Genomic DNA, 130967 nt, shown 5'->3' with positions numbered 1-130967 from the left:
ATATCTGAAGGAATTCATGTGTAAACCAGTAACACCAGGAAAAGAAGAACTCAGCCCGCCTAGTCACTTCTGAAAATCCTGTTAGACAACTACACACAGGTCAATGTACTTAAATATATCTGTAAACCTGGACAGGCATCCAAAAAGCATCCAAAGCAGGACATGCCAGTTGAATGCCATTCCTATGTTTCTTAGCTGAGAACAAACTGTGTGTTTGTTTAAGTGTACACAGAGGTTTCACTTACGTACCACAAGTTATGCAGAACCTGTGCAAGTCTGGACAGTCTGAAAATAAGATAGGCACCAGTGAATATAAAGTCCTACTTGAAAAAATGAAGGCTAGAGATACTTATTTGTGTGTGTGTGTGTGTAACTGTGGCAGCTGGCTTAGCAATACAAGTTTGCTGCTGATGGACATTAAAATCATGAAGCACTGTGAAAAAGATATTAGGCAGTATTTTTATGGAAATATCCCTCACAGCTTTTTAAGGTCAGTTCTGCTACTTAACTATTAATCTTAAATATATGAGGAAAAAAAAAAACACATGAAAAATTAGTCAAAATGTTAGCTCTACTGGTAGTAAGAGATGGGGGGCATATAAATTAGGGAGAGAGAGGGAAAAACAGAGGAACTGAAAAGATCGACACAGGGGAAAAGAGAAACCTCAGGAAGAAAATGAACATACCCTGTAAATATCTTCAAGGTAACAATGTAAATGAAAGCAGGAAATTACAACAAGTCTCAGAAGAAAACAGAGAAGTAATGGCCATAAGCAAAGAAAGAAAAAGTTTAGGTTAAACATGAGCAAAAAACTAAGAGTAATGAGGTTAGTGAAAAAGTTAAAGATAGCTGAGGAGCAATTAATGCACATATTCAAGAACACTGGACCAAAAATGAAATGATGAAGAGAACAAATCTGTAAAATTTAAGTTTTGAGAGGAAACAAAGAAGAAAGTCTTTCCTGGCACCCCATATGTGATTTTTCTCCACAATGATCTGATCAGCTTCAGGTTGGCACTGTGCTCAAATTGTGTTAGTTGCAACATACCTGTTTTCTCATTACATCTCCTTGTTCGTAGTTTTTTTTCTTTTGTGACAGCTGACATCAGTCCTATTCTTTATTCTTTTTATCTTATTTGACATCTCATCAGTTTACTTCAGCCACCACAGGTCCTCATCTCATCATTTTGTTCCCTTTCCATCCAGCTCCTCTAATAGAGTATATAGACACATTGCTTTTACAGTGAGCACTGATTTGACTGTATGCTCCTTCAGTTGCATTTGCCTTAAGCATTTTGAATTCTCTCATGTTCTAAAAGAGCCTGTAGCTGTTCAGGTGTAGGTGACTGTTAAAAACTGTGCAAATGGATGACCCCTGTTCAACATCGGGCAGGTTTTCTATAGGCCTTTTCCTTCAAGAGACATCTCTGTTTCACTAAGTACATTATGATTAAGACGCAGCATAGATGCTGTTTCATCTTGATATTTTGACAAGCTGTAAATTTATATTTTTAAAGTCTCAGTAACTTGCATGCCAAAGTTTCATTTCGAGGTTCAACTTTCAGCTCAATAGACACTTATTAAAGTCAAGGCAGAGACCCCACTGACTCAGATGAGTTTAGAATGAGACCTTATACTTCTATTCAAGCTTAAGTAACCCAGGACATAAACTCGTCATTTGGATCCTTTACTGTGCAGTCAGTAAAACAGCCTCCAATTCTGCTATCATAGATGGCATTCCAATTCCACAGTCTGTTTTAAGTCCTGACACAACTCTCCATACCTTCGTATGCAAGTGCTCAAAACCCCATAACAGACTTACCCTTCCAATACTACAATGTCAAGAAGTGCTATTTTCCACTTTTGCAGATGGACAATTGACTCTTATTTAAAAAGGAGCTGGGCACCTACCTAACCTTGGTGACCTGTGCCAAAAGGACCCAGTAGCTCTTCAGTTTTCCCTGGAAAAATCACTGGAATCCAAGTTTCCTAGTGGGTGGTTGTAACAAAAGAGAAAGCTGGGTGGAAACGCAGCACTACTGTGGATACAAGGGCAGCTTGGCTCAGCAGTAAGGAACCTGTGCCAGCCCAGGGACACTGACAGGAGACAAAGGGAAAGAAAGAAAAGAAAAAGTTCGCAGTCCCTTAACATTTTTCTCCTCATTTTGCCATTCTAAAGTTGCCCTTGCTGAGGTTAATTAACAACTATGAATGCCAGTGCTAGAGGAACAAAGTAGATTGTAGTTTTTACCCCTCTCCCGCATTTTCCATAGCTGTGACCAGACCTCGGGATGTAACCTCTGTAAATGCTCCCTCATTACTTTCCTACTAATTAGTCTCATTTAATTTATGAGGTATATTATCTGGGGATTTTATATGGTTTAACACATTAAAAAATAAAGCTTCTTGACATTTGAAAATACTCTCACTTTGGAGAAACTGTCACTCCTCCTCACATCTGCACATAAGGGGATGGTTGAAAGAGTCATCTGGGGATAAGAAAGTGTTCTCCTCACAGCTATGGCTATGTGAAGTGTTAAGGAGGCCATGCCATGCTGGCTTAATGTGAGCACTTGTGTCTTATTATAGCTATATGACACAAATGTTTAAAGCCTAGATTCAACTCATTTATGGGCATTAGAATGTTCAGAAATATAAAAGAGTTGTCACCCTTTGGTTCTCAGACAAGAGGGGTGATTCGTCCTGCCTAAGCCATGAACCAGTCTCTGGAGATGTGGCTGTCTCTCCCCACTTATCACAGCAGGGAGCTAGAGGGGTCCATACCTATGACTTAGTGTCTGCTACTTGGTAGGAGACATTTCAGCCTTAGAGTTTAGTATGATAAATGAACTTGCCAGATTACACCTTTTCCTATAGGTCCAACTGACTGCAAGTTCTAACTTCAAACATGGTCCTTAAAAGCTTGTTGTACCAGCCTATGACCAGCCTATGCTTCCTTTCACTGCTCTGTATGCTTACATGCATGCAAGCTGAAGGACAATATTACTGAAAATTCATCCTAGAGCAGCAGAAGTCCAATCAGCATACTTCCCCCCTATGTTGGCTAAGATACTTGAAAAATCAGAGGCTATTCTACAGAGCCAAGTACATTCACAGGTCGCTGGTATTCACCTTTAGCAGCATAACAGCCTGTTCTCCACCATCACCTCCTTGGAAATGTGAGAGAGATTACTGAGGATTAAACTTCTGAAAGTGCCATGCCAGAAGTCAAAAGAGGACCCTCTTTATCTTTGTTCACTGGAACCTCTTCTGATGGGGTATCTCCTCCAGATTTGCCTTCCCTACACATGTCACCTTGTAGAAAAAAAATTGCTGAACAAAAGAAACTGAGTAAGGTGAACAACTTGAGTTGTATTACAAGTTTTAAGACATAAGGATGTGATCTATTCTGAAAATCCCTGATGATTTATTTAGTGGGCATATTTTTACATTGTTTCCTTTAACATCAGAGAAAATGTGCCTTTGGAGAGGCATGGCTTTTATCTCATCTCCTTTAAAATTGCACCACAGATCTCAAAAGAAAGGCTTTGCCGTGTCAGAATTTAAAACATTCACCTTATGGCTGTCACCCAAAGTAGATGAAATATGTGCCACAGAGTTTTAAACGACTGCTTATGCTGCCAGTCATAGTCAGATTTTGAATTGAATGATATAAGTTCCCTCTGTTCCCTCTGTTTCCCTGAAAGTGATGAAGTTGAATCTTTTTACACCATAAAAGGATTTGGCCCTTAAGTTTCAGTGTCTTCCGAATCCAAAATAATTTTATCCACTTGAATAATTTATCATCATAACCTATTTTTCATTAATTTGACTATGCTCTCATTCCTCTCGGGCTTGGTACTTATAACATAGCTCTAGTGTGAAAAACAACAATGTGAAATTAGCACTTTCTTACTCAGCAGATCCTTTTCCTGTGTGAAGTCAGAAAGAGTGTTGTTTAACTTACCATAAAGAGTACTAAAATCTCCCTTTTCCCCCTTCCCTGCTTTTCATCCAACAGGACCGGTGCAGCAGGGGGGAAGCAACCAGGACAGGATTTTTGGCTTTTGTATTTATGTGACTATCAACTGAACTCTAGGGCCACCAGGGCAGCATGTGGGTTTTTGGGTTGTGAGTAGCATGACCCTCCCACTGCAGACAGCGGAGGGCTGTAGCTTCCAGTAGACCTTGCAAAGCTGCTGCCACTGATGACATGCAAGTCAAAACAACCCGATTTCCCACTTCCAGCCAATGTGCTCAACTCAACAGAGACAGCTGCAAGTTTAAAATTAATCTTTGGCATAAGAATTGCAAGACAATGGCCACTAAGATTCTAGGGACTGGAAACCAGATGAAGCTGTTCCTTGATGTGCTGTAAAACATGTCAGGTTTGAACCCTTCTGTGCTAATCCTGAGGGATTTGCTTAGCTAAAATAGATTTTGGAATCAAATTGAGGTACCCAAAATCAAATAAGATTTGGGGACAATTTCTTAAGAAACTGATTGTTCATTCAGAGACATAAGATCTCTTGTGGAAGACAATACAGTTTGAGGCAAAGCTCCCACCAGTGTATCCAAATTAATTTTTTTCTGCTTTTCATGGTAAGTCCTTTCTAAAACTTCATGCTGCAAATTCAAGATTTGTTTCTCCCAAGAAAGTACATGCAATACGTAATAAAAATAGGAACTTTCAAAACAATTTTGAATTTTTCTTTGCCGTAGGATATCATTTATTTCCAGAATATTCTTCAAATTTAGACAGCCTCTAACATATGACTAAGTCTGAAGTCACTTTGTCTGTCAAAAGATAAAGGGTAAATGAGTTATAAGGGCAGTTGGGTCATCAGAAGTCATTCTCTTTGGACCCAATGTAGTAAAAAATATGCTCAGTCTTCCAAACAACTAAAGTCCCAAAAGGCCACAAATCCTAGCTTTGCAACAGGCCAACCTATTCAACACAAAGGTCAGCATCATTAAACAGAATAAGAAACCAATCCTGTAGCCAGAAATGACAGATCTGCCTAGGAGGCGAAGGAGTCATGCAGCTGTCTCTCTGGGCCTCCTTCACTCCCACACTTGCACAGTCCCAAACTTCTTTGTATGCACGCTCTTCTCTGTTTAACTCCATATACACGTATGCCTACATATGCCTGTACAATGTGTGCATGTGTGGGACCAGACAAAAATCCCCCAAAACATGTGAATCCACAAGATCAGCCATTACCAAACAGTATGGAAATAGCAGCTGGTGGAACTGAGCTCTTCTGCACATCTACTGTCCTCTGGAGTTCCCCCTACTCCTCATTGCTTTGCAGGAAATAATGTTTTCATCAGAGGTTAACCACAGCTTCTAAAATGAAGGACCTGTTTCTACTTTAAGCTCTCACTACCATCTCAACAGTTTCTGCCAGTCAAGGCCAGGCTAAACCCCATGCTCATTCCTCTGCCTGCCTTCTTATCACCTGAAAACGCACTGGATGTGTTCCCACGAGCCTGCCTCGGTATCAGCACACAATGCCCCCAGCCCAGGATAGTACTCAAGCCGCCATCTCCACCTCCCATTACTGCCATGGAAGCTGGCAGCCACTAACCCTCCTGCAGCAACAAGCATGCATGGCAGCACAAGACTAAGAAGAGAAGACGCTCTTTTCTTTTTGTGATGTTAACCCATGGCCCCCTCTACCTATCTGTGGCCATTTCTGGAAGGTTTTAATTCTTTTCAGGAGACCACGGAAATAGCTTAGGCACTTTGAAGCCAAGTACTTTTCATAAACAGAGAGCACAGCTGTTCATCTGCTTATTCCCTTTTGTCACCATGTTGGAAGTATATCACATGTGCTTAGAGTCATACTAACCTCTAATGGATTTGGTGAGGATACAATCAGGCTTAAAAAAGACAACAGCCATTAACACCGAGCTGTGAATCCAGAAGAGAAACCTGCCTTCTCCTGCCTGTGTATAACAGGGCCAAGCTCAGCTCCAACGCAGTTTGGCAATGCAGCTTGGCAATGCAGCTTGTTACGACCTGAGTGACGATTGTCACACACCCTGTAGAGACGTGCTGAGCAGTGGACCTTGAAGCTCCGAGCTTGAGCTGCCGCAGCAGGAATTCAACAGCAAAGGCAAGCAAATGCAAACGTGGAGGCTCACACCATGCAGGGCCAGCCACTTGAATTTTCTTTCACTTTTTAAAATCACTTTTATAACCTTTCAGTATGAAAGAGATCAGGTAAACTCCCATTCTAGGCTGCTGTGCATGAAATTTAAAATACCCATATTAATGCAGAAATACTCTAACTACAACATATAAAGCTAAATGCTGTAAATAAGTAGCTATGCAGTATGAAGAGAGGACAAATCTCAGCTGAGACTTGACAGATTCAGGTTTTGTTCTCATTTCTACCCTTGACCTGTTCGGTGACTTTGAGTAAATCGTTGCTTCCTTTCTATTTCTTTCTGGGTCAGGAACTGCCTATTATTTTGTGTTTGTAGTGGCTGGCATGAAAAGACCCAGTCCTAGGGAAGATCTCTGGACACTGCTTCAATATAAACAATCTCTAAATACCTGTTAAACAATAAGCACAGAGAGAAGACTTCTTTTTTTATCCTTGGTAAAGAAAGTATCACACCGCAGGGAGTGAAAACTTCAGATATTTCATTAGTAAATAAATACATACATACATACATATCTGCATTTACACGAAACACACATATTCAAATATGTTCCTAATTAAAATCTAAAAACTTATCACAGCTTTGCTAGATTACTTCCCCCCTCTTTATCTCTAAGATATGAAATTTTTATTGCCTCACTTGTAATAAGTATAGATTTGTTATATCTTACCTTTAAGATTTATTTTCTAGCTTTCCATAAAACTAAACTCTGAATTCATTTTTTTAAATCTATCATTATCCCAAGCACATGGCACAGACTTGTATTTATGTTACAATGAAACCCCATATTTTTCAGTCTGCATTTGAAAGTAGTTAACATTTTTCTATCCCAATCAATCTGTTTCTCGGCAGTCAGTGCTGAAATAAGCCTTTTTGTAGTGTTTCAGGCATCTGCTTTGCCTTTTCTTAACCTTTCTCTCCTTGCTTACATGTATAAATGTCCATTTATAAGCTGTCAGCTGAAATAGATGCCAAATTTATTCCAATTGCATAAATTCACAACATAAGCTGGAAAAAGTACATCACTATGTGCCTGAAGAACTCAGAGTCTCTCTTAAAACGTCTGACAGAATCCACCAAAATTGTACTGGAAAGATTCTGTACTTTACTTCCACGGGTGTGCAGTGAGGCTTTCGCTCTTGCTGTGGGCACTTGATTTCTGATATAATTGTTGAGGTATGGCTTGCAAGGGCAAAGAGTTCAAGGTCATTTATATTCTAGTCTCACAGTGAGCAAGCAATTGATACCATATCTGCTAAGCAAAAGTAAGGATCAGGGAACCTTGAAATAGGAGGCAGTAGTGCTTCAGACCACATTAAAACCAAATAAACAAGCAATGAAAACATTAAATAATAATAGTAACAGTAGTAGTGGTAATAATAATAATAAATAATAATAATAATAATAATAATAATAATAATAATAATAATAATAATAATAATAATAATAAAAGCATTGGGAGCAAAAGGAATGGGAAGTTTTGACAACCTGTTTCTGAAAGTTTTGAGGGCTTACAAGGTTGGCACTGTCCCACTGTTTTGGATGTCTGGTCAAGCCCTGGTTCAAAAACCAGTAAGCAGTAACACACAGATTGATTTTGGTTGTTAATGTACAGACACCAACTGAGATGGGATATTGGCTGCAATATCTGACATATTACGACAGGTGAAACACATTTAAAACATTTTGTTTGGTTTTTGGAAGAAGGAAGAAGACAACAGCATCAAATGACAGAGAATCTGAACATCAAAGAAAAGGAAAAAATGGTTTTTTTCCTTTGGACGGTATGATATTTATTTTTTCACAAGTTAAAAGACTCGTGTATTCGCCAATGTTTTTTATCACAAGAGCAGAAGGTAAGAGCAGTAATTTTGGATGACTTGTCCAATGAGGTCACTAAAAATTCTTATCTTACAGAATTTTAAATATTTTTCTTAATAAAGAAGAAATTTATAATTGGATATTGAATAACACTAGCATTTTCAAATGTTGCTGATTGAGAAATTGCTGCTTTTTGTTTGCCAGTTCAAGTATCCCTCTGGAAACAGAGCTGCAATATTTGAATTGTAATTCTAGTTGGCAGCAAAAACTAGTCACCATGTCAGAACTGTTCTGACACAGTAAATGACTGAAGTAATGACAGGAGGAAATCTGTAGGGAAGTAACTTTATTTTTTTCAGAAATGTTGGCTGAGCTTGCATCAGTGGGGTCCCATGGGCTCCCATGACCACCATCTCCATCCTTAAATAAGTAACAAGCTACCTCCAGTGACAAACACTTACCCATCACTGCTGCATCACTTCTGGACCACTGATGTACGAGCTGCTTCTGCCTCCAGTGAAAGTTCAAAATTTGTCAGCTCAAGACTCTGTCCTTTGCTAATGGATTACTTTTGAAATGTCTGCTCTAAGCAGAAGGTTTTATTTATTTATTTACTTTTTCTAAAAACATGTACAGGAAACCCCCACTGTTTGGGCTTTGGCTTCTCATAGGAGACTCACCAGTTCTATAGATCTTGATCATTGTTTTCCAATCCTCCACAGCAAAAGGGGATGAGGGGGACAGTGCCTGCATGGCCAAGTTCTTTTTACCCCCTCACAGACCCTCTAAGGCATGTCAAAAGCAACACAGCAGACTTGCAAAGAAGATACTAAAGACACAGACTAAGGCATCCACTGGATGAGACATCATTGCCCTACTACAGCTATCGTAAGGCCTGGACCCAAGGGAATATTTCATCCTAGTTTTCATCCCTGAGCAATAGAATAAACAGTCCTTATTCCCTCCACAAAGGTGCTGTGAAGAGCTTGAGGCATTCAGGTATGATTGTACTGTAAGTCACAGTGTATATGACTTATACACTTATTCATGAAAGACTTTGAAATCCTTTTGAGAAATGCAGTGAGGATTTAGAAAAAGAGAAATATACCTAGTTAGTAAGATTTTGGGTGTAAGTTGGTGCTCCCTTTGTTACCTGCAGCAGGCAGGTGAAGAAAAGGGCCTCTAAGGTAAACCTGCTCCCTGATGGATAGGGAAATATGCATAGCTGGAGTATCTAACCTATTTAATCTTAGGGCTTGAGAAAGAACATGAATCTGTGAAGTGTAGGGTTGGATAGGAAGGGGGAGAAGCAGGGTAGGATTTATGGGTCACAGAAATTTCTATTGCAATGCTATCCTCATCAAAGACAACACAATGGTAAATGATATAGATGAACAATTCCCTAAGCTCTTACAGGGCTTTACAAACTTCCACCAAACAAACTTTTCACAAGTGAACCGCTTACTTCATTTAAATATGCAGCCTGTATAATCAGAGTCTTTGAAGTAGGGAGACAGATGATCAGGATTTGCCTTTTGATCTTTCCAAATTGTTTTAGCAAGTAACAACTATGCCTGAAGTCTTTTCTGGGAAACTTTATTAGCAATGATGTTTACAACAATCTTAGAGACCAAGGTTCTCTTAGTATCGCTGTTAAATAATCCTCCAAAAACTGAAATCTTACAAAGTAAACTTAGGGTCTACAAATAACAATCATGAACTTTATGTAAATTCAATTAAAATCCCTAATCAAATCAGCTACAATTCTATTAAATGCTCTGTACATATTTACATTAAAAATAAAATAGAAAAAAAAAGTGCTTTCACAGGATCTGTTGGATTAATGCAGCTCTTGGTCTTGTTCTCCATTCATCTACTTGTATCCAAACCGAGTCAATGGCTCTGGCATGAGAACCTCTAGAGCAGAACAGATCAGGCTCTGGAGCAAACAAAAAAGGACCTGACTTTATCAGTAAACCAGAAACCCCTTCACATTTACAAAAAGCAGCCCAAGTTGCCTAGTTAAAAGCTACAGCTGTCCCTCTGATTAACATGAGAAAAATAATAATTTTTATCAAAGGCAACTTAAAGAGGCTTCCTTTCCTTGGTGTCTGTTATAAAGGACTGTGTTCACTTTACACAATCTATGCATCTCCTGAAATTCACAAAAACATTCATAGCCACTGTTTGTAGACAGTGCATACACAGAAAGACACTGTAGTTTTAACACAAACAAAAGGAACATGAATTTTTTTACCTTGTGTTTTCCATCCTCAAGACAAGGAAAACAAAATTGCTTCAGACAATTTTCCTAGCCCACGCTTATACAATGAAAAAAGGGAAGATAGCCTGCTTGTGAAAACACGGTTATCATCCACATTTTGAAGAAGTCCTAAAATTCATTAACTGCAGTCACTGGAATGCAGAAATTGTTTTAGAAGTTCATTTTTTTCAGGCAATTTCTGGGTCAAAGAAGAAAAAAGAACAGTTTTGGGTTCCTCCCCCCAAAGACCCTATCTGATAAATTCAATCTATTTTTATGAAAAAGTTTATGAATAAGTTTACAGTCTTCTTACAGCCGAAAAGTGAAATGTTGTATAGGACAAATTAAAGTAATGTTAAACTATGAGCTGAGAATTCCACTGGGGTACTTTGGTGATATCAGATATGCTGAGAGGCATTTGCTAAGAAACCATACACCTGAAAATGAAGTCACTGCACTTTCTAATTGTTAAATACATAAAACTGGTCACAGGTAAGAAGGAAAAATATAATAATGGTATACACAGTTACATTTAACCCTCACCACCACACCATTTTGACCTCTAGAAGCAGATGAGTGATTTTACAAAAGCACTTGGAATACAAAAGACTTAAGGACAGGGGAGTTGCTGCTGCTTTTCAAGCTTGCTACTAGTGAGAAGCATTTCAGCTTTTTATTTACAGACTGAAGCCATAAGAAGTTACAATCACTTCTCAAAAGTCAAATGGCAGCAGCATTCAGCAGAGAGCAGTTCTTTGCCTTCATCTCCTTGTTTTTATCTCCTCCTTTATGTTTTAATGGTTTATTATCACTCTCTAAATTACAGAATGTGTTTGTTTTTTTCTTTTCTCTCATCCTCTGAAATGGATTTAAAGCACCAATCCATTAAGAAAAGGCAATCACAGAGATTGGGAGAAGTGAGGTAGTGCTGTGGGTTCAGGTTTTAAACTCCCCTCCACATTTAAGTGCATCTCTCATTGCATGTGTACAAAAATGTGCGTATTAAAATACAAACTGATTAGCTCAGAAGTGAAACTTTGGGTAGACATTTGGGTAGTCTGAATTTTTTAGCTTCATTTGTGTCTACTTTGGCACCCGCAACAAAGTGCTTTTGTGGATGCCCATCACACACCTACAGAAACACGCTTCAGACAATTGCCAAATTAGTTGCTTGGCATAGCGTGGACGTTGGGCAAAAGTTTTCTTTCATGAATCCCTTTGAATTCTTTGGGCCAGACTCGTGCATCCATGCTCACAAACCTGCCCAGTATCTTAACACGTAATTCTATATTACACCAAAAAAGATGCATAAATGACTCGCCAAAAAGGATCTGAAGCAGGAAGAAAATGCACAGTTAAGGAAAATAAGGATTGTATCTGTTTCAGTTATCAGAAAAGAAAGATAAAAAATGACTACACAATATGTAGGAAGGGACCGTTTTAACTGAGAACTGAGGATAATGGGAATGAATGGTTTGAAGCAGGCAAATTTAAAGTAAAAACAATGCACCAACAGCTACAGTGAAGCTGGTAACCAGTGGGAAAAACTACCAACAGATTTTCATTTCTGGAGCCACTTAGCTTTTATAGAAGAAACATCTGTCTAATACAAGCCACAGACACCAAAAATTCAAGGAAGCTGTGTGACTTCAAACTGTACACCACCTTTGAACTACACTTCGGGGACAAATTCTGTCCTCCTTTTAATAAAAACCATTTTCAATGAACCTATCTGGAACAGCACCTGTAAAGAGTTTCTAATACACTATTTCACAGTTATGGTCATACTGGTATCTTCTCGACAAATTAATCCATTAGACAGCAGCCTCATAGAGCAAGAAGCCAAGAAAGAAACTAAACTTGTAACTGTAAACTCAGTACATTCTCTGCAAAAACAATAGCCATTCTCTTGCTTCATAATTATCTTTTTCTTCAAGTTTTATGACACTGATTTAAAAACAAAAACCCTCATGTTTCCACACACACCTGTGTCACATTCCAGTGGATTCCAGATGCGGAATCCACTGTTTAAAGCAAAACTTATCTCTTTTGCTTAAAGTACTGTACCATTTTCTGTAAAAGGACCTGTAGTTTACAGGTCTGATTTAGCAGAATCAAGCAGTAAATTTAGCTGCAAAACTTAAGTTACATACATGCTTAAGTGCTCAGTTGAATTAGTTTCTCATGACTTTCCTCCTCCACAGCAGAATTCATGCAATAACTTTGTTGGTCACTGACAAAACAGCATTTAGACATAGGAGACAACTGCTAAACAGTTTTTCCTCCTATAAGATTTTGAAATTAATACTTTATTACTTCATACAACACAGTAAAAATAATAAAAATAATCCAACAACTTTTCATAAAAATTAAAAAGATTTAAAACTAAATCTTATCAAAAAGTCAAACTTAAAACCAAACGAAAGAAACACTATATGTGCACACACTTTTTAAAGAAGAGATTACAATTTTCTTTTTGATATCAACAGGCACTCTTCATTCACCATCTGCAAGAAAGTAGGTTAGGTCTCCATAGGCCACAGTCAGAGTTATTAAGTAAGTAAATATGCCACTGCTGCTGTGCCCTCCTTTTATTTCCTTGCTTCTTCAGTCTCCTCTGGCTCTCTCTCTTGATGCTCTCTTTCCCACCTCAATTCTTTCAACTCTTGTCTGTACTTCCGCTCAATGAACCGTTTCTGATGGGCCATCTGGGGAAAGTTATCTGATACAAGGAGAAATATTTTACATTAATAAACAAACTGGTAACACAGAAAGTCTCAGCTCTTTTTCTTTTTTAACTTTGATGAGATTAGAGGCAAGGGAGAATAATGTTATTACCATTTTCACTCATTTATTTCTAATAATACATAGTAAACCAAGACTGTGTCATAGGACTTTGGTTTCTTTATGATTTCTTTACATCTGTTTCCCCTGCTACAAAGCACTGCCAAATCTAATACACTCACAAAAATAAAATATAAAATTCTGGTATAGCAACATAGCCAGGTATTACCTGGATTTTACATTCTGTTCCCTTAGCAACAGGTGGTCAATACTGAAAAACAAATGTGAAACTACTGTCAATGCTGTCAGGGTTTTTTGTCTTGTTCTCTCTCCAAAAAGTATGAGCCACCAGTTCCAAGCATTGTACAGATGTTTCCATTATTTTTATTATTATTTTAGACCACACAGAATCGACTTGATGCCCCATATTGTGGCAGCGATCCTAATGGGAAAGTAATAGTGTAGCAAGATGGAATGCAGTAAAATCTGTTCCTGAAAAAGTTAATATTTGGCTGTGTGCCAGAAGACAGCCTTAGCGTAACTGAAGAGCAGGGATGAGTGAAGACTGGCTAGAACAGACTGGACAAGGCTGAGGTGATAGAGGAATAGCTGGAGAGGTGTATGCTTCTGCTTTCAGGCATTTGTCTATTGGCTGCTATGTATGTACATGTTAGAACCGGGACTGTAAAAACAGCTTATGTAATTGAACAGAATTGCTCTAAATTTAGTGCACTGCTCACAGAATATGATATTTTCTGCATGACCAGGGTGTTGACATTCATATGTGTCTGTGCTGCAGAGACCTGCACCCTCCAGCAAGTCAGAAAGCAAAGAGGTGACACAGGATGTGACAGGCTGCAGTAGCTGGTAAATCCTGCTGGGATTACACAGAGTTCTGGGATCAGCACTGGCTACCTATCTGTGTCTGAGATGAATGTAAAAGGTTACTACACTGACCTTTAAAGCCATAAACAAATTTGGTAGATGCACTGGCAAAGGACTGCTCTCTCTCTCTAGCTGGCTATTGAGAAAGAATTCAGTTGAGGCTCCTCAGGGAAGAGTACCTTGGCACCAAGCTTTTTACTCCTTTTTTTGGGTCCCAGGCAGCACAGATTTGTTCAGGTGGAGAATATGGTGCAGAAGCCATATAAACTGCAGAAGTTTGCTGTAGAGCAGAATAACTTTCTACTGCTTTGTTTTATTGGCCAGTGAAATTTGTGCCTTTTATTATATATACTACAGGAATAAAAGGTTTATTTATCAGTTATTTACAACTTGGGTTTAGGAGGGTATATTTATTTAAACCAGAAAGCAATCTAAATAAAATTGTTTTTCAATTGCTGTTGCTTTAAAAATACTAGTGCTTTGTTTAATGGAGTTCTGGGATATTTTGTTGCTCATGTGCACCACAAAATGAAAATCAGATTTCCATCACTGTGCCTGTAACATGATTCTTGAAGAACTCAGCTCGGTAGCAACCTGTTTGTTCTAATCTGTTTAGGATGGTAAGAAGGAAATTCATGTAATAAATTCATCATAGCTATCATATATAAAAAAAGGTATATGAAAACTGCTTGAAGTTAACTACTTATGCATTAAAAAACATGACAAACAAACCAAATCAAACAAAAAAAACCTCCATTCCACAAACATATACAAAACAGAACAGGTGTCCTTAAAGGTTGTATAACCTCCACCCCTAAAGACAGTCAAAACTTGACTGGCAAGGCACTGAGAAACTAACTTGAAAGTTGGTTCTGTTTTGGGGGGTAGCTGGAGCATAGACCTCTAGAGATTTATGGCATTTAAACAAACACCTATGTCAGAAGAGAGCTGTGAAGTCCTTGGACTGATAGGCCATGAAGCTCACAGGTCTCTGAGTGGTGATACTGTCAAAAGAAAATGCACTCAAAGAAAACTCCAGTAACATTTTGCAAATATTCAGCAGAGAAGGGAAGTTATATTTTTCTATTTGTCAAATTTACTGATGGTGAGAAGTATATGTCAAGTAGATGTATATAAAAACATTTCTAAATTACACAGATTCATTGTTTTCTGAAATTCTTAAGCCCTTGAATTTCCAGATCCAGAAATAACAGATTAAAAGCCTCTGGCATCTGAGGAACTGCATGTCTTTCCTTTGAATCAAATGCAAAAAATGGCCCCTCCATGTTCTTCTCAATAGAGAGCTTCTGCTGCACAAAATGCTTGTAATCTATTTGCTTACAGCACATCCACACCTGGCACTTTAACCCAACTGACCAAAGTTAATTCATATAAGAAGCTTGCATACATTCATATCTGAGACTCCATTTCAATGAAGGACTGCTCCCATGCTGGCTATCTAGCACAGAATTTAGAGAGATGTATACACAGATCCCTGGATCTTTGGCTGATATTACCCCTTCTTCATGGATAAATATCAATTTAAATTGGTTGAGAATCTGCCTGTTAGATTTTAACCTAGTCAACTGATAATCTGAGATCAAATTTTATTTTCTAAAGTATTATTTTCCTCCTCCCCTAAATTAAAGGGTGAGACAACCACAGTGTCTGGGACTATGCAGTCTTTTTCCGCTGCATACTTAAGCACAGAAAATCTCTATGAATCTTCACTGCACAGGGTTCCCTCAAAGTTGCATCCTCTAGAGCTGATCAGCTCTCTTTTATCTTCTGTAGCTGAGCAATTCTCTTTAACAAGTACCTGTTGGTATCATATTGACTTCAACTGTTACAAATCTGTCTTGAAAGTACTAAAAGGGAAACCTGGTGCTTAGAAGCTGTCAGCATTTAGCATGTGTTCTGTTCAAAACTTATCCCCCACAAAACCTGCACCTTGCCTCACTAAAGAATGACAAAGTAAATTATAAATTATTTTCTTTGCTACCCAAATATCTTACATTTTTCAAGTGCATCCATTGCAGCTCCCATTTCTGCTTGCTGAATACTGTGAAAACCAAACAAAAACATGTTAAGATCTAAGTTGTATAGAATTAAGTTTCTGACAAGGTGGAACACTAGCTACTTGTGTAATGAAACTGTGGATAACCAGTTATTTCCACAGTGTATGATATATCAGCCTTTCCATAAATATGTGAGAAATAGTACTACAATGCAGTTAGAATATTTTTTAAACTTAGATCAATAACACTAACAAAATATTCTAGTCCATTCTTCACTAAAGCATTTACTTTTATAATTGAGAGAAAAAAAAGGAACAAAATCACAGATGTGTGAATGCTAAAAAGCCAGTGATATTTTTATAACAACTACCACTAGATTTGGTAGCAGAAAATAACGTGAGGTCTTTGAGGTTCATGGTCTTTGCACACTTAGAACCATTCCAAAATGCCTAGAAGTAATAACATAAGAAAAAAAAAATCCATGATAGTGTTGCACTTAAATTGCCAGCATAAGCTGCACAGTAATCCAGTAGCAAATCCAAAGGTAGCCACTGTTTCCTGGAAGCTGCTCTGCAATTTCTAGTCTGAGAGCCATAAATCAGTTAGCATTGCTAGCCACCTTGAAGGTAAGTTCACAAAAAAAAAAAAAAAAAAAAAGGCAGCTTAAGACTCAAAATTATACAGACATTGAACCCTTCAGGTATTCCTGAAGCAGAATAGTTTGAAGAAGGCTCTACAGCTTTCCTTTTCTAAGGCAAACCACACACTTGTCATCTCCATGGCTAGTCATTTTGTATACCACCACGCTCTAATACCATGTGATTAATTTTTCACTATACCTTGGACCTTTACCACATCCTATTCTTTCCCCTTTGAAGTACACAGCTACTGTGTATGTCCTGGCATGAGAAGGTCCCACTGTCTGCAAAGTCCTGAAAGAAGAAATATTTTATTAAAGCAGGAAGTATCAAAAACCATAATCTGTTTGTGGCACATACATCACCAAACTTTTAGTCTGGTCAATATATATAGTTCAATCATGCAAAACGTAGAGCAAGGGTTGAAGGATGCCTGTATAGACTACCAGAATGGTGTTTATATCAATCACATTTATTCCTCCCTGGAATAAGGAGCACCACATGAAAATTAAAACTTAATTTAACCTATAAGCAAAAATGCAAACTTATAACATGATATGTTTAAAAACAGTGAAAAGACTTGTAATAAAACAATAAATTATGTGTAGCTGTGCAACTGCAAATAAACACACCAATATGATTACGTGTGCACTAAAATTTTAGTTACTAAGAGTTTGGCAGTTAGCAAGGTTTTACAAGGCCTTTATGTTAGACATGGTAGCTCCCTACACACTGAATTATCACAGTTTAAAGAAATTTTCATTCAGCTTTGAAAAGTTAGTCACAAAACAAACTTTCCATTTGAGCTAAAGTCTAGAACATGCATCAACAACCATCTAAAGAGGAAAAGATAATCCCCTAGACGTGCAATGAATTGCTTCTTTTGCAGTTTCTTCCTGCTGTCCAAAATCTCTCCCCACTTTCAGATCAAGTTCTTGCTACTACCTTGTTTCTCTTTAGATGGAGCACGAATTTCACAACAACTTTTAAAGTATCTAAATAAAGTACTCTATTTTCTGTGCACTGTGACAAGAGCAAATAAAACCCACCCTGAATTTAAAACCAGTAGTACTGACTACAGTGAAACAGATAAGAAGAAAAGGAATTTAACAAGATAACAGGAAGATAACAGTGTATTACTAGGTCTAAGCTGTACTATAAAAATCAATTTATCATCACAGCAAAACAAAACAAAGATTTGGTACTTGATACTAAGTGGTTTTTACAAAAACTGGGTGTTGTTTTTATTGTATTCATGTCCCTCACTCAAAGAACCCTCATAGAGAGACACTGAGGAGTCAGATCTGCAGGGCAGTGGTTGCAGTATTAAAGCAACAGCACTTCTGAAGTGCACTGTTTGTCACTATAACTGAACTGCTACATTTCACTGAAAACCTTACTTCAGTAAATGTGACAAATAGACTATCATTCTTCCTATCTTTTTAATATAATAATCACAACAACACAAACCTTGAACTTCATGGATAGCCTTTATCTCTTCTTTTGGGGGCTAACATTCTACATTAATTGAATGGATATGGATGCCATATACAGTTTTAGGTTTATTATTGTCTCTTTGAAGCAGCTATTACACTGTTTTACAACTGAGAGAATGGAGATCCATCCCATCCAGCTTCAGGCATCTAACTGAGATGCTCAAGTTAAAAGGTTCACTGCTCTGAGCTCTATCACTGAACAGGAGAACATATGTGGGATGAATTGCACACCAAAAACGTCCAAAACCTGTGTTGCCCTTCAGTGCCTGACTGTGGATTAGAAACTGTAGAAGGTAAAATGCTTACTAATTCTTCCTCGTAATGGCTTAAAACACCTAAAGCCTAGAAAACACTGGTTCAACAATTTCCATCTTCAGACAGAGACTAGAGGGCTTGGATAACTACAACAAAACCAAACTATGGGAAAAATGTAGGGTGACTGATCACATCTTCCTCCATATACAAGAAAGACTTATAATTAGCTGGTATCCATAAGATGCCTGCTCTTACTTGTAAAGAGGAATATCTGGCTCTTTTCCTTCTGTCCTGAGAGTCAAGCAGCACTGTTGAAGCTGAGATTTAGGATCATTCCAATCTTGATTTAAAATAAACTCCTGTAAGAAGTTCACAGAGATGTTTTATGATTGAGAGACCGTGGTAAGAGTCTCAGATGCAATAATGTGTTAAAACATAGTGGCAGAAAAGTAGGAATCTGACTGATCTTACCTTTAGCCGTGGAAAAAAGCATACATTCATGAAAGTGTGAACGTATTCCAAATCTTTATCAATGTACAGGGCAGCAATAAAGGCTGGTGGGGGAAAAAAGGTACTGTCACTCATCTAAGGAGAACATTAGTGGCTTGCACTTTCAGAAACAAGTATCTCTGAGTACTTTAAAGCCATATTTGATTATGTTTCACAGCAGTGATCCAATGAGGGTATTATCCTGCATACTCAGGAAAAAATCAAGTTGACCAAGAGATTAAGTGATTTACCCAAATCCACCCAGTCATTTCAAGTGCTAGAAACAACGCTCAGCTCCTAATCTCACATTTTAACCAGCAGACCATGGACACTTACAAATAAATCTCTATTGGGTACCATTAAAAAATCTAGATATAAATCACTCCTGTTTGTATGCTATTTTCATTTGCTTAGAGGATTTGGCAAAAGCCAAGTGGTCTGAATGCATCACAAAATATATCAAAATATACAAGATAGGGATTAACTTTCTTAGCAGAATATTTATCACTGTTTCCACTTTCTTTGGAAAGAAGGTAGCACAAACTTCAAAAATGGACTAAAAAGAATTTAATTTCCACATAGCCTTCCCTCTTGTGGAATGATTGTTTTAAAACTTCCCAAAATGTAGACAAATGAACCACAGCAATATTCACCTGCTGAACGAACTACTTTATCTTCCAACAGTGACAAGAACATATTAATTAAACACTGAAACTGCTAAATAGCTCAACTCAGACTACAAACATTAATTTTCAAGACATGCTTTTGACCTGGTCACCGTGACTCCTCAGTTTCTAAGTCTTCAACTTTCTATCTGCAATTATGCCTCTTTCTGCTTTCATATAGACTTGAAAAAACTATGCTAGTGTTCAAAAATCTGGCTTTCAGAGGTATAGGCATAATTCACATGAGAACGCGAACATACATTTTTAGAAGTGGTTTGGGTGATTTCTCATGGCTTTCTTAAGCCCCAAGGAAAAGGAAGTCACTAAGTTGTTATAACCAAATTAACTCACATTCCAAGAGATCAGCCAAAGTCTTAGTTCGAAGAGTTACAGGTCTTTTTGTCTTGTCATTAGTGATGGCAAATTCTTGCATACCCAGCTCTTCTGCCACCTTGGCCTGTGTCCTGTTGTTCACCAAAGAACTTCTCAACAGCTGAAACAGAAAGAAGTTTCATTCAATGGTAACAATTACAAATAGCAAACTATGAAAGGTAGGGAGAGCTGGGGAGAAAAAGTTACTTTTATCCTTACAGTCAGTCACTTTTCTCAGTTTATTGACATTTTGTTTCAGGACACCTCAAGTGATTTACATAAACGCACACACTGTCATTCTTTCTACTGCTGATTTTTCCTTCTTTTTCAATTCTTTTTACCAATCTTTATTTATTCTATGAACACATTACTTTTGGATGTATGTCTTGCATTTAAAATGCCTGCTTGTGAGCTTCTTTACAATTATATACCATCTCTTCAGGAGTCTTGTAGTTTTTCAGCTAACGTGCAGTTTTCTAGTTTAAGTAATACACAGTTATATACATTTTTTCACATAAAATGTAAGTAAACAATATTCTGGAGTCTATGGAACAGCCCTGGTGTCCACCAAATAAGAAATAAATAGGCAGCAATTAAAACACATACACTGCAAGATAGTGCAGTGTTTCAGAATAAGCAGATGAGGAAGCCTCTCCATTCCTTTGGCCTGAGAAAAAGTACATACTTGGACAGCCTGCATGTACTATTTGCTCTACTAAAAGGCAGCACAGCTGAGCCAATGCATCCCTCACAAGGATCGCCTGTAACATTTTCAATGTATGAAAATGTCAGGGATGCCTAGTTCTCTAGCAGGGTGCCCCAAAATGCTTAACCTTGGCTCTAGGCAGATTGCTTAAACATAAAGCTCTGCCAAAGATATAATCCCATACAGTTTAAAAGAGTATTTTGGAATTTTAGGGGTTTATACAATTTTCTGAACCCCTGGCAAGGTGAGTTTTTTTCCGTTTGTTTGCTTCTTTGCTTTAAATGAAACAGCATTAATTTAAGAAGTTAGAGGTATTATAGGAGGGGGGGTGAGAAGTAAAGAACGTCTTTCTTTTCCACTGTTTATGTGTAATCTAGAGTTGAGACTCTGCATACACATTTTTTCTCTCTTTGTCTTCCATATCACATTTGCTCATCTTATTAGATTCAACTTATATTCTACCTGGCTCCAGCCTGTCGACTGAGCTTATGAAAAATCAAGATTTATTTGCTGTACTTGATACTTCATCTCTCACAACAGATAAATAAACAACAGTATGTTCATAATTTGTTTGGCAATGATGTATGAAGCAGATACCCACAACTTGACCTTCATAAACTATGTAGACCATAGATAGGATTATCACCTGCCTTCCTAACCTCTGCTTAAACTTGTTTTCTACTTGTTTTTTAACAAAATTCCCAAGCACCATATGTAACCCACGAGACAGAAGTGCAGTGTCCCATGACAAAAATCTGTTTCTTGTAACAGGATTTCTTTTGTTGCGTTTACAGAGTATTTATTTTGATGGGATCCATAATCATGATTAGTAGTATCATAAAACAAAGAGCAACATATACACTACATAGTGAATTAGAGATGGAAAAAAACACCCAGTTATCCTTTTAGCACTGTGGTTATTAACTTGCTCTGTATTAGCATTTGCCTCCTCTACAAGTGTGATCCAGCAAAAAACTCGATTCCCCTTAATGATATGGAAAAGACATAGTACCTGTGCCTTTTTTAGAGCTAGTCTCCACTCTGGCAACAAACAGCCTGCATCACTGCAGATGCTGTAACATGTGACAGATGCTCAGCTGGAGCTTAACTGTAATTACAAAGCAATTTTTAAAAAACTTTTTAATTCTTTCATCTTCAAATAGCATACTACTACCTGTGACTGTACCAGAAGAACCCATAAGCCAGTAGTGGAGAAGCTGTATCTTCCAACATTCAATAAAATGTTAACTTCTTTTTGGCACATTATTTGGCTATCTCAAAGTATGTAGATAAGACTATGTTCTCCTTTCTTTTTTTTTAAATATAGTTAATTTACAGACATGTCTCCACAAGCAATCACTCCAATCTGGGAAGCCACTGCATTGCCAGTCGAGTGGAATCCTTGGCCAAAATCACCCTCAATGCACCAGACACCAATCAGCTGATGTTTCATTATTCTCTCAAATTTAAGTATGGTCCCAGATGACAGGAGAAAGAGTTCAGTGTTTTCTGTTTCTCTTCAGATTCCACATTATCAGTCTCCTTTCTCACGTCTCCTTTCATTTGCCCTCAAAATTAAAAACATTTTAAGATAATTTTCTTTTTCTCTGCATGCGCATTCTCAGATTTCAAATTTTATTCTAGGCATTGTCTGCTTCAGCATCCATTTCACTCCAACTTTGTAGTTTCACCTACAAACTTGAACTGTGCAACTTGTCCTTACTTGCCAACTCACTAATCATTAAATTAAGCAACACACAGATGTTCTGATCATTGTTCTGAGTATTTATACCCATTAATAGCAACATTTCATATCCTTCTGTCCAAATAGTTCTTGCAAGATTTATCTTACTATAACACCACTAATGCCTACATTCTTTAAAGTCATGTATAAAACAAAAAAATCCCACCAGGCTTTATATCCACTGTCTCCTGAATCCATACATATGCAACTGAAACTTATGAAGCAGTGAAGAAAAACTGAACTTACTTTTAGTCAGAGCACATATTTTCTTTCTTGTAAACAGCTTTAGCCCCAAAGACCCAAGAATCATATTCTTGATAACACATTGCCTGCTAGAGACCTAGTATTGCCATCTCTCTGTTGATCTGAGGAAACCACTCTAAAATTAGGTTACTTCCTAATTTTAAGTAGAAAACTTGACTCACACTCCTGATACATGTATTCCTTTTTTTGTTCTAATTAAGACTTTTAAGCTAAGAAAAAAGTTAGTAAGTCCAAGAAAATTTCTTACTTGCAAACAAAGCCACCTGTTCAGCTGCAGTACTAAATGAATCAATCAGGAAAAAAACTACATATACTATTACGCTATGTTTAAAGTCCTGTAAATTGTTGAAACATCCCCAAACTGAGTTTTCAGAGCCCAGATAAGAGAGGTTAAAAGACTACAGCAATCAACAACAGGTGAGTATAGCAATAGAAACATTAAATTCGAAAGCTACCACAGGAGCTCCAGATTGAAGACAACAGGAAAACCAGACTAAAATAGATCGTATAAACTTTTTATCAGGAAGTATAACCCTGTCGGGTTGCAAGTTAAACAGACCAGAAGTTATGAATAAAAAAAAGGCATGTGATTCACCTATTTAAATAAATGGTTTAAGACACCCATCTTTAAACAAGAACAATGTCCCAATTTCATCGCCGACATCATTAAAATTATTGATCCGTTTCACAGACTGAACAGAAATTATTGAAATTATTGCACTGGGCTCATAAATCACCATTTCTTATTCACTGCAGTGCTCATGACTTAAAATTAACAAAGCCTTATTAAGAGCAGCGGTTGCTGAGGCTTCTTTTATTAATCAAACTCAGAATAATTCACTAGTTGTTCCCATAATTTCAGTCTCCATCCCACTCTTGCTCTTATGGAGAGCATGATTGATGGCCATCTCACCGTTAAGTGCCCTTCATGATGATCGGGGAAATGTATGAATAAATACTCGGTGGCTACCAACTGCATTATGGAGTCACCCAGGAATTCCATCCTCTGGTTGTGGCCTCTGAAAAATGAGACATCAATGCAGCAAAATCAATAAGCACTCAGGGAGAAAAAAACCAAAACCAGCATGCACACACAAATTAAAATAAAGAGTGAACTGAAAGTGAGCCTTGCTCATTTCTGAACACATTTAAGACAATTTTCCAGTGTTAATCAGGTGAGATGAAAACAGTTCATTACTGTTGTAACACCAACTTTCAGGCAAAAAGCAGATGAGGATAGATACACACAAACACAATCATTAGATCACAGATCTGGGACTAATTCAAGGAGAAGAGCAGTTGATATCAAATTTTTAACAGGATAAGGTCTCTATTTGAAACTTCTGGTAAGAAAGTGAACTAATGAATGCAACAACTTCAACAGAGAAAAAGGTCTGTCCATTCACAAGAAAGAAAAGGATCGGGGTTTAACTCACACAAGATCCTGGAGTGGGTAACCACTGATATGAAGTTTAACAAGGGCAAGTGCTAGATTCTGCACTTCGGACAGGGCAAGCCTGGTTGTGTGTATAGACTAGGGAATGAGGTTGGAGAGCAGCCTGGTCAATGGCAAGCTGAATATGAGTCAGCAGTGCCCTGGCAGCCAGGAGGGTATCAGGCTGTGCCCTCTGTGTCCCGGGGGCATCAGGCAAAGCATGGCCAGCCGGTCGAGGGAGGTGATTCTCCTGCTCTGCTCTGCACTGGGGCTGCCTCACCTTGATTATTGTGTGCAGTTTTTTGCACAAAACAATATTGTGCGAAGGGTCTGGAGGGGAAGCTGTAGGAGGGGTGGCTGAGGTTACTTGGTCTGTTCAGCCTGGAGAGGAGGAGACTGAGAGGAGACCTCATTCTGGTCCACAATATCCTCATGAGGGGAAGCAGATGGGCAGGTACTGATCTCTTCACTCTAGTGACCAGTGACAGGACTCAAGGAAACAGCATGAAGCTGAGTCAGAGGAAATTTAGTTTGGATCAGGAAAAGGTTTTTCACCCAGAGGGTGCTTGAGCACTGGAAAAAGATCCCCAGGGAAGTGGTCACAGCACCAACCCTGTCTGAGTTTAAAAAGCATTTGAACGATGTTCTCAGGTACATGGTGTGATTTTTGGGATGTCCTGTGCAGAGCTAGGAGTTGCACTCGATGATCCTAATGGGTCCCTTTCAACTCAACATATCCTATGATTCTATGATACTGTTTCCTTGAAACAGTATCTTTGCTTACAACAGAAGAGGGTTGCACTCGGACCAAAAAGCATGATTTTACTTCCTTCCTCTGTCCAAATGTACCTCCAGGTATGTTTTGTTACTGCCTCAGGAGTGATGTGCAAATATCAGTGATGCAGAAAACTCAAGATAAACATCAGGATCCAACATCTTCTATAGTCTTTCCCAAGGTAACCACTACTGACTATTGTCAGAGATGGAATACTGAGCCAGGGAGGCTTGTGAACATAGCTGCTCTATTCGCTTCCAGAAAACAGATATAACATAGTTTGTTTACAAATAAGGAATCTGGGATATATAATGGAAGGGACAACAACAACAGAGTTATGTAAGGACTCTTGCTATGTACTCACAGAGTCAGATGGTTAAAGCCTACTGTCCTCAGAGTGAACGCACGTGCTAGAAGCCGAACGTGAGTGAAGATGACTCCAATTGCCTCTTCAAACTCCGTAAGCTTTTGAAGAACTGGAGAGGTCTCAATGAGTTGCCTGTCAGTATTGGACTCCTGCAGCTGCAAGAAAAATGAAGTGAGAGTAATGATAAACTGACACTGCTGCAGAACTTTTCAGAGAAAAGCAAGCCTTCTGTAAATCAAGGGCAAAGAATACAATGGACAAGTTGTTCCATGGACAGCTGAACCAAGAAAACCAGGCTTCCTCTGCTTTTTGGTCTTGGGTAACTACCACGCAAAGAAGACGTGAGCTCAGATGTATGCTTTTTTAACAGCTGAGGCATTTAAACACATCACTTACATGTCTCTATGTGTGGATAGCATGGAATACTTAGTTTCACAAAACATGTACAATTGTACACGTCTGCATTTTACAGTATTATCATATTATTTGTAACTGAGCAAAAGATTCAAAAATTATTAGAATAGGGCTGGCAGACTGACAGCTTGTCAAGAGAGACAAAACCCAAATCAATTTCTCCCACTTTCCTTTAGTATAAAAAATCAAGAATAAATACTTTGTATATGAAATTCAAAAGGGCACAATAACACAACAAAATTAAAATTATTGCTTTGGGTCAGTATCTTTTGTTATCACTTTCTTGTCTGATGTCCTTGAGATGTGGTGACAGGTTTAAATGCCTTTGTGGAGCTGGGAAAGGGCTTAAGCATTTCCTCCAGCCACTCTGGGCATCTCTTTTGTATAGTAATGCCTTACAGGAGGAATCATCCAGAAGAGGATGCCAAAAGCGGTATTCACATCATTTTTGGTTTGTTGTCTGTCCATATTCTATTAATTGATTACATTCAAAATTGTCTTTGTTCTTAAACAGTAGTGAGCTTTTGGCTCACATTTTCATAGAACTACATATCCTTGCACAAAAATCTCACACTTGGGTGATAACGGTCAGTTCAGACTATTGCATGTGGAACTGAGACTGCTTTTTTCTTCCTCAGGCACAGCCCTTTCTAGTTACCTACACAGAATTTTGTCTGCTCTTTTAACTCCACAGTTAGTCACTCTTGCGTTCTCACAACTGGACTGAAATTCTTCAGTATGCTGTTGTCCCTGCTACCCTGAAGAATTTGGTATTGTTAATGAACTGCCACCTCACTGCTCATCCTCTTCCCTAAGCTGCTGATGTGAACAGCCTGTACTCCAGCAAAGATCTCTACAGAAATCTGCCAGTGATCACCATCTCTTGTAAAATGCAATCATTTCCTTCCTGTTCTCCATTTCTTACGTTTCAGTCATTCCTTTAAATCTTGTAAGGACTGACGGTATTCACTGGGGCTGCATTTTTATCGCTTTAAAAAAAAAACACAACATTTTTAAAAGCCTTTCCTGAGTGTCTTTCTAACAGCTTCTCAGTAAATCCAGCAGACAGTATCATCTGCATTATTACATGCGTTTTGTCTCCTATTCATTTGGAGGTAGGACTTGTCTTCACATGTCTTTAGAAAGAGTCCATAAATATCCATGTGACCACTAATTATTTTCTCATTACCATTTCTACAGACCTGGCTACTGCCAAATAACAGGGTTACAGATCTTCAGTTGTGTGCATCTTACCCAGAGCTTTTTTTTTTTTTAACTGGGATCTCATTTGGTGTACTTTTAAAATGCAGTTTTTCAGGCTAGCTGTGCCCAAAGGCCAACCTGAGCAGTCTGTGTTTAACCTACTGGCAAAACCACCTAGGATGTTTTTTGGGACGTGGAAGAAAATTTTCATCATACAACTTAAGGTAGTAGCAAGAAATTACAAGCTTCACACACTCACTCTCTCCAATCTCTAAGTCTTTGTGAAAGCAGAGACTAAAAGGTTAAAATAAAGTAAGAGAAAAGAAAGAAATTCACAGTAAGAAAAATCTTCTTGGGAATTTGTGCCACCGTGCAGGATAGCTGGTGGAGTCTCAAAAGTTTATCTTCCCATTAAGAGTTTTTTCTATTTACACTTAGAAAGAGATGGTTGTAAAAAACACATTTGTTGTTGGTTTGTTGCTGAAGACTTTGGCTATGTACCCATTGCTGTTCTTGCAGCACTCCTGCACACTCCTGTTTCCAGTGAAGACAAGGAGCTACAGTGCAAAGAGGCTCTGAGACTTGATCTAGGTCTGCCCCAAAACTGAGTCATGGAAAAAGGACTAGGAAACCATTGTCCCAACTTCCAGCCTCATAAACTGACAACTTGTGAAGTTGTATCCTTCAATATATGGAGAATAAGTTAGCCTTCAGACACCTTCACAATTTTAGTGCTTATTTGGTATTAAAGTTACTGGCATCACTGAAACAACCCTAATATCATTGCACACACACAAACACACACATATACATCAAAAACAGAATCAAATTAAAACTCTTATTCCACTCAACTAATGTGCCTTCCTACTATTAAGGTTTCAGTCCTAACTTCAGGTTAAGAAAATACGTACACAGCGTTTGCACCCTTTTTCCCCAACTTTGAGAAGACGAATAAGAAGCTGTCAAAATGTTATCTCTCACTGGATTTATTTTATAGGCACAGTTATATAACAAATGTGAGTCAAGGAAAAGCGAATGATTAATCCTCAGAGAGACAGAGACTAATTTATTAAAAAAAACCACAAAACCCCCATATCTCAAACCAAACACAAAGGCAAACATATATATATATTCCTTTGGCTACTTTTTAGCACAATTTCTGAGACGCCATCACAATGGAAACCTACAGAAAAGCATCCCTAAAAATAAAAGAGAGCTATGAAATTTATTATAGAAAGGGATACACTTACTTGAAGTGGGTGTAGTGGATAATTAAGCCATACATCCCGCAGGTCCTGCAAACATTGAAAGATGTCTTTAATGCTCAAGGGAGTCATTTAACAAATTCCACAGTACTAAATAAAATGTCATTACTTGAAATACTGAACTATTTCAGATGCTGACTCTGCTTATTGCAAATTCAATAGTGCTGGCAAACTAATTTTTAAAATCGTGTATTTGCTGTTCAAACTGCCTGTAGTTCTCCCAATTAGCTTGTGACAAAGAGGTGGAAAAATCCTTGAAACATATAAAACATGGTTAAAGGAAGAAAAAGATTTGTTTAAGCCTCAGGACTAACTTTATTTGCAAGTACTCCTCAGTATCAAGTTTGATTTCAACAAGGGCAAGGACTGAAAAAGAAAAAGAAAACCACTTATTTTCTATTTCTTATAGGCTTCCTTCACTACAGCCACTGAGCAGGAAATAAACACTGAGTTACAATAAGCTTCAAAATACTTCTATTTCTAATAAGCTTTGTCGTTTCAGACTCAGAGGAAGGAGAATTCTGTACAGTTCATCTGCTCACTGCTGCCACACGTTGTCCTCAGCAGTATGTATTTTCCTTCACCATTATAAGGTATATATTTGCACTAAAAATCATCTAAGATACAGTATGCAAGAACAGATCAGACTTGAATTATGCAATTGGGTAGATGCTGGATGAAATGCCCTCTTTTTGTTTTTCCCCAAGCTTTTAGGGGTGGGATGATGCAACCGATGAAACAGGAATAGTTGCTCTACATGTGCATCATTCCTCAAAGTCTGCCAGCTGGATCCACAGTACCTATTTCTGTTGTTAGAGCAGCCCTTTGAATTGAAGCCTGTAGGTTTCCCATGCCACTCACTCTTCCCTAATTCAGCCATTCAACTTGCAGCACACCAGAGGAAGCACCATAATTTTTTTGCACGAACCAGTAGAGCTTGCTGTCCTAAACACATTATATTTTATTCAATCTCCAGGAACTACGCACAACACATGTAGTATTCCTGTTCATTTGTGATCCTCAAGTAAAACAATGGACAAGAAAGCACGTCTTAAGTTATTTTTAAAATGGAAATCAAATCATATAAATACCTTTTCATCGAAGAGCAAACGTCCAAATAATTGCTTTGCCTCTTCTAGGCTCCCCTCTAGATAAACAGCTCCTACATGAGGGGACCAATATGCCAAAGGTCAATAATGCAATTAGTATTTAGAAAATTACTAAGCACAGGAAAGTCAAAGATCTTTGCCTTCTTCATCTCTAACACATTTATTTTTAAACGCATGCTTTCTGTAGCAATACCTATTTTAGAGAAATTTAAAGCACGTTAAACACCAACATAAATCAATTGTCATAAAATGCACAGAAAAACCTGAAATAATTATATCAGTGATAGAAAATGATACATCCAAAGAGCAAAGTTTAAACAAACTAGCCCAGAAGCAATACATTTCTAAAAGTACTTTCCAGTAAACAGCTAACTATACAATATATTCACATAGGGAAACCCATGAAATATGTTTCAATAGCTAGCAAATAATTGCATTTATTCTGTACTTCCAGCAACATTATATTCTGCATATAAATGATGTATCAGGAATATTACAAACCTCAAGGCCTTCTCAATATCACAATAAGACACTGTGATACAACAATACATTGGAAACTGCACCTTTGCATCTCTCACTTTTTGGAGAGTATGGTATTTATTTATTTATTTATTTTAAACTTCACATACAGCCCTCACTAGCCCCCTCCACATGCCTGTCAGTAACAAGCTCTGCAAAACTTGTGCTATCATGTTATATTTCTGGGTGTACTCCATACACTCTGTATCTCCACAAGCACTTCATAAATTCAGTATCAACATTTTGTCCTTCGATATTCTTTACAGTAGGGTTTCTAAAAATCTCCAGCTTGTTCTTGCAAGCATATCTGCATAAAAGTAAATGGAACACACAGTTATCTCAAGAACACAGAGAAAAGGAGTCCATGTTCCCATACACAGGAAGACTGCCTTGCTGTCCTTCCCTCCCTCTTTCCTTTTAATTCCTCACTAGGTCAACTACTTTCTTTGGACTCTTACAGTTTGGGGTTTACAAGACTATCTCGCAGAGGTATATTAGGAGAGCACAGAATTTCAAACGTGTCCTAGGCAGCCTGCTTATACTTCTCATTTTTATTTTTGTCACAGGGAATAAGCACCAGACTTTGTAAAAGAGTCTCAAGTAGGAGCTTCAGACCCCACATACACTTCTATAAATCCTTAACAAGCTCCCAGATTTTAGCTGTAGCCCTAGCAAAATCTTATTGCTCAATTACCTTTCCGAAAAACTTTGTATTAGAGGTTAAACAGCAAGCCTGCTCTCTCAGCACATCTCAATGCTTGCCAAATAATTCTCATCACTATATCCTAGACAAGCTGAAGCCTATGAACAAAGACACAGATACATATCTAGTGTTCCTCTTCTGTTTGTTTTTTATTTTTAAATTAAAGATCAAAGCATTCATGGAAAGTAAAATAGAGTTAAAAAGAAAATTCTTATTTCTTGATAAGAGGAAACACAATCTGGCCCAAGGCAGAATGCACAGAACTGTTGACATCTAAGCCAACTATGATCTATTTTTCAAAGCAGGACAAAATGCTTTAGGAGCTTGTGTAGTATACAAAGACCTGGATCAGGGTTAAACCATGTCCATAGCTAATATCCTGTACAGTACATTTGGATGAATATGAAGTCAAACCAGTAAGATTTAGCTTGCTTTGTGTACTCAAACAAGTTCATAAAAATATGCTATTTAAAACAGAGCTTGTGTAGCCAATGAGACTTCTGTCTTACTGCCTGTTTATTCGGTAACTGTGGTCAGGTCCTGATTTCTTCTCCAGCATAAATCTATGGACTAGTGCAGCCAGTCACTAATCAGCATCTTAGTGTCCAACCGCAAATTTGACACAACTGTCCTTCACCCTCAGCTAGAGGGTTTTGGTAGCTTTATTACACCAGCTATGGCATGTTGCCGTGCTTTTTATTTGTAAGAAAAATGCAAAGACTAAAAAATATTTACTTGGTAAATGTCACATTTAATTCACGGAAGGCTAGCAGGGCACAGAGGAAGTAGGCTGGTGACTTGATTGGGAGTGCCTTCTGCATTCAGAAAGCAAGCTGCAGTTTAAAATTCAGGGCTCAGGTTGCAGATCTGTTCAAATACTTTTGGAAGCAGTGAACCTGCCCTTCTTCTGCCAGGCCACGGTGACTGAACTGCTCCCCTCAGACCAGGGGCAGGTGGCAGGCCATGGTGGGCATGAGAGGTGAAGTTCGGCAGTGGCAGACTCAAGTGCTGCGCCACAACAGTATGAAACAGCTCCAACTTCAGTGTGTGAGAGGCAGGACAAAGAAGGTGAGATTTTCATTGTAATACTACGCACTCGTGTTTTAATGCGGTATATGTGCAGGAGATGGGAAGAGACAAAGAAGATGCAAGAAGCTTTATCACTGCCTACTCATACTAGCACTACTCGACAGACTCACATCTCCTCCATCACAGTCAACATGGCACATAGACACACATAAAACATAACTGTCTGCACACACAAACACTTTACCTATTAGGGCTTCAAAGCAGTTGGCCATGGCATGACGGAGATCTGATTCCCTGCAAAGGTCTGGACCATGAGCATAAAGCATAAATCGTTCTAGTTCCAGTTTCTGCAGAATACGAGAAAATAGTTAAAACCACTAAACCTCAATTACACTGTTATCATGCAGCAACTAAGTTTGAACTGTGAGGGAACTGTGGACCTTTTCTCCATAGTTTCAGTTCAAACACAGGTTCAAATTTCCTATTATTTTATTAAAGGCAAGCAACTACAGTGTGATACCATGGAAAAACTACGAATTATCAAATCAGATTGTCAAAGGAAGCAAGATCAAAACATGTTATTGGTAAGTTTTAGGAATGAATTCAAGAGAAGGGCTGAGAGTGTGGCAGAAAAACAGCCTGATAGTGGCCGGATGGTGTAACATGCTGTGCTTCTTGCTGGTAGTTTGCCCTTGTATGATTAGCCTTCAGAAATGCCAAAGGTACATTCAAAAGAAGAGGAGTTAACACTGAGGAAAAATATTTTGCCAACAAGAACAGTGAGAAATACGAAATCTGGTAGACACAATCCATTGAACATATGGCTTTTTCCTCTAAGACTGTCAACAGGTGGTAGTAACAAAAGCCTCTGGGCACTGCAAGCAGAAGGTTGATATTATAATGCACAGTGCCACCTAGCTTCCTTCTTCCCTTCAAATGTGCATCATTAATATTCATCTGTTGCCTGAACTACAGTTCTGCTTGCCAGTCAGAATCCCAGGTAGTGAGTCAGATATCTTCTATAATATACGATAATTCTGCTATAGAAATGTGAGCAAGAGCTACTAGATTCTCTTTCTATATTCATCTTTTTGACACAAAACCATTATTGGGAGTTTTACAGAGATGTGCGCATCTTGCAAAGTTTGTATGAGAACAGGTTCTTCCCAACTGGGTGTAAGTTTCTACTGATTAATTTCTCATTAACTTTCAACTTCATCCTCATGGATTATATTTAAGAGGTAAAGTTGGAGACTAAGTTGTTTGAGGTGCATTGTGTAGATGTGTTTCAGTTGGAAAAAAGTTTTCCACTATTCACTGCTCCAGAACACAGTGAATTACCCCTTACAATGATCCATCACACTTTATAATGCATGGTGAGCGTTCTGTAGAGTCAACATAAGAGTAGAGCAATAATTGTCTTATATCAAATTTAAACTTCTTATATCATTTGTTCATGTTGACAGGTATTGTTTGTGTGTTAGTGCATCTCCCCTACCTCCAATGTCTTACACATTTTCAGATCTTGCATACAGCCTTTTTTGCATAGGTTTTCGCTTCTCATTTTTTGACCACAATACATTTCAGATTCTTTTTAAAATTTCTGCTACAACGTCCCTTAAAAGCTACAGAAACTGTTTGATCCTCAATTAAAACAGCATTCCACAAGCTCAAGAAAATTGAGAAGCTGAGAATTATATTAAGTAAACTGAATGCAACATAACACTGCAGTGGATGAAACCAGGAACATCATATAAGACACATGAAACTTGGTATATGCAGATATCTGATATTTACAGTTGTATCTAATATAATTACAATTTTTAAAATGTTGCAATAAAAATTTTCAAAAATTGTCCATGTACAGTGGTAAAGGCTGTGAACAGACCTTAAGAATATATGATGCAGGTTTAAAAATAGTATCATGAATTCAAATGTCAGGCACCTCAATATCACATTTGTAAACAAAACTATGATTTGAAATTATTCAATGCTTACCTAAATCAGTAAAGAAAGCTTTGGAGAAAAATGACTGTGTTCACTCCCTAGCCTATACCTCTCCTGAGAGCTGAGCAAAAAGATGACGTTAGAAATCATGGGTTTTTTTGGCAAAATCTCAAGATCGGATATGTTGTTTAAGTTACTGCGTGATTACAGACAGGGAAGATTAAAAGAGCAACTTGAAAACTATCAGTAGTACAAAGTGGATGTGTGTGTGCGTGTGTAGCTTAACCAATCGCACCAGTAAGTCTGTTTAAAAAAAAAAAAAAAGCTAACAAAATCAAGAATGAATAAGGGAATACCTATCCATGAATAGAGACTTTCTATATGATAGTACCACACCTCAGTATCATACAGAAATATAAGAAGTTCTGTCATTCACAGAATTAAATGAAATAAAATTTTGAGGCATCTCAACTTTTACCATGAGATAACAGAACTCTTCTCCAAAAGCATTTCTAACATATTTCGTTTTGACAGTTCACAGTGAATCTGAAAATGACTGCATAGATTACGGAGCAGATATAGTGACTTTTTCCCCCATTTTCTCTACCACCTGCTGCCATGTTCTCCCTACATATTCTATCAGAAAGTCCTCTTTAAAACATCGAGTTTGTTTCTTTTCCTTCACAAAATTTCTACTATCAGCTTCATTACCTATGCAAATTAAAGGTAAATATAGACATACCTTCAACATGAGCTAGAAACTTACCCTTCTGCCTGCAAAAATTCCTATTCCCAAAAACATGTTTTGGAGAAAACACTAAATCCTACTTTATCTTTAAAATCTACTTTCAAACTGAAAAGAGTTCCTGTATTCCAAATCTTGTACAAAATACAGTAAAGAAACTGATGTTCAAAGCAGACAGATCCCTCAAGAAGCAATCCACACACCAATAGTATTCTAAACACGGGTGTCAAGTACAGAGACACATAAAACTGTACCTTAGCCAGCATGGCCAGGTGTTGGTTCTGTACGATGGCAGTGCGGTACGTAGCTAATCCTCCTTCCTCCAGAGTGGGAAACAGGTAGTATAAGTGGACACTGGCAAAACAAAAAACAAATCAGATGCTGTCAGCATTTGATTAAAGATGAACCACATACACCTCTACACAACTGTGACCTTCCCTCAGACCCTAGCTGATAAAATGGGTCCCTTCCCAAGGTGGAAATTCACCCTGAAGTAAGGTGAAGAAACAATGCCCAATGCTATTTGATGGGTTAGCACTGCCAGGAGGGGTGGAAGAGTGCTGTGTCTCTACTGGGCAGCACATAATATCTAAATCCCTGCCATGACCTCCAGTTCCCTCATCTGAGGTTTCTATCTATCAGCAGCGGTGGGTTCAGCAAGGTTGACACCTAGAGGATGCTGAGGAGTAAAGCACAAAGGAACCCTCAGACTTGAGAAACTCCACACTGCAGGTCGGTGCTTTCAGTGCTGCTGCTAATTCAGGCCAGACCAACAGCATAAGTTTCTTAGAGTACTTTTAAGAGATGTTAATGGAGACAAAGAACATAACTCAACAACTCGTATTTACCAAATGTATGAAGTCATTAATGCCACAGAGGAAAAAAGAGTAAAAATCACAGGTTTTCAGAAACTTTTAATGGTATTTCTCATCATGCAAGTAAGATAATTCATAGAACTGAAACAAAACACCTTCATATTCCACGTTGAAAAAAAGTTAACACATAGAGGGCTTTCAACATCCCACAATTAAAGCAGTGTATGGCTCTAATTATTACAATATTTTATTAACTTGGTACACAGGGAGGAAAATGCAGACGGATAAAGATTATTTAAGACAAAAACTGCTTTATAAAACTTAGAGACAACCTAATCAAGCATCATAATTCACAACAGCAGATACCTAAAGCCAAAAGAGGCAGAAAAAAAAAATCTGACTTAAATAGGTGCTTACATGTTCTATTGAACTGAAATGGAGCTCGTTTTTTTTCTGAATAGAGACTAAAGTTAGCTCAGAAAGTGAACTGATGGTTGATGAACAATGACAATGAAAAATGCAAGACATTTTAATCAGCAAGTCTTCCATTTTATCAACGTGTACTGCTGCAAGAGGGAAAAGGCCATGAGTTTTAAGGGCAGTGGAGACCTTTACAGGTTAATAGTTTTTAATATCAAGTAGCTAATGGCTAGTAGAGGCTAGCAGAGAATAGAGACAACAAAGGCAGTTTTGTAGTTCAAATAACAACCTGGTTTAAAGAGTAGTTCACTAGTAAACAAGACTACTCCCCTATTAAAACAGTAGAACAAAGCAGCTGAAAATGTATTATAATCTTTATTTAGTGCAACCTACATGCCTGCCTCTGCTACTCAGGTAAGATAGACCAATGGAGATAACAGGTAATATCCCTGTATTATTAACTGATTTCAGAATACTCAGACCAGAACTGAAGCAACCTCTGATGAATCTGGCTTTTTTTCATTACTTCTAAATAAATGACATTTGCACTCAACTATTTTATTTACATACAGATTTTATGGAAGCTACAGCCCTAATAACTAGAAATAAAAGAACACATTCAATATTACCAATAAATGTTTCTCCCTTGCAACTAGAGAAAAAGGATCTATGGAAACAAAATGGCATGCTAAGAAAAATATCTCTTTTTCGAAAAGGGTACAAAGTTCAACTTGTCTGTAGCTGACTAATCTCTAACCCAAATCAACTTGAAATCGCACTCCATGAAACATAAAGTCTAGCTTTTAATTTTGTAATCTTTCTTGTTTTATCATCAGCACTGAAGGAATTTTCAACAGTTGTGTGCAGATGTGCAAGTCTAAATATCAGGTAGGACTGTAAACATACACAGTCATAAAGTAGACACTGAAAAGCTTAATAAACCCAACAGTATGATAATACTATACAAAGGTGAGAACTACTAGAGAATTCCCCATTTACCTTGTTAAGAACTCCACGACAGCATCTCCCAGAAATTCTAAACGCTCATTGTGGTTAATCCTGAAAAAGACATTTTATGGTTTACTATCAGCTAGTAACACATGCTGGTTATTTTCACAATACAATTAAATTAGCAAAAATCAGAGTTGATTGCTAATTAGCCATGACAGTCATTCTGGCAGCCTCTCCCACCCTCTCCGGGTTACTGTCCTTTCCAAAAACAACTATATGAATCGTGAAACTCAGAACTGACATCACCATCTTTGAAATTTCCTTATGTTCCATTCTGAGCTATTGACAGAGCTTCACAAATGGAGAAAGAAACAGTACCACTGACTGGCCCTGAGGTCGGGTTTCTTTGTCCATCAGAGGGCACCAGGGGATTGAAACAAACACCCTGTCCTCAACCTTGTGGATGCAACTAGGCAGCTGTACCTAATTAACATCAACACCTGCAGGGTGGGATGACTGCAACAGATTGTTGGTGTGGCAGAGCTGTGAGGCAGTAAGTACTTTCAGTTTTCATAGCACCTTTAAATGCCTTGTTTCCTGTAAGCTCATAAGAAAAAATGGCTGTACAAGAAGATGCATCCAAAGATGCCATTAAAAGCTAGTAGCATCTTTTATTTCCTGTGTTCTCTTCTATCATTGCTCCTGATTTGCTTTTGTCTTGCATAAAGTTTCATTTCCTCCAAGCTCTTTGCCTGCTCATATAACAAAGAACTAACAGGACACAACAGCTGAAAAAGAATGCCAGTCTGTCTTCGAATATATACAAATTTCTGATCTATACATCAAAGCACGTAAGCAGCACTGTTTTTGACTTGATGCATGATTGTAACAGAATCAAGGCCATTGCCATAGGAATGTATTTATTTACTTTTTTTAATCCAGAAGATCCTTCTCAAGTGTTTGGCAGCTTTTATTGTAATTTGCACTCCCCCAACAATTTTACAGTTAGTGTAATTTCTGAAATAGCAGGCTTTTGTTATGGGCTGAAAGAATTCAAGTACCTCTGCTGGGTAAAACAATGTATGAGCAAATCTACAATTCCTCCATGTAACAACATAGCAGAAAACACAGGTCACTCAGAAGTGGGACTTTATATTTGTGTGTTATTTCACAAGAATTAATGCAATTTAGCCTTATCTCGTGTTATGTTAAAAGGGCTGAAATAAGCTTGAAAAGAAAAGGGCACGGTCTAGCTGAAACAGCATTTGAGGAACAATGCAACTACTATTTATGCAAAATTCAACTTCTCTTATTTCAGAGATGTCTCTAAAATTACGACTCTTAAAAGGTACAGCACTAGTTAACTAAAATACACTCAGCCATCTAGTTCATGCATTTAGGAGATTTCACATGCAACTGCTTCTTACGTTAGCCCTGTGGGTTTGGTTTATTCAGCTTTGCCTTAATATGGTGCCTGTGGCTATAAACAACATCTTAAATATTATTAATTTGCACAGAATTCTTAGTGGTCATTTAAGGATTATTGCATTACAACATTAATGATTTTTGCATCTGTCAAAATTAGACCAGTAAATCAGTGAAGCCCATGTTCAGCATCACGCTCGTGTTAACAAGGTTCCAGGCCAGGAAGGTACTACTCTGAGAAAACATGATGGAGAATCCAATTTATAGCAATGATAACAACAACAAATCTTATTTTTTATTCTGCAGAAAGCACCAAGGTAGCCTTTTAGTCCTCCTCATTTCAGGGATCAACAAAAATGATAACATTATCTGTTAAAACCTTCCTCAGGAGTTTTCTGTGGGCATGACCAAACATTTAGTATGTCACTGCTAATGGAGGTTCAGCACATCTTCATAATATAAAAGTCAATTCAAAATTACTTTTCATTTCTACTATTTGCCAAAGCTGTTGCTGACAGTAAGTTGGTTGTTTCTATTAAATATCTCTCTCTGCAACAGCTTTCCTACCTGCAAACAACTATTTTCATTACCTGGAAGGAGCTGGATCATCCTGTCCCAAACGGGACATAATATTTATCAGGGTGTTTATCCCTAGAAATATAAACAATGCACTATTAAATAAACAGACACTAATTCAATTTGAATACACATAGAAAATAATTACTCAAAATGTTATTTTGTAATTGCTGTACAAAAGATTATTCTGTTATTCATAGGGTTTATTACAGCAAATATAATCCTTATAGATGCTTTCTGTCTAAGTGACCACAGTCCCATTACAACACTATTGTGTTTTTGCATTTAGAGAGCCAGATAAAAATACCACCTTTGCATGAAAAAGACATTTCAAATATTAGATAAACAATAAACAATTTACTTCATTACAACTGAATATACTTCTAAGGGGTAAGGATTATTCTGCAGCAGACAGACCACATGTTCACATTAATAAGACATTTTTACAAAATATCCTCCAGTTTGCTCACCATGTTGACCAACAAATAAGGAAAACAACACTTGCCAAAAATCAAAGAAAATACATCGTCCCATTTATTATCCTTGCTTTTTCTCAGCTCTTTATCTGCTGAATTATTTGCAGAATCCAGTCTTTTAGAAAGATCTCACTGATGTCTGTGTATAACCATTGAAATCCTTCACTGAAGGGATCTCTCAAAAGAACGATGGCCAACAAAATGATAATGGACAAAGGGTGTTCATACTGACGAAGTGTGAAGTAAATGAAAAATGTTAGTGGTGTAACAGCATACCTTTTTTTCTCATGTGTATATGGTGAACTTTTCTATCTCCATACTTTGGCTGTCGAATCCCACAGTTGGATAAGGAATTTCTGGCATGATCTGGATTCATTCCAAAATTTAAGTGATGGCTTGGATGAGTCATGGCAAGCTATAGTGTAACACATACAGGAAAAAAGTCTTAGATGTATTTTTGCAAATGGAAGAAAAACATTATCTAAGAATGACAGTTACTAATTGTTATTTTTCAGTTTGAAGAAAGGTTACAGAGTGATGTAGTCAATCAGTACCTCGGTTCCAGCAATTTAAATGTAGGATGTACTATTTCAGATCTCAGAAAGAAGCAACATTTCTACCCAATCATCACTTTAACTAATTAACTTTCAACATTTTTTTCCTTTAAAGAAAAATTAGTTGAGAAGAGAAAAAGCATGAACTGTCAATTTGCCCTAAGACTTTTGCTTACCAGCTTTGCTGACCTGATTTCAATATACTTGCTTATTTAAACATATATTCTCTCTAACACTGAAGTATAAATATTCATATCAAAAATACAAGCAATTAAAAGAGCTTCTCAGCCATCCACATTTGCATTATTTAAGTATCTATAATGCTTTCCTAGTTCAAAAAAATCAAACAACAAGTATATTACTCCTGGCACAGTTATTCACAGAAGAACTCTTTCCCTCATGGCTAACAGGGCTCACTATTCAGTTGGAAGTAAAGAGCAATGGCAGCATTCTGGTTTACATTTGTACCACCTGGCATTATCGAAAGCTTACTCTGCTGCTGACACCACCACTACAAAAACGGCAGCAGTAAACAGAACTTCAGCTTGCTCTCAGAACTCCATCCTGCAAACTCATACCTCTTCTCCTTCTTTACACATACACAGCTCAAAATGTTCTTCATGTACAAAAGTATGTGAACACAAAACGTATATAAAAAAGAGATACACTGGCAAATTCAAGCTGTAGAAAGTTACTTCTGACATACTTGCAGGACTGGTGCTGCAGACTATGAGCAAAGACATTTAGTAATTCATTCAAGCGTTCTCTGTTGTTTTCTAAATATAAGACTTGGAGAGTAAAATTAGATTTAATCAACAATAAGAACTTCCTCCAAGCCCTTTTAAATTCCTTATTAATATTAGTAAGTTTGCCGTAATTGCACATTCTCAAATTCTGTTCCATCTGAACTGGATGGTACATTACAGCTTCTCTGAATAGATAAATTAGTGTAATCTTTTTTTTTCCTGTCTGTACTTTAAAAAGAATATATACTATGATAAAGCAGGTAAAAATCAATGCAAAATAATCAACTAACATCGCCTATGCTTAAGTAGGTTACTGCTGTTATATATATATATTTCTTAAAGTTCTTTCTCTTCTGGAAAATGTTTGTGGTTTTCTGGAAAATGTTTGTGGTTTTCAATATATCTGTGCAGGGATCAAGTATTAAAAAGCACAAAACCAAACATGACTAATGCTTATACACTTGATTTTTATGCTTTCATCTCTTTTCAACTGGAATTTGCTTTTTGGTTTGTGTGTTTGGTTTCAACATTTTGAACATTTCCATCACTGCATTTTTATCTTTCACATTAAAACAAAGGCAGCCTGGCAACAACCAAACCCTAGAAGATGCTCAATGTTTGATGTAACTTTCAGTAGGAAAGGTCTGGAAAACAACTTCAAGAAAACAGAACAGCTACAAGAAAAAATATCTCTTTAAACCTCTGCTTAAATATACACAGAACTGCCATGTTTGAAGTTGGTTCAGTCAGTGCAGAGAGATGATGCTTATTTCAGGAGAAATCCCAAAGAGAAGTCCCCATTTGTCTTCACTAACTTCAGAAAAAGTCTAAGAGGAAAGGAGCAACCATGACAAGCATCAGTCTGAGAGGTGATCGATTCCAAACATGCACTAACACAAAAGACTGGTTATGTGACATGGACACATTTAAAACAAGAAAGAAACTCTCCTCTCCGGTTCCTACTCCTGCTTGTTAATGCAAAAATTTCTTCATGTACTTGCAGAAATCAAGTGCTGAACAGAAATTCGCAAATTTCTATTCACTAGCTATGAATGAAAAACAAAAAGGTAACATTTTAATTATTCTTTCTTTCAAGAACAGACTATAAAAAGAAGTAGCAGGGCATATACACTCATCTGCAGAATAACACTGTATTTTCCATCAATATCTAAAAAAATAACTTAGATGGAAATAATGCATACTTGACAGTCTTTTCAGTAAGCATCTTTTTGTCTTTCTACACATTACAAGCAAGTCCAGAATTACCACGGTAGCAAAGGTAGGTGTATATCTACATGCCCAACAGACATTTCTATCTAGAAGTCTCTTGGGAAAACTGAAACTTTTGAAAGATCCGCAGTGGAAATAATCAGGCACATGCATGCTGTGGCAATGCAGCACATTTCTCAAGTTTGTACAGCAGGCAGGGTTAAGGATAAACTCAGGAATATTATTAAGACAAACCACCAAGCAGTTGTTTGGTTTTTTTTAATATCTTACCTGCAGCAAACACCTATCTCGAAAAGTGTAGCCTATCAATTTGTCCAAATGCATCAGACACTGATGGTAGCGGACATGGTGAGTGAGGACAGGAAGCATCATTGCATGCTAAAAAACAGTTGGAATAAGGAAAAACATTGAAGTTCAGTGTACAGGGTACTCAGTTGACTAAGTTATAAAGACAAACACTTTCCATTTGTCACAACACAGAGTTTTAGTGTTTTGGTTTAAATGAGGAAAAAAAAAATAATTATGGTTTCCCATCCTTCATTATCAGAGCACTTATGTAATTGTACTGGTTCATCTGCACAGCTTTAACCACTTCTTAACCCCTTTTAAACAACTTTAATCAACTTTTACCAAACAACATTTGGCTACTCACAGCCACTCCATTTTCAAGCACAGTTATTAGTACTTTGCTTCTCTTCCTTTTGAGGAAGAATTAAGGGATTTTTGAAATGCTGTAGTCAGGTATTTTTTGGCCCTAAGTGCTAAAGAAATATCAGAAAGGCTGCTGGTTGATCATCTAGGAAACAGACAATATTTTTCTGTTGGGGAAAACGTCAATAAAATTGAAAAAAACCCAACAACTCTACCTTGTAACAACAGGAGTCTCCCTCTTTAAGTATTTAAAAGCAGAAATTCTATGCTAATATTGACTTTGGATGCATCTGGGTTGAAATAAGCAAGTAGTACAGTTTATCGGTACAGTAGTACAGCAAGTATGATATCAACATCACAAATCTTCCATAAGAATGAAAAGAGATAGAGGAGAAATGCAGGATTTAAAGACTTTTGTGCATGTGACTTTTTGTGACACTTTAATTTCTTCTAATCATTCCTATTAGTGACATGACATGAATATATTCAAAAGAATGGTGTGTTTTAAGGGCATCAAAATATGATGGCTATCACAATTAATTTCAGAAAAAGGATTGTGTATGATTACAGGAAATGAGTATATAGCATGGAGAGAACCAAGAAAAACAAGCAGACAAAGTAGATAATGTATAATTTACAGAATAAATGACATTACAGATTTCTGCAGGTCACTAAAGACAGAACAGCAGAAGATACAGACTGTTGAGTGTTACAAGATCAAGAAATTAAGACTAACCAATGGCACTACTTTCTGTTTAAGTAAAAGACTGTGAAATTCTTGAGAACTGAATGCAGAGCTGAAAGGTAATCACAGAATCATTTAGAGTGAAAAAGACCTTTAAGATCATCAAGTTCAACTGCTAAACTAACACTGCCAACTACACCAACTAAACCACGTCCCAAACGTCTTTATAAATACCTCCAGGGATGGTAACTCTGCCACTTCCTGGGGCAGCCTGTTCCAGTGCTCGATAACCCCTTCAGTGGAGAAATTTTCCCTAATACCCAATTTTAAGCTCCCTTGGTACTATTGAGACTATTTCCTCATGTCCTGTCACTTATTACCTGGGAGAAAAGGCTGACCTCCACCTCTCTACAGCCTCCTTTCAGGTAATGGTAGAGGGCAATAAGATCCTCCTTGAGCCTCCTTTTCTCCAGGCTAAACAAACCCAGCTCCCTCAGCTGCTCCAGACTTGTGCTCCAGACCCTTCACCAGCTCCATTGCTTTTCTCTGGGCTTGCTCCAGCATCTGTCTTATAGTGAGGGTCCCAAATCCGAAACCAAGATTCAAGGTGCGGTTTCACCAGTGCCGAGTACAGGGAGACAATCACTGTCCTGGTCCTGTTGGCCATATTATTATTGATACAATCCAGGATGCCATTGGCCTTCTTGGCCACCTGGGCACACTGCTGGCTCCTGTTCAGCCAGCTGTCAACCAGCACCTCCTAGTCTGTTTCTGTTCGATAGAAATAACCAGATAAAAGCAAGAAAAAGACTCCCTGGATTCCTGAAAGGCAGAAAAATGCAAAACCACTCCAAGTAAACTAAGAAAGTGTAAATGAAGTTTTATTTTGTTACCACATCACTAATTTAGAGTTTTCTCAGGGTAATTTATAAGAACATTCCCTGTTATTGCTATATAAACTGTAAAGGTGTGCTTTATATGTGTTCCTTCAGAGAAGGAGTTAATGGAAAACCCCAAAATAACCCAAAACTGTTTCACAGGACAGTTCTGCCTCCCCGCCTGTATGCTCCACTGTACTAGACAGAAAGAGTCGCTCAACAAAGGTTTAACATTCTTTGTAGCAATACATGTGGTCCTACCTTTGAGGACTGAAATACAAAGTTTTAGACTTCTATCAGCTCTAGTGCAGTGAACAAAGAATTGACAGATCCCTGGGAGCACACAGAAGGACTTTAATTTGACTCTTGCAATCATATTGACAAAGTGCTACTTTGATGGCACTAACTACTTGACTGATTGAATTAATATCTGTCATCTTGGATTATAACTATTTGACGTTTCTGATGTTTTATGTATTTATGTCTTTAGAAGAAAATAAAATATATCTTTTAAAAATTTTATCAGGCTAAAGATTGGCTAGTGATTAAAAAGAGTCTTCTGAAACCATATAGCCACAGGAGTTATTCCATAACCTTGGTACTTGCATCTGGCTATAAACATACAGGTTATTGCTTTTCTGATTTTAAATAGATACAATTTTAAATATTCTGGGTGTCTTTTTCTTGCTGTAGCTGACATGGTAAGGCAGAGACTCTCTCAGGTGCCCTCAGCTAGTGCTACCATCCCCCAGGATGGCAGATGCTCCTGATCTGAAGCTACTAAGAGGAAGCAGGTGATCCTAAATATTTTTAAATGTATGATGTTCCTGCTGAACACTTAACACTGCTATTGAGAGCATACCAGCAGCAATACAAGCAACAATTGGGTGGAGTGGGGAGACGGAGATATCTTCTCAGCATGGTCCCATCTTATCAGACTTTATAATAAGTGCTGCCCAGCTTAGTGGCCAAATAGTGCACTTGATCTACTGGGTAACTTCAAGTGAGCCTGTCAGAACACAGACATTTTAAATTTTTTTGAACATTCCACTCACCATTTTTCCTCCCCTTTCAAGCGGTTCATTTCTGAGACTGCAAAGACCAGTGTCATTACTGCGATGTGGAACTTAGAGTAAGTATAATCTATCAAGAGTGACTTAGAAGACTTTCAATCTTCTAAACTCTAATGCTTTTAAAAGCAGTAATTTTAAATTGCTGTACTTTAGCTCTGCCCCCAGAGTTGATTTATGCGTATTTAGTTTTAGTCTTCTTTAATCTGGGAAAAAGCATGTAGCAACAGCAGCAATCTTTCATTTCACAGACATACAGTTGCCTACTCTTGGCCTCTCAAAGAAATCAAATCAAAGGACCTTCATACCAGAACTGGCTGATTTAGATGTTATGGCTGCAGATGGGCAGAAAAACTGTGAAACAGCTTTACTTTCATCATTCTTTGGTGTTTTGCTGTCCTTCAACAACAAACGAAAAGGAATATCCAAGACATTAAGAGATGAATCACAAGATATTCCGAGTAACACAGACTTGTTACAAAGCTAAATTGGAAATTTACACTGTTTACTTAAGCTGTAAAAATAGATACAGTTCACAACAAAAAATTAGAAAAGGGCTGTAATTTTCCTCAGCTAAGTGAGAAGATACTGTCCCACTATCCTCTTTCTTCCACTTCAGAAGCACTAGTAGAAGCACAAGAAACGTTTCAGGTAGAAAAAAAGCAATTTAAGTTATTAGCATTTCTTTCCCTCTAGAATTTCCCCTTTGGTCTTATCAGACTTACAACAGGATTTCTACCTACACCTTTGCCTAGCAACCCTCCAAGTTTATACTTCACACTGTTAAGTTAATATTAAGTTGCGTACATTTAATTCTTGAATAACATCTCCAGAAAAACAGCTAAAAAAATAATGCAAGTATACATCTAGAATAATTATTTGGCTGTTACAACTACTTGAACTTTACTATTACAATATTGTATAAAAATTGCATAATTTTTCCTTTTCACAAAGCTGGTGGCTGTCAACTGCTTCAGAATAGGATCTGACAGATATTCTACTCCTTGGAGATCTTTCCTTGGAGATGTCATGAATATGAAATATAGTATCTGAAAGATATCTTTCTACTGAGGCTTACCTGTTTTAATCCAAAAGTTAGTTATGGTGGGTTTTTGGTTTTTTAACTTTCTTTTAAGTAAATGATATTTCTTCATGCTTCCGTGTAAAACTTGGTTTTTTTAAACTATCTAAATAGAAAAATACAATAAAATTAAAATATCTAAAACCAGCCTAGTTGGTGGATTAAGAATACCTTAGAGGTCCACAGTAGACTCAACATCCAGCCTCAAGCTGGACATTCCTAACCCCTCTCCCCTGTGTTAATCAACCGATGGCAAGCAAATAAAAATTTTAAAATATCTTTTTTTGTGTGTATGAAGGGAGTGGACAGGACACTAGAATAGTTCCCTAAATCAACAGATCTTACTGAGCTGATTCATTACTTACTGATTCATTTCCATTTGGTTCTTCAGTCTAGAACTGCAGCAAAACTTTGCAAGAGGTAAATGGCAGCTATCAAGAAAGAAAACAAACCAGACATCTCTGCAGTTTAGTCACCTGGCAGACGTCAGAGCGTATCCCAGTTTTCCAGAATCCCTGGCTGCTCAACTCGACGGTCACTTCACGTCTCATTGTGTTCTTCTGACGAATTTTTTGCAGTGCTTCCTAAACAGGGAGAGAACAGAACTCCTATGAAGAACTTTCTACAACAAAGCAGTATCAATGTGCACACGAGTGCGCTCACAACACCCATTTAAGGTTCACTTTTAGTGTGCAGTTTCTAAGGCTCATACAAATCTGTTAAATGCTAATCACAGACTGTGGCAGAGGTGTTAGAATACAGTGTAAACAGAGGATTTTGGTAGACTAAGAACAGAACAGAGTTACTATATTTTTTACTGCAAATTACAGAACAAATCAGTCCAACTCATACATCCAATATGATAAATAAGAAAGTTCAAGTGCTTATAATGAAAGCACCTTATTTATCCCATGTACAAAACAACCTCTTCATTCAAGTCCATCACCATGAGTACTCTTGGCTTGAAGCATTCAGTAGGAGTAAAACAGACTAAACAAAAGAAAGGCCTTGGTTTCGTGATCTTGACTACTTTGCAATAGTTTCTGTTGAACAATGTTAGTACACCCAGTCTGGAAAAGGGGTCAGCATTCACTGGTCTTGGAGATGATGATGATGAAATCTACCAATATTATTTCAATTAAAATATGTAAAAAATATCTGTTTTGCCTTGACCACTGGTGTTTGCTGTTGTGCAAACAGTTTATTTGTCTCTAGAAACTACGAAAGGGTCAGTATCATTAAAAATTTTGACAGAATCATTAAAAGAAAATCTTTTCAGTAACAATGGAACGAAAGAAAACCAGATAAAACAAATCATCCCTGGATCAAGATCTCCTGGTTCCAATGCTATAAAGCCCTGGGGTTGGAAGCTCTCCACACAGCATGAACTAACAGTAAAGACTCCCTCAGTGCTCTTCCTTCTTCAGAACATAAAACTCTTCAAAGCTGCAACCTATCCCGTCTCTCCTTCTCCTTTTCACTACAGGGCACTTGCTTAAAGCTGTCTCTCCCCAGCTTCCACATTGAAGCCTGTGAGCATATCTGGGCAGGAACAGGCTCTGTTTTCTGTTCTGCAGAGACTCCCAGAGTAGTTCCAAGAGGTGCATCTGTCCAGACACAGATTCATCAAACCTCAGACACCTCAGTGCAGAGGCGTCTAGGGTAGGAGGCTGGTTAGCCTTGGCTCCTTTTATATTCAATGAAGGGGGATAAATGGCTTCAAAATGCATTTCTCCCTCCACTGACTTCAAAGTGAGCCTTCAGGTCCCAATTTATGCACCTGCTGTAAACGCTCAAAGTTAGGTTAGAGGAACAAAGCCCCCAGGCATGACCTTGTCACAAATAATACCATTGCACAACCTCAGAGTAATGGATGACTGACGGTAAAGGGAGTAGAGATGCTTACAGCACTGCACCCCCTTGTGCATTACTGAAAGTTATGTCACTGAGTTTTTCCTGAGATAGGTGCTACAGTATTTGGTACACCTAACTGTATTTCAGTTTGACTGGCTCATAATATATGATTCATAATCTTTAAAAGCCCATGTACCAGTTAGGTACAGTCCTACAGCTCCTTGTGAGTTACTGACACTTCCACTGGAAAATACATAAGTTATCCTCACATAAAGCTTCTGCTTCAGCCCTGTATGCCTCTCTGATGGCAAACTACTGGAAAAACTTGTTATCATAGATAATACAGTCTAGAAACAAAAATCAGCAGTAAGTCCTAAATACAAAAAGAACATTTTATTTTTTGAAGCAAAATATGATCACTCCCTTAAAAACAATCCAATAGAATTTTACAAATGAGTCATCCATTACCCCCTAATGAAAAGATGCCCACACAACAATGCTCTTCCCTTCTACTTGCTCCGAGTAGTTGTGGCAAACAAAATCATCTCCTGTAGGGATGAAATTTTTTTCCCCTTACAACTGTAGCACAGTTAAGACACAATATTATGGTTTTTTTCTTATTTACGAGTAAGGAAGCCAAGGGCTTATTTAACATCAGCAAGAATGAAATGTTAACTAAGATTCTTGCTCATGCAACAGCATATTACACTTTGCAGCAATAATAGAAATCAGGTGCAATGTCAAAAGTATCAAACAGTTGCAGCCAAAGGTACACAATAAACTGGGGAAGTCTCAAGAATTAGACTCCCTGATTCTCATGGATCCTTCCCCACTCAGGGTAGTCTATTATTTTAAGAATAATTAGTTTTTCTAATCAATAAATAGAAATACTACACCATTTAATTAAATACCATCCAGTTAACCCAAGAAGTTAATTTCTCTTCTATGTACGCTTTACTCTCTACAGAGTGCCTGATCGACGGGCACCAAAGCTTCAGTTCAAGATTTTAAAAAAAATAGATACCTAAGAGCTGTTTTAGTTTATATTTGGGGGTCTTTGTTTTTCTGATTTTAATTCCCAATTAGTTGAGCGTTTGCATTTTGGAAATGCTTACTGCTCATCACTTTTGTGGGGGAAAAAAAAAGAGAAAAATACACAGCAATCACACAATTTCAAGTCAAACATCTTAAGCAATGTCACTAAGATTACCTAATAAATTATGGTTTAAAACCAAACACAAGGATGGCAGTTCTTATCTCAGAAGAGAAATGTCTAAAATTATGAGCCAGTTAAAAGTACATTGTGAAATAAAAAGTCCTTCTCTATGCTAATTCTTGAAACCATTAATGGCAACAGCTATAAAGACATTATGGTTCCATAATGATTATTTCTATCATTGTGTAAAAAACTTGCAGTAGTTTGACAGCTGAAAAAAGGAAAAAAACCCATCTAATAACAAGTATAGATAAAAATAAAATCTCTGTTAACAGCCTGAAAAGAAAATCTTTTGTGAAAGATTTCTATTGTTTCCATAAACAGGGCAGTCACATGGCTTTATTCCACCCCGAATTACAGTGCTCAACTATCAATTCTAGGAAGGCCCAGCATACCTCTCTTTGTGATAATTTCTGTTTATCAGCCTGTTTGACTTTGGGACTATTAGCCAGTAGGTGACGCAGCTTCACATAACTTTTCCACAGCTTTTGGTATCTGAACGACAAAATCAGAAAACAAATATTTTGGTCAATACAACGGAAGTCTCTCACTGTTTGTCATTATGAACACACCAGCTGTTAATAATGCACACAATGTACACAGACTGTATACAAGCATCTTTTTGCTCCAGAATAAAAATAATCCCAAAGCATTTTCTAAGAGAGGTGACAGTGACCCTGCAGTTGCTCCAGCAGGGTGAACAAAGTAGTGTGCAGTGTGAGGTAAAGAACAGCAAAGCTCAAGGCAGATCCCAGGTCTCCCAGATATCTGCCAATCCTCTCCAAAGGGCCACCTCCTCATGCTGAAAAGACTTGCTCGCAATATAACAAATCAATTCAAGCAGGTGAAAACTCCCTCTTCTCCACATGGTTTGACTATCCCTCACTGAAAAGCAGTAGTAACCTTTCCCAGGAAGTGTCTGTCCTTATATTTCCTCAAACATGAGGAAGAGGTCTACAAGTCATGCACAACATTAAGTTATTCTGTGAACAGCGAAATGAAAGTTTCGTTCCCTATGGGTTTGTGCTGAATGGAAACAGCAATTCAAGTTTTCTCTGTGGTTAGCACATACTTAAGGTTTCTGGTTTCCTCCAACCATCTAGTATTTTCTTATTTTGAGGATGTCCAATTACACGAGTCTCAATAATAGAACTTTTTTCTCGGTGAGAGTCTTTCAGCAATCTAGCACAAGCTTACACGAAACTTACTCCATTTGTAGACAACATCCCACATCCCACCATTGTATTTAGCTGCAATTGACCAACAGGTTCAAAAGTTACAATGGGAGGAGCAACCAAGAGAATCATGGCAAGGACCTTGTGTCCCTAGGAAACAATGCTATCTTCAAAATATCACATCTGTAGAGTTTTTTCGAGAGAACCCATATAATCAGACTTTGAATAGGAAGCAGGGAATTAGAGGACAGAGGGAAGTTTACCCAAGTTATTTATCTTTTTTCTTATATTTGCAATTTAAAAGTAGATCCTCCTCAGCACCAACTTGGAACAGTGGTTTTATTAGGAATTTTTAACATTAGTGGCTTAGCAACAAACGAAGCAGCAGCTCTTTTACTATTTCACAGTCTTCCCAGGATCCCACATTCACAGGTAGATAAACAGATCTTTTCCTATTGGCATTTTTTCCATAGCTATTTCTCTGCAGCATGCTTGAATGTATACTTTCTGCCTCTAGAGATGCTGGTATTTTTTCAGACTATGAACACATCTGAAATGGTCAATCCATAGATTTTTCTCATGTTCCGTTCTCTGCACTTTTGCAATTTGCAGGATAGCACATCTATTTCTGACAAATCACCATCCAAAGAAGAAAAGTGAGGACATGAACAATCAACCAAAAAGAAAAAAACAAATGCCACAAAGAGGTTTCAACCCTAAAACAAGAACCTGAAACCATGATCTACAATACACATTTTTCTGTTAGTATTGATAAGGGTGAAACAAGCTTTGTCATTGCAATTAAGTTTGAGAATTAATAAGCATATTACCATTACCAAAAAATTGCATATTAGAAAAACATAAAAGACACATTAGAGGAAAATCTCCTCTGTGTATTACCAATTTCACACTTACAGCAGAGTTAAAGCTGAGACTTATGATGGCACCTGAGTTCTTTCACAAAAACTGCTTTGTTACTTTAACAAAAAGAAGCATACCTACATTCTGTAAGCAGCTTTAAGGTGGAAAAAAAACCCCAACAAACCAAAAACAAACCCACAAGGAAATTTTAAAGAAAGTTAAGATAAAAAAGTGTGGGAAGAATGATGTTTGCATCTTTATACTGATTTCAATGGAAAGTACTAGAACTTCACAAATACTAATAAATTCAACATCAAAGTAGAGGTCATTCTTATATGTTTGAGTCTAATTATTTCCTTTTGAGGGACAAGAAAACTAAAAGATGAAGAGAAATAAAAGTCATCCTCAAGGCAAAAAAAGAAAAGTGTTCTTATCTGGATAACAACTCTTTATTCCCACTTCCTACCATGTTAAATCTAAAATTCTCAGCAAGTAGTTGTAAAACAATATGACTGTCATATATGCATATGAGTGTTTGGACCTCAAAACTGCAGTTGAAATACAACATCCTTAAAAGACACCAGAGGAAAATGCACAAGGAAAAAGACAACCTTAACTATACATACACCAGAGACAGACTCTATACTGTCAGTGTGCAGAAAACAGATTTCCCAAAGATTGGAAGAGTTCCCTGAAATTGTCAGAGCTAAAAAAAAGAATTGGGAAGAAAATCCAGTGGTCACTTGTACATCCCTTTATGAATCCACAGTGAAACAGTATTTCTTGCTCCACCTGAAGTCCTGATTCCCTCTCCGCTCCTTCTCAACATTCCTCCCAAAATCTATCAGGATACAGAAGGTACAGAGAAAAGTAGCATGGATGCAACAGCTTCCAGGCTAGGAAACACTATGTAGACTTGATCTTTCAAGGTACAGAAAGAGACGATTAAGTAGGATATGGTAGTATGCAAGAAACATAAATGTCATGAAGAAAGCAAACAGAAAATGGCTATATTCTTCCTTATTAGATGTGAGACTCGAAGTGCATCTAATTAAACAATTAAGTAGCAGCTCTGAAACAAAAGTCAGTCCTTTTTCATATGACGTACAATAGTACTGGGGAAGTGATTACCCAGACTCTTCTCTCTGTCAGTAGCATAAAATGATTCAAATAGTGATTTGAGAAATTTAAAGAGGAAAGAACTCAGGGCTGTTAAACAAAATGACATAAATATATCTTCTAGCTGAGAAGTCTGTATGCTACAGACATTAGGAAGCTTGGGTAAGTATTTCTCCCTCTGTGCTTTCCTGTTTCGCTGTTCTCTCTCTTAAAACCTGCCACTGGCCTCTCAGAGGAGGAGCTTGAGGAACTTTTCATCTGACACAGATGTTCTCAGGTTAAGAAATTTCATACTGCACATGCATGCATAATTCAGCATATTCTGAACTATGCCAGAAAAAAGTTATAGCTTATATTCTCTAATTTACAAGAGTTTGTGTCCAATGTCATAAGCACTAAGCTTTATATCAGGCTCAATTAAGCACATAAACAAGCCCTATTTAAGCCAGAAATAACAACAGTAGTGAGTTCCTGAACAAAAGATGGAAGGAAAAGCATCTTACTGAGGATCTCCAGCATAACTGAGTTGAGCAGGTCGTATCCCAAAGTGCACAATAATAGGGAAAGTAATTACATCAGGATTGAACTGTTCACGGTCCAGTTGATCAATACGAACTGAGCTGGGTTTCTAGGAGAAAAACACAAAATACAACTAATTGACAACAGCTTCATGGAAAATTTTTTGCCTCTAGCCCACACTACCCAGGAACCATGACACAGCAATATTCCAAGCTTAATAAGATGTAAATGAACTAACAATTAATACTGTAATAAACATTTGGCAACTACAATGACTGAAATAAAGCTACTTGACTAACACTTAAAGAGAAAATAAAAGCGCATTTTAATTTTACAAGTCTGGAAATTTGCAGTTTGACTATTTCCAAGAACGTAAAACAACTTTCTCTGGTCAAGCATCACACCAGAAATAAAAATCAGGATTAGCATTCTGGCATCCAACCTCCCATGTGCCTGAGCAGTTTGTTAAGATCAGGTTACCTCTCTAATTTTAGTTCTGTTCCTCCTTTCCCAAAGCAAATGAAGGCACTATCAAGGTCCATTCAATCACACTGACTAAACAGCATCAAAAAAAAATTGTGTCATGCTACTCTTAGAAAAGGCTCCTGGGTTGATATGTACAATGAGGAAGACAGTCTTGTATAATGGGGAGACTTTTGCCCCTTTTACAGATCAAAACAGAAGTTCTTTTTATTGTTAAAATGGACAGTGTAAAAGGAGGCAACTTATGCTTCAGCTCTCTAAACGCAGAAAATAAGTAATTGCGCATCGCTGTAGCAGACATGCTGCTTACAGAGCTCTTGATCTAACATGTTTAAAAACTCATCTGAAGGTGCAGTTTGTCTCCAAATAAACATCATCTCCATTACCTGTCAAGCTGCTTTGTTATGTGCCTGCTTACTCCCCTCTTTGCAATCAGCTGGATGAGGCCAGTATATTTTGCTTGTCTTAGGTTTCAGAAAGAGGGCATTACTTCTAGTTACCTGCATCTCAAAACTTCTCATTTAGCACTGTGAATTGCTCAAAGATGAGTTTCAGTGTTAGAGAAACAGCTCCCGCCATTCTCTTCACAAAACAATAAAAACTGTGTCAAGAACAAAGCTTTCACCCTTCAAAGCACCTTGGTAGAACTGTTCACAGGAATAATTTTCTGCATGGATAAGCAAATCCAATTCTATATATAAAGGTCAGCCTCATCAGGTGGCCATAATTCTAATATATTCTAGAAAAACAAAAACTTACTTAAAAATTTGCCTTTCAAATATAGAAATATTTTCCAAGGGAAAAATACTTCTCAGCTTCCCTTTGGATAAGATGACTGAACATAAAGTTACATCTCCCCAGCCAAAAATTAGGTTGAAAAAAATTTAGTTAAAATTTAACTACCTTAGTTAAAGCTGTCAGGTTTACCAAAAAAAAAAAAAAAAAAAAAGAAAAGAAAAATAAATAAGAGAAAAGGTTTTCCTCACAGTACTTCTTAGAAAAAGGGATTAGAACAAAAATACCTAAAGAAAAACATGGGAAGGATTTGTAGCAGACAGAATGTTGTTCCTTGAACCAGAGCTGAAATTTATATGCCTTTGTGGGGTTTGCAGAATGCCCATTTGAAAAGTTCATGTCTTCTCATAAGTTGTTTGTTGGTTCTCCCCACTCTTAACATTAAAAATGAGAATTTCTGCCATCCCTGCCCTCCTTAAAAAAGCAGCCTTGATACACCATTCCTCTGATAGCCAAAATATGATTAACAAAATATGAAACAATAATTATACTCAATACGCCAATTATAATCAATGCCTTTTTAAAAATTACAGACAATATTTTTCTATTCAAATGTTTCCCATTTTAGGCACTTCAATAGAAGTAATGTGATCCACAAAAATGGGAAAAAGAGAGCCTTCGGTATGCCTATAGCAGGGTCTGTATTAAACATATGATCTCAGGACCACTCAAAACCAGACTCCTGTTTATTTGTATGACACTACCTTCAGTTTCACCACCCAGTTACACAGCTGTTCACAGGTGGCTGATAACAACCAGGACAAAAGAAGTTCTCCAAGACCTAATCACAATTGCTCCCTCACTGACAGTTATGAGAGGGGGGTAGCTGGGCTATGCCTTTTCATTTCATGATGAACACCAGCCTCCTCTCTGGTGCCATTTCTGAACGTTAAATGAACAAACAGCAATGCACAGAAACACAGAGTATAAACAGGCGCACCAGCACACAGGATGGAAGCAAATTAGATTATACTCTTTCAGAGTTTTATCCCTGTATTCTTTTAGAAGTGCTGCGATAGACCATTTAATAATGACAACCTTGCCTTTAAAATCACATCAAACCCAAAGAAATTCTAACAGAATAGAGGTCTGTTGTTTCCTACTCCAAATCTCATCAACCAATCTAATGCTGACATTAGAACACATAATGAGATAGCATGCAGATGTATTACAGAAGTATCTTAAAATACATATATATATGTACTAGAGAAAATATCAGCAATACTTTAGGAGGAGTGAAGTATTAAAAGATGACTAAAATTTGTGAACTTTTAAATCTATTCCAACACAAAGTTTCATCGAACTAATGAAACATCATGAATAAATTACATAGTTTTAAATAATGCTGAACTATTGTTCATTGTTTAAGTGGGATTTATCTGCCTATTGAAGTTTTTTTTCCCCTCCTCCATCATGCATATATATACACCTAGCATTTAAAAAAATTAAAATACATATGTATATAAAACCTAGATTTGATCACAAGAGGAATTATTATTTCTGAAGAGATGTTGTGGAAGAAAAGAGTAAAATAAAATTTAGTGGGTTTACTTTGTTGTGTCAAGTGGATAAAATTGAATTGAAGACCTGTCATTTTCTAAAACAGTTTCACATTGTCTTTCCAACAGAACTGTTTTATCTTCTAATGTTGTAAAATGCACAGATAATACTTTCACACTGTTTTTCCCTTGTTCAATACAATAGTACAGCAATGTACAAGAAAAATCCACAAACTAAGAAGAAAATCATTGCAATCTTGAAAGAAAAAACATGTTCTAATGATGCCATTATAACATGACATTTCAAAGTGCTACATATTTCTTTTATGCTTACATATTTTGATGTCCACATGCATCTCTAAACATATTGCCTCATAGAATGCAAAGTTTGCCAGTAAAAAAAAATCACACAAAATCTCAATATTAACAATCCCACTCACAAAGAGCACTAACTTGTGTATAATACAGACATTTACAGTTCAGTGACACAAGGAACAAGCATATATGCATTCCTTCATGCTAAACAAAAAAGCAAGTTGTCAGATAGCTGAAATCAGCATATCTTCAGCAAAATCACTGAAGTTATGTCAGTGTATACCATTCAGACGTTGACAATTTGTGGACTAGCATGTACCTTGTACCGCAGAAACCACAGACAAGTTAAGGCTGTTAAGGTTGTCTAACAATTTCTATTATGGCATCCTGGTTTAGCACTCATTTGAAGCAGATGAGGTAGATTTTTCCACAGTAAGAGTTCACGTGTATTTTTGTATTTCATGTTCCCAGAAACAGTCCTATTTTCTTTTTTAGAAACTTCTAGAGAGTTTTAGCCAGAACAAAAGCACTCAGAGTGAGATCAAGGGAAAAATTATCCTGTCCATGTTACTTATTATTACCTTATCGAGTAATTTACTAGATGTAATGCTGCCATACTTAAAAATATGAGCTGGAAAAGAATATTTAGTAGGTTGCCTTTGCTGCAATGTGGGGACAGGTTTTTTGGTTGACAAACAAAATCTCTCCTTAGGCGTGATATCAAGACACACTTTTTCTTCAGAAACTAAGAAGTTGAACTACGAGCAAAGGAGGAAAATGAAGTCAGAAAAAGAAAGATATTACAAATGAGAATGCTGCATATTAGGTCCAAAACACATCTCCACTACCAAGACACCACTCTGCGATACCGACCAAACCACGCAAATAGAACCCTGCAGCCCATGGGTCCTGAATGCAGGACGTTCATCTATTCTTGTGACCCACATTCCTTAACGGTGAAAGTCAGAAAAACGGGCTGAATTCACATTAACGCCAGATTTGAAAGGAGTTGTATTCAGAGAACACATGCTTTAAAATACTAATTGTTCCAAAAATAATAAGGCCATAGGGGTTTCAAACTATGCACTGAAAATTAATACATGCATTAATTAACGTACACAAAATTCCTCAGTGTGAGTGAGAGCAACACAGAAACAATGTTGAAAAAACTATGTAGGCAGAAAAACACTTCTTCCATATTCAGGGCATTATTTGAACAGCACATATTAAATAGAGCTGTCAATAGGGGGTCAAAACAGAAAGAGGAAAGTAAATAGTAAATAGTTATTATTTCTGTGGTCCTGTGTCAGGGAAAAGAGAACGAAATCACGAACAATAAGACTGCCTGAGAAAATAGGAAAGTTTTACACACATAAAATATTGCCATTCCTTTTAACATGCACATTGAAAAAGCACCCCTCTGGAAATCCACCCTTCAGTAGAGCAGCAGAGGATATAAGTCTTCTCAGGGTTGGAACAAGGCAATAAGCTATTCCTATAGCAATCTGCAACTGCCACTGGTCATCTTTTCCCTTTTCAATTTAGCCTGTAACAAACTGTCTGAAACAAGACATGTACATGTCATTGGATTGCTCATAAATGATAATTATTCGCTTTACCATGCCAGGGCTGGTAACAATCATCCCTTTGCATTCTTCTGCATATTTCTGCCATTCCAGTTCTTCCCACTGAAGCATGTTGGCAATCTCCTCTTCAGGCACCAGAGCTTTACTGCATCGTAACAAGTACAGAAGAATCTGATGCATTGACAGTACTTCTTTTCCTCCATCTTAAAACCATAAATAAATAAAATACATTTCAGAGATCCACTCTAAAAGCATGACCATAAGACACAATATGCAGAACACAAATTATTTGCATGAGCAAAATAAAATGCAAAATGCTTAAGTGATCTGACAAATATGATGGCAAATGTTTTATTGATGAATACCGCACATGCATAAACACTTGGCTAAACTAAAGCAGTAACAGTAATGGTAGCCAGAGTAACAGTTTTATTGTACTGTAAAGCTAAAGTTTCTAACTTGCCTAACAAAACTTTAAAGTGAGTAGGCAGAACAATCAGTTACGTTGTCCAGTTATATCTTCCTTTTCACGATTTTATCATTCTTTTTACAACAGTAGTTAAAAAGCCCTTAGGCGTTATGCAGCTTTTTTTAAGACACTCAAAATTTTACGGGATACTTCTGGATGAATGTAGAAAGCTATCCCTGCACTTTAAAATCATCTGTACTGCTTACATGCTGTAACTGCAGTAATGAAGGCTAAAGAGCCTCATGCTGTCTCCTGTCACTAAATGAATCAAGGGTATGTGAAAATTACTTCTAAGACTTCAGGAAAAATGCACAGTAAAGGTTGCTTGTAACAAAAGAAGACAGTATAATCTGACTGGCTTCAGGTTGCCAGCTACAGATGTGAATATGCAAACAGGAAAGACAAGTGATGGTTCTGACAGATCACCACCACTCAGAAGACACGACTATTCAACTTCAGTATGTCCACTCACACGAGTAAAAAGATACTACATGTTACTAAAATGCTTTAATCTTGACATACATCTCTCCAATTCCCTCCTTCAATAACAGGGTATTAATCTGTAGGTATGGAGGAATCTTCAAGTTTCATCCCCACAGAGCATGAACGCTGATTTAGTTCCTCAGGAAGTAGAAACACTCTGGTCCTGCCATTGAGTATATTCTTTCTATCACTACACTCACAAAAAAGTAATGCTGAAGCCTTAGAGCAATATGGGGGATGATGCCACAGTACAAGGAATATGATGCCAGGCACACTGGAAAATCCTTGCAGAACTGCTGCATAACAGCAGTGCTGTGTAAGATGATGTCCTCTACAAGACACGCAAAGGAACAAGCACTTCTCTTACTTCAGCTGGGACTACAGCACTATCATAGAGAAAAGATGAAAGGGAATGGTGTAACCTGGCCTCTTAGAACAGTCAACTCACTTAAACTCCAAGAGGGAATCTTAAATGGGGAAAATATACCACAAGTCTCACTGGAAATAGAAAATACTTCTAAATAGCTACAGGGACAGATTTTTAAATGTGCAAAATTTTCCTTCAAATTAAAGGGGGACTCCATTTACTAGACTTGTTTTTCTTTGTCAACAAACTAGATTATACTGTTATGCAAGAGGTAGCCCACATCCAACAATCATTAAAATCAAAGTGTATCCTTACCCTCTGAAGACGTGTACAGAAAGGTACGGGTTGCTATAGATCGTCAAAGCTGGAGACCCTTTCTGGGTCAGAACATGCAGTACTTGGGACCTCAAATGTGTTTTTTCAGTCTTTAACTCTCTGACTATATTTATCAACATAAAAACCTATGACAATGAATACAATACAGCAACTATTCCACATGCTATGCATCTCTGACACTCAGTACACCTGGTACGTCTAGCTCGAAGCTCAGAGCTACCCCCCAAGGCCTGTCTCTAAGTAAATCCACACAAAAAACCTGACATCCCCAACCTCATTATTTTTAGACCATGTTGGAAAAATAAGAAAGAAAGAAAGAAAGTAGAGGGGATAGGATATCAGCAATTCATTTCTATCTTTACAGAGACAGCTGATGGATGTGTGGAGATCTGATGCACCAACATATTCTTTGATTAGACATAAGACATGTTCTGCAAACATAGCTGAAGAAAATAGATTCCCACTATCTAAAAATTAAAAATCTCCAAGGATATCTCAAAAAAAATAATCAATAAAAAATGAAAACTTGATTAAAAAATACCTGTCAAAAAGATGCTAAAAGGCAATTATATATGCAGAAATATCAGAAAAAAGACATTTTTAAAAAGAGTTAGAAGGCTGGGAACCTTAAAGAAGAAGCAGCACACAGGAATAACATGTTATAGAGACTTATCTCTCTCTATCACTAAACAATCCAACAGCACAGAAAGAGCTGACTTCTAAATTAAAATAAAAAAAGAAGAATCAGAATATAAAAACCCTGAACAGGAAAACACCCTCAAGCTACACAAACCAGGCAGGTCAAACTTGTTCTCATCTTTTGATGAGGTCAAGTTAATCAGCCACATGTGGCTTGATAGCTTATTTTGTAAATTGCTTCAGCAAAACCAAATCAATGTTTGCTAGCAAGCCTCAGAGCTCTGCTTCTGATTGAACAGTGCTGTGTATCCAGGAAGGAACAACAATTAGAAATATAGTCATCTAACCATCAGTACTCTCTATGGTAACGAGCCAAACCTCATTTTGCTGCAGCTATAATTAATATCCCAACTAAATTTCAAAGCACAGAGCACAGAGCACCTCCAGGCCACAGCCCTCTTGATGAATATTGTTCCATGTTTCATGTGCACCCTCAGTCCAGCAGCTGAAACACATCCTTTTGTCCACGCAACCCTTCTGGAGTAATCACTGGCAGGACCACAGCAGGACACATTTTCAAATGAGCCGTGACATTTATATCAACTGAAAGTCTGTCCTAGTATCTTAGGATGTGTTACATGTCTACAAAAGCTGTTCACTCAAAATGAGCTCCACACTGAAGCTCGTCATTGGATGGCAGGCTGGGTTGAATTGTACTGGAACAGTGGGTTTTGTCTTTCACGATTTTGCTACAAGGTCTCAGCTTGCATTAAGATAAAGAAACAATCAGAAAAACATGTGCTCAGGGGTGCCAATCGTGCTGACCCTCAAAATTGCACATCAAGATTTTTAACATAATCACACCCTGAAGAGGACAGAGGACATGAAATAGGCGAGATCAGGTAACAGCACTCCTCAAATGCCACAGCTCCACCACAGAGCAGGACAAGGATGACCCAGCACTGCCTAAAATGACAACAGAAATGAAAGCTGGAAGCGAGACTTAGCCTGCCCATCTGAATTCCAGTTCTGAGTAAACCATCCACACTGCCAGCAAGCACAGAATTGCAGAATATGGTGAGCTGGAAGGGACCCACAAGGATCATGCAGTCCAATTCCCAGCCCTGCACAGGACCATACCCAAGAATCAGGCCATGTGCCCGGGAGTATTGCACTAAAGACTTCAGGTAGAAGAGCCAGATCTCTGCGCTGACTGAACCGTGGGACTTGCAATAAGGGGTTTTTTTTGTAGAGGTTTTTTTTCGGGGGAGTTTTTTGGAAGGTTTTTTAAATCTAATTTCTATAAAGCTATGTAATACAAACATTACCTGGAAGAAATCTCACAAATCGTGGCATGAAGTGATATCTGGGACAGGAAACAGAATCATTTTCAAGTGAAGGACCTTAAATATGAAAAAAAATACAGAAAATTTATGAACAGCAACATATTTGCCAAAGAAGAAAAAGAGCAACTTTGCTGCAAACGAAATCATTGAACGGTGATTACATTTGATAGGGCCCCAGTCACAATTCGAAATGTAACGAAACACACAGCAGAAAGGAACAGAGAGAACTTGCAGTGAAAGCTTTCACATGGACAATTTAAAAGAAATCTACAATAATTTCAAAATAAAAAGAACCAAATAAAACCCCCAGTACTTTTATGTAAAACAGTAATACAAAAAGACTGGTTTATATAATCAATTAATTATTTCACTTACGCCTTACAGATACAAGCACTGGTTTATTAGCTCCTCCCAATTAGCAGAGTGTTTTTGTTTACAATAACAAAGAAAATTTCCATGGTACTATTTTGTGCGGGTATTTTTCATTTCCTATTCATCACATAAAGCTTTACATAAAAACAAAAACTAAACCAGTAAGTACCTAGTGTTAAAAAAGAACTATCAGAAGTGGTGATATGAAAGACAACCTGATAAACTGATATTAAAATACCAGGTTATATAGGTGTGATATTTAGCATCACACCAAAGACTACACAAAACGTATTAAACCTGAGTGCTCCTCTGCTTAACTGCAGTGAGTGTAGAGTGCATCTCCACAAAGTCAAGATACTAAGACCTACAGATACTGAAATATAATTCCTTTGATACATTCCTTTTTCTTTAAGACCATGGGAAGTATCATCCACAAAATTCTCCTTTGCTGCAGTCTTCACAGAAACAAGTATTTTCATCTTGTCAAGTCAAAAAACATTCAGCTCTAATGATACGTTATCCCTCCACAGCTGTCTGTATGACACTGCTTTGTAAGTCGACTGTAGAGAAATATGGTATGAGTAACTTGTTTGTTAGCTTGTAAAAATAAGAGAATAGTTGACTTGACACTTTGGCTTTCAAAACACCATGCCTATGATACTCTGAAATATTAAATGTACCGTAATATTTACTGTTTGATTAAAAAGAACAGTTTTGGATTAAAGCAGAAATTTAGTTTATCTGTGAGAATACAGAGCCAAGTTTGTGCATTTTCATTGCTAAAGAGTTCACACTATTGAACTCTAATATATTTCATCTTCCTGAACAATAAAGTGTTTGTCCCTCTCAAATAAAACTGCATTTACATTGCTATTTTGAGGACCCTTTCAAAGGCAAAGTTACCTTTAAGATTCCAGTCATACAGCTCCAAAATATCTTTGAATAGATATGAAGAGAACAGCTCAAGACCTCTCACACAAAAATTCTGGAAAAACAAATAAACCAAAATTATAATTATATAATACTGTAATACAAATAATGCCACTCATGTATAAATAGAACAGTAAAAAACCCCAGTGTCTTCATATTTGCCAACCATTAGATACTGGGTTTTGGAAACAGTATTGATATCTCTGTGATCATCTACTGTAACATAGCACAGTGGTCTCTTCAGAAAGCATTGTCAAGAAAGAATGGTATTGAAGACTCTTTACTGAATGCTCAAATCAACACTTGAGGCAGAAGTTATAAATCTGCAATAATGTGCCAAGCACTAAAACCATTTTCACCTGAGCAAGCTAAGCAGATGACATATTTCCAAGAAGTATCTTTTTCATAATTCATTTTTCCTACATACTCATTTAAAAGTTTATAAATCATCACCTGTGGTATCATTACCACTTCCATAGCAACATATCAGTGCAACACAAATTGAGGATTATGACCTCAACAGCCAACAGAAGAGAAGGAAAAAAGATGAAAGGGCTAAAAAAACCCCCATTCTTTTCATCAAGTAGGCTAGTCCAGTGAAAGAACTTATAAACCTTCCTGAACAAACGAAGTCAGGCTGGGTTGATATAAATTGTGCATGTATAATATCAGCCATAAATTTCAAACCCAACACCACAATCTCTCTCACAAGAAATCATCAGTACAGATGGTCCACGAATAACACTGTAGCCATTTGACCAGAAGTCCCCAAAACGGTCACTTCCCTATTTCGCTTGGTGGCCATTTGTTGTTTCAGATCAAGATTTGCAAAGAACACGGCAGATTCCCTAACAAGAAATGAATTGCTTTGATCACATTATTCTTTCTGAGGAATTTCAGGGCTGTTGCATATATTTAGATGCTGCTGAGCAACAGAAAAGAGATAACTAGAAAGAAAAATGCAAATATATGTGACTAAATTAAACACCGATCCTATCTTTGTAGTTAATATGCAGGGGTGTTTCTGTACCTACACACGCTGTTCCACAGTAGCAATTTACTTCACAAACTGGCTTCACCAGGGATTAGTTTGTGATAGAAAAACCCACCATAAACAGATTATGAACTGAATGTGCTTTGTTTGTATCCACAGGAAATTTGTTTTGGCAACAGCTTATATTAAGTACTGATAAGCAATCTTCAGAGCTTCAAACTTACAATTAAGTTTCAGCTCTGCCACTGACTTATGTTGTCCTGGCAAACAGGTACCTCCACATATGCCTTATTTTTGTCATCCGTAAGAGAAGGCTAATACCTACCTCAGCTTACAAATAAGAGTACCTGACATATATTGTATATAACTTAAAATGAAAGGAACCTATGGATATAAGCACTTCTTACTATTTGATTTCGATATATGATAGCCTAGGTAGATGGATTTACACTAGTACCTGTGAGTGCAAGTTCCTCTTCAGCCATTAACTCAGAACTCAATCAGTCTCTTAGAGACTTCACAAGTTGGGATACTGAAAAGTTTAATCCATTAAGCACATCAACAATTCTTAACCCACTCTAACTTTTAGACTAATTATCCTTCTTACCTCAGGCATCATCTCCTCAATAAAGTGAATTGTATAGTCAATGTTAAATCTGATTACTTTACACAGAGGAATCTGGAAGGAAAATAGAAATTCAGCATGAAGAACTATACAGCATCAAATATATAGTTAATACAATTTTGTATGCAAAGGAATTACTGTCTACTGAAAAGGGCACTTACTAAAACACCTACTCTGGAGGATCGTGCAAAGAGACAGGGACACAAGCATGTGTGAAGGAAGCACCAGTTCTAACCTCCACCTCGGTAATAGCGCAATGCTGACAGGAGGGATGGTAAAGGAAGGTTAAATATTGCCATCTACTGGAAATGAAATTTTCTTCAGAAGCAAAAGTAAACCCGTAAACCTCAGTAAACCTGTATCTTCTCACTTGTATATTTGGAAGTGAATTTGTTGTTGGTGACACAACAAGTCAGATTGATACAGTGGTCTGAAAGCAAGATGTTTTTAGCACACTGCCAATTCTGTTAGCTATACTGTCTTAAAATGTGGTTTTAAAGCAACACCACATAAGAACTTCAGGATAAACTTACAGGTTTATACCAGTTTCATCCAATAAGTACTCTGAGAAGTTCATTCAACTAACTAGAAAGACAAACATCTAATTCCTTTTTTTCATCTTTGAAGAAGGTTTCTTTGTGGTCACAGTTTGAAGATGTTGCTTACCACAATTAGTCAAGACAAAACCTGAGACCCACTAGCAGAACTGTCTTTCTCCTGTCCACACAGTGCTGGCAAGGTGTTCGTAACATACATGTATTGCTGTTTTAGAGAAGTTTGGCTTCAGGGCAGAAATAGTATACCTTCTAAACAAACCCCAAGACGTAGCAATGAACATACTTACGTTTGTTAGTGGAGCATGTGCAAACATTGAGAACCCTTCAAAGATATATTCATGGTCATCATACTCAATAACAGTAGGTCTGTCTGTCTTAAAAAAGCAAACAAAACCACCACAGAGTAAGCAAGAAGTACTACTACTTTTGTCACTGAAAACAAAATTAGAGTCCTAGTTAGAATTATTTATGAAGTACTTACTAAGAAGTTTGTGGGAGGCGACACAGTAATTCGGTAGTGGTATAGTCTTCCAGCATTATTGGTCATGGGGCGACACGGTTTAATGGGCTTAAAGAAAGAGATAAGTAGAACTATATGTAGAGTCAAGGCAAATTTAGATTAAAAGAGAGAATAAAGCATTTCTAATAGCCATGAAATATGAATTAGGAAAAATTAAATAAAAGCAGGTAGTCATAATTAATCGTTCTGGGGAGAGGGAAAGTGTGGCCTTATCTACACTTTCACTTTCAGAAATACTTTTAATGCTACTCAAAGGCAAAAAAAGGTGAAAAATATTGCTGTATTTTGTTCATTTTCCATTTGACTCTCCACCTTTCTTACACACCGCAGTTAGTTGTTTACAAGCCAGGCTAATTTCCTCTTCTGTACAAATTTGTTGCAGGAAACATATTTTTAAAAGTTTACAGAGGAACCTGGACTTCACATGGTAAGGTCTTAAGGTACATTATCAAAACAGACAGGTATCAGCTCATCTGCTTGGGGTAAATCTGAGACCTGAAGAGAAGGGACTACTCTATCACCACAGAGGCAGCTCCAGTAACCCCGCTCTGTTTCCCAGCTTGTCATGCCTGACTATAAGGTACAAAGGTAGCCAGCTCTCCATGCACTCTGGTGCAACACCAGACACCCGAGATTCTTGTTTCCTGACTTTTTCTGAAGCAGTTCTGTGTAAAGACCTAAAACTCCTCAACAGTCAGACAAAAACCGTTTTTCATATGCCCTACATCCATTTTGTTGCAGTATGGAGGCTGTCACCAGCCTGTTCAGAATACATCTGTCTGCATAGGAAAAAAAAAAACAAAACCACTGCAGTGAGCAGGGTACTACTCTAAACAGTGCTACAAAAGTTAGCCTGATGGCAATGGCAAGACAGTTATACCACTAGGCTGCTCTGGACACTTCGAAAAACCTATCCAGTAAGTAGGGTGATTACACAGGCTGTTCAACCCCAAAGTAAGCTTCTCACGCTGCAAAACAACAGTTACACACCAGCTAGTTTAAAGTTAGGCAGTTTCTTCTGCAGGACAATGTAAAAATCACTATATTCTGGAGATTTTCTGAAACCTCAGATTCCCCGATGGCCTTGCTCCAGGGAGCAGCTGCCTTCATGCAACAAGTTTTATTTTTATATATATATATTCAAATATATTTTTTATATTTTTTTTCTCCTCCTTTTATCCCTCCTTCTCTCTAAGAAACACACTAGAGATAATGAGTTGAGGAACTGATCCTGAACTAAAGTGATTTCTAGTAAGCTTCAGACCAAAGCCATTTTTCCAAACTCGATAATTTCACAGAAACATGCATAACTCCTTTAGTTGCAGAGAAATAAAAGACTGTTTCAGTAAATATATGTAAGAAGGCCTACCAAAAAATAAATGCTTCAAGAAAATGTACAACAATAAATTGTAAAATCTACATGCTAAGGCAAGAACACCTCCTGACAATCTTTGTGCTCCTTTCAACAGCAGAATTACTATTTAGTTTTCCTTTTAAAGTATTCACTTCACAAAGCAGGCCCTTCACAACCTACTCATACACCTGAAGATAGTAGAACTTAAATCACAAGATCTTTTTTATTAAAGCAATTGTGTTTCAGAAACTTAAAAAAACCCCAAACATAGAACTAAACAAACACAGGCAAAAGTTTTCCCTAGTTTTCAGATTTCATTACCAGTATTGCATTTTAAATATGAGGTTACACAACTAAGTGATTTAAAGTTGCACAGGAGTTTTTTACTTAGCCTGTAAATCACGGGGAAAAAACTCAAATCAACCCAATTAGGAATTTACAGCAGTAAGTTTGTATTCATAATTGCAATTTTTAGAATTACTAATACCTCTTCACCAGGATAAATGCCATGTCTTATTCCTGTTCGTCGAGCTTTAGCACTGCACTTGCACAAAGGTCCATCATTCATCTGTCAAAAACAAAATGGGATTCTGTTTTCTTGAAAGTGGTTTTGGAAAAGTATGTTGGTTTTAATGCCCAGAGTGCTCATGCTTCTAAAAGCCTGTCATGCTTAGATTAAGTGGATGTTCTTAAGCCAATAAAACTGAAAACAGTATAGACTAATGTAAGAGAACTGCACAATAGCATTAGAACTTTATCACTGTTTCAGAAGCACAAGATGGAAACCAACACTTTCAGCAGAATTCTACCTCTCTGCTATCACATACATCTTTTCCATTTCCTATACATACAAACAGCACGCTGCCTGTCTAAAATAAAATTCAGGTCCTAAACATGCATGTGCCAATATTTACATGCTGAAATCTCAACACTGAAACAGTTCCACTAAACTCACTGACTGAAAATCCACCTCCAATTAAGCCCTCTGCCATGGGACAAGGCAGAGGGTACTCTAAAGAACTAATGGGACCACTTCAAATCCAAACTGTGAACAGATCAGTAAAAAAGATAAAGGGGGAAAAATACCACTTCAGTATTCTATATGGGTGCATCAAGTAGTTATACCAAAAAGAGCCAATGCACATATTATAAAGCTAGTGTCTTTCTTTTTGTTTTTATGACCAAGATCAATGTATACTATCAATTACTGCAACACCCTAAAGCTTTCTGCTTTTAACATTATGTTCGCTGCAGAAATACAACGAAAGATGCCAAGAACCAAACCAGAGAAACAAATTAAGTTCCCAACCCCAGGTTTTAATCCAAGTTTGAATCTAAGAACTTGAACTTTTTTCAACTTAGGGAAAAAAAAAGCCAATAACCCTGCAACGCAATACAAAAACCGCAGAACTTTTCACACTTTTACAAGCAGTCCGAAAACATAAATATCACCCATGGTGGGGCTAAATAACATCATCACACAACAGATATAATGTGAAGACGCCACAGGAAGCAAGAACCACCGAACTGCTGCTAATGTTAGTTTTAGGCAGTTAGGATAGGGACAGAAGTTTTGAGTTCTGATGTTAATTCTCTGAATGTTCACCTCAGTTTAGTTTCTTAAGACTGGTATGTACAAAGGAATGTAAGAAGCAGGGCACTTTACTTCGACACCTTAAGTCACACAGTCTTAACAATGCAGTGACATGAGAGCTTATTGTTCACACTTTTTTTCCCTGCACTCTGAGACCCTTGAGGAAAGTACAGGCTCAAAGAAAGTGAAGCATGCTTACAGGTAAAAGTGTACTTCCTCATTGGCTTAGACAGCCACAAAAGAGAAGAGAGTTAAAAATGCAGTCAACAGTTAATTGCTCATCAGTCCTCCAAAACTAAGGGCCTACAGAGGCTATTTAAATAATCATCACTTATTTTCAAAAATCTCATCCTTATTTCTTAGAATTGTTCAGCACTAATATTGCCTCTGTTATATTAAATGCACAGACCAAAGCTGAGAGATATATGAAGTACTTGTAGGGCCCAGGACTTGAGAAGCAAGTCAGATACATATATACCTTGTCCCTCATGACACTGCTCATGGAAAAAAACCACAGAAGAGTAATCATGAAGTGATGATAAAATGATATTGAAAGATCACAAATTTACACAGGCAATGCCTTCTAACTTTCTCTGACCAACAGGGCAGCAAAAACAAGCAGATAATGCTTGCAACGAAAAGGCCACTGTGGTGGCATTGGATTTAACAATTTATTTTCTGGCAACTGGCAGCATTGCTGGAGATTATCCAAAATGACAAACAAACTTCTCAGATTGAAGGGTTGGCAAGATGCATCCTACATATCTAGTTCTATGCCAGACAGAGTACTTGTACAAGTCAGTGCATTCCTGTTTTATTTTGTCGTAGCTAGAAAGCATTTTGGCATACTAGATAAATACCTATGCAAATTTCAAATGTTTTCAAATAAAATCTACTCAGAAGTAATACAGCATTGACAAGCTCACCATGATCCAATTTCAGCCCTTTCAAGAAAGATGAAGAGGTAATCTCAAGAAAGTTTTTGGGAAAGAGTTTTTGAGCAGGAAACTCATATACTAAACATTCCTGAATCTATTCATTCTACAGTTATTTCACTTTTTTTTTTAGCTAATATTCTGCTTAGAACATTACTTTGAAGTGTGCCCAAGAGCTACACCATTTTTATAGTTAAATATCTAAGCAGTTCGCTACTTTTGTTTTCCATACAAATAAAAATAGCTAGCTATGCTCAATCAATTTTTTTTTTTAACTAGAAGCATAAAGACGAATCTGTAATAGAATATTCAACAGACCTTTGAATTACCACAGTGGCAATATGCATTGCAGTATCTCTTCACATTATGATTTGTTGCACACTAAACTCATGCATCATACAAAGTGCCAGAAAAATAAATTTACCGAGATGCCACTTGACAAGGAGAGAATAGACTGTAAAATATTTATCTAAGAAAGATGAAGATGGTGAATTTGCAAACAAAAGCTAGTCTTCTGTGCAATGTTCAAAACAACACTTCATGAGCTCAGCAATTACGTTTAACGAGAACTACAATCTCCACGCAATTACAAAAGAACCGCTACACAAGAAATTAGAACCATTAACTGCATATTTAAAACATTATTTATCATTACAAGCTGAGAGCTTCAAGGTGAATTTATAAAGGACATAAACATGTTGCCTTTTCTCCATCACAGAATTCATTCGTATACCTTTATCTCAGGGCTAAGAGGACAACATTAGCACACTGTTAGCAATTAAGGCTTTATTAACGCTGCCAGACATGATTCCAACTGAACAATCCCCATGATTAATTAGCTGGAACCATACTCTTGAAATCAAAAGTGAAGTGCTTTGAAGATGAGAGAGAAAAGGGAAAAGGGGGTAAAGAAAGCATTTTGAAATAGATGCCACCTGGCATGTTTGACAACAAGGCAGAATTTTTGGTCTATGGGGAGAATGACTTTTGGACACACAGCACTTTTTCCTCTCACCGTACCTGCCCTGGATCGTTGTACCACAGTTCTTCATGGAGACGATCAGGGTGTGCTTTTTTACGCTTAATTTCTGCAATGACGTCAATAACATCTGAATCCGAACTGCTAGAGCAGCTGCTGTCATCTTCAGAGTCACACTCTGACTCACTGGAGCTCTCTGGTTCACACAGTAGAAATAAAGACAGCTGAAAAACACTTACACATGCTCCCTTCTCTGTAGCAATGCACTCTCTAACATGACATATCTAATCGTGGCATACTCAAAAGTTAAAGTTGTGAATGACACTCGCACTAAGAAAAAGATGGACAGCAACTCCATTTTTAATTAAAAGTGACAAAAAATGCTGTAGATATTAAATACCTATAAGAAGAGCACCTGTTTGCACACATGAGAGAATGTTGTTTGGCTGCCCAGGAGCACCACTGATAAGTCACAGAAAACCAGTTTCAATTACTTGATGTTAAAGATTTTAGTGCTATAACCAACACAAGTATTACTGTAAAGTTAAAAAAGCACATACAAAAAAAAAAAGAAAAAAGAGAAAGAAAAAAGAGAAACAAACACACATAAGGTCACTAGTACAAGCTAAGCAGAACCTCTTGTTTAGAAGTTAATTCTTCTTGCTATGAGCAAAATGCTTATGTCTAGTTTCATTTTACCTAAAAATGATCCTGTCTGTAGCAGGATATTGTCTGTTTAAGTGTTTTTGAAACAACACATATGTATAGAATTATTACAGAATATGTACTGTCAGACTCATTTTTCAAAATCAATTCTTTCTAATAAATCCATTAACACATATTAGAAACCACAGGCAAGAAGAAAACCTAGAATTTAAATAATTTAAATAAATGCTTTCATAGCCAACATATATACTAGGATGCAAGAAAGGTTTATTATTCTTGCAATAAAACACATTTCTTCCATTTCTAAGTTTTGACTTAAGAAAAAATATATAATTACAGTTAGTGCTTTGAAATACTGTGAAACTACGGTTCAAAATACCCGTACTTACTGAATACAAGACTCTCCTTAGTTAAAAGAAAAAGGAGAGAGAAAAAATGAGAGAATACCACTAGTAAAATATTTCCCTTCTTTTTTTTTTTTAAGAAGCACTTTTACACAGTTCATAATTTGGCATAAAGTGTTATTAAAATATGTCCTTGGAATGTATGGTCAGATATACTCAGCTGAAATTGAGTTTTCTCTAAACGTGTGCATGCGTGTATCACTACAAATATTCACAAAGACTTCAATGTTAAAAGTTCTCTGATATACAACTGGTTATTGTTTAAGTCTAACTTCAGGTGCAAAATGAGCACAGGACCTGTGAGACTAAGCTGGAGTTCTGAAAGACCAACGCAGAACTTCTGGATTTCACAGACTGAGATCACAAAGTCATAGAATGATTTGGGTTGGAAGGGACCTTAAAGATCATCTAGTTCCAAACCCTCTGCCATGGGCAGGGACAGTTCCCACTAGATCAGCTTGCTCAACGTCCCACTCAAGCTGGCCTTGAACACTGCCAGGGATGGGACATTCACAAGTTCTGTGGGCAGCCTGTTCCAGTGCCTCACCACCCTCACAGTAAAGAATTTCTTCCGTAATCAGCCTTTCATGATCTAAAAGTGTTCCTGGAGCGCATTGCTATCTCACTACAATACACAATTACTGCTAACATGAGGCAGAACAGAGACAGCATTTACTGAAGTACAAAATAAGACAAACTACAGAAGCATGGCTGTAGGAGAAGCTGGCACAGACACCGAGTCATCCCAGGGGACCAGTGAAGACACAGAGCTTTCAGGTCCTCCAAAAATACTGGAAAAAGAACCACAAAGAAATTGCTCTTGGCCCAATCATCCATTTTAGCCTGAAGCAGCAGGCTTTCTTCCTGCAGAGTTCTGAGAAAGTGAGGGCTTTACACAGGTATGTTCAAGTTAGCAGTTTTGTGCTTGATTCATCTACATGAAAAAACACCTCCTAAAACCCCCTACAGTTAACTTTTCTAGTGATTCTTGAATGAATTCAAATATATGCAAATTTTCTGTTCAAAAAAACGTTAAAAAAATGGTTTTCTTTACAAAAGTGAATTCACATTTTATTTCATCAGTGTTTATTTTTTCTCATCTTGACTGTATCCTTTTACACCATCAGCATGTATTTAACTATGCCATTATGTCGGTATTTCAACTTTAAAAATTACATATAAAAAATTCTAAAGAGTTACTAAGCTGAGATATGAGAGTCTGAAGCAGCTCATCTGGCAAACACAAAGCATCAGTTAAGAAGCAAGTCCAACAGAGTATCTAAATTACTGTGTCTACGAATTTCCTGAACTAAAACAACTGACTAAAAACACACTACGAAACACTGAAATGCTGGAAGTATGAAAGGAAGAGCCAACAGTTCCCACAAAACTAAATAAGAAAAATAGCTTTCACTGACTTCTTAGTAGGCAAATTGATATAAAAATCTATGTCCTGCTAATTCAACCACTATTTCCCCAATAAATGATGCTGCTAGCAGATGTACTTCACTGCAAGATGATCCATATGGGTGGCACACGACAATGCAGATAAAGTATGTTATGTAAACAGATGCATAAGTCTGATAATAGTAAGGAGAGTTGCACAACAAAAGTACAATCCAGAAGAAAGATTCGGTGACATAAAAAGCAGACCTATGAGTTTATCACCACTACTCTTTCTTAGTTTTTAGAAATATAAGACCAGGAGCTCCTCAAAGCCTCTCATGTACCATTCTCTGGACCATCAGATCATGCTCAGGGTGCTTTTATGCCATGGAAGAAACCAGCATACAGTAGTGCTGGATACTCTCCATTTTCCCCTAAGCTTTCTGGGTAAAGAATCTAGCTCTACTTCAGTCAAAAGCTAGAATAAAATTCCCATGGATATGCAACACAAAGGAGGGATTTTAAAAAAACAGATTAACCTACCAACATTATTAAATACACACAACTACCAAAACAGGTTAACTAGAGATTACTCCGTTTCTCCTGAGCTTTGTCATCATTTCAGCCTACCTAAATCTTCATCCAGCTTGGTCTTTGGTGGCTCCCACGGTGGCCTGGCTGCTTTGGCCTTTGCCTGTCGCTTTCCTAACTCCTCATCAAATTTTTCATACAGATCTCGGAGCTTGCTTGTTCCTACCACAGTAGAGTCCCCCTGTCAATAAAAAAAATCAGAGCAACAACAAAACAAAACAATACAGTGTTGAAATAGCACATGAACACAACATGTAGCAGCATTTCTGAAGAAAAGCAAGGGGGGGGGAAAGACAGATCTATGTAGTTCAATGAAACATGGAAATACCTATTAAGATTTCAGCATACCATTACATTGCTTCACTAAGTGAACTAGCAGGAAAATTACCTCCTTTGCTAGTATAACATTTCTCCAAGATTGTGGGAATACATGGTGCTTGAGGTATCTTTGCTCAAACACAGGTACAATGGGGAAAAAATAATCTTTCCCTCCTGGAGACAAAAAAAAAGTAGCCCTGTTCCATGTACCACTAATCTGAATGTTGACAGATAGAAGAAACTGAGGAAAATAGAGAATAGCACCAACATATAAAGCCCCTAACAGGGTTAAAAGACTGAGATGACTGGGGGAAGAGAAGAATTAAATTACATAAAACATGATCGGGATGAAGGGTTCATATTAATCAAGTAATCAAATAATCAATAACAGACCATGTAAAGCAATTTTAAAGTTCTCACAAACATACCACTTGATCCATGGGGTCATTGGAATAATAGCTTTCAGAATGGGTGCAGCGAACCCAGACAGGCTTAAGTAACTCCTCATCTTCCTCTTCATTTTTTTCAGATGCATTCTCCTCTGATTCTTTGTCTTTGACAGCAGTATAACTTTTCTCTTTGCTGGAGCTCTGGTTCTCAGACCACCTTTCTCTGTCCTCCTCCCATCGCGGTCTCTTTCTCTCTCTGCTTGGAGATCGGCTTAATGGGAGAAAGCAAGCAAAAGCAATTCTCTTTATTATTTTAACAGTGACAGTTTTATAATGAAAAACAGTTTGCTTCAGATCAGTAGATCATTCTATCATACAAGTTGCAGCAAAATCCAGTTGCCTTTCCTGTTTTTAACTTGCACCATAAAGAGTAGAAGAGCACTTTGTAGTTCTGATGTACTGTAAAAATTACTTAAAATTCGAAGTGCTTTTTTATTTTAAATCTTACTCAAGAATAATATATAATAATAATAATAATACATATGAAAATATATATGTTATCTTAGATTAAAACACTTACTAGTGTTCTAGGTGAATTTATTTTAATTTTGTTCCAAAGTTAGAAACTCATCAGTAAAAACTAAAAGTCACATCACTCACAACTAAAAGTTACAGTAAGAACTTTTAATACATAGCCCACAAAATATTTGCATGACAAAAGACTTGGGGTTTTATTAGAAGGATTATACAGAAGCCACACTTCTGTTACTCTAACATTCTGCATCCCTGTGAACAACACAATTTGTGACAGTCCTTATGAATTGCAAGAGTAATGCTTTCAAAAGATGAATTAGGAAAAATACCTATTTTTTTCATCTCCTCTACCTATAAAACCAATAATGTTGTACTGATTTCAGCTCTCCAGCATTCAGAAGGAGCACCAAGAAAAACCCCTAAAAGATAATCTAAAGATAGAATGACTTTAAATAATTATGGTACTTTACAGACTGGAAAGAGATGTAAGAGGAAGTCTTTAGGACACAGCAGTGAAAAGTCTCTCTCCAGAGATAAATCCTGTTTCTAACTCTACAAGGTCTTGAGATAGCTGACATGTATAAATAGATGGTTATAAATTTAAGACACTCAGGTTTTCTGAGTTTAAAAGCAGGCACATATGCATACACAAAACCGGACGAGTGGATGGACAGAGCCTCAAATACTCAAGAGACCACACGCAACCTCCCTTACCTTCCTGCTCTCTTGTAATCTTTTTTGTAGGATCTGTCTGGTGATGGTGATCTTCTGCTGTCACGGTGCCTATGCCTCTCTCTCTCCCGTTCCCTTAGAAAGTACGAAAAATAAGTTAAATGAGAAATCTGGAATTTCATACGTTCCATACCTGAAATGTGCACAAAAGCAGCCTGAGATCACGTTACGAAAAGTGATATCCACATGCTGACTGCTAAAAACGCAGATATTCTTGACGTTGACAACCAAGAAATTTGCAAAGGACGGTCACCCATCCATCTCCTCCGCCTTTGTCATAAAGCCATCTATCTCAATATGACAGTTAATTCATACCATGCAGAGGCAACTTCTATGAATTCACCACAGGTCTTGTTACCATCTTCCTCTTCTCCGGTTATGAATGGAAAAGGGTAAGATAGTGCATCTTTAACCATTTCAAAAGCCTCAAGAAAGGGACAAAAAAACCCATCCCATGCACAATAGCTTTGTAAGCACAGCAGTCACGTAAGTGTTTGAGGCAAGCCCTCTCTTCTTTACAGCCATCTCAAGCATACACAAAAAAATGGACAGATACAGACAATCTGCATGATCCCAAAACTATGACTCTCATCTACAAGACTCAGCTTGCACATATGCATAAAGTATTTGATAACACAAACATACTTTTGGGGCAAAAGAGCTTTAAATTAACTCAAGGCTTGAGGAAGAGTGCCTGGAAAGCTGCCCAGTGGAACAGGAGCTGAGGATGTTGGCCACAGCCAGCTGAATATGAGCCTGCAGTGTGCCCAGGTGGCCAAGAAGGCCAATGGCATCATGGTTTGCATTATAAATAGTGTGGCCAGCAGGACTGGGGCAGTGACTATCCCCCCGTACTCGGCACTGGTGATGCCATATCTTGAGTTCTGTGTCCAGTTTGGGCCTCACTACAAGAAAGACATTGAGGAGTTGTTCAGAGCAGGGTAACAGAGCTGGTGAAGGGTGTGGAGCACAAGCCATATGACGAGTGGCTGAAGGAGGTGGGGTTGTTTAGCCTGAAGAAAAGGAGGCTCAGGGAGGATCTTACTGCTCTCTACAACTACCTGACAGTAAGTTGCAGTAAGGTGGGGGTCAGTCTCTTCTCCCAAGTAACAAGTGACAATGAAAGGAAACAACCTCAAGTTGCAGCAGGAGAGATTTCATTTGGATATTAGGAAAAATTTTTCCACTGAAAGGGTTGTTGAGCACTGGAACAGGCTTCCCAGGGAAGTGGTGGTATCACCAGCCCTGAAGGCATTTAAAAGAGATGTAGATGTGGCAGTTAGCATCACAGTAAAGTGGTAGAGTTGGCAGCATTAATAAAGGGTTGGACTTGATGACCCTAAGGATGTTTTCCAAGCTAAATGATTCTATGAAATTATTGTATACATTAGGCAGGAAAGATCACACAGGCAGTTTTCATACTCTGCTAACAGCTGACAACTTGTTAGTCCACCCAACTGTGGATCTATTGTGGGACAGAAACTTCATGATAAATCCCACAATAAGCAGTGCACACTCATCCATCTGAATGATGTCGACACAGCCTACAACTGTCCCACTTCCTTTAACAGGTTTATGGTAATGTTCATTTCAGTCCTCTCTCGAGATCACAGGCTGGCTTGCTGAGGTCTTCACCCTGAACAGAATCACACAGGCAGGTCTTTCCATCAGACCTGAGTACTGGCTACCTCGTGAGCTAGAGGGAAAAACAAGGGTGAGGGAAGAACACTGGTGCAAACAAATACTATGAGGCAACAATGACATCTCTCCCCCTGCAGGCAGAAAATACCTCAAGTTACCTGTTTCGCTCGTAACTTCTGTGATGAGGCGATATCCTTCCTCTGTCATAATCTGTCCGGTGCCGACTGCTCTCCTGCCTCCTCCTATCTGGACTCCGGCCTCGATCCCGACGGTCTCCATGGTTAGCAGACCGATGCCTGTCCCCGTGGATGTGACCGTGTTCACGATGTCGGTGCTCATCATAGTGCTTGCTCCTGTCTGGAGACCGCCGATCACTTTGAGGCTTCTCTCCCTGGTACTGACCCGTGTGCCGAAAATGGCTGCTGCCACCACTGCTGTTGGCAGTGCTGCTCTGGAAGGAGCCAGAGTTGTGCTGATAGCTGTTGAAGCTAGGTGGTGGGAACGACTGCTGGGAGTATCCCGTGGAGTACACAGGTTGGTAGTTGACCTGCTGTGGCATGACTGGTGGGGGAGGAGGGTGCGGTACTGTGGGAGGAGGTATCATGTATGGAAAGGTGCTTTGTCCAGCAGGAGTTCCTGGCACAGGGGTGTTGCTAGGATTTGGCACTGGTGGCGGAGCAGGAGGGAAACATGGAGGCACTGGGAAGCTCTGCCTCATCTGATGGTTCGGAAATGGTGGCCTCATGGGACACTGGCTGATGGGATTTTGTGTGGAAGGGGGCACTGGAGGAGGATAGGGCACAAAGTCTGGCCTGGGAGGCATGTAACCATTGGCTGGAGGATTTGAATAGGTTGTTGGAGGGGCAGTTTGCTGGTCATACTGGTACTGTATGGAGGGCTGCTGTGGGTGAAGCTGCCGTAGGTTCTGAGGGCGGTAGGTCTGCGTTGAAGTTCTTGCTCCTGGTCCCCCTTGACCACGGGGACATCCTCGTCCAGAATGGAAAGACATGGCTCACCTTTAATGAGGAAAGTAAAAGTCCAGTGTCACACAATTTTTATAAGATGTCCTTACTGCATTTGCAGGAACTAATCCTAAAATGCTGAAACTATAGTTTTTGCAGTTTCCTTTAACAGAAGCAGTAAACAATGTCCACCAACTTTCACTGGGAGCTTTGTGCTCCTCAGACCTCTAGTACAGGTCATTTATGTCTCTTTGATTCCTTTAAGCCTCTAATCCATGAATGCACTCTACAGTCTTTCTACCAAAGCTGGACCATGCTTTCTGACTTAGGGCAATGTTAATTTCAAAAAACTATTGATATGATGACTGGTCAAGGATTCAAGCACCTCTACTAGTACTTAGAAACTCTGACATAAAAACCTCAGATACCCCACACCGAAGAAACCACTCATTATTAATAATTGCAGTTGTCATCCAAAGTTGCATAAAAAGGAGTTCTTTGTAGAACACAATTCTAAACTTTGGGCAGAATGACGTGACGAACGCTCCATTGCAAGCTACCTGGTCTAACAAATCACGTAAACTTTAAATGAGATAGTAGTAATTTACATTCACAACTGAGTCCCCAATTTACTAAAGGACTAAATTCAACAGACCCTTCAAAAAATTTTAAGTGAGGTAGGTATATTTTTGTTGAATGTGAATCTTACAGGTTACAGAAAACAATTTTGTGTAGTCTATGCTATTCCTTCATTTTCATTGAAATAAATGGTTCCAAAGAAATCCCTCAGCTGCCCTTTTGGCCTTGTTACCTTTCAGGAATTGCCACTGCTTCAAGAAGGCTTAAGTGTTGCTCAAAGCTACACATGTATTTAAGGCATTGTATTAATGTTTATAAATGAAAACCACCGTGCTTCATCAGTTAAAACTGATTCTTTAATTACAATGTTAAGTTTCAAAAACTGAAAAAAGGGGGAAAAAACCACTTTATGGTTGGAATAGAGGGAGAGGGAAAAAAATTAGCTAAGCACCCACAGAACTGAAATCCTGTTTTCCATAAAGGGAAGTGAGAGAAAGAAAGGGAAGACACAGACAATTGGAAAGATCACCAGAAACACAAAGCAAAGCCTCCCTTTTAATGAGGCTTTCCTGATGGTGAAGTACATGCACAGAACATTCTCCCACCTGCTATAGTGCAACATGGCCAACTTGGACTGCTCAGAGCACTACTCTCAGCTGCACTTCGGTGCTACTGCAGCAAAAGACGTAGCTCTTGCTGAGAGAAAGCAGACAACTTCTGGTGAACTGCAGGGAGAAAGGAAAAGAGAGGAAAAGTACTGACATCAAAGAGGAGGAATCAAGAGGACCCTAAGACTCTCCTTAGATACGCAGGGCTTATTGGAAGCCTCTGGAATTGGTGGCAGTGATATTCATTCCCTCTCCAGAACAATCAAATGCCAAAGTAAGTGAGAATCCCACATTTCTAGGAAGCAGCAGCCACAATGGTATAAAGTCATTTGTTCCTTTCAGTCAGCCTGTACCTGCTCAGTACCCTCCAACTTTGTAAAGGCTCTCAAAAAAAAAAAACAACAGGGGGAAAAAAGTCAACTTCCATTATTTCATACAGCAATAGTGCAACCTTTTGTTATTAATAATTCCGTTGCATTACATACTGAATCAATTTTGCTTTAGTTCTCTTGTCATGCTCTTACACAGCTCATGCTTGTAACAGTAAACTGTTTCAGACTTTGCTAACATTTACATACATATTTTATTTAAACAGGCTGAGCTAAACCCTTAATTAAAGCAAAGGTCACTGTACCACAGTGCCTTGTCTTTAAGTGTGTTTCTTTTTAATATGTCATAGCATTCAAAGAACAGGTTTTCTTTATCAGCTCTCTTAAATAGGCTCTAAGATCTCCTCAACATCAGAGAACTGCTTTGCTTCTACCACCTTAATTTCACTCCTTCAGAATGCACAGAATCACAGCTGGAAAAAGAAATTCAAAAAACACAAGAAACTATTTTAAATTACTGAATTAAAGATCTCTCCGCTGCAAAATCTAGTCACGTCCAATTTTTATTTAAAGTTAGGTAAGTACAAAAACATCAAAAAGCACAAACTCCCCTTTTCCTGTCACCTAGAAGAGGAAATGTACTGCACTGGTGGGGGCCGTTGCACATTAAAGCAACACTGGTTCCCTAAAAAAGACCGAACAAACTCGCTTCTCCCTGACGACACACCTCTGACAGCAACAGGGCACCGACACATCTTGAGCAGACTGAGAGGGGACCTCGTCAATGTCTCTACGTATCTAAAACGGGGGTGTCAAGAGGATGGAGCCAGGCTCTTCTCGGTGGTGCCAAGCAACAGGACAAGAAGCAATGGGCAGAAATTGATGGACAGGAAGTTCCACCCGAACACGAGGAAGAACTTCTTTGCTGTGCAGTAACCGAGCACTGGAACGGATTGCCCAGGAGAGTTCGTGGAACCTCCCCCACTGGAGATATTCAAGAACCATCTAGACGCAATCCTGTGCCATGTGCTCTAGGACGACCCTGCTTCAGCAGGGAGCTTGGACCAGATGACCCACTGTGATCCCTTCAAACCTGACCCATCCTGTGACTCTGTGACACCCGTCCTCCCGACTGCTCCCGGAGGGGTGGCAGCACGGAGACCGCCTGGCGCTGAGCCGACACCCGGCCAGGCCCTGCTGCCCGCACCAGGAGTTCTTGCCCGCCACCCCGACCCCCGCCAGCGCCGCGGAGTCGCCGCGCCCGCTCTCCTGAGAACCTGCGCGCCCCCCCATCCCGGCGACCGCGGAGACCCGCGGCACCAGAGCAGCGCGGAGTGGCCCCGGGGAGCCCCCGCCCGCCCCGCCGAGGGCAGCCGGACACGCCGAGCCCACCTGGCCCCGCCGCCGCCGCTGCCCAGGCCAGCCCTGCCCGCAGTGCTCCGGCTCCGGAACAGGAAAGCGATGGGAGGTCCTGCGGGCGGAAGCACCGCCTGCCGGGAGGGAGGGAGCGGCGGCATGAGCGGTGGGAAGCAGGAGGCCGGCGGTGGGGGTCGGCCCCGCGGGGGCTGCCTGCGGGAGTACCCGGCGCTGCCGGTGTGGGTGGTGGAGGACCACCAGGACGTGAGTGCCCGGCGCTGGGCTGCCGTGGGATGGGCCATCCCTCCGGTGGTGTATGGGGAGTGGCTTTGTGTGTTTGTTTGTTTGTCCGCGGCGCGGAGGCTCGGACTGACTGGCGGATCCCCTGTGCCGGCGCTGACGGCTTCTCGGGGGGATGCGCTTTCCCGCCATGTATCCGGGTTCTGCCCGCTCCAGGCGCTTCCCTGGGAACAGCCCTCCCCTCTATAGCCATGCACAAACATTAAAACTGCCTTCCCTTCTACTGCTGAAACATAAATGAAGTTCAGGGCCCAGGAGATCTGATTTTCCTTTCCCATTCACCGATTAAGTTAATTATTTCCGTGATCGAATTTTGACATCTTTTTAAGCAGTTGTTGCTGTCTTTTTTGGGTCATAGTTGCTATAGTTAAAAAGAAATTATACTTGCATTACACCGCTGTTATAATTTGCTGGCCATTAGAGCAGTCAGTACTTGGAAACTCAACCCAACCTAGTGTCTGACAGCAGGTATAATCACATTCCAAGGAGCAGACTGACAGCCAGTTGATGAGAAATGTTAAATGTGGAGCTTTGCTTTCTTGGTTAAGTCATTGAAAAAGGACATGAAGAAGGAATTGCTTTTGAACTGCTGTTTCTGGTTTCTCATGTTTTGGTTTTTTTTTATAGTAGTATAAGCTGAGGCCTTCATCCTAAGTAACAGATTATATACTAGACTCTTTGCAAACAGAAAGTTTTAGTGTAAAGTCCATTACAGAAAATAATGAAATTGTAAGTAAATAGTTTAATGCAGTTCATTTTTGCTGAGACTCACTGAAATATATGATACTGTGATATATGATACTGTGATAGCTGATTTTACATGGTAACCAAGGACTTAGAGCGTCGCTGTGATAGTAATACTGAGATAATGCCAGTTAATGATCCTTCTTCTTTATTTTAGTCTCTATACTTATGTTTTCAATTAACTTAAAGTCTTTTCATATTAAATGTATACACTGCATTTTCAGGATGTGAATGTAGATGCACAAAATGCAAATGGCTTTTTATTCCAAGTGTAAGAACTTCACAGAAAATTTAAATAATCTTTTGCTGAGAGTGATGTTCCTCTAGGACAAGTTATCAGTAAATGCATCATGCATTGATTAATAATAACAGCTGGCATAAAGGAAATTTTGTTCTTAATTGCAAGGTTAGAGACCTCAGTCTCTAGTGTCTCTTGCAACCTGTAGTTACCCTTACCTGAGTGAAGCTTCAATTTTAATTGCAAAGATTGTAGGTTTTTCAGGTAGGCCAGATTATTTCTTTTTTCCAAAGAAGTAGAAGTCATGGATCAGGGAACCCTTCTTATTTTCAACCTAGTTTTATCTACTGTTGCAATAGTATACTTATATTTTATGGTTATGCCCATGCAGTATGCCAGATCTGTCATCTTAATCAGTTTTATGCCAAGAAAAGTAGCTCAGGTGCAGTTGTAATGTAGAGGTCACATGTAATTTTTGTTGCTTCTTTACAGTCTTCACATTCCCTGTATGATAGGGCTGTGATTCACAATCCCTGTTGGATTTGCTCTGGCAGCCAAGGCAGTTGATGTCCCCTAACTGTGAGAAAGACTCCATGTACTGCAGTTCAATGTAAGAGGTATCATGAATCAGCCATCAGTTTTCTCATTTTTACCACCTGTACTATTGCACTTCAGTGGTTTTCTATGCTGTAATTTGGTGAGTTGCCTCATCTTCTGTTTTTCGCACCTTTGAGTGAAGACCTTCAGCGAGGGATAAGGTTGGAGAGTTGAGAAAGGTTATATGTTTATTGCAGCCACTAAGTCACTAGGAATTAATTTTTCAAGAGGAATAGGTTTAATGATCAGCTAAAGTCTAAATCATGGTGGGGTCAGTTTTCATTCTATATCAGTTAACTTATAAACCTCGAGTAAAAAAATGTTTTTGTGCTCCACAGCACCCATGCATGGTGAGGAGTGTATGGGGAAGGAAATACAGGGGCAAGGTTCTGCAGAAGAGGAAAGGCAGTCCTGGGGTTTAGTTGTAAATGAAAAAAAAGCCCTAGGAATTGAGTTGAATCATTAGTAAGAAGCTACTGCAAACAAGACTTCCTATAAAGAAGGAAAAGGGGAGTAAGGCTGTGATTCTTTAGCAGTTTCCCATGTGGAATGCTTAGGCTTATAATGATTACAGTTCATGTGTTATCTTGCCTCTGGAGTTATTTCCCCTTTGTATTGTTTTCTGTCTCCTCCTCCCTCTAATCTAAATTCTAAAGGAATAAGAGGGAGACTAGTGTTTTTGCTGTTAAAGTGGTCACATTTTTCAGCCTACTGGTTATCATTAAAATGTTTTTATTCATATTGCTTTAGGTACTGCCTTTCATCTATCGTGCCATTGGTTCAAAGCATCTTCCTACCAGTAACATCAGTTTTGTTCATCTTGATTCCCATCCAGACCTTCTTATTCCTGTTAATATGCCTGCAGATACTGTATTTGACAAAGAAACTCTTTTTAGGTAAGTCCCAGGTACTACCTCAGAGTACTTTAAATCTACTTCTTGCTGCCTTTGATTCACAGTGAATATTGGTACAACTGAGTAGGAAACATGAACAAAGGAGGTATAATTCAGGTTCAGGTTGTATCTTCCATCTTTTCACTTTTGCTGAAACTTTATTTTTTTAATGGAAAAAGTTACGTTTGTGTTTTATGAATGTGGCCAAATGTTTATGTGGTACATCAAGCAATTTAAGATGTATGAATTTGCTTTGTTTAGTTGTTCAGTAGTATATTATGATATTAGCCCCAGTAGTTCCTCTGGGTAACAGGAAAACACTCTAAGTTGATGCTTTGTCTGAAGAACTGTAGTTTTAAATCAGTCTTTCTTTCTTCACACTGAAAAATTGACTTTGAGATTGAAATAGCATATAATTTCTTGGCATGGTGAATATGTGAAATTAAACAAGATTTTCATATTAGAATCATAAAGACCAATATTTTCTACCACCATCTGAGGTAGGTAGGGAATAAGCCACAGGGTGATCCCTGCTATTGTCTTTCTCTTCTTGTTTTAAAATAAATATTGATTGCTTCAGTATTATGGTGATTTACAGCAATTACAAGCTAATGCAGTTGTGTAAATACTTGGATCGTCCTACCCATAGTGAATATTTTATTCTCTTTTTTTGACTAATAAGTTTTGTGGACTCTATCTTAGAATCTTTGAATGATTTGGATTGGAATGGACCTTAAAGATCATCTAGTTCCAACTCCCCTGACATTGGCAGGGACATTTTCCATTAGACCAGGTTGCTCAAAGCCCCACGCAACCTGGCTTTGAACACTGCCAAGCATGGGTCATTCACAACTTCTCTGGAGAACCTGTTCCAATGCTTCACCACCCTCACAGTGAAGAATTTCTTCCTAATATCTAATCTAAACCCACCCTCTTTCAGTTTAAAGCCTTCCCCCTTGTCTTATCACTGTATGCCCTTGTAAAAGTCCCTTTCCAGCTTTCTTCCCTTTTAGGTACTGGATGGTCCTATAGGTCTCCCTGCAGCCTCCAGGCTGAACAACCCCAATTCCCTCAGCTTGTCCTCACAGGAGAGGTATTCTAGCCCTCTGATCATCTTCATGGCCTCCTCTGGACCTGGTTCAATAGGACCATGCCCTTCTTATGTTGAGAGCCCCAGAGCTGCATGCAGTATTCTGGGTGGGGTCTCACAAGAGTGGAGTGGAGGGGCATAATCACCTCCCTCAACCTGCTTGTCATGCTTCTTTTGATGTGACCCGGGATACACTTGACATCATACACGTAATTAAATAGGGTCTTGATAATGAGGAAAGATGCTAATCTCGCAGTTGTGGAGTGACTCACTTTAATTACTGGGATGATATTTAAAATCTACCTAGAGCAGTTTACAATAAAACGCTCTCATGAGGTCAGTCTGAAGTTATTTAGAACGATGTTGTGTCCTTGCTTGCACTTTCCTCTATCTGATGTATCAAGAGAGAAAGGATGTAGAATCACAGAATTGTTAAGGTTGGAAAAGGCCTCTATGGCTATCAAGTCCAACTGGTAACCTAACACTGCCATGTCCACCACTAAGTAGTTTATCAAAGCACCGTACTAAGAGTGAAGCTGATTGCACTCTATGTCTGAACTTTTTTAAATCTACTACAGACATTATAGATTTCCCTCTTTTTCTTTCTTTGATGATGTTACCCTTACACAGAGTACTAATTTTAGATGATTTGCCTGGAGGTTTTAAAGATGTGGAAGATGGTTGTGGTGTTCTTGACCATATTTTATTTATAAGGAAAGTAATATTGTTACCTCCTGTCTTTCTCTATTGATTACAGTGAATTAAGTATTGAGAACTGGATTATGCCTGCTGTTTATGCTGGCCATATTTCTCAAGTAGTATGGCTTCACCCACCCTGGGCTCATCAGATCTCAGAAGGAAAACACAGTTTTCTTGTTGGGAAAGACCTGTCAACAACGACAATCAGGTAAATTGTCTGCTGTCATAATGCTAGTAATATAAAAGTTGTCTCTGTAGCTTTTCACTGGCATTTTTTTGTGTTCTTGGATAAAGATGAAAATTTAATTTGTAATTTGTATTTGTAATTTCCTTAGGAAATGCCTAATGCAGTTCAACTTATATCTATTTACTCTTTGGTCTGCCTAGTAAAATTTTTATTTGGTGTCAGCCATGATTCTATTTTTCTAGTGTGGGAGTGGTTTTTTTGCTTGTTTTGTTTTTTGGGTTTTTTTAAGTTAGTCTACTACTTAAACACTGAAACAGGTACTCAGGTGGTGAATTCTCCATCCTTTGATAAAGGATGATTGATCTGGGCAGCCTCATCTACCTGGAAGTTAGTTCTGCTTTGATCAGATGGTTGACTAGAGACTTCCAGATGTCTCTTCCAATCTTAATCATTCTGTGATTCAAGTTCTGATCAGAGCCCCTCATCATTCTGCAGGATGCAATCCATGATAATTTTTCATTCACTATATTCACTGTGTTGTGATTTTGTACAGTTTTAATGGGCATTTACAAATCATGTCTCTTATCAGCATATTGAAGTAAATCTTTTGAGGCAAGTTTAACAGAGGACAGCAAAGAAATGCCTTGTTTTACCACCTTAAGTAAAATGCTAAAGCTCTACAATTCTGAATCTGAAGCCTACAGTTAACCTAAATAATAATAATAAATTATAACTATGCTAATGATGATAATAATTATAAAGCAGCTAGTAGTTTCAATTACATTTAATCATTTAACCAAGATATAGAAATACTTCATAATGACTGAATAGCTCTCACTGGTGGCCTTAGCTGTCCCAAAAACAACATTTCAGGCTTCTTTTTGAACACTGTCAGGTACCTTCACTTCAGATTCCAGGCTTACCAAATCCATGAAGGAAAAAAGGGAAAGAGTCCTCAGAAATACAAACTTGCTTAAAGTTTTGTTGACAACAGATGAATAGGCAATAAATACCTTAGTGTCCACTAAGGAAAAGGCTGTAGTATGAGCTCATGTTGAACCCTGCAGAATTTCTGAGAAGAGGTCCTGGGAATGCCCTGTCAACAAGATGAAGTTGTGATCCAGCCTCTCATCTTGGCAAGCTCAGGCTAATCCATCCACAAGACACTGGGGAACTGAGCTTCAAATGTCTCCTGCTTATGAAATTATTTGTCTTTGATGGTGATACCCTGTAATCAAACAAGGCTTTAACAGACATGAGCGGAAGTTCACACTTAAGCTTATCTTTAGTCTGAGTTTATGATGCTTAAGGCTTAATGTACTGAAATATGGCTTAAAAATTCCATTCTTTATATAAGCAGAGGTTTTAGCACTGTTGCTTTTGTTGAATTAGTTGGTTTGGGTTTTTTATATAAGTGGATTCAACTGATACCTAGCTATTTATCCTCTAGTTACCATCTCTCTCACTTAGAGCAGGGAATCTATGTCAGTGGTAAAAGAAGTTAAATTCTACCTATTAATTAATAATATTTTACTTTTACTAAATCAATATTTATGCATTTCCGGGCATTTCTCAAGCCCAACTAACATAATTTTCCTGGAGAATTAGAAAAGGCAAAATAGCTATAGCTTTGCAATCTTATATGCCACAATATTGACAATATCTTGTTCAATTCTGGATGTTGTCTTTAAAATGCAATTTAATGGCAAATTAATCATAGTAGCACATAATGTAGAGTCTTTTTTCTTATCCATTAAAACCTTGTAGGACTATCGTAAAAAGTGTAGGATGAATTTATATATATTTATTTCACAATAAAGAAGTGGAAAAAATTTTAATTTAAAAACCTGAGGATTGAAATTTTGTCTACGCAGTTTTATTGCTTTCGTTACCCATCAAACGTCTGTTTATTCTTCTCTGGGTCTTTAAAGTATAAAATGCTTTTTCCTAAGCTCTTTGCCAAGATGTATATTAACTGTGAGTTACTGTCAATTGTAGGGTTACAGGCACAGATCATTACTTTTTAAGTGATGGTCTTTATGTTCCTGCTGATCAGCTAGAAAACCAGAAGTCCTTAAATTTACATGTCATTCTCATCAACCCTATTGAATCATCTAATGGCCATGAAGAAAATGGTGAAGTAGCATCTGCTAAAAGACTGAAGCTAAATACAGATGACACAGCAAGCACCACTTCTGCCTCTTCATCAATGGGTCTTGGTGACCTTGATAACAGCACCCCAAGTGTGAAGCAAAAGGAAGTACCAAATGCAAGTGCCCTGAATAGGGCAGGAACCTCGCCAGAGTGCTCAGCTTCAAGCTGTCCCAAAACCAGTGAATGCCCAATAAGGGAAGTTGTTAAAGATATCTGCCAAGTGCTGCAGAAAGGGGATGCATATGTTTTGGACATTGACTTAGATTTTTTTTCAGTTAAAAATCCATTCAAAGAAATGTACACACAGGTAAGCATAACAATTGAATGGCCTCATACCATTCACAAGAGTCATAGTCTTAGTATTTATGTCTATGGAGAAACTTTCACCTAAGCTCAATCAGCAGATTAGCTGATCACGGTTAATGATTCATGGTCATATTTTAAAGAGAGACATTCTAGTGGAGTGTACCTGACAAAAATTTACAACTGCCAAATAGGGGGAGATTCTTACATTTGATAATGGTATGGAGTGTACATTCAAGCTCAGAGGTATATGGCTCACTTGTGCTTGTTGCTTGGGACATAAATGCTATGCTTGGGTTTCCACAGGTAACCTTCCAAATACTCACAGCAAGAGTCATCAAGGAGGAATCATAGAATGGCGGATTGTGTCATTTTTTACCCTTCATGACATACTATTAGAAAACCACAGTGGTATCAAGAGAGACTGCCTTTCAAAAGGCATGGTGGTGTTGATTGTCCAAAGAGTGCTAGCATGTCCTGATGAGAGGCTGTTATGCTCATTATCGTCTGCAGTACTAGAGTAGGGGAATGATCTTGGTAATCACATTATTTTTTTGAAGAAGGAAAGCTTTGAGGATTTGGTTTCTCGTTTGAAGAGTCTAATCTTTTTCCTCTTTTTTGTCTAAGACAGAATATGGGCTCTTGCAAGAGTTGTACAATTTCAAGAAACCGCACAAAAATGCAACAGAGGTATGATATTTCCTTGTGGGATGTAGAGGGAATGGTTCTTTTTATTTACCCAATAAAAATGAGTTACACCAACAGGAAGGAACCTATCAAAGGTGCTTAATGAAGTGGTCTCAAATTAAGCTACGTGGCATGCTGAATGCTAATCAGCAGAATCTTAGAAATTCTTTCCTATTAAATGTTTTGATTAAATGAGTGAATTGCATAAATATTTAGCAGGAGTGTGAAAATTAATTTCTGTAAACAAATGGTAATTGACAAGGAAGGAATGAAAACGTAAGTCATCTGCAATGTTGTTCTTTTTGTGGCTCGACAGGACTTTAGATTGGTGAGGTTTCTTCTTTTTTTTTAACCCCTCCAGGCTCTCCCCTTCTTTGCCCTAGTTGCTTGATAGCCAGAGTTGTGATGAATGTCTAATCGGTATTTTACCTGTCTATTTGGACCTGGAAAGGATGGTATTATGCCACTGTAATGTATTTTTTCATTTTATGTGCTCTCTGCTTCTCATAGGAAATGTAAGCTTTCATAATCTCATCTGGACACTGTTAGAGAGATTCAACACATATAATTAGCACAAATTAAGGAAATCTAATTAATATATATATAAAGAAATAAACATATGTGGAATATTGGCAAACTGATTTTCATATCTCTTAGTAAATCAGCAGTAAAAACAGATACATATTTAGAAGGTGGCTTTTTTAAAATTATTGTTGGAAAGACAGAGCAAAGTGAGACGATTTATTCTGAAAGTATAACAGCTTCTACAGACATTCACTGTGATCCTCTGGAATTGATGTGCCATAGTAATGAAACAGTTGTTTCAGATTCCCCACTTCCAGTAGATCAGTCATTACAGAGTTTAAATCATAAGGTAAACCATGATATTCTTACTTCATTTTTTTTACTAACATACTGTTATATATGCTTATCTAAAGGAAGGCTTGCTGGATTGTGTTGAAAACCGTGTTCATCAGCTGGAAGATCTGGAAGCAGCATTTGCAGATTTGTGTGACAGTGATGATGAAGAAACCCTTCAGAAATGGGCTTCATATCCTGGGTATGAGAATTATAAATGGCTTAAAATGCAAACAGAAGTTTTGGAACTGATAAACCCCAGCACTTTGATAACAGAGAAAGATAGGATCTATGCAAGGATACTTTAGTTCTAGAGGAGAAAGAGTCAGACAAAATAAAAGGAAAGTCAGTCTGCTGTCTTTAGCACCACCGTAAGCCTTTGAAGCTCAGGCTTCTCCAGCTTCGTGCAAACTCTGTTGCCTATGGATGGAGGCATTTTGTTGACTAAAAACTTAGTCATCAGTGTGTATCAGAGTTCTCAAAAAAACAACAAACCAAGGAGGACATGGAGAAGCAATGCTTTGGTGCTCCCAAAGGGTCAGCTTTCTGTGGAAAAATGGAAATGAGTGAAAAATTGTATCTGAGCAACAGTCTCCACTAAACATCTGAACTGTCCCAGCCCCGTCGCCCATTGTGCTGTTAAAGTAAATGTTTTCAGCTGAAAAGAGACACTGAAAATCTGAGCTTTTCCTTGATGGGAAAATCATTTATTTTCCACATCAGATGCAGCAATTACTTTCAGACCTCTGTAATAGTGACAACAAATATTTCCTGTAAAAGTTGATACGACTCGACCTTTGCAGGTCTGCCTTAAAAGAAGCACAAAGAGGACTTGCCAGAGGCAGCTATGAGTATAAGGGCTTTATAAGAAAGAAACAGTACAATAGTACTGATAATTTCCATTTTTTCAGGTGCAAGATGACAAAGAGAGGCAAATTTCATTTTCAAATCCTAGGCCATAATAACTTCTACTTTCCTCTTTTTTTTTTCTCTTCTTTTTTTTCTTTTTATTTGTTTTGTTTTGTTTTAACTCCAGAATGAAACCACTTGTTCAACTAGTTCACAGTTTGAAAACCAGGATGGAAAGCCCAGACTATGAAATGGTAGGTGGCAAGGTAAAAGAGCAAAAAGTAGATGAATTTCAAAAGCATAACTTCAACAGACAGGGAAAATTCATACTTCCTTTCAGATTTGCTTCTTGATTCAGGACTTTGTGAGAGTTTGTTACTTTTCCTGGGTTTTTATGTCTCATTACTTATGCCAGCTTTTCTTTTTAAAGCTGCTAAAATTCTTCTCTGCTTGTCTATATTTAGGCAACATTAGTGTGATCTTTCAGGAGTGTGATATCTTGAGCCACATTCTATGAAGGGAGGTTTTGTTTCACCAGGGTCTGTTGATCTTCTTTATAGAATTTAAGATAAGATACCTATTTATAAAGCATCAGAGCTATCATCTTCAAGGACTGCAGCACACTCTGAATTTATAGAAAAGGTACAGTGTACTGGAGATAATGAAACAATCCATACAACCTCCAGATTTTTATTTGTTTTGTTTAAAGAACAAGCTGGGGCAGAAAATCCCACAACTCTTACTGTCTAAAGAGGTGTAAGTTATCTACTGGGCTAGGGATGGTATGCTAGAGACCTTCTACACAGGTAAGCTGTATCAATAGTTCATCAACAGAAATGAAATCTCTGTTTAATTTACCTGTAGGTACATCAGGCTGGTTTAACCTGTGATTATATAGAGCTTCCTCACCATGTTAGCACTGAAGATGAGATCGAAGGCCTCATACAATCCGTTAAAGTTCTGCTAAAAGATATGCCCAAGCCCACGCTTGTGACTGTTGCTCGGTAAGACTACGTGGACACTTTTAGTTTAAAAAGCTCTGACTGTACTCATGAAGATAAATGATTTTATCAGTATAGCACTGGTTGGTGCATCTTAAGTCCCATCTTAAAGTGGAAGCCTTATAGTATAGTAAACACTGACATTTGGAAATATTGATCATAAAGCAGTGACAGAATCTACACAGATTAGGGAAGACTGCAATGATGGCCAGTTTTTCTGGGCTTTAAAGTAGCTGGCACAGATTTCAAAAGCTGTGAAAACATGATGACTTAATCTGCTTCAGCGTAAGTTATGTAAAGTCTATAATGAGGCCTTGCGTATGTTGGGATTGATAGCTGTCACTGGAGTTCATGCATCTTCACTACTTCCATTACTTGTGCTAATTAGAGCAAAGCTAGGACAAGCCTGCCTGGGCTGACATCCCACATTTCTTCTTCTCTTGCTCTAGGGTGTTGTACTATAGATAGGATTTCTGTTTTCAGTGAAACTTCTGCTGGAACTGGTTTTTGTCTAATAGGCTGAAAGCAATCTATATTCTTTAAGGCTCTAGTAAAACTTTGTTATGGAGTAAAAGTTATGTTTCCAGGACTGTAAGAGTTATTATTTAGGAGAAAAGGATGGAGCTTGAGACCGGGGACCTGGGAGAACCAGGGATCTCCAAACCTAATTTGGAGGCCACAGTGTTACCTTTTTTCAAATTGTTGCAATTTAATCATTCAGAAATACCAAGTGTGCCCTTAAAAGGGCAGGCAACAATAGCAGAAGCTGACACGAAACTGGCTTTGTCAATAAGAAATAGTATGGGTAATCCCTACAATAAAAGAAAACTATATTCCCTGTGCCAGCTGCAGGATTGTCATCCAGTGTTGCAGAGAAAACAGAATCATCTCTCTAAATCTTGACAGATAAAAATTCAAGAAGTGTCAGCTCTGCTAGTATTGGTTTGCAGTTCATTAATAGGTACTGTAAAAAATGTTATATCCCAGGGATTGTGAAGATGTTTTTCAAGTTTTTCTACCTACTTTACTAGTAGCATTTGAATTTTTCAATTTTAACTTAACATGTGTCCTTTAATTAGATCGTTTGCTTGAACTTTGTCTGCCAACATGTTCTTTGTCAGATTCAGGAAGAGAGTAAAATTAGAAAGAAGATTAGGTCACATTCCTGATCTGCTGCAGACTTTCTATTCAGCTTAAAAAGTGGTGAGGAGATCCACAGCACTACGCTTTGAAGGGATACTGGGAGGCAGAACTTGCCAAAGTTGTAAGGCTCAGCCTAGCCACAGAGCCTTACAAAAATACACAATGTTGTCATGCTGGTGATATCTGTATTCTCTCATGCCTTTTTCAATTCCTTGTTACAGATCAAGTTTGGATGACTATTGCCCTTCAGAGCAGGTTGACATGATTCAAGAGAAGGTTCTCAATTTACTCGGTTCGGTGTATGGCTCTCTGAATGTGCACTTAGACTACTCAAGCACTTCATCTTCTTTGTGACCTTGCTTCATGTATTGCTGTCTAATGCAGTGGATTAATTTAAATTGCATATTAGCTATGGTTACAAGGGGAAAACTACTGTTATTTCACCAGGTGGCACTAGAACCCAAGCTGACCCAGAGCTAGTTTTGAGTTGCATTACTTTCTCTAAGTCAGCTACATTTGAACTGTTCGTTACCTGTTTGGCTTTGTTTAGATTAGTTCTGTGATTATTATTTTTATTGTCTTTCTTCTTAAAATTGGTGCAAGAGAAATGACTTTTTGTCTATAAAATGACACTTTTTGTCTGATTTCTTTGTGTCTGTAAAAAAAAACATAAAATATATAATTTTTTAAAATAAATAGATATTTTTTATGTAATTAAACTTTTTTTTTTAATTGAGTTTGGTGAGTAACAGAATTTGTTCCTGAGTTGCATTATATCTTTTAAAAAATTATCTGAATAATGCCCTTAAGACTGTAGGTTTACATAGTGATCTCTCGTAATTTTTGTACTTGAGATGAACCTCTCATTTCTATAGAGCAGCTTATGGCTTCTGCCCTATCCACAGAATATCATTTATATTTATACTCTCTTTCATTAATATTGTCTTATTTTGCCTTAGTATTTCATTGGTGACTCATATGATGTCCTTAATGTACAGACATTGGCTTGATATTTTCACTTTTACATAATTTTGAGGATAAAAAGTATGTTTACATGTGCATGCTTTTATCTTTGGAATCCAGTAAGGAATTGAATTGATAGTTTCTTCAGAAACAAAGATTTAGCCTCATTGAAGTCAGCAGCAAAATCTTCTGTACCAGTTTTTTGCTCATTTCTGTATTGCTATTTGGAAAATAACAGTTTTAGAAATGTTTAATTTAGAAATCAATATAGTTATAGAGAAAACTGCCACTTTCAGAGATAAAAACCCCACAGGATTTATTTGGGAATGAAAATGAAATGGGAAAGAAAAAAATGCCACCTAGAATATTGTTATTTGTTATGAATATATTTTGCGTGTAATTTCTTCTGAAATAGTTAGGTTCATTTGCTAACATTACTCTTTGCTCTACCATGACTTTGTGCACTTTTATGGTTTTTTATTGCTTCTGCTGTTGATATAAATTACTGTATTATCGATTGCAAATATATAATCATTCTAAAATATTTCTTCCAGTAGAATAAATTCCATGACCATGGACCCACCTTCATTGTGTTTTTGTGACACATCTGTCACAAAGACATGCCTAACCTGGGACCCAGTTTCCTTAATACTTCATAAATTATGAACAACCATACCTTACATATAGAAATGAAGTGCAGTCAGATCATGATTGTGTAAAGATTGGGGTTTTTTTAAAGTTAGAGATGCTTCTTGCTGGGCTTTGCATAAGGTTGTAGAAAACAAAAAAACCCAAACATGTAGGGCACAGCTGAGCCCCTCAGCCACGGCCGGGTGGGCGAGAGCCCTGGGGAAAGCTTGGGCAAGGGAGATCAAAACACTGCCCGGCAGCCAGGGCTGAGGGATCCAACTGGGAGAACCTTTAGCATGGACCAAACTCAGCAATGTTTGCATCTCTGCCTGGGTGCTGCTTTGGGGATTCCTTGGTTGGTGAGGTAACAAAAATAAATTTACTCTTTGCATTTTGTCTGTGGTTTTGTGGTTGTTCCTGTGCCCTGCCTGTGCAGGCTTACACACACATGTTCACTGTGGCTCTGCAGAATTAAACTAGCATCATGAATTGTCTATTCGCTATCCAAGTTATTTAAGAAATGTTCCTTTCAAGCACAGTTTTTGTTTATGAATGTCAAATTGTTATCTTCTGAAATGTATGACTAACACAAACTGTATAATGCACTCTAGAAAATACCAGTCTCACCTAATTATAGAGACATTAATTTCTACATTAAGGACATTTGCAAGGTTGTTTTTTACTTTGGCAAAAAGTAATCAAGCCAAACCAGAAAGAGGTATCTCTATTTCTCACTTCTGTATATGGCTTATTTATTAACCACACATACAAAATCCTCCATTCCCTATGTCTGCCTCAATGTCCTCTCAGCTTATTTCAATATCTATTATGCAGAACAACACAATGAAATCATACTGCCCAACTCTTCTAATCAGTGCTATAAGGATGAGACATGAAGGCCCATTAGAAATAAATTCACTTGAGGATATTAACATAGCAGCACCATATAAGACAGCAGCTTCATATTGTCTCTTGTAGCTAGGTGTCCTTGCCAGCTCTGCTGCTCCTTTTGGCACCACTTAGGAGTGAGGATGCCCACTTGGGAGGGCATTTGCAGATATTTGCAGATGGATCTCAGCAGTAGAGATATGCAGGGATAGTTCTGTCATAATTGTGGCTCAGCTTCCAAGATGGACCATCAACCTGAGCATAAACAGTAAAACTATCACACATTTCCATACAGTATGAAATAGAGCCTTAAACCAAATATACTGAGTGGTGTCTGTGCATCACCAGCTCTGCAGCCCAGCCACACTGCAGTTTCCCAGCTTGTCACTGCAGAACAAAATTAGCTTTTTCAAGAAAAATGAACGGAGGGTGAGTCAGATGGCTGAGGTTATCATGTCCTTTGTTACCATTTCTTCCTCTCCTTGAGGCTTCTGTTTCTGACAGCTCTGTCCCTTCCCTTCCTCTGGTAACTACTGTGAGTTAATCACCCTAGTCTCAGGCAGAGCTGGACTATGGGGGTTGAAGAGTCAACTGCATAAATATTTCTTCCTGCTGTTATTGTGGAAGAAGAAAATAGTTATCCAACAAGTTCAGTCTTAGGGGAAGAGTCCCTTCCCTGGAGGTACATAAAAGATGGATGGATGGATGGATGTGGCATTTAGGGACATGGCTTAGTGGTGAACATGACCATGCTGGGTTAACAGTAGGACTCAATGACCTTAAAGGTCTTTTCCAACCTAAACAGTTCTATGATTCTGTTTCTAGGACACCCAGGATATGGGTCCTGTCTCCTTATGCATCCACTGGACAGCACCTGGAAGGGGCCCTCCTGTCCTGCTTGATGGCCCCTATTGTCCCCATGAGTGCCACAAACCCTTTCCATATCCTATCCTCCACCAGGAGGGAGGATGTAAACACCAGTTTTCTGCCTTTAGTTTTCAGTGTTTCAGTGTTTCAGTTTTCCTCTCTTGCAGGAGGAAATCCTCTGTGCCCACAGCAGAGGTGCAGCTCCCACACCCCAATGTAGATGGCAAGTCAGGGACCCAACAAACCCAGTCCCAGCTCCTGCCTTGGCACAGACTTCCTCACTGTCATCAGGTTCAACCACAGACCTATCTTGGGAGAGAGGCAGTCTGGCTAGCACTGACCCCAACGGAAGATCATAGCACCACCACAAAGGTGTATTAATTCCTTCCCTGTCTTTGAGGCTCTGGGCCACTAGCTGTCCTGCTTCTCTGTCACAAGCAGAGCTCATGAAGGTGCTGGATCCATTCACTAGTGCTCACCTCCCTGCAGACTTACAGGGACGCTCATCTTCCTCCTCTCTCAGTAACTCTCTTCTGCAAAGGAAAACTGTTGCTCGCCATATCCTAAAATGTTCAAGAAATGGCTCTGATCTGAATTTTTGTCTAGTTCTATGTTGTGGCTGGGTACTTTTTTACAGTTTAATTGCAATTCACTTTGAGCATACCTAATTTCAAATAGGGATACTTAGCCCTCTCAAGGAAGCAGACATCTCACTGGAGAGAGACAAATCATTCCAACCTTCCCTTGCTAAATGCAAGTTAAATATATTCATTGGTTTCCCTAAATGTCCTGATGGTTTTGCACATCTCCTACCACAGGGGACTGCATTGTCTGCTAGGGAGCTTTCTTGTGGGATTGCATGCCTTTAGCAGAATTGTTGTCATATATTTTTACTGAAGGCCCTTGACAAAACAAATATTATGTTTGTGTTCATCCTTCACTACTTTACAGAATGAGGTACATTATGTGCAAATTTAGGGCTAGATCTCCCAAAACACGTTTGACATATGACCCTTTGTCACCTGCCCTAAGCAATACTAAATCTCAGATTTATTCAACGTGCTGTCAGCCAGTCAAGAAATATCTCCCAGCAGAGTTTTTAATATGGAGCTGAGATACTATGCTGAATATCGCTGTACTACATTCTTTTCTAATGGTTATGTCTTTTGTGCTCTGTTTGCTACCCAGCATCTCTTCCAGCCATCCTTATAATAAACATGACTTTAATAAGATTCCAAGGTGCACAAAAGCCTTCTGGAACACTCTGCCCTGCACCAGGTGATCCTTCCCCGCTACTTGATTTTGCTCAGCACTGAACACTAATGACCAGGCTAACTCAAATGCCTGACTTAAATGTATCAAAACCTGCCTTACGGCTTTCTTCTCTTTACTTCAGCTTTACTTATTTTATCACCTTAAAGTAGTACAGGTCACCAGCTACCCAATTCCCATTAACACTGAGTTTCTGCTATCATTTTTGTAATTCCAGTTGCCCGAACTCAGATGCCCCGTTTTTTCTGTAAGACTAGCTTCTCTGAGTTACTCCCTACCTTGGCTCTAGGCCAGTCATTAAACTGGAACATGACTGGTCTTCTCAGTCAGGACATAGTGCTAATTCTTCTGCAAAGGCAATACTGATGTGATTAACTCAGTCCTTCCTCAAACCCTGAATTTGTTCCTTTTTTTTAAGTGCAGCATTTTGTGAATGCCTGTAACTAAAATCAGAACATGGATGGATTTTGTTTCCACGCTATTTTATTTCAAGTAAATATGGGTCTGCTCAAAGCTAGCTCACTGAAGTTCCTGAGAAATGAAAGTCAAAAAGGTGATGCATTAGTGACTTCCATTTCCCAGGTAGTCCAAAAGTTTCAAAGCAGGTCAATATTATAGCTCACTAATAGTGAACAGAAACAGTTCACTAATTTTGGCTTCTTTGTTTATAAATTGCAATAATAGAAATATGTTTATAAAAACATATATATAGTATACTGGTTTTCATAGGAAATTAGACAGAGTAAAACCTGTGGATTAAAATTTCTGCCTTTGATGAGGTTACAAAAGCTTCTCCTTTTCTAACAAGTCGCTCTATGTATCATTAGACAGCGAAGAAGAATAGAAGTAGTTCCCTTTTTTCCTATTTCTCAGATTTCAAGGAGGCAAACAATCCTAGTAACACCACTTCTCTTCCTTCCCCTCCCACTGACTCGTCCTTATTTTTTTAATCTACTTCCTTTGCCTTATTTGTCTCCTTTGTGTTTCTAAGCTTTTAATTCATTTGATATTTTCTGACTCTAGACAACAATCCAATATTCAGCCTTAAAAATACATAAGGCATGAGACACCTTAATCCCAGAATGCTGTAGTATTAAATATTCTACTTTAACCACCTCTAATGTCAGTATTATGGATCCTACTTTAAGTTATAACCTTGTGCACAATGCAGAGCAAGTAACACTAAGATCATCAAACTAGACATCATATTAAAGAGCTAGTAATACAGTCATACTGCTTAAGCCTGTTGCTAAAATGCCCTCGTAATTAGGTCCAACAGCTGAAAAGAAGGACCATTCAGTGAACAAAATGCCTGGGACTGGCCCCATGGAGAAAAAGTGCTTTTAAAGCACTGAATGCTATTGGGGATGAATTCCCACTAATACGTTTATTTTTGCTGCTGCCTGTGATTCTTCAGGTTTTTGAGGAAACCCTGGTAAATGCTGACACAGACCAATAAGCTTTTGAAAAGTGACTTGAAACCAAAGAGAGTCTGCTTACTTAAAGGTATTTTTAGGACAAAATTCCAGATATAAATGTGCTGTATTATCCCCTTCTTTTGTGTCTTACATCCTTCCTCCCTGCTCTCTCCCAAAAATACTCTCTCCAATTTCTGTTTCTCCCTTTTGTGTTTTATTGTCTAATTTTGATGCCTAATTTTATAATTCATAATAGGTAATTAAAAAAAATTCACCTCTCCTTTTTTTCACTGGCAATAGCAACTTTTATCGGTAATTTTACTAGTCTGTAAAAATTTTTCATACAGAGTTGTTCAACATTGCTTATATTTTAATGTGTTTAATATGTTTGCTTCAATGTGTAGTCTTTTAAATTTTTTTAAGATTAAGGAAATTTATGAATACAAGTAATTTCATCTGAAAAACTGAATATATTAATTGAAATAAGTTAAAAATATTCCAGCTTACATATTTAGGAAGAAAAATACATTTTTTATTAAAAAAAACTAAATTTACTAACAGTAACTAAGAACAAGTAAAATATTGTCAAGCAGGATGCTACAATACTGTATAAAACTTAACGATTGTGGGTTGGTGATTTATTGTACTTAATTTCTTCTGTATTTTTCTTCTGGAAGCAGTCCTTGTCATATTTTATATCCCATTGTATAATGTGAAAGAAAAAAAAAATTAAAATATCCACCACAGTAGTCTGCAAGTCACAGCAGGTTCCAAGTCCACTTCCTAGAGCTCCCTTTTAGTGACGTCCCCAGTTCCACAGGAGTAATCAATAAAAGTGATGAAAGGGCTTTAACGATAGAATTTTTATTGTATATAATTTATTTGCTACCTTTAGCTTTCTTCCCTGTTAGTAAAAAGCATAACATACTTCTGGATCTTACAAATTGGTTTACAATGTGCAATTGTTTGATTTTTTTCATGAATGAAAAGGAGCTTTCCAGAACTTTTGGGTTTTTTTGCACCAAAGAGTTTATTTATTCCTGATAATATTTATACTATTTTTGTTTGAAAACTTTTTTCCACTATTTGTACCTATTTCTTAGCTTTGGTGAGTTTTCAAATCAGGCCAGTACTTATTTTATCCCAAAAGAAATTTTTTTTTCATATTATCCTGGGTTTGCCTGGGATAGAGCTAATATTTTCTTACTAGCTGTTTTGGATTCAGTAAAGAATAATGTTGATAACACACTGATGCTAAGTGGTGCTTACTCTAAGTCAAGGATTTTTCACCATCTCATGTTCTGCCGATGAGGAGCTGCACAAGAAGCCAGGAGGGAACATGGCCATGACAAGCTGACCTGAACTGGCCAAAGTGCTATTCCATACCATAGAATGTCATGCCCGGTATAGAAACTGGGGGAGTTACTCAGAAGGCAGTCCGATTGATGCTGAGGGACAGGCTGGGTATCAGGTGGTGAGCAATTGGATTGTGTACAATTTGTTTCTATTGGGTTTTATCTTTCTCTCTTCCTCTATTCTTCTTTTTGTTGTGATCATCATTATTATTATCACTATCATTATATATTACCTTGTTTTAATTATTAAACTGTTCCTATCTCAACTCAGGAGTTTTAATTCTTTTTTGCAGATTCTTCTCCCCATCCTACCATGGGTGCATGGCGGCATGGTACTGACTTAGTTACCAGCTGGGGTTAAACCACAACACTTATGAATATGACCATCCTATGTTAAGTTTCTTACCTAGGTATAAAAAGAAAGTGATCATTTTATTGATAACACTTTGCAACATGGCATATTAGGAATCACTTAAGACAAGTAAATATGAGATTGAACTTGGAAACATAGGGCAGGTATGAATGAGTATGTCATCATTGTCTTTAGGGATTTGCCTGCAGAAAGCATTATAAAAAATTATAAACAGCTTATTGGTCTCTGGTCTTAGAAGAACTTGTAGCTAAATTCTATAGCTGGAATCTGTACAATGCAATCCCTCACATGTACATTAGTGCATACCTGTAACTGTACACACAATCTGTAATGATATAGTGCATAGCAGTTCATCTTTTACTAAGACTTTTTTAAACATACATTAATCTTTATCAACCTGCTCTTCATTGAACCTTCACAACCACAGTGAGTGTTCTACTGAGTAAAGGAGAAAAGGAAGAAGGAAATGTTATTTCATCATTTGTCATGTTTGTTACTGCAAATTTTTTATGTCTCTGATTCTTTGTGTATTTGTGATTTAGCAGTGAAAACACAGGATCTAGTAAGTTGTTTATGAGAGAGTGACTACTAAGTACCTTTGACATGATCTCAAATACGTTTATTCTCTGAGAGTTCTCCCTATGGCCAGCAGGACTAATGCTGTGGCTATGTTTTGATGATATAATTTTGATTTTCAGAATTCTGTATTTCCTAAGGCTGGAATAACATTAGATATGATCTGTCTGCTGGTAAAGGTCAAGTTGTATATATTCTTTTCAAACAATGATAGCTACAGAGAGGAAAAACATTTTTTTTTCCACTGAAAATAAGAATGTAGAATGTAACTCACAAGGAAAATAATGTATTGCTTGTATTTGGCACATTTGGAAAATTAATCTTCCAGTTGCAGAACATAAGCCTGAGAAGCAATTTAAGGACAAAACAATTTTCTATTTTTTTCCCAGAAGCAGGAATCGCATGCAGTCACACACACAAATTACATGGGCATTCGATAGGGCAGAAAAATAATCCCAGCTATGGTTTAGAAGCTTTAATTACTTCATAAATTAAGGAAGATTTCAGGACAGCAAAGGATGCTGGTGATGATTGTCCAGTCATGGAAGGAAAAGACAGTGACAATCCTACTTATCCTGCACTGTGTAATAAGCTATCATGGAAAAGAAGGTGAATTAACACTTTAAGTCATATCCATCTGTAGACGGAAGACAGAGAAACAATTTGCCCTAGAGGGGAGCTGGAGAAGTTCTCAAAAGTGTGTAGCCTCCTAAAGAAATGAGACATCTATCACCATGATATGGGAGTGAGTGTGACTGTTGTCCTCGGTCTTTCACTTCCCCAGATAATTGATGGATCTATTGGTCTTCTTCGAGCAAACTCTGCAGTGGATTAGCATCTCAGACTTTTCAGCCTCACACTTTCACAAGCTCTGTGTAAAGAGCAAACCAGGAAATAGGAAGAGACATTACAATTTCTCCTAGTGAGGCAGCAACCTGAACTGACCAGAGAGTACACAGACAGAGATGCTCAGTCCCTCTGATATGATGGCATCACACACAAGGCAAGAAGCCTCATTAATTCTGGTCTATCTGAATCCCTTTGATCTTCACACAGACTACCATGGCCTGGGATAAAGCTCTTTATCCTAGAGGTTGCTTCCTGTGTGTCTAGAGTCAAACACAGCAAGTGGACACAACACACACAATGCAGCAGAGATGAAGGGCAAACGCACGGGTCAGCAAATCAGGAGTATGGAACCAAAGACAGCTCCAGAATACCTGCACCAGGAAAACAGAGCTAAGATCAAGGTCAGCAACTCCATATGCAATGCATACAGCTATTCTCTGCACTGCACTTTGCCCAAGGTAAGAGACTCCTGTGCAACACTGAGCCTGTGAGAAAGACACACTTTGATGACACTTATCTGTGAATATACTTTTACTAGGTTTGGACATTTTTCTAACAGTAGGATAGTGGGATGCTAGAAGGAAATATGGGCTCTTACACAATGTTTGCCAGATAATATGAAATTGATGAGTTTCACAGTGCTGGAGATTGAGAATAAATTGTCTGACAGTCTGAGGAGAATCAAGAAAGTGTGCACCTTGGGCAATTGCAACAGCAGCAGCAAAGGCAAAAGCATCTGAATCAGCCCCTTACCATAAACAAGATATTCCCTTTTCTATGGGTTAAATGAAGGTTATAACCATTTTGACCCTTTTGCAGGTTGAGCCATTTTCATACTTTAGTAGGCTTTCTTACTGGAAAATAAACCAGCTGCTAAACGTTGTCTCACCTTGCAAAGTGAAAACTGCTACTTCCAGACATTTAAAAGGGCTGGACATTACCTCGTATGAAATTAAGTAATCAATAATATATATGTACAGCAGATTTCATTCCTACTAGTCTTTAACTGCATACTGAGACTCAGGAATTAATCACAAAAATTATAAAATCCTCATGTGTTTTTTTGTTTCTTTCCTGGAGTATTAAATTGTTGTGGTAGTTTATGTCATGCCTTTACTGACAGGCTTTCTTCATTCAGTCATCTGTAACATTCTAGACCTGTGGTGGTGTGAGGGACATAAAGGGCCTTGACACTGTGTAAGCACTACTTAGATGCCTCATACCTGGAAACATTCAAGGTTAGACTGGGGCTCTGAGCAACTCGATCTAGTTGAAGGTGCCCTGGTCTTTCCAGGGTGGTTGAACTAGAAGACCTTTTAAAGTCCCTTCCATCCCGAAGTATTCTATTATTCTATTCTATAAGTGGAATTAACATTAGATTGTTTCAGAAAAGCTTTTTTCATGTATTTGATAGTTAAGACACTTGATGTCATCTACCATTAAAATCCTTGTAAAAAGGAAAATTGAGCTATTGTTTGCTAAATGTCTGCATTGTGCCCTTGTCACTGAGATCTTCCTAATATTAACTGTGAGGTTTTATTTCCTGTAATACTTCAGCATTGATGGTCATAAATTGCTCTGCCTGCTTTTCATGTCCTTAATCAATGGCATATACTCTTCACTTTTACTGCTCACTATTAGTTAGGGGCAGGCCAGTATTCCTAAAGTAAGAGAACTTTAATAATGTAAAGCCTTTGCATGTAAAAGCTTCTGATTTCTGATGAGGTAAAATGGTACTTAATGTCTGTCTTCTCAGGCAGAAGTTTTTTGGTGTATAGGTTACACTAGGGTAACACAGTCTGAAAGCCCAGTCTGACTCCAGCATCTCACTGCAGGAGCCTTGGATTCAGGAACAGACACAGGACAGAAAGAATCAAGTTGTTTTGCTGACCTCCAAAAGAGTTGAGGGAGAACTGTTAGGTCCTCTAATCCAACATTTCTTGGAGAACTAGTCTACTACTAGTAAGAGTTGTGGTCAATGTCCCAATGTCCAGCTCAATGTCCAAGTGAAGACCAGTGACAAATGGCATTCCTCAAGGGCAGGTATTGGGACCAGCAGTTTTTAACATCTTTCTCTGCGGCATGAACAGTGGAACTGAATGAAGCCTCCACAAGTTTGCTGACAACACCAAATTGTGTGGTACAGTTGACATGCTGGAGGGAAGGGATGCCATCCAGAGGGACCTTGGCAGGCTTGAAAGGTGGGCCCATGCAAACCTCGTGAAGTTCAACAAGGCCTAGTGCAAGGTCCTGCACCTGGGTTGGGGCAATTCCAAGAGCAAATACAGGCTGGGTGGAGAATAGATTGAGAGGAGCCCAGGAAAAGGGCTTGGGGTGTTTGTGGACTAAAAGTTAAACAGGACCCAGCAATGTACACTTGCAGCCCAGAAAGTCAACTCTATCCTGGCTGCATCAAAAGCAGTGTGGCCAGCAGGTAGACGGGGTGATTCTGCCCCACCACTCTCCTCTGGTAAGGCCCCAGCTGGAATACTGTCTCCAGTTCTGGGGCCCTCAACACAAGAGAGATGTTGACCTGCTGGAACAAGTCCAGAGAAGGGACATCAAGTTGGTCAGAGGACTGGAACACCTTTCCTATTGAGACAGACTGAGAGTTGGTGTTGTTCATCCTGGAGAAGAGAAGGCTTCAGGGAGACCTTATAGCACCTTCGAGTACCCAAAGGGGCTTACAAGAAGGCTGGAGAGGGACTTGTTACAAGGACATGTAGTGATAGGACAAGGGAGATGGTTTTAAGTTGAAAGAAAGTAGGTTTAGATTAGGTACCAGGAAAAAGTTCTTTGCTATAAGGGTGGTGAGGCACTGAAACAGGTTGTTCAGAGAGGTTGAGGACTCCCCATACCTCGAAGTGTTCAAAATCAGATGGAATGGAGCTTTGAGCAACCTGTAGTAGTAGGTGTACTAGTAGAATGAGTCCCTGCCCATAGCAGGGGCGGTTGGAACTAGATATTTAGGGTCTTTCTTTAAGGTATCTTCCAACCCATGCCATTCAATGATCCTATGATTCTAGCCTAACTCCTTGACTGACTGTGTTGATTCTCTTGGTTGCCAAAGCCAAATGGCCCTTACCTGATGATTCTCTAGCCGTTCATGGGAAATCCAGGTTGTATCTACATCAACAAAGTAGATGGAATCTGCTCTAGTCTACCTTTGGGGACAGCTAATAAACAGGTATGTCTGTTATACAGCCTCTCTTCTACCTGTACACTTCCTAGGCAAAAGTTTCTTTGTTAAACATGAAGAATTAGCATTCCTTGTGAAGGACTGGAATAAAATGACTCCTGCAATTTTTATTCAGATGTTTTGACATTCTAATCTCCTAGAATGATGTTGGCTCCATTGTGGGCAAAAGGCAACTGCCACCTGTTGAGTCACTGTCACAGCAGTCATTAGAATAATTTTCAGGCATTGTCTTCAGAGGAGCCCCAGGGTTCTTTCAGTCCTGCTGCTCTTCTAAAATCATGTAATGATTAAAACAACATCTAGATTCTGTTTTGGTCCTTGTAAGAGAATAGGTCTTGCAAAAAGCAAGCAAATTTGATTCTGCTTCCTTCTGTAAAAAACAGTGGGAAAGTAGACTGTCCCTGCCTGTCCCTTTGTGATGTTTTCATCTTACATCTTTACTTGATCACTTCAAAGTGGTGTCCTACTCAACAACAAAGTACAGCTGCCATGATCATGGGTCCTATTCTTGAAAGTACTTTAAGCTTTGGAAAACTTCCACATTAACAAACTTCAAATCTGTCTTGTATGAAGCCCAAAGAATTGCTGTCCTATTAGCAGACATCCTTGATCTGTGAGCTCCTGACTGTTGTCATTCCCTAGCTTAAGGGTTGAGTCACTGAGAATGAAAGGGATATAGTGAATGAGAATTAGTGAGTGGCATTCATGAGATGGAATTCATAGTAAAGACAAAGAAAATTTTAATTAAATTTCACTTCACATTGATCTACAATGCATATTTTGTGCAACAAAGATGCCTATAGAAATAATATGTCAGTATGAGTTAAATAGAGTTTATTCTGATATTTCCAAGTAAGTGTTCAAAAAAGGAAGCCTAAATATTATTCATTTTTTCACATAGCTACTGACTGATGTTTCCTCCTTATTTTGTACTTGGAATAGTAACTGTTTCTCTGACTAAAGATCTTCTCTTGCAGACTAACTTATAAATGTTTGCCAGAAATGTGCTGAGCTGTTCTAAGCTAAACACATTCTCTTCCATTACCATAATACTGTATAAGCACGTACTGTCAAGAGGAAGTATATGCTGTTGTTGCTACTTTTTCTTTGCACAGGTATCTGCCTCCCTTTTCCCTATCCATTGAGAAAGTTGGTCTTCAGCTGGAAAAGAACCTTCCTTCAGGCTACTTGTCTCTGTAGTTGTGCCTCTTTTTCTTGCAACTCAGCCTTGAGAGAAGATACCAGATACACATGGAGGTAATTTTCCTTGTATCTGATGCATAAGATCCTAAGCTTTTCTTATACTAAACAAGCTTTGGTGCTGCCTGGAACATCTTGATGCTTACTTTCCGTAGATAAGCCACAGAAATGGGTCTTGGTCACTTTTCTGCCTCATGTTTTGCAACCAAAAGTACCTTATTGGGAGGACAGGTACTTCAGCTTTCACAGGAGTAACTAAAAGGCTTTAAAAATTTTCAAGATGTCACAGGCGTTACATGAAAGAGGTGATGGCAAAACTGGGGAAGGAAAGAGCTGGTGACTTCTACTCTGAATGAAGCTACTTACCTGGGATCTGTTCACTGCTTTTGAACAGTGAGACTCAAAAGAAGGGTCAGAGGGCATGAATGCTTGAGTATTCATCCTGCAGACTTCACAAACCTGAAAGTAATCAACTCCTAATCTTTGTGAAGTTTTGATTGAGTCAAGTTTTTAAGTAGGACAACATTAGCAAACTATTTTTGTAAAAGTTCAGACTTAGGAATTCGTCACCTTGCATGAGAAGAGTTGAGCACAAGCTATTGACTTCAGCTGAATCCTTCAGAAACAAATCGTAAGTTAAAATTTCTCTTTTGCTACTTACTATGCCTTTAGGATTTGAGTCAGTCTTTTATATGAAAAATGAGTATTTATTTTTCTATGCCTTGAACCAAGGAAGTGTTCTACCTGGAGAATTACAGTCTCCATAAAGGCTTACAACCTCTGTGTTAAGTTTAAGGATCTGCGAATGCAAGCCAGGTTGTCTCCAGGTGCATTCCTGGCACAGGACCTGCCACAAAATTAGGAAAAACAGAATAATAGAATGTCTGAGGTGGGGAGGGACTTCTGGAGGTCATGTAGTCTGAGGGCCCTGCTCAAGCAGGACCACCTACAGCCGGTTTTTCAGGACCATGTGCAGATGGCTTTTGAATATTTCCAAGGATGGAGACTCCACAACTCAACTGGGTAACTTGTGTCAGTACTTTGTCATCCTCTCAGTTTCCTGATATTCAGAGAGATCCTCTTGTATTTCAGTTTGCACCCATTGCCTCTAGGCCTGTGAAAAACATCTGTCTGGAGACTTAGAAAGAGTGCACATAGACTGATATACCACATAAAATAATTTTGTCCGTTTTCTTAGCAGGACCTAAGTTTTCTTTGGGAAAAGGCCAATTTTGTGCTGTCCCCTACTAAAGTTTCTTGTTAATATTAGTCTTTAATAGACTACAATGCTCTGTTTAGGGAACATCCCAGGTGAGTTCTATGTCTTACTTCTCTCTGCTGACATCTCTCTAAGAGGTTCTCCTAAACTGTGGATTGAAATGCCAGTGAAGTGACCAGAGTGGGGTTAAGAATATCTATTTCAAATCAGCCACCTCCACAGATTTGTGAAAATGTTGCACTGTCAAGTCTTTACTAACTAGATCTTATAATATAGGCTTTTCTACTGGACTTGGAATTTAATTTCTTGAACATTAGGATGCTTTCCTTGAGAAAATGTATATTCGTCCTGTTTTCTCATATTGCTCAATTTTCCCTCTAGATGTGAATGCCAGTGTAGTACATTCAAGGGAAAGTATTCTGAGTAAAACTTCAGGATGTTTTTAGAAAGCATTTTCTCTCACTATGTAGATAAGAGATCTTTAAAAGATCCCAGAAGATGCCTCATTGTCTCAAGAAATTTTGTCTTGTACTAATTCATCCTGATCCATCTAGTGTAAAGTGATGTAACTTTGAGAGCTTTAAACCCATCAAAACAGACAAGGAAACTCACCAAGAAAGATGGTGGCTTTCTTACTGATTCAGACTGTGTTCAGCTGAAATAGCTCAAGAATTGGCAAAGAACTGTCATGACATAAAAACATTTTGCTAGGAAACATTTCTTATGGTACCTACTTATTGTTTCCTCAGGAGGGAATTGTGTCTTCAGACACAATTTTAATATTCCAGGTTAAACAGCTCTTATTATCTTCGTTCACTGCTCAAGAGCTTCTGATCTGAATTCTTAAGACAATGAAATTATACTAGAATAACTGCATCAAATTGCATTCAAATAGGAATGTGAAGAGTGTAGTAGCTTGAGATTGCACATAGAAAGTGAACTGCTCTTTAACATTCATTTCATTGTCTTTGCTGTTTTGAAATCCATCTGTACTGAATCTCTCCTGTGGAGACAAAATGAATGAAGCTGACATTTCTCAATTCTACTGTTACCAACCTATTCTCTTTTCCAAGATAAATTATTCTCCAGGATGAAGACGAAGCTGCCTTTAATGCTTACCAATTATTATTCAGTTTGAAGTTAAAGCAATTTAAAAATATCTGTACATTATGATTTTCTGAAACAGGACAAGTATGAAAATGCCAGTGTAATCTATAAACTTGACAGAGTAGAATTAGACTTTCTGAGAGAAAGAGAAATGTAGACCTGTATTGCTGGTTTGAAAGTTTATAATATCCAGCAAGAGCCTATGGGGATTATAAGAATAAAAATAGAGGGTTTTTTTTCCAGAAAGATATGGAAAGGAAGAACATTCTGAAGATGTCCTTTTACTCTGTAGAAATAGAGGGGAGTGTACTGCAGAGAAAAATTTAAAATGGACTATTGCCCTTTCTTCTTGTAAAAACTGATGTTGTATGTAATTGTCAAGCTATTGGCATTAAATTCAACAGTGAACTTTGATTTCTCCAAGGCATAAATTAGTGTGGTTCTTGTCCTGGAAAAAATAGCTTTATGGATTGTGTTCTTTCTGTATGTAGTTGTACAGGCTGTCTCAAAATGTGATATGCTTTCTGAGGTTTGGAGCAGGACAGCAAGTAGGAGCAATGTTGTCTAAATCAGAATTCAGTACCATATGGACAAAAGTTGGCTCTAGGAATAGTTTGCTTAGCTTCAGAGGAAAGCAGTTAAACATACTGGAGCTGAAGGCTATTTCCCAGGCGAGATGCCGTTCCCAAGCCCCATGCTGGAGAGTGTTAAATCCTCAGGTGGTCCCGATCTGTATCCTTGCACCTCAAATGAGGTTAATGATTTCCGATCTGGGGATTCTTGTTTCATGAAACAAAAAATGAAATGAAGGAGGGTGAAAACAAAATCTTTTGAAGTTGATTCTGTCTTCCTGTGCCCAAGGGCAAGTTTTTCAAGAAAATCCCTGTTCAGGCTCAGATCTCTCAGCATCCAATCTGTCAGTAGGGTTATGATAACTGGCTGCAGTTATCTTTTGTGAACAGGGTTTTCTTCATTACTTTCTGCTTAAAAAGTTCTTTTTCAAAAATATATCTGTCCTCTGTTGCGTATCCATGAAAAATCTGTGATAAACATTATCTTGGTTTAACAACTATGCAGTAACTGCTGTTCTTGAAGATAATATGGTATATATATCTGCCCTTTCCTTAATGCAAATATCGTCCTCCTTCAAATCTATGGGGTTTCTCTCTTCAGTTAACATTCCTTCTTCATTTTAGGAGTTGGACTTAATTATCCTTATTTGTCCATTCCAACTCAGGATATTTTGTGATTCTTTTATAAGTAATGAAAAAATATGGAGCTCAGAAAACTCTGTCACTACAAGCTCAAGCCCTGAGCTTGGCTGTGCAGATCTCTGGCATACAATTAGATACAGTGTCACATCAGTTCATCTAATTTTATCTTGTGTCAACAAGGAGCTACTCTATAGAGGCTTATCTTGAAGTGAAACTGTGCCTGTCGTACCTTTCCATTTAAAAGCTTCTTTGCAAATTATCATCTCCCTACTCATACTTCTGGGAATTTTATTTTTTCTGAGTAATTTGTAGAAAAATGTTCAGCCATTTCTAATGCTCCTCCTTACAGTAAAGCATATGGTTCAGCAGCATAAAAAAACATTCTGCACTTCAAGCTGCATCTCAATCTGCCTTTCTTATCCCCAAGTGCATTTTTTTTTAAATGTGGGCTCTATGCATGTTAAGATGTCCTTACAAACATAAAAAAGCAAGACAAACAGCCACAGGTGTACCAACTGCAATATGCAGGACTGAAAGAAGTAGGCAATAGATAAAAATGGTAAAATGGTAAAATTGCTTATATAAAAGTGAAAGGAAACATAGCCTTGACTGTCTCTAACCATCACTCTCACTATGGCAGCATAATCATTGTTTTGATTATCGCATAGAACTTAACTCTCGAACTCAGTGAGGTAGGCAGTATGTGTGCTGAACTTAGGAATGTAATATATGTGGCATTAACAAGGGCCTATCAGTGGGCTCATTAAAAAAATACTAGGTATGAAATGGATTGTTTGTTCTCTCTTAGGTATAATGTTCAAGTCCTATTAACATTTACTTTGGAGGACAAGACATGACTCAAAAGTTAATTGACTGTTTACTAGCTCGTCACATTTGAAGATCTGAAATGAACTTTCCCTCACACTTAATGAACTAGAGCTTTTTTAATTTGAAAAATATTTGTTGTAGTGCTCCAGCTGTTAATATTATAAATGCTTAGGGCTTCCTCTAGCTTAATTTGTTATGCTCCCATTTAAAGTTCACCACAATGGATTTTAAATTGTAGCATATGAACCAGAGGGAAAATTGATCACCTCTTGCAGAAGATTTTTCAAAGACTGAACAAAACCATGCTGCAAGCCCTCACAAAGCTATAAAGCAGACATTAAGAGCAGAGTGTTGTTTATGGTGGGAGACAGGTCTCAAGTCAGAGAGAAACACCACAGTTTGGAAAATGTTATTTATGCTATACAGAATTCATCTGAATAGGGATCTTCTTGCAACTGAGAATGTATCTCTGAGATACTGCAGTTGTTATTAGGTTGGAAGGGGTAAAAGGAAAAAAACAGTCAATGTATTTCAGTTATAATCCTAAGACATGCCCTTGCTTCTGTTGCTCTTGTAAAATAAAAATATCTTCAAAGTTTATTTTTTCTTTATCTTAACTTTGCAAATGTTCAATCAGAGTTTAAACCTGAGGGTAGCTAAAATATATGTGAAATGGTATTGGAAGGAATTGATTTTTGCCATGTCTTTTCCAGTTCTTTCCATGCATCGGGAAATTATGTACAAGCATACGCCAAAAGTTCCCTTGCCTAGGAGAGGCACCTATGATTGAAAATTATTTCCCATTTTTGGCTCTGCATAAAAGTAATGGTATAATTAGAGAAATAATCAAAGTTGTCAAAGCTCTAATTCATCGAAATTTGTGAATTGTTCTTCATAACTAGAATCTGCAGAACAGAATTTCTTAATGTCATTGGGGGTTTAGTTGATCACAAAGAGCATAAAAATGTATGGCTTTTCCTAAATATTAATGTTGTAATTCAACACATATGCTTGCAGCAGTTAAGAAAACATCTAAATCTTTAAGTCTACGTATCTTGTTTTATGCCTACATGTGCTTTTAAAGGAAAGAAAATCACTAGTCATGGTGTACATTTAAGGAGAATGACAGTGTTACTCTCTTGAGTAGAAACCCCAAGCCAAATAAGTCCAAGAAGTGTTGATTCTGTAACTGAGATCTAGGTCAAGGACTACCATTGGTTCCAAAATTTTCACAGTCGAGGAAGGAAAATAGTCCTCTGTGCACAGACAGAGAAAGTAGGGGGTAAGGCTGCTACCAGAACAACTTGAGGCTTCAAGGACAGGTGATACTACTTCCTTATTGCTCCTGTAGCAGAGCAACTGCATTTATTGAGGTACAAATGGCTGCTACACTGGGAATATAAGGTACCACTAGGACTGGAGTGAGGAAGAGGCATCTGGGGAAGGAACTGTATTCTAAGGTGTTGGCTAATAAGATTTCGAGTATATCAAGCTTACAAATTCCCTTCCTAGAGGTCCTTATGAGAAAGGCTGGGGACAGGGTAGAGAGTCTGGGAGGAGCATTTCAAGATATGTGAGCTGAAGGTACTGAGGGATAAGAGTTAGGGTATAAAAGCTAGAGAAGGGAGCACTGGGGTAAAACATGCTTTGCTTTCAAGAAGCTCTGTCAGTGTGTGGAAGGGCCAGCACAAAAGTGATGGACGGGCAGCCAAGCTTCTGTGAGATCTGTGGGATGACTGTGATGACATGGAGGGTAGCCCATTATCTTCGAAAAGTGACTTCAAAAAAGAAGGCTGTAGACTACAATTCTGCTACAGCTACACCATCTCCTCCAAAGAGAGCCATAAGAACATACTGATTAAAAAGATACCCCATGTATTTGCAGTTTCTGTCAACAACACAGTAACACTGTGTACCCATCCATGGGCCTGATAACATTATAAACTTTCTGACTATGTGCAGTGAAGACACTGCATAAGCCCAGTCCTTTTACTGCATTAATCTGCCCCATGGAAGTGTTTGAGCAGCAAACATGCATGTGATTTTGGTGAGCTGGAGTATGGGTGCTTCAGCACACATTAAATTCAGAAGATCGGATACTTAATTTCAATAAAAAAGAATATTAAATAACAGAGCATCTGTCTCAAGTTATGCATTCCCTTTAAAATTACTGTGCTTTGTAATGCTTTGCTTTAAGCAGTTCAGTTGTGTACTTAGCATCATTAGATGCTTTGGAGGGAGTAGAACTCCAGCCTCCAAGTCTGCCTGAGGCTGATTCCATCAAACGGCACTTCGAACCTCCAGGCAGAAGAAGTGACACCATTTTGTAGCCAGCACATTCCTTTGAAATACACAGGTCATCCTTCAATTGTCATGCGATGCTGTCCTTTGATTTATAGCAGAATCAATATACGCATCAGAAACAAAATTAGCAATAATTCTCAAAGGCAGATGATTACAAACTTGTAATTTATTTTTTTTTTCTTTTGGGAAGGTGGTGTTGTAGGTTTAAGAGCCTGTTTTCAGCAAATAATAAATTGATCAAGGTACTTATGCATAATGGAACATAATTTTTCACCCATCATCCTTGACAGAAGAAGTTGCATTGTCTTTACTGAGTCAGATGTCACAAGCCTAAAGCAAGAGATTCTAATTTACGTTGGTACAATGATTCATTCACAAGACTCTACATTATAGTAATTCAGTGGGAAGAGACTGAGACAGGTCATGTCATTGATTTGTGTTTTTTAATGGAGAAGTAATAACTGTAGGTCAATATACTTCAGCAATGGATGAGCTGACTTCTTACTGAAAGAAACTACTTAGGAATAAGAACCTGAGGCTTGTACTTGTACCTGAGGCTCTGCAACCTATTTATTATTTCTACAGGAAAATACAGGCCTCTTGCAGTTGCATTAAATGTTCTGTATTGGATGATTTGTCAGTTGATGACAACTGCTTAGCACTTTTGGGATCATCAGATGTAATATATGTATTTCGTCATTGCACACAATCTGCATTGATAAGGAAATGGTGTTATTACAATGCATTTAGCATGTCCAATTTCAGGCAAACCAAATTATTTGGAGCATACTTGCTTCCACTTATAATGTAATTTTGCAGCTCCTCTGGGTATATACTGGAAAGTGTCATTAAGAGGAAAGGGAAGAAACTGTTCAGTTCTAACCAAATTCTCACATTTCAAACTGCCTGTTTCTGGAACACAGGGAAGGCTTGTGATAAGGGCTTTGCAAATCGAACCAAAGAAAACCTCACCTTGACAAGATTGCTTAAATAAATAATACGCTGTAAATACATTTAGACATAACACTGCTTGGCATAAAAACATAGAAAACTGCAGCAAAGAACAGATACAAAAAAACCCTATGAACTGATGTAAAACATAACAGAAATCATAAATGATATCTAAAATGAGGATTGCCAGAGATAAAAGTTAGATATATCAAAGCTTCTTTTCAATGTCGTATGGTACTTGGAATTAATAGTATCCCTTGTTGGTCTCTGAGAATCTGAAATACTGATGAAAACAATTGTTCTACAGGTCAAATGGCAGTAGTGTAAATTCTGCAAATCCCGTGGCATAGTGACTGGATGATGTAACCAGAAGAAATTATGATGATTGTCAAAATGTCACAGTGGAGTTTAAAATTTATTGTCTGACAGTGGAGGTACATCAGACCTTGAAAAGAAGTAAAGATGTGTTTGGACAGATAGCTTAACAGCTCAGTTACCTAATATTTTCAATATTAAAAGGTTGTTGCAGTCTTTTCTAAGTGTATTCACATGGTGGCTGTGGTCAGCAAGGGACAAAAGCTTACCCCAAAAGGTCTATTCATCAAGTATCTCAAAAGTACTGAGACAGGGGATCATAATTATTGTTTCTAACTTCCTGGCTGAACTCCTGAGATATGTGTCAGTCTGTCAAATGACTAAACTGCAGTTTGGTTCATGTTGTCAACATAACAGTATCCAAAAGCACTAGGAATTTCTAAAGTCTCTTGGAACACAGAAAAATCCTATGTTGATATCTCCTTAACTCTATTGTCAAACACTTCTATCTAGTGATTTTTCTGCCTGAGCTGAGTGAAGTTCCCCTCCAAGGCTGACAAACAAGAGCACGACTGAGAATTGATCCTATGATCCATTAAACATGGAAATGTCCATCATTCTGTCCTTTGTATTCACAGGTTTCTGAGCAGAGGTGATAGAAATGAAACCATACCTGGCTGTATTCTTCTTACTCACCAAGAACTTCAAAATAAAGCCTTTAAGAACCATAACTGACATTTTAAAAGTAATTTTTACTGTTACTGTCTTCGGTAACTAGTTCTTCTTTTAAACAAACTGTACATGTCCATACCATACTTCTAAGGGTTCATGGTCAAAACATGATTGCAATGGAACTTTCAAGTGAGAGAGGAGGTTATATTTCTGCATTAGAAGGGGTAACCACTGAGGGGCTGAAAGGAGAATATTGATGCTTCTCATACACCCTGAAAACTCTTCACTGGTAGTATCAAGTCCATTTCTGTGTAGGGCTGCAAAAGAAGGATGTGTACCTTCCATCACTAGAAGATAGCAGCACTGTGAGTGTGTTCGGGGTTCTGCACTTCAGAAAAGTCTGGGATTCTTCTCTGGCACAAACTTCTGATAAATCAAGGCTAAATAGTCATAAGAGCCTAGTGACTAGACTTCTGAAGAAAAGCACATGATATGATTAAACTACCAGAGGCTTGAATTGCTGTAAAAGGTAACTCATCAAAATTGTTCCTCTGTTTTCTTTGCATTGCTAAAGATGTAGCTGTAATGATGAGGAAGAGAGATTCTAAAGGCTCACTTTTCTTCTGCATATTCCCCTTGCAGCTCTGAAAACTGGCAGTAAAATGTTCTCTGTTAACATCTCAGGTCTTCATCAGTTCCATTAATGAACAGAATGTCTACTTTGCAAATAATGGTCACTTAAGAATCAATTGCGCTTCATAGTGAAGCATTGTGCTGCTGCAAATTCTACCAGTCAAGAGATTTTGGGCAGCTCTAGCCTGAAAATCTGGATATCTTTGCAGGTCTTTCTTGACAGAAAGAAAGTGAAAGGTAGCCAGATCTTAAGAATTGTTTAAATGTCACACCTCTGTACAGGAAGTTAGAAGCCCAATGAAACTGGATATAGATCTGTCAAATTACCACAAGAAATAGCTTCTGTTAAGATTTATCTTTGCTGTTAAGACCCAGTTCAACTATAGACCACAATATTTCTTACCCACAAATTGATATAATGGGTTCAAATTCAGCTAAATCTGTGTGCTGATACATTGGAATACACCTTCTGAACAGTTTTAAGAATCTATTTTTTTTTATTTTAGTAGAATTAAAGTCAGGTTATCATGTTTATTTTCTGTGTACACTTTACCTTTATATGTGCCTGATAGGCAGATTTGAAAAAACTCTTCCAAAATTACTTCACTGACAAAAGATGAATGCATAATAGTCTAGCAAATCAGTAAATGTTACAGTTTATGTCCTGTAATTACAACCCCCCACGTCTTCAGTTCAAAGAGTTTGTTTTAATACGTGAAGTTAACCCTTACTGAGAAGACCACGTAAAGACTGTTAGATTAGTGACCTAGCGTAACTAACATCAATTAAAGGAACTTAGTGTTAATTCTAGTGAAACCACATTTTTAATGATGAAGGATATGATAACAAGCGCAGTGACAAACCTAGTTAAATGCTCAAGTAGTGACAATAACACAGAAAGCAAAAACTGGCAAAAGATGATAAGCAATGCTGTATAATGCAAACTAGATTCAACTGTATTGAAGATTTATGGCTTTCGTTAAATACTATTTCTCAAGGACAGAGGCACTCAGTCGCATGGTAACAGGGGAGCCAGTGACTTTCAAGACTTTTGTGGAGCAGGATGACAAGTAGCACAGGCATGAGGAATACTTTATACTCAAACTTCAAACACCACTCTGAATGCAAAGCTATAAGAATTTTCTTCAAACATCTACCATATTTGGGCTAGCCAATTATCTAATAGATTCATAAGAATTGTCTAGCTATGGCTTACACATGCCTAGCTGAGATACCAAGTATCCCATTCCTCTCAGACTGGATAAGGAGTGTATCTGGGAATTTTTCAAGCCCATGAAAAAGATTTTGGCATGTCAAGCAAGCACAAAACTCTTTCAGAATGAATAAAAATGAAACTCATTCCAGAACAGATCAGTTCTGGAAATGCAGCTGTTTCTGAGAAGGTATAAAATCAGAAAGCCTGCATTACATGGGGAAGAAATGATATGCAAGTAAGATGAACTTAATTTTAAAGTCTGGATGATCAAAGGTAAAAATGGTGTTGGTCCTCCAAGTTAGAGCTACAAATTTACCTTGAATAGATGTTCTAGGTAATTTACCTTCAGTAAATTCAGGTTACCGATTAGTTTAAATAGAGGAGTGGAGACCCAGCCTGTATTTCACCTTTCAGTCTCTGCAAAAGATGTTATTTCTTGGGTGAGTTATAATGATGTTTTAGTAAACATGAAGACCTAGGAACAAAATCTGCCTTTACTAACCATCGGCTTTGTTACTGTGCATCTTCATTGCACTGCAGCATGGGCAATTCCAACTACTTTTTTCTTTCTGGCAGTCAAAATTAATCTGACTGCTGTTGACAAACTGTGGTGATGGTTGTGAACTCTCGTTAACACCAACATTTGCTGAAGTTTAGTACTACCAGCTAAATCCTCTTGTCTGCATTATAGTTAGAATCTGTATACCTGTTCACACGGCAACAGGTCAGTTCACAAAAACTAATTATTTCAGATTCAGTGACTCTGAGATGTCAATAGTCAATAAAGGCTGCAGGTGATTTACTCCTTATCATATAGGTCAAAAATCAGGAGGAAAGATTAAAATGAATACATCAGCAACTGAATTGATAAGTTCTTCTGAAGTGTCACCCAGAAGCTACAAATAAATCTGTGAAATGTTGATCTTGTTGTGAGACTTTGCATTTTCTTCCTGTCCCAGAGGCATCACTGGAGTTGCAACAGCCTTCACACAAGTCAGTTGTCCAGTGGCTGCTGAGGCTCTGTGCAGGCTACCCAAATCTCCAATGGATTTTGTGGCAATAAGCTTGTCAACAAAATTAGCAGCTTAAGTGCCCACGTTTTCCAAACTGTTTAGCTTAAAATTATCAATTATCTCAGCTAACAGAAATAGAGTCTGCACTTAAAAAAGGAAGGAGGTTTTTTGGGGTGTTTTTTTCTTGTTGTTGTTGTGGTATTTTTTGTTTGTTTGGGGGTTTTTTTTGTGGCAGTTTAGATTAACAGACCTTGTTTGAACACTGTGCTTTATGTCAAGATGCAGTGCTGGCTACAGCCATACCCATGATGCGCAAGGCCATAGCCTGGTATTTCCAGCTGGTGCTTCAGCCCAGAGTTGCAGAACTATAGCATATCCCAGGAGATGACAAGACATCCATAGCAGGAGAAGACCGACTTGTCTCCATCTGGCATTGTTGTGGATGTGCTCCCTTGCCTTGTGTCTGTTACAGGGTGGCAAGTACAGGTCTGGCTAATGTGCTACAAACTGCAGTACTCTGTGACACCTGCTGAACAGCTATTTCAAGACTGTTTTCTTAGGGTTCTTAGTTAAATATAAAACTATTCCTCCTTTGTCTCAGTCCCTTGGAGCAAGTGTTTAATGCTTTAGCCAGACATAATGCATGGCTTTACGAATTACACAGTACTATCACATTTATTTTCCCTTGCTGAGCTGCACACAGGGAACTCCTGCAGGCACTCATTCTGCAGGGACCAGCAGCAAGATGGAGGTGACTGCAGCATTGGTTGGACTTCCTGAAGCAGGGAAGGACCCTCACCTCAAGCTCGGGAGCTGCCTTGGAGCTGCAGCCCTGGTCCTGCTCCAGTCACTGGCCTCTCTGACTGCCAAGCCTGGCCTGGAACTCATTTCACAGTCACCTTGCATATAGGATTGCACACTGGGTCCCCTGCATATAGGAAAGGCCAACGTAATTGTTGTATGGGAAGAGGTGCTGAACTGCATCCCAGTGGAAAAGATTTTTAGGAGAAAGAAAGTCTCCTTTTTTTCCTGACACACCTTCCACTCTCAGCAGGTGGGAGTCTATTGAGTCTTTCTAAGTAAGTCAGCTGTCCTAGCTCATCCTAGCTTCTCTTGCCTGGATAATACTCGCAAAGACCGTGATATGCAACTCACCATTCCACTGGAAAACACACTCAGATGGCTGTGGTTCCTGTTGTGTTTCTTTATCAATGACTTCAATGAGTGTTCATCGCCTATACATGAGTTGTCTTTTCAAGTTAATTGCAGTCACTGAAAACACACACACATACACACACATACACAAGTAGAAGATTGAAAAAAATTTTTTTTTTCAACTACTGGCCAAAGAATTATGTAAATGCTGTGGCTGGCACATGTTGCTCTAAGATGAAAAAAAAGACTGTTTTACTGTAGCAGAGGAAAAAGGTCAGTAATTACACTTCCCAAATGAAGTGCTGTCTGCCCAAGTTACAACTTTGCAGCTCTTCCAAAATCTTCAGATTCAAATTTCCAGATGCAATTGACCTTTTGACACTCCAAGCCTGCGTTTCAGAATGCGTGAACTGCTGGAAAATAATTGTTCTGCTTCTAAACTGTCTCATTCCTGAATTGGCTGTGAACAAAAACCACTCTAATAAAACCCCTTCTTCTAGTATTTGGTATCATCACGTAGTTCAAATGAGAAAGCAACCAGAGGATGGATATTAAAGAGCTACTACTTTGCATGGAGATATTGAGAAGTACTCTGAGATCAGATTCTATCAGTTCCATGTTCCACTATGAGAAAAATAGGCCTGATTGACTATCTTTCTTGTTGCTTTCCTACCAGTAAGTTTTAAGGATCTCTTAAAAGACTGATTTTTCAAGCCTAGTGATCAGAAAGTCAAGCATCACTTTCCATAGCAAATAAGTAGAAAACTGATGGATTGCCATCCCTGATGTTCCAGTAAATATTCTTTGGAAAACTTTGTCCATTTTTTCCCCAGTCTCTCAAAATTTTTTGTAAAAGAGGTACTTGAAGAGACAGATCTGTTGGAGCTGTTCCTTAAAAAAGCATTGCATATTGAAATTTGATTTTACAAATGGCATTAATGGATGCTTTTAATATTTCAGTCTGGATGAGCAAAATGAACTTCTGCAAAATGATTACAAGAATACATTGAAGTTACTTTTGTCCTTTATAGACTCATAGAACAGTTTTGTTGATACATTTCTTTTGCTTTGTTTTTGCTTTTAATTTACACGTATTTAGGATCACTGCACTACCACAATGACACTATGAGACAATTCTAGAACTTCCAACTCCTATTACTGATAAGCTTCCAAGTTTCTTGACACTTCTGACACTTTGCTGGTCAGAAATGTGTAAAATTTCTTGCTTCTCTTCTTATTCCATCTACTTTTGCGTATTATGTCAAAAGGCTCTGGAAACTACAATGTCTTCTCTTGGGCCTGAAATGGTATTTTTGGAGTGCTGCTGCTGGAGGAAAGGTTGAGAAGGAGGAAAGAGGGAAGAGAGAGGGGAGAAATTAAACATATTTTTGTCCTTACTGGAATTCATAATGACTTTACAAGGATAATTTTGCTTTCATTTATTAAGCACTTTTATACAGTTGACACAGACTCACCTACAGCGAATGGATATATCCTTTTTTTTATCATAAGCATACAGTTTTAAGTGACCAAATAAATGGAAGGGCAGGGACAAGAATTAATCAAAACTGTAAAAATGAAAAGGGCATGTGTGTGATGCATTTTTGTTCATTTTTAGGTAGTTACTTTTTGATATGGTTATAATAATTCTAAATTGTCCCGGAAAATTCAATTACTTCTACCAAAGATCATGAAAATTCGTTACTAGTATCATGTACCAAGAGTCTGAAGAATTGTTTTTCTGTTGCTCTTAAATATGTTTGAAATTAGTTAACTTTGTAATTGTAATGCTTGATCTCAGATTGTTGAAGAAGGCAATATATGGCTAACTGAAATTAAGGGATTGGAGGACACTGATTCTTTAAATGAATGGACTTGAGACTCTACTAGTAGTTTGTAAGGCTACATGTAGAAAAACTGTTGACTGTACAGTCCCATTTAACATTATAGTCACTACTGTTCATAGAAAAAATTACTATGATATATACAGCCTTTTTTCAATGATGCTGAAACAAGAAAATGAAGAGAAAGATCACTTGCTGATAAAAACATGGGTCCCATTTACTGAAACTTTGGGAAAACACTGTCCTATATCTTTTATTACCATCATTTAATCTTTACTGGATTGGATATAAGAGACTTTTTTTAAAGGTACAGATGCTTCTGTCAACCATCCTGGAGTCTTTCATAATCTTTTTCTCTAATCTTTCATCCTTTTTCAGTTACATTGTAAAAATAAAGGAATAAGCTACCATATCAGTTTTAAAGGATGGCAAATATCCATTTCTACCAGTTGTAAACTGAAGTTAGCTCAGTAAAAACCTTTATTTATTCCCATATGCTAGGTCAGAAATAAAATTTTCTTTTTTATGCAATTCTTTTACTATCTAAAGCTAAGTTGAACCTACATGTTATTACAAGTTTTACATTTCAATATGATTCTTTTCATTGTTTTCACTCATCAAAATGTATCTTTAATAAACTTCTGTATCATACAGAACTTTGTCACATAGGTCTAAACTGTTTACATACAAAGCATCTTCAGTAGCAAACATAATGGTGAAGAATGACTTCAGGTTGAATATGTCAACATTTTACTATAAAGAAAGACTCTCACAGGGCTCCACAATTTCACTTTCCTAACCACAGGAGCAGAGAACCTGACTCTCCCAAGATGTTGACAGAGAACAAAGCACATGAACAGCAGTATGAGTGGCAATAACTTAATTGTCAGCTCATTCCAGTCACTGTCAATGGAATGCTGAACATGATAAAGCATTAGCAATTTTCATCTGCTAGGATATCTAGCATTTCATTCATAATCTCTGTTTGGGGAGAAAAAATGCACTGGAAATTTTCTAGCATTTGCTATTTGGCTTGCTACACATGCAAATATCTGATTTACACTCTGCCTGCAAACAGAAATGGTCATTTAAGTGTATGTCTCATCAGTTTGCAAATGTGACCCTTAGCTATGAATTTACTTGCAGATTAATGCCACACTGATGTAATGGAAAATGTTCATGCAGCCCAAAGCTTAACTTCTCAGACTAGGACATTACAACAGCCATTTGTGTTTGAAAGGTAGTCTTTGCAACCAAAACAGACAAGTGGTTTTCCCTTTCATACTTAACATATTAAGAAGTGACAAGATTTATGTAACATTACGCATTTATAAATTAAGAATAACAAAAATCAGATTGGCCATGGATATGAAATTAATCTTTATTTATACTTTTTAAAAGAAACAGTTCATATCTTACTTTCATAGGGACCACAGGCTTGTTATGCTCTTGGTTAGAATATGACAAAGAAAGTGGCAGTGGAAAAAAAAAATCTGTTGGTAGCAGTTCCTCTTTGATGCTTATTTTGGAATCTATCTACAGTAAGGCAAGAAGAAAAAAGTTTTGGTTTTTTTTTTTTTTTTTTTTTTTTAAGAGGCTGCTAAATGTCCCTCTGGAGATTCTCATTCTGCAGCAGTGTTCATGCAAGGAGTTGGGAAATTATTTCAAGAATAAGATTTTTGTGAATAATCACTTAATAGCATGTTCCCCATATTCTACATGACTAAACTGATCTAGCTACATTAATGCCAACCTAAGGCTCTTCAGAATTAAGAAGTTTTTGAGCAATGCCCAAAACCACATTTTGCATAATACAAGTGTTCATAATAGCACTGCAAAAGTAGTTCCTTAGTTGCAAGGTAGCTGCAATTGAGAGTAGACTCCACCTAAAAAGCCTGTTAAATAAATAAAATGTGCAAGTAGGATAACAAATTAGATTTTTCACCCAGGGATAAAACTTCTATCCAGTTATTTCTGGATGTTTTACATCAGCATTGATGGATGCTCAAGGATAGACTGCACAGAATATTCTGATTTCAATAGCAAAATCATATAGTTCACTTATTATCAAAGCTATGCAACAAAGAACTTACGGATGTCCTCCCAGTAAAAAGGAACAACTCTGATGTGAACAACAAGATGTTGGCTGAAATTTTCCACAAATGCTGATATCAGAAGGTGCTTTAACATCTGATTGTGCACAGCACTGACAATACCAAGAGCTTCTTTTTTCAAGATATTATCCACCTACTCAACTGCTACCCCTCCCCTGGAATATTTACTAAATTTGTTAAATAAATCTACTATAAAGTATGAATTATCCTTGTTTCCCTTAGAGTATTTACCTTTAAGTCTTAATTCATTAGATTTTTTTTTTAAATACTAGCCTCTTTTGTACAGCAATCCTTTTTAAAATACTACTTGAAACAGAAGATAATTGGAAACAGATCAGGAAGGAAAAGTAACACAAAGACTGCCAAATATTATTTCTATTATGTGCTACTAGGATCTCAGTTAAGACTCAGTGCAGAACATTAGCAACTGGAAAGCTAAACTTCTGAGATTAACTTCACCATTGCAGTAGCTGCGTGTATGTTACCATGGAAGCATATTTGAGAGGGAAAACGCAGCTGCAGAGAGGGAATTAACTCCTCAGTATAGCTGAAAATAACTTTTACAATGCTGATCTTCTTCTATGAAACTCTTTGCAAGACTATAAATCCAGACCAATAACCATTTTGTGATTAGCCCCAGTAGTGAGGGCAATAATCCGCCAGCTGTCTATAGAATTGAGCTCATTCTATAAAATGGATCCCAGACAAAAGGCTCACATTTAGGCCAGATAGGAAAAACCACTCTAGAAGAAAAGTGCAATGCCAAATCATATAGAGAAAACAGCAGGAAATGACAATTTAATTGGCAAAGTGTTCAGGGAAGGTGTGGGTGGACAACATATGCACAAGAGAAGAGTAAAAGGTGCTTTTGTCATTTGATTCTGTCTCCTCATGACTTCAGTTGGCTTTGATCTTGGAATATTTCATATCTATAGTTCAGTATATTTCAGTGGTGTCTTAATGTTCTGGGAATCTAATATTCGAGATAAATTAAAGTTAACTTGAAAATAAAGAATATCATATAGTCAAGGTGCAGAAGTATATTTGGCATATTTTCTTCAAAAATACAGTAAGAGTTAGGCTTCTAGGTGCTTTGAGATAACTCCACTGGGGTTACTGGGGAACTCTGAAAATATTTAAGACACACTTAAATTATTACTCCATAAAAATGTTGCTGAAAAAGGCAGAGTTCATTCATGCTAATGTACCACATTTCTCATGTGTCATTTACAAAATTTACTCAATATTCATTTATCTTTGGGAGGTGCTGAGTATATTTGCTTTAGCATTACTATTTTAGCTGGTAATCCTGACTACTGCTAATCTCTCATCATATAATTCATTATCTGAGCACTTAATCGTGGGGCTTGAAAATGACCCTTACTCATTGGAAACTGTTTACTCTTAAAAAGTGTTATCCAATACAGTCCTGTTGTTTGGAAGGTGCAAAGGAAGTCCATCTGTGATTCACTATGTGTTTTAACCTACAGACTGTGTTGGACATGTTTTAAGTCTATTTACTGTTTCAGTGCTGATTTAGTTTCTTGTATTCTCTCTTGTCCCAAGTTTCTGGCTGATGAGTGCATTCCCTTTGACTTCAGTGAGATGAATGTGACAATGGTATGTCAGGGCTGAAATTGAACTAAAGGATGAAGAATTTATGGGAAAGGACAGAAGTGCAATTTCCATGAAATAATCCAGACTGTATATAGTATTAGCCTATGCTAATGGAGACAGCTACATTCCCCAGTAAATCCATTCACACATCCTATATAAAAAAAAAACCAACCTTTTTTTCTTCTCCTGTCTATAACTTATATTACAATGTGTTTGCTTGCCTGATCTGAAAACAAGACAGAGCTTAAGTCGTTACAAAGAATTGTTTAATAACCGTAACAGCTTCATCAAGAGTAACCAAGCTAGGCAGCCTATTGGCAAAGAGAAACTAATCGCCAGCCAAAACTTCAAAGACCTAAACCAAGGAATTAAAAAAAAAAAAGAAGACAAATTTCTCTCCCTACCTATAATAAATATGAGAGTGAATAGCTGACAAAGTTTTGAGATGTTTGGTAACTCAAATATTGGCATATCTTTCTACCTTAATTATTCTCTCTGTTATGATGTTTCATTCCATTCATGCCAAGTCTATCACTAAAGCTGAATTGAGGGTCCTTGTGGCTCACAACATTATAGAATCATAGAATCATAGAATCATAGAATCATAGAATCATAGAATCGATTGGGTTGGAAAAGACCTCCGAGATCATCGAGTCCAACCCTTGGTCCAAATCCAGTCCATTTACTAGATCATGGCACTCAGTGCCACGTCCAATCTGCGTTTAAAAATCTCCAGGGATGGTGAGTCCACCACCTCTCTGGGCAGCCCATTCCAATGCCTGATTACTCTCTCTGTAAAGAATTTTCTCCTGATATCCAACTTAAATTTCCCCTGGCGGAGCTTAAGCCCGTGCCCCCTTGTCCTATTGCTGAGTGCCTGAGAGAAGAGACCAACCCCCACCTGGCTAGAACTTCCCTTCAGGTAGTTATAGACGGTGATGAGGTCACCTCTGAGCCTCCTCTTCTCCAGGCTAAACAACCCCAGCTCCCTCAGCCTCTCCCCATAGGACTTATGCTCCAGTCCCTTCACCAGCCTTGTTGCTCTTCTCTGGACCCGCTCCAGCACCTCAATATCCTTTCTGAACTGAGAGGCCCAGAACTGAACACAATACTCAAGGTGTGGCCTCACCAACGCAGAGTACAGGGGAAGGATCACTTCCCCGGTCCTGCTGGCCATGCTATTTTTGATACAGGACAAGATCCCATTGGCCTTCTTGGCCACCTGGGCACACTGTTGGCTCATGTTGAGCTTCCTGTCAATTAGTACCCCCAGGTCCCTCTCTGCCTGGCTGCTTTCCAACCACTCTGTGCCCAGCCCGTAGCGCTGCATGGGGTTGTTGTGGCCAAAGTGCAGGACCCGGCACTTGGCTTTATTGAACTTCATCCCATTGGAATCAGCCCATCTCTCAAGTCTATCCAAGTCTATCTTCTCCCTAGGAATAGAAAATGAACTTTTTAGCTGGGGGCTGATGCTGGCATAGCTTAACTAAATCTCAGGTCACAAACCGAGTACTGGAGGTTGTCTAGATCAACCTCCTGCTCAAAGTCAGGGCTACTGCTGAGTCTGGATCATCTGTGGCTATGTCTAGCCGGGTCTTCCAGACATCAAACAAATGAGATGCTTCAGTGAATGGCCCATACAAGGATCAAATCCACAATCTTGGTGTTTTTAGCACCATGCTTTAACCAACCCAGCTAATCTCAGGGTGTGAACCCCTGAAGGAACAATTTGTGACTGCTACTTCCTAATGTATCATTTGGCGCTGCCAGGAGGCATTTGGCCCCATAACCTTGGTCCAGCTCTTTAAATAGCTATATGTGACAGTTCCCTCTCAACAAATTTAACCAGTTCAGCACCCTCCACCTGTCACTACAGGGCACCTGCCCACAGCCTCTGTCCATCATACTTGTTCTCTGCAGGACCTTTTCTGGTTTCTCCACATCCCTTTCCAACAGGGAGGCACAGGACTGGTTACAGTACACCAGGGCAGTCTCACCAGTGCTAAGCAGAGTGGGAATAAAAGCTTTCCTAAGCCTGCTGGTCATCTTTCTCTTAATAGAGCCTGGTCTTGGTTTGCACAATACATATGCAATGAGTGCCTAATGTAACAAATAGTAGACTGCATAGATTCAGAAGAAATTTGATATAGTTAACAAGAAAAGACCTCTAAGCAGCTGAGTGAACAACAACTGGGTTAACAGTCTGAGGACAAGAGATGGGTTGGCAGGAGTTTCAGCTAGATGAAATAAGAGTGGCATCTGTGCTTAGAAGGCTACAGAGGTAGGGAAGGTATGAAACAGAAGTGAAGAGACTAAGAAATTCACTGAGATAGGTTATTAGTGCTCTTTTGATCAAAATTTGCACAAGGCAACTATTTAATTTCAATAACTCCTGTTCAAATCATGAAAGTGTAAGCAAAAAACCTGGATTAGCCAAAACATTCTTATATTGACAAGTCAGTACAGGAGGTTCAGCTCTTTTTTACCTGAAGAAAAATTGCTAGAATAAATGTGTTTAATATTTTGCCATTCTGTAAGGCCACCAACTACATGATAAGCTGGTTTTAAGTAGGGCTCCATTTTGATGCCTTCTATTCTTACATTCTCCTGTGAAGTGGTTTGAAATAAGGACAAAAAGAGACCACTCACCAATTACCATCAGGGGTAAAACAGACTCAACTTGGGGAAATTAACTTAATTTATTACCAATTAAATCAGAGTAGGGCAGTGAGGAATAAAAACTAAATTTTAAAACATCTTCCCCCTCAAACCCTCTTTGCTTCCTGAACTCAACTGCACTCATGATTTTCTTTATCTTCTTCTCCCCAGCAGCACGGAGGGATGTGGAATGGTGGCTGTGGTCAGTTCATCACATGTTGCCACTGCTGCTCCTTCCTCCTGAGAGGGGGGACTCCTCACAGTCTTCCCTTGCTCCAGCCTTGGGTCCTCCAGGTGGATATCCACTCCACTGTGGACCTCCATGGACTGCAGGGGAACCGCCTGCCTCGCCATGGTCTTCATCACAGGCTGTAGGGGAATCTCTGCTCTGGTGCCTGAAGCAACTCCTCCCCCTCCTTCTTCACTGATATGGCTGTCTGCAGAGTTATTTCTTTCACATTTTCTCATTCCTTTCTCTGGCTGCCTCTATTGTGTTTTATTTTTCTTCTTAAATATGTTATCCCAGAGGTGCTACAATGGTTGATGATGGGCTTGGTGTTGGTTAGTGATACATCCATCTTGGAGCCAGCTGGCATTGGTTCTATTGGACATGGGGTAAGCTTCTGGCAGCTTCTCACAGAAGTTACCTCTGTAGTCTCTCCATCCCCCCCACTATCAAAATTTTGCCATGCATTCCAATACAATGTAAAAATAACAAAATATATAAAAGATATCTGTTCCCCATTTCTTTTTTCTCTTTTTTATTTCTACCTAGCCAAAGATGAAATGAGCAAGTGCACAGGCTAATATAAGTCCGGAAAAGCAGAAGGAGACAAGTTTGAACCCTTGAAGTGTGGATGGGGGATGATTTGTTATCTGTAGTTCCTGTTTAGTGTTATGCCTAGTGTTTGTGTTAGGCAGAAATTGCACTCAAGTTAGTGGGAGACACAGGTATGGGTAATATTTGTGTTTTCTGTTTAGCTGCACTGAAGGGTCAAGGGTTCTTCTATCAGAAAAGTGTAGCAGATGGTTTCTGCATTATATTTCCCCATGCACCTATACTCTCTTAACAGATCCATATTTACAGAACTAATTATCCCATAGGAGTAAAATATTTGAATAAGCAGTCCTTGACACTGTGAGTAACCTGAATGCTGGAACCAGCAAGGGAGTTGCTAACACAAACTGTTTGCATTTTTGCTTTGGTTTTTTTTGTTGTTACTGTACTAGTTTTTTTCAGCCATCTAAAGCCTTCTGAATATTAATCAAGTGCTTTTGCTTGGCAATGCTGTCTGTTGAGCTGGGTATACAGAGCATGATTAATCTTTATTCACATTTAGTCAAGAGCTGCAGCTAATAGTGGCTGTGGCTATAAATTCATGTTTATAAAACATGAACCAAATAGCTAGAATTTTCTGTGAAGTGTAGCGCTTTGGAGCTAAAGAGTTATCTGATATTGACAATAGCTGAAGTCACTTAGGTAGAGGTGGTTTTATTTTGCTTCCTCTTACTGAGATATTTTTTGTTTGGTACTATCTAAATCTTTTTGCCTCTGTATGCAAAATGCTATCCAAATAAATAAAAGGTAGTTGAAAATTTATGTGTAGAGACTAAGACAAGGTAACAAATAAACACTTTGAAAAAAATTTCTCAGGAGAAGTGAGACAATAGCAGACAAGGCAACAGCTTCATCCCCACTTGTGTATGTAATAGCCATTTTTTCCAAAGAGAATTATGAGGCAGAATTTGAGTGAGGCCAGTGAGATGGTATTAGAGTCTTAGAGAGTTCCTTCCCCTCCATGGTGCCAGTGCAGAGTACCAACAGATAGAAGAATGAAAAAGAAGCAAATTCAGGGACAAAAACCTTCCTGGTGGAACAGAAGACTTGGGTGATTTTTAATATTTTTCTGTATAACACCGTATCCACTTAAGTTGGCCTATGTCTTTGAGCTGTTATATAAGATATAACAGAGAGTTTATCTGAGTCAGATCATATAAAGTTCAATAGTTCTTTTTTAATAGAAGAACAACACAAGTGAATAGAAATGTATCATTAAGGCAAATGAAAGAAGAGCAAGACTAACAGTGAATACACAGGACAGGAGCAGCATGTGGGTGTCATATAAATGGTACAGACTGAGTATGCATTGCAATGAGTTGTAATTCAGCAGAAGCTTTCTGCAAGTGAAACAGCAGTCAGTCCTTTACAGTTTCATATTCTCCTCTTTTCCAGTTACTAATATGGATGGTAGTGTTCCAGGGTAGGAGCTAATCTGTACTTTCACAAGTATTACATTCTGCATGCAAAGGCAAGGAAATACTTGTCTGAGCATCGCTGAGAAATCACAAACTGTATCTAATACTGTTAGTGCTGTATAGAGTCCAAAGCGATTTTGTATTTCCAGTTTTTACGAGTTTGTGCTAACTGAATTAATTTGAAAGGGAAATTCCTTTTTATCTTGATACAGCTTCCTGAAGAGGCACTGGGCAAAGAAGTAAAGCCCATTAAAAATCATTAAAATGAACAGACTTGATGAGGAACATATTGCTTCTGTGAGCTGATGAGAATTAACTGTGTGGGAAGAAGTCTGTGGTAAAGCAGTAAATAATGTGTTCTTAAATGAGAAAGCAGGAGTTTACCTAGTGGAACAGGTGATCAACAAAAATTGGTTATTAATCTTTGAAACTCTTCTCACTTGGAGAACAATTTTCCATATGTGAAAATACTTCTCTACAGAACCCATCAAGGTAGAAGTTAAATGCTTCACTCCTCACTATTGGATGGAACACTGCAAGTTTCTGTCCTGGTATCAATTGGGGTAGAGTTAATTTTCTTCTTAGTAGCTGGTACAGTGCTGTGGTTTGGACTTAGGATGACAATAGTGTAGATAACACACTGATGTTTTGGCTGTTGCTAAGTAGAGTTTACCCTAAGTCATGGACTTTTCAGTTTCCCATGCTCTGCTGCCAAGGAGCTGCACAAGAAACTGGGAGGGAGCATGGCCAGGGCAGCTGACCTGAACCGGCCAAAGGGCTATCCCTTTCCACAGAATGTCATGCTCAGTATATAAACTGGAGCAGTTTATATACCAATTGATGCTCAGGGGCAGCAGCGATGAGCAGTTGTGAATTGCTTGTTTCTCTTGGGCTTTATTTCTCTCTCCTTTTTATTAAAATTATTATTATCATGTATAGCAGTAATAGTATTTTATTTTAATTATTAAACTATTCTTATCTCAGCCCATGAAGTTTACCTTTTCTTTCATATTCTACTCCCCACTGGGGGTGGGGGTGGTGTGTGGGTGTGAGGGTGCGTGGTGCTTACTTGCTAGCTGGGGTTAAACCACAGCAGTTTCTCACTTTGCTTCCTCACTGAGGGCTCAGTCTGGGAGAGAATTCACTGGGAAGGAGTATACTTGGGAAAAGCAAATCCATTCTGTAATGGATTCTGCCTTTTTCTTATTTATCACAGTGCTCTAATAAGAAAAACCCTCAGGTTGTATCTGCTTGGGAAGGAAGGTCAGATTAGTTCAAGACCTGAGATAAGATCACGGCTAGTTCTTGTTGCTTTCTCTGCTGCCTGTCAGTGTTCCTTCCCTGTGCTTTCTTGCAGGAATGTCTGTGCCCTGCCATTGCATTGATGACCCTGACTTTATCTTGCCCTCCTTGTTTCCTATCTTGAGAACTCTCTCATGGCTGCAGCTTCACCTGGCGATTGCCGGGCTGCAACCAACCCTGGGCCCCAGCTGTGGTATCAGCCCTCCTTAACCTTGGCTCACTGGGGCATGGAGGGGCTGTGCCTCCTGGGAATGGACAGAGGAGCATTAGGCCATAGGATTGAAACTTCCCTATATCCCAGTGAGCATTTTTCATTCCTGCCCCTCCAAAAAGTGATATACAAAGAGTGTGTAACGGTGACACATTGCATTACTTACCTTTGAGTATTAAAACCATGTTTCCTTTTTTTTTTTTCAAGCCTGACAGAATTGAAGAAGCATTTGGATGATATTCTCAGGCGCATGGTGTGACTCTTCAGAATGGTCCTGTGCAGGGCCAGGAGCTGGACTTGATGATCCTTGTGGGTCCCTTCCAACTTAGCATATTTTGTGATTCTGTGATCTTACTACACCAAATAAGACTTCTGGCAGATTTGAAAGTAGCCTGTGTTTCCTGGTATTATGAAAGAGTTTCAGAGGCTCTCAAACAGGAATGGACAGAGTGCTTATTCTCACCGATGGAAAAAAATATGAAGTATGAGAATTGGGTCTACATCCCCAAAGGAGTGTGCATGAAGTAATCTGTACAAACATCTTGCAAGCAGAGTTTATGATGTATCATCTACTGTGCACAGCAAAAATAACTACTTTTATTTAAGTTTCTTTTCACAATATAGCTGTAATAATGCTCCAGTGTATATTCTGAAAGAAACAGGCTGAGAAATTTCTTTTTCAGAGGGGAGATTCATGTGATACTTTATTTTGAATATCTAATAAAAATAGTCTCCTCCCACCTTATTCCATTTTAATCTCTTAAATAATTTGAGTGGTTTTAATTCTACCACTGACTTTCCAGCCAAGTTTCATAATAAAATTCAAGTCAGAATGAAATAGTTCTCCAGATAAGTAGTAGGCATTGAAAACAAGTCTGCTTCGTTGCACCAGTACTGCATTATGTCATAGGTATAACTACTACGTTTAGATGTTCTTCTGTAAG

The 130967-nt window shown here is 38.1% G+C and overlaps 2 protein-coding genes and 1 long non-coding RNA gene across 11 annotated transcripts; 2 read left to right on the top strand and 1 right to left on the bottom strand.

Annotated features, from left to right (window-relative positions):
* Positions 1-9576: 9576 nt before the first annotated feature.
* On the bottom strand, positions 9577-80159 carry DROSHA (drosha ribonuclease III). Of its 2 annotated transcripts, XM_051799381.1 has the most exons (33): positions 80098-80149; positions 78374-78493; positions 76386-77243; positions 74569-74661; positions 73360-73591; positions 72653-72794; positions 69608-69762; positions 66546-66626; positions 64666-64752; positions 64472-64558; positions 63610-63681; positions 61982-62063; positions 60689-60763; positions 57100-57269; positions 52373-52497; positions 49110-49209; positions 46121-46228; positions 41550-41657; positions 39026-39164; positions 38288-38348; positions 36321-36380; positions 34341-34440; positions 31639-31741; positions 29126-29196; positions 28020-28064; positions 25150-25307; positions 23489-23594; positions 19841-19982; positions 18807-18889; positions 18591-18694; positions 16786-16878; positions 15944-15990; positions 9577-12981 (listed from the first exon to the last, which is right to left on the bottom strand). In XM_051799381.1, the coding sequence occupies exons 3-33, from the start codon at positions 77234-77236 to the stop codon at positions 12851-12853; spliced, it is 4011 nt and encodes a 1336-aa protein (XP_051655341.1). In that variant the 5' UTR covers positions 77237-77243; positions 78374-78493; positions 80098-80149; the 3' UTR covers positions 9577-12850. The 2 variants fall into 2 exon arrangements, with proteins under 2 accessions (XP_051655341.1, XP_051655342.1); XM_051799382.1 differs by lacking the exon at positions 78374-78493 and having other exon boundaries at positions 80098-80159.
* CUNH5orf22 (chromosome unknown C5orf22 homolog) lies at positions 80152-94822 on the top strand. Of its 8 annotated transcripts, none has more exons than XM_051799405.1 (10): positions 80207-80325; positions 81836-82040; positions 82691-82836; positions 84681-84830; positions 86808-87270; positions 87894-87956; positions 88892-89013; positions 89848-89914; positions 90525-90664; positions 92026-94822. In XM_051799405.1, the coding sequence occupies exons 2-10, from the start codon at positions 81966-81968 to the stop codon at positions 92156-92158; spliced, it is 1359 nt and encodes a 452-aa protein (XP_051655365.1). In that variant the 5' UTR covers positions 80207-80325; positions 81836-81965; the 3' UTR covers positions 92159-94822. The 8 variants fall into 8 exon arrangements, with proteins under 8 accessions (XP_051655364.1, XP_051655365.1, XP_051655370.1 ...); XM_051799410.1 differs by having other exon boundaries at positions 81836-81960; positions 92026-94820; XM_051799407.1 differs by having other exon boundaries at positions 80233-80325; positions 81859-82040.
* A 2240-nt stretch (positions 94823-97062) lies between these two features.
* Positions 97063-103455, top strand: LOC127476467 (uncharacterized). Its single transcript, XR_007906633.1, has 3 exons — positions 97063-97930; positions 99491-99607; positions 101203-103455. It is a non-coding gene; the product is annotated as an uncharacterized LOC127476467 (long non-coding RNA).
* Positions 103456-130967: the final 27512 nt, after the last annotated feature.

Source organism: Manacus candei, unplaced genomic scaffold, assembly GCF_025592945.1.
Source record: "Manacus candei isolate 608988 ecotype Guabito, Panama unplaced genomic scaffold, ASM2559294v1 h1tg000049l, whole genome shotgun sequence".
NCBI classification, from domain to species: Eukaryota; Metazoa; Chordata; class Aves; order Passeriformes; family Pipridae; genus Manacus; species Manacus candei.
The sequence above is the reverse complement of the archived record's forward strand: the minus strand, read 5'-3'. Positions and strand labels throughout refer to the sequence as shown.

Coding starts and splice junctions, on each gene's coding strand:
- DROSHA (XM_051799382.1), bottom strand. CDS start 77,236: ATGTCTTTCCATTCTGGACGAGGATGTCCCCGTGGTCAAGGGGGACCA. Junction 49,210..52,372: donor AGTTATGCTGGAGATCCTCA/GTAAGATGCTTT, acceptor TTTGTCGTTCAG/ATACCAAAAGCTGTGGAAAA. Junction 18,695..18,806: donor GCTTTTTTCCACGGCTAAAG/GTAAGATCAGTC, acceptor AACTTCTTACAG/GAGTTTATTTTAAATCAAGA.
- CUNH5orf22 (XM_051799404.1), top strand. CDS start 80,167: ATGGGAGGTCCTGCGGGCGGAAGCACCGCCTGCCGGGAGGGAGGGAGC. Junction 80,326..82,690: donor TGGTGGAGGACCACCAGGAC/GTGAGTGCCCGG, acceptor ATATTGCTTTAG/GTACTGCCTTTCATCTATCG. Junction 82,837..84,680: donor GACAAAGAAACTCTTTTTAG/GTAAGTCCCAGG, acceptor TATTGATTACAG/TGAATTAAGTATTGAGAACT.